Source organism: Lacerta agilis, chromosome 11 (genome assembly GCF_009819535.1).
Source record: "Lacerta agilis isolate rLacAgi1 chromosome 11, rLacAgi1.pri, whole genome shotgun sequence".
Classification (NCBI taxonomy): Eukaryota; Metazoa; Chordata; class Lepidosauria; order Squamata; family Lacertidae; genus Lacerta; species Lacerta agilis.
The window spans coordinates 13895202-14018065 of record NC_046322.1 but is presented as its reverse complement, the minus strand read 5'-3'; the positions used below and the strand labels follow the sequence as shown (position 1 = coordinate 14018065).

Genomic DNA, 122864 nt, shown 5'->3' with positions numbered 1-122864 from the left:
TTGTACTTGTTTTTTTAAATGAAGCTTATTTTTTTCTTTTTTTGTGGGGTTCATTCTTCCTCTACCCTCCACCCCCCAAAAAAAGGCAGAATTGATTCCGCACTAGCCCAGCAGCTTTCAGTTCCTTTGACAGCAGGGTGATCCATAGTGAACGGACGTGCGTGTCAGGATATTATTACAAGCCGAGCTGCAAAAGCTGCAGCAGCGAGGCCCACGTGACTATGTGTCTGTGTTTCTCCTGCGAGAAAGCCACTAGTCCTAACAGCTTTCCCAACACATGTGTTGTATTGTACCTTTTACTTTCGTTTCTGGCTCAAAGATGCCGGACACGCTAATGCACAGCTCTGACTTAATGAGCTGGCAAGCAGAAACATATTCTGCATCTTATCTACAATAAAGTAGTTTTAGCCTTAATGGCTTGTGTGTGTTGTTCTTCACGCTGGGGAACAATCGCATATCAATGTGCCCCTGGACTCGAGTAGCCAGGAGGGCACGCAGGCTTCGTCCCTACCTGGGGGTCAGTCTCACAACTTGCCCCCGCGGGACGTTTCCTAACAGTGCGCTCCCCCCCCCCCCGGTGTTCTTTTGGGAGCTGTTCAGTTTTGTGCGATTTCGGTGGTCTCAGTGGCAGCGTCTGCCCAATAAGCCAAAGATCGAGAACTTGTGCCTCTTCAGATGTTGCTTGACTCCCACTCCCATCAGCCCCAGACAGCATGGCCCAATGGTCAGGGGTGATGGGAATTGCAGTCTCAACAGTATTGGGAGGGCCAGAGAATCTCCATTCCTACAAACAGCCCCAGATCCTTGGCCTCATAAGCCTGTAATTTCAGGCCTCCCATTCAGGCTTGTCCCTTGCCCCAGTCTGGTAAACAAACCGCCTTAGCTTGACATCCATGGTTTGTTTCTCCTTAAGGAGCCAGGATTCGTTAAGCCAGCAACAAAGTTTGGATTGTTAGGGAGAAGCCAACCGTGATCCCTGGTTCCGACATGGTATACAGTGGCATTCTGCTGGTCCACAATATGGCGTATTAAGCCAGGATTCTCTGCTTATCATCACGGTCAAACTTGGCCTTTGTACAAAGGGAAGGCTTTTATTTATTTTTTCCTTTGGAAAGCATAACCTGTAAAGAAATTGCCGTAGCCTCTAGCTTGGGGTGGGAGGAAGCTACGTTGAGAGAGGAGAGAAAGAGAGAGAGAGAGAGAGGGGAGACACAATACACACAATGTGTGTATTGTGGTTCAACGAGTACAAATGTCTCTCCATAACCTCTGGATGAGACTCAGGGGAGTACTGCATCCATGCTTGGACCTGAGAAGTGACTACTCTTTTCTGACCCAGGAACCGCATTCAGCCTTGGCCAATCCTTTGGGGTCTGCAGCAGTGGGTGTGGCCAGCCACCCACTCTACCTGGAACAAGGCACACAGGTCCCCCTGATCTGTGCAGATGAGCTGAGGTGTGGGGATTATCACCCCACATCATACGTACTATGATTTGTTTTTGCTGCTGCCAAATCAAATTTATAGGTGGTTGTTGGAGCGTAAAACGTTATGGGGGGGGGTCCTGATCAGGCCTCCAAAATTGGGGCTAGCCACCCCCATCCCAGCTCCTATAAGCTGAGGCTAGTTTCAGTTGGAGACCTTCGGTGATCAATTTGTGCAGGCAATGTTTTCATATCTATGTGCATAAACACTGGTGATTGTGCAGCTCTACGCACCAAAGGTACAGAATATGTGCAAATTTGAGATAATCAATGGGAAATGCTGTGCTTTGCCTGCTCAGTATGGGTAATTGCCAACTGACGTCAGAGAATGCGTGAATCGATCAGAGGTGTCTTTTTACATTGCTCAGTTAATACACATAGCTTGTGTGCAAATTTTGTATGCCACTTGGGGGGAAATTACTCTAGGGGGAGAATGTGAACGTTACCTGGTGAGCATTGTCCGTTTTGCGTATTCTCCACGGCTATGCTATGCTTGGTACCAATGTGATCTGGACATGGTACAATAAAAACCCACTATTGATGACCTGTGCATATTCTGCACACCTCTGATTATGCGTACGGCCATTGGCATTCGCAAACCTAAATTTCTGAACTTGCGTTAACCGCAATGTGCGTGTGTCTCATTGGAATGGATGTTGCAGATTGCCTGGCTGATGCTTCTGTACTGGAACCGTCAAGAAATTCAAGCTCTATTTCCGACAGCCTCTTACTCTTAGATCATTCCTGTTCTTGGAGATTGTTAACAAGCGACATGTCGGATCTGGTGAATGTTGCCATTTATTGGTAGGAAGGTGAGGATGTGAGGAGGGTTTCCAGTGGGGAATTTTAGAAATCTGCGTCAGAAGGACTTGTTTGTTCTTGACATACGTTACGTCAGGTGCCTGGTAAAATGATGGAACTAAGAATGACACCTCGGCACTTGCTTAATAGCAAAGTTTTGATGCTTCCTGGGAAATGTCAACTTTGTCTGAAATGCTTTCAGGGGTCTCTTAAGAATTGCCAGTAAATGTAAAACATTCACCAGACTGTTGACGCTTACCCACAGCAGGTGCCGTTTGTACTCCAATGGTACAGTAACTGCTCTACTCCAGAAAGCTGCCCTGTTGAATGTACACTTATTGTGAGAAGTGAGTGCCCTTCCCATTTCCCCCCCGTTGCTCCTGTGTGAGGAGCCTTGTCTCTTTTAAACCAGCGTTCTTGTCTTCACGGAGGGCTTCCTTCTCTTTGAACAAGCGGGAATATGAGGCCGTTCTTCAGAGCTGCGTTATAGATCTGCTTATCGCTTTCTAGCTGTCAAGCCACTGTGGTTTTTGTGGTATTTCTATGGATGCAAATTGATCTGGATTTAATTCATGTTGTCAATTAAACTCCAAATGATCTATTGGAGCGTTTTTTTTCTTTTTCAAATGGTGGTGAACACGCGAGACTGCTGGTGGCAAGCTTGTACTGCTGGTTCTTGGCAGGCAGAAGATTATAAATTTCCTTGAGTCAAATAAATAAAATGTTGGACTCTCTTTTTTTCCTCTCTCTCTCTCTTATTTAAGGGTAAGTATGGATAGGGTGGAGGGACGCGGGTGGTGCTGTGGTCTAAACCACAGAGCCTAGGGCTTGCTGACCAGAAGGTTGGCGGTTCGAATCCCCGCGACAGGGTGAGCTGTTGCTTGGTCCCTGCTCCTGCCAACCTAGCAGTTTGAAAGCACGTCAAGTGCAAGTAGATAAATAGGTACTGCTCCGGCGGGAAGGTAAATGGCATTTGCGTGTGCTGCTCTGGTTTGCTTAGTCAAGCTGGCCACACGACCCGGAAGCTGTATGCCAGCTCCCTCGGCCAGTAAAGTGAGATGAGCCCTGCAACCCCAGAGTCGGACACGACTAGCCGTAACGGTCAGGGGTCCCTTTAACTTTACCCTTTATGGATTGGGTGAGGAAGTACGTTTTATGCTGTGGGATACGATTAGGAAACTAACCCTGCTTCCACATCAGTAACTAGTTTTGTTTTAGAACCAGGACGGGGAAACCCTGGCTCTCCAAGTTGTTGTTTGATAGGAGTTGGAGTCCCAGCAACTCCTGCAGAGCCACATGTTCTCCAGGCCTTAGGGAGAAATGGAATGAAGGGTGACTGAAACCCACAAATCAACTTGCCAGCATAATCTTGTTCATAGTTGCCAAAGGCCAGACCTGTAAGCTTGGAATGCTCTCCAGAGACAGACACATGCCAACCATGTAACTGTAGACATGAGCAAGCTTCGGTTCTGGGTGGCGGGATTTTTATGTATATAGGAAGATAAAGTTCCGTAAAGCTTCACATTGATCATAATTTATAAAGCACACTTACATCTTTGCAAGGAAAAGTTAACAAAATTTAAATATTAATTTATTATTATTATTATTATTATTAATAATAATACCCCATTCTGGGCGGCTCCCAACAGAATATTAAAAACAATAAAACATCAAACATTAAAAACTTCCCTAAATAGGGTTGCCTTCAGGTGTCTTATAAAAATCAGATAGTTGTTTATTTCCTTGACATCTGGTGGGAGAGCGTTCCACAGGGTGGGCGCCACTACCGAGAAGGTCCTCTGCCTGTTTCCCTGTAACCTCACTTCTTGCAGTGAGGGAACCACCAGAAGTGTTAGAGATTTCAAAGTGCCTACGTGCAGAAAGTCAGCTATCTACCTTTTGGCAATTAACTGTTGGCTGAAAGCCAAGATCTGCTCTCTCTCCAGACCCTTAGCAACAACTTGTGATTGGTTAAGGAGTTCCTAAAGAATGAGCTCTGTGTGAGAGCTGGGTGTGGTGTTTGTAGTTTGGTTAATGAAGGTTGAGAGAGAGAGGAGAGGTTTTACTTTTGTTTCTTTTGTTTCCAAAGTCTGTACATAGTAACTTATGGATACTAGTTGCTTCAATAAATACTGTATATAGTTATCCAAGTGAGTTGCTGAGTTCCTGCGTGTGCTGTCCAGTCAATGCTCTACAGCCAGAAGCTTCCAGAAAACCTGCGATCACTCTGCTGTGTCCAGGACTACGTTATTTCCTGACACTAAATCTTAAGAAGAAGGCCATCGGATCTGGACCTCAGCATCCGGGCTGAACAATGGGAGTGGAGACGCTCCTTCGGGTTTACTATTTGATATAGGGAAGTTGTGGACTCTCCTTGCTTGGAGGTTTTTAAGCAGAGGTTGGATGGCCAACTGTCATGGATGCTGTAGCTGAGATTCCTGCATTGCAGACTGCTTATCTAGATGACCCTTGAGGTCCCTTCCAACTCTGCAATTCTACAATTGTAGAAAATCTCTTAGGTCCTTTACAAGATGTTTTAAAATTATCAATAAAAAGCAAAAACACAAAATTAAAAGAGATTAAAGCTCGTTGACAGGGATAGGCTTGCCCAAACAAAGCAAGCAATAAAGGCACCTGCCAATGTCAATAGGCAGGGAGTTTCAAAGTGCGGGTACAGCCACACCAAAAAGACTTGGATTTCTTACACCTGCAGAATGAGCATTGTGTAGAATCTGTAACTGGTTGAATGGACGCATGTGGTCCCTAGCCACTAAGGGCTTTAGATATATCAATAGTTACACCTTAACCTTGGCTTGCTAGTAAGCCAGCAGTATAGAAAAGATGATGGCAATGCAGAGCACTCAAAACAAAAGGACTGCACTCTCTCTTTCTACCTCTTCCTCAAACCCCAACAGACAGCGCTTGGAGGCTCATGCAGATTGTTTGGCTGTCGGCTGAGAATCTGCCCAGACGTGAAGTTTTGTGGGAATGTTATAATGGCTATAAAAATTGATTGGGGTTTTTATCTTCGTACCAAAGAAGGGAGGAAGAATTAGCTGGCATTAACGATGAGGCATCGTGTTTTATCCCACGGTAGCAGGAGGTATTTAAAATTCAATTTTTATGTATCCTTAACCTCAAGTGGGATAATTACCCCAACCTGTTTGGTTTACTTTTTGCTGTTAGCCCATCATGTAGATAACAATTAATTTTCCAGCTTCTGGCAGGCAGATGACGGTGATGGGGAGAGAAACACGGGTGGTTTTTGATTAGCAGGGAGTGTATAATTAGCGCAGATGCTTTCTTTTGCCACATCTATTTGGCTGACGTCTTTTCGGTAGCATTAGTTTATAATTGTTCATATTTGCATCTGAAAGGGATGGCAAAGCAAATCCTTGAGTGCACTGTACGAATTGCCTAGCCTAATCACTAAATCTCTTAAACTTACTCCATTGTAAGGCAATATCAGGGTATCACAGCTTTATTTGATAGTAGGCTGAAGGCGCATCAGTTTTGAGGCTGCGTGGGAGAGAAGCTCTACTAGCTGTAGAGTGGAACAGAAAGTACAGATAGGAATGGCCATTGTATTGGATGACTTCAAAGGGGTACTGGACAAATTTGTGAGGCATAAAGCTGGCAAAGGTTACTAATCACAATGGCTAATTAACCCAGGTATCCAAGACAGTAACTGCTAGGGTACCCAAGCAGGAGAATATTACTGGCACTTGTGCCCTGGATGTAGACTTCTCATAGGCGATTGGCAAATGAGGGAACAAAATGCTGGACTAGACAGACCTTTGGTCCGATCCAGCTGGGCTCTTCTTATGTGTCCTTTGCCAGTGTAAAGGCACATGGATAGAGTCTGCCTAATAGCAGGGCAAGCTTGTGTCGTGCTGGTTTATGGGACTCACTCAACCTTAGCTATTTGCTTCTAGAAACTGGTGTGTCGGCATCAATATCACCGAATCAGACCTGGTGTAAAAACCAGTCCCGCTCGCATAGAAAATGTGCAGCTTGACATGCAGCTTCAACGCAAGTGATGTCTTCACCCTTTTATGAAAGCACAAATAGCGAAGCCGCATTGGCTGCCTTCACTGCTTGTCTTTGCTTGGGAAAAGCAGGCTGAACCTCTGGCGCTATGTCGTTTTCCAAACGTCAAAGGCAAAACAGGTGTGTGTTTTTTGCAATGTTCTGAAGGATCATTGTTGAAGGATGCAAGGACATAAAACCATTGGCTTCTGGCAGAACCATCAACGGCTTGTGAGACCCCAATTGGGGCAGCTCTTCCACCACCTTCCCTGCTGCTGCTGAAGACCCATAGGAGTCAACTCCTAGGGGCTGAGGTCCCTTGGCCTCCCCAATAAAATATTTGAGGAGGCCACACACCCCCAGTTGATGGGCATTGCCATTCAAATAGTGCGTGTGCACCATGTCATCTGGTCGTTTATGCAGGGCCTCCCCCCCCCCCAGATTTTATTCAAGTTGGCTCAGACCAAGGGCCACACATGCCATTGGCTCCCAGTTGGTCTGAGAGGACTCTTGATTACTCTGCATTTTATATCGTAAAGGTAAAGGTACCTCTGACCATTAGGTCCAGTCGCTGATGACTCTGGGGTTGCGGCGCTCATCTCGCTCTATAGGCCAAGGGAGCCGGCGTTTGTCTGCAGACACCTTCCGGGTCATGTGGCCAGCATGACTAAGCCGCTTCTGGCAAACCAGAGCAGTGCACAGAAACACCATTTACCTTCCCGTCGGAGCGGTACCTATTTATCTACTTGCACTTTGACGTGCTTTCGAACTGCTAGGTGGGCAGGAGCTGGGACCAAGCAACGGGAGCTCACTCCGTCACGGGGTTTCGAACCGCCAACCTTCTGATTGGCAAGCCCTAGGCTCTGTGGTTTAGACCACAGCGCCACCCGCGTCCCTATTTTATATCTTAGTGTTTTAAAATTGTAAGGCACCCTGGGTTCTGCGCACTGCCCGGAGACCTCCAGGTATAGGCCTGGTATATAAAGTCAATAAATAAGAATAAATAACTATGACTGTGAGCCTCAAAAACCTACCTAAACCCATCTGAAGCTGAATATTACGTGGAGGAGATTAGCAAAAGGTGGGCAAGTTATTATTCGCAGAAGCTTATTCCCCCCCCCCCAATTACTCAGTTGGAAACTCCTAACGCGCTCCTGCAGAGCACCCTTTGGAAATGACTGCCTCACACAGTTTCCCATTCCCTTATCAAAAATCAGCTGAAACCCAAGGACAGCAATAACAAAGAGCTTTAAAAAAAAAAAAAAAGGATGGCAAAAGGAGGAGGGGGAAGGGAGAGCAGGCAATTTGACCTTGTCTCAAATGAAAACCCACCCACAACTGTTAATTTATTTGGTTATCTATTAACAGTCTCTAGGCAGCTTAGTTTTTACGTTTAAAATTAAGTGCTTGATTGATTATTTTCTGGAACAGTGATGGGATGTTGTTCTATACTTAAGCCAATCCATTAGTGAGCTCTCATTACTGATCTCTGGCATGTGTGTGTGTGTTTATGTAGAAAAGGCATTGAGGGTGAAGGGAAGACCAGGGTGAGCTCAGATTCAAGATGCTGTACGGATGCTCTGTTTGATTAGCCATTAAATGCAGGTCCAACATGAATGTATTGCTGTATACGTGTGTGTGTGTGTGTACGTACGTACATATGGAAGCCCACACACATGACCCTGTGATCCTCATTCATGGCTGCATACAATCAGAGCAAATTAACCATAAAATGCCCTCTTAAGGGCAGGAGATAAGGAGCTGGCTTTCCAGGCTGAAAAGGCTTTCTACCCTTGCCCTAGGAGGAACCCAGATGTAGGCCTGTATTAAGAGCCATGCCACAGAACTGCTTGAATTTCTGTTTAATAAACCTCGTACATTACCAAGACCTATAGGGAGCCTGAATCTGTAGGCAAGAATCAACAGGCAGCATATCTCTCATTACCAGTGTTGTCAACCTCTTTATATAGTAGCCTTCTTAAACGTTTCTTCAGGTTTACAGTGGTACCTCGGTTTACGAACGTAATCCGTTCCCGAAGTCCGTTCTTAAACCGAGGCGCGCTTTCCCTAATGAGGCCTCCCGCTGCCGGTGCCCCTCCACCGTTCGGCTTCCATTTGCAGACCGAGGTAACGTTCGCAAACCGGAACACTACTTCCGGTTTTACAGAGTTCGTAAACCGAATAGTTCGTAAACAGGACTGTTTGTAAACCGAGGTATCACTGTACTAGTTAATTTTGGTTTATCTGTTCTTAACAAGCTTTTGGGGTGACATTTGGGGCTCTGTGTTGTTTATTTTTTTAAAGCTTATGTAGATACTTCCTGAGGAGTATTTCGATTTCTGACTAATTTAATTCTTCTGTTATAAAAGGCTCAGTGGCATAGCTGTCAACTTTTCCCTTTTTTAAAGGGAAATTCCCTTATTCTGAATAGGATTCCTCGCAAGAAAAGGGAAAAGTTGACAGCTATGCTCAGTGGGCCTATGTACTAGAGATAGATTTAGAAAAGGTATTTTCTTTTTCTTTTGTGATAATTTTAAGTATTTGATAATGTTAAGTGGGAAGTTACTTAAAGCATTTTGTAAGGGACGCAGTAGGAGGAAATAGGAGGAAGTCCAAGTAAGATGTGAGGAAAAGTTAAGTTTTAAGATAATATTATATATATTTTTTGTAATAGTTTTTATATTTTGATTTTGTTTCTTTTTTGTTTATTGTATGTTTAAAATGTTTGTCATTTTTTTGAAAATTTTTAATAAAAATTATTTAAAAAAATATATGTACTAGAGAGCTGGGACGCCAAAGGCAGAGATCCCTTTGCATTAGAAGAGGAAACAGTTTTTAAACTACTTACACACACACACACACACACACACACACACACACCTGCAACAAATTGTCTTGACATCCAGTGACTTCTTGAATCTACCATTTCTGGGCCATTTCAAATTTCCACAGAGCTTATTTTTTCTTGCTGATAAAAAATTCTCAGCGAAGACCCACTCTCCTAATTAAGTGATAAAGATTCAATATTGAGCCTCAAAAGTTTGCTGAAAATTATGCCCTCCCCAACCCCCTGGAAGGAAATATAGAATGGTAGTATATTTAATTTATATTCCACCCCCTGCAAGAGTTCAGGGAAGAAAAATCTTAACATTTTGAAACTCTAAATACGAGGATTATGTGGGAATGATTAGGAACGTGGATGAGGATATATTGTCAGATATATCCTATCCCAGCTTGTGTTAGCAAGCTCCAAACTTAGCAGAGTTGAATTCCCTTTTAAAACACACACAGCAGATGCGCTTGCACAGGCTTGCTAAAGCCTAAAATAATATATATATATTCCTGGTATAATTCCCCTATATCCCTCTTAAAAGACTGCACACGACACAATGTATCTTAAATGAATAAAAAGTTTACTCACATTCTTCCTGAGTTACACAGTGTTCTCAGAAGGCAGGCTTGCTTAGTAAAAAGTATTTACATGTGATTGCTACTTCCATAGGGATAAGTAGCTCCCTTTGTTCTCTTGGCTGAGAGCCAGGAGAACATGCTTGTTGCTCCTTGAAGAGACGAGAAAAATGGTGACTGGTCTTGGGATCTTGTTCCCAGGTGAGACCACACCTACTTCTGGTCACAGAGGAAGTTAACTCAGTCCAGGTAGCAGGAAGTTATGCCTGGAGGACCGAGTTACCTTCATGTCCACTCTAGCAATGTTGAGTTTGACTGCTCTCTGTTTACATCCCACAGATTAGACCATGTTTACTGCTCTATGGTGGTTCCTTTTATACCTATTTTTTACCCCTTGCCAACCAACGCATAGCAGATCAATCAGCTGAAGCGAGAAATAGGTGGTCCTGGTTACCAAGGCCACCTGAGCCTCACGTGACAATTCTGGATATGTAAGTCCTTCCATTCCATCCATGGGCTGAACCAACATATAGAGGAAAGTGGAAGGTGCAATACACATTTGTGATGCAGCTCAGAGAATTGCTGGGCAAGGCTAATTGCATTAATTAAAGATAAACTGTGTTTGAGGTTTCTGTTGGTCCTAAAATGGGGGTTTATTATGAATCTATTAAATTCAGTCAGATCAGTGTGGCGGCTAATGGAGTGGGGAATCTTCCACCATTCATGCCCATATTGGGGGGTGGGGGTGGAATATGGAAATAAAGTAGTTCTCAAACTATTAGAATCAGAAAAGGGTGACAAGTGAGAAAATAGGATTTGGGTCGCTCAATATGGAAATGAGAAGTACAGTTGATAATAGCGGTCAGTCATTTTATTGACACTCATCATAAATTGCTTCCTTTACTCTTGCTGTAAATTGTGGACAAGGCTAATTAGTACAACCAACAGGATATGTGTTGTCTGTTGGTCTTGAAACTAAACTTAACGAATCTTAAACGATTTAGGCCTCAACCCTATGAACAATGGTCTGGGAGGAAGCCCTATTGAATTTAGTGGTGCTTGCTTTCATTGTGTTGTTGGTCAGCTAGCTATCCAGCCTCACAAAAGCCACTCGGCACATCTGGGAGGAAGCAGGCAAGAGATCCTTTAAACAAGAACACTCTGAGATGCTTCACCTTGTCACAGCTCTGAATCTGGCAGCTTCCCCCTTTATTGCAGGGAAGAGTGAATAGTGGACCCCTCCGGCTGTCACAGGCCTAATCATGTCAATTCTTCCCACTCATCACACCACAGGCAGATTGGAAAATGCTTGCCCGCAGCTAAGAAAACACCCCACGTCGGCTTATTGCATCCAGAGAAATGTGCTACAATACCCGAGTTGCAAAAACCCAACCTGCACGGTGCCCTTCCACTGTGGTGCTACAATACCCGAGTTGCAAAAACCCAACCTGCACGGTGCCCTTCCACTGTGGTACAATATGCAATGGGCAATTTGTTGACTTAAAATGGCACCTTCCTCACCCTACCTAGTGGTAAAGGCTCAGCACCTGAAATTCTCCTTTCTCTGCTGACAAAGTACAGTGGTACCTCAGTTTAGGAACTTAATCTGTTCCGGAAGTCTGTTCTTAAACCGAGGCGCGCTTTTCCTAATGAGGCCTCCCGCCGCCGGTGCCCTTCCACCGTTCGGATTCTGTTCTTAGGCCGAGGTAAAGTTCTCAAACCGGGACACTACTTCTGGTTTTGCGGAGTTCGTAAACCAAAACGTTTGTAAACAGGACTGTTCTTAAACCGAGCTACCACTGTATTTCTGTAATATTTATTGGAACAGGATGATAAAAGGGATGACTTAAAACAACAAGGAATGGCGCTTGGGTAATCTCATTCATGGAAGGCCAACATTAACATCCTTCCAGCGCCAGGTGAAGACCTACTCTTTCTCCCAGGCAACGGAGAGAACGTTTCCTTCCACCGATGAGCATCTTTCTCCCCATCAAACCACAGCGAGGAACGGCTTGCAAATTAATCGCGCTTGTCAGTCACGGCTTGGAAAGCCTTCCCCGTTGTCCCACGCCACCAATTTGCTTTTGCACCTCACCGAGTTGGCTCGGAGGGTCGCCCTCCCCTGCTCTGTTGCAGCTCCCTCTCCCCCCCCCCAACACCTCGCCCCACACTTCCCTGTCCCAGTCCCCAATACACAAGGCAAATTTAGATTCAGGAGCGAACGCCGGGGAGAGAGAGAGAGAGAGAGAGAGAGCGTCATTTAATTTGTACGCCGTGCCCTGATTGAATGGCATTCTTTATTGTGACCGCGCAGAGATGGATCGTCTCTCAGGGCTTCACAGTCTTTTATTCTCTGGAGTTCAGAGGTTACATCAAAAACTGCCTGCCTGCTGCCTGAGGTGACCTATGAACCGCAAAGGCCAGGAGGTCATGAGGCCAGTGAAGAAGGCAAAGGCACCGAGAGTGTCATCCCCATTGTTCTCGAAGGAGAAGAGTTTAAGGCTGCACCACATGGCTCACACTGGGTGGAATAGTAGGGGAAACGGCACCCGCAACTGCCTTGTGATTAAGAACTGGCGTTGAGCCTTGGGGGTCACTCTCGCACCCCACATATATTCTTATAAGCATCCCATTTTAACAAGGGTGTGGCAAACGTTTGTTCTTTTCTGTTGTGCTTTTCGTATCTATCTAAAGCCAATAACATGACATTTCTTTTCTTTTTTTATCTGCTTCGCACATGTACAGAAAGGGTTTGCCGAGGTGGTTAACTCTCTAGGGTGCTTTTCTCTTTTTTTGGGTCTGGACTGTCCAGAGCTTGTTGATAATAAAGGAGCCATCACTCCCCGCCGGAGCAATTTTTATGTTCTTTTAAGGATGGTACACAAAAGCAGGGAAAGGAACGGAACTCTTTTAGCAGTTAAATAGTAGTAGTAGTACAAGGAATCCGGTGGCACCATAAAGAGCAACAAATTTCTTGCGGCATAAAGTTTTGCAGGCCAAACCCCACAATATACTTGTAGGCCTTTAAGATGCCACCATGGTGATGGTTTTGCTACAACCAACTAGCATGGCTGCCCGCCGGGAATCTTACAAACTAATCCTCTGCCTCGTTGTGGCTCAGGAGGAGTTCTGCCACCAATTTTGTTTTCCCACCCACAAGCGATGGATTCCCACAGAATACACGTGTTGCTTCAAACAGACATTTTCTTCGTTCTCTTTACTTTCTCGCGGTTCCCTGCCCCCTCCCCTTCCTAGTCGCTTGATATAAACTAGATTTCAGCAGCTTCCATGCCTACGTTTGTGGCCACACTGCATTTTACGTGTCTGATTCTTAAAAATGCATAAACACTTTGGCTAGGATCCATTTTGTGATGTTTGCTGGAGCCAACCTCAAAAGCATCCCTCCCTGAAATACTTTGATCTCTCTCTCTCTCTCTGCCAGGGTTTGAAAACCAATGTAAGTAATGGCTGTATGAGAATTTTTCAAAAGAAAAAGAGTGCTGATTTGCAATTTTTTTCTTCAGTTTCCTGAACAGATAATATACGCAGCATCTATATCGTGCTTTACTATGAGCTTTATAAATTGCAGCAACTTTAACATATACTACTGCGGCTGGAATTACCATGGCTGCTGGCACCAGACTTGGCCTCCAATGGATCCTTGTTAAAGGATTTAAAGCACACTCATTCCAAATACAGGGACATAAAAGAGTCCTATATGGTTGTTATTTTTTTTTAATCACTACCTCCCTGGCTTGGAAGTGGTTGATTTGTACACCTGCTTCCTTCCTTGGGTGTGGTAGCTTCTTTCCCAGGCAACTTCATCCTGATTCTCCATTACAATGGTAGACGTTATTTCTTTATCCTGCCGTTCCTCCCAAAGGAGCCCAGGGTGGCAAACAACAAGTGATGAAAACAATGAAACATTGCTCAGATACAGAAATCGTGATATGCATATGATAAGGTTTGTAAGGGGGGAAAGGAATAAAATAAATAAAAATAAGATATATCTATAAAACGAAACATAACACAACAATAAAGACAAGAATGTAAAACAAGGTGTGGCATGGATGGAAGGAAGTCGTATTTTAGTTCAATTTATGTTAAAATATGTTATAAGTATATGGCAATGTGGTGGGTGGGAAAGGGGGGGAATGGTTGGTGTGATCTGTTAATTATTATTTTTCTTCGTTATTTCTGTACCTTTATTTGTATTCTTTGTGATTTATATTATTATTATTATTATTATTATTATTATTATTATATCTTTTTGGCTTTTGGAAAATTAAATAAAAGAAAGTAAGAAAGAAAGAAAGAAAGAAAGAAAGAAAGAAAGAAAGAAAGAAAGAAAGGTAACTCTAATTTAAAAAAGAAAGAAAGAAAATGATAAAAACATCCCTAAAACAATTCCAATGTAGATGCAGACTGGGAAGGAGGAAGTTCTTCAGAAGGCACTGAAAAGGATAACAGCAATGATGGTTGCTGCTGGCATCTGTCTGTCTTGAGAGACAATGGAGTCCAGGGGTGAAGTCAAACCCCTGCATTAGAAGCACCAAAGTGACCCCCCCCCGGGGTGCAAGCCTGGGCAGTGTGTATGGAGGTCTTGGGATGCCCAGATGACAAGGACCCCCCCCCCTTGGCCTTGCTGATGTGGTCCAGAGGGAAGCAGAGCAAGACGTTTGGCACCAGCTTGGCTGCAGGAGTTGCCAGGAGGAGGCATACAAGGCATTATCCAACGATCTTAGGGATGGGTTTGTGTAGGGTTTACTCCTTGGCCTTTTCTTCTCCCATAGATATCCCACAACGCAGTGGCAGTGCCTATCTAAGGAGGGAATACCATAGTGTGGGTGTCACAAGCGCTAAAGGCCCTGTTCCTACATTGTGTGGAACCTGCAGAGCTCAGTGATCATTTGGGTATACAAGGGATGAGCAGATCCACACTACGCCTCTCAAGCATATTCAGTGCACGTTTAAAGCACATGACTTCCCCCAGAGAATCCTAGGAACTATTCTTTGAACTGGAGAATCCAAGAAGAAGAAGAAGAGTTTGGACTTGATATCCTGCTTTATCACTACCCTAAGGAGTCTCAAAGCGACTAACATTCTCCTTTCCCTTCCTCCCCCACAACAAACACTCTGTGAGGTGAGTGGGGCTGAGAGGCTTCAGAGAAGTGTGACTAGCCCAAGGTCACCCAGCAGCTGCATGCTGAGGAGCGGAGACGCAAACCCGGTTCACCAGATTACGAGTCTACCACTCTTGACCACTACACCACACTGATTCAGCTTAGTCTTCTAAGCACTGCACTAACACAACCTTCAAGTGCCCCCATCTTCCAGGGACATCCCTGGTTTAGATAAGCCATCCCGGTTTCTGATTTGATCCCAGAATGTCCCACATTTCCTTAGGACATCCTTATTTTCATTGGAGAAATGTGGGAGGGTATGAAGTTATCCAACCCCTGACCCATCTGAAGGCAATCCTTTATTGTAGAGAAGGTTTTTTTTAAATGTTTAATGTTTTATTATGTTTTTATATATGTTGGAAGCTGCCCAGAGTGGCTGGAGCAACCTAGCAAGATGTGTGGGGTACCGGTATGTTGACAATGAAACTAAGAGGAAGAGATGACCATGAATTTAAGGAAGATTGGGAGGACTTTATTGCATATATATGGAAGCAATGTACACATTAGCAGGGATTAAAGACTACTTGTAATTCAATTATGAATGGACAATAAGTAATTCAAATGGTTTATAACTTTACAATGGACATGCGATTGCGGTATGTTGATGGAACCAAGGAAGGGACTAGGGGGAAGTCAATTTGTTTTGATTTTATATAGTTACTGTTTTATTTTTGTTTTTGTTGGTAAAATTATCATTATGGAATGGGACGTCTCTTATTTTTATCAGAAAAATGTTGGAGGGTGGCCACTAAACTAAAGTAACAAAACACACCAACCTTTCTCCTTCTCTTGTTTATTATCAGAGCAAATGTTTCCAGTTTACACAATCTGAACCTTTGGTTGTCACACACTCAATTTTCCTGGGTAACTGGGCTGTTCCTTAGTGAATATTGAGGTGCTTTTTACTATCCTTCCACCAACCCACATATTGATTATGTTCCTGCCCGCCCCCCACCATCAGCGTTGCTGTGATATTCCCTCCCTGACCAAAGATCTTAGGAGGTTCATTAGGCCCATACAGATATTCCTAAAAGCTCTTTTAAGAGCTATTTGTCTTACAAGTAATGGGGAGAATGAAGTAGAGAAGCAGTAGAAGGAGGGAGAGAGAAACTACCCTCACAGTTCAAGCAATGGACTAAAAAGCTTTTTTTAAAGTGTCATAATAGTAACTATTACTGCTTTTTAAAAACACAACACAGCCACCCCCCAAGAGGACTGGCAGCAACCCAAGCTTCAAAACACAGCGAGATGTCATTAGAGGAACGACTCTCTCAACACTGGTTTCTCTCAGTTTCTCACTTTTCTATTCATAAATTCTGTTCTTCGAACCTCCCTACCAGTTTGCTAAGTAATAATATTTTTTTAAGTTGCCATGAAAGCTCATCAGCATTTTAGCGCAAATCACTCTGGGTGTACACGTTTTTGAATGAAATTTCCTCTCGTGTACACATTTTGCATGCATTGTTTGGTTGGAGGAGATCACCAAATCTGGGGATGTGCAAAGTTTGAAAGATAAATGCAGTTCAGTTTGCGTATTGTTTCGGGGTATATGAAATAAGGAATTTAGCATTGCAATGCAAACTGATCCAAATGTTTACCCCATCCCTAATTTGAGGTGAGAAAATCTATTTGGAATAAGAGCTAGCTTCTTAATACACAGCAAAATAAAACAAATACCAGATAAAGTGAATCCGAACACATTTAGTGTTCCTGACGCTTTGAAGAACTGTGCCCCCCCCAGGTGCTCCCAGAGATTTTTTATGGACGCCTTGGGTGTTCAGAATTTCCCAGTAAGCCAGGCCTCCACGGAGTACAAGGGAAGTGTCTCATTGTCTCACTACAAAAATACATTACAAAAAATTAACTTCTGCTGATTTATGCCAAGGCTTCAAAGATCTCTTCGGAAATGCACATGGAGGCACATTTACACTCCCCAGAGGTCCGGAAAACCTTATACAGCAGCAGAAAAGCAAAATACGTGAGTGAAGCTGAAAGCTTAAGAGCAGCAAGTGCACAGCCGTGTCTGAAAAGAGCCATTATAAATAGAAATCTCTCCTCAAACAATATCCCCTGACGGTCATGATAGTGCACCTCTGTGCCAAAAGTGCTTTGAAACGCAATGCCTGTGCACGCACACACACACACACACACACACACACACACACACACACACCCTAGCCATAGATGATATCCCAACAATTCAGATGGAGGGGTAAAGGAGAGGGAAACTCTCATGTATTTGCAATGTTTCTCTATCAAGGACTAAGATCTTCCTTTCCCCTCCCCTGCCCCTTGTTTAGACATTTCCTAAGCACCTATTGTGTAATGTAGTCGCCCACTCTGCCTTCTGTTGGCTTCTGAAACAGGCAGGCTAATCAACTGTCCCTAAAAGTTATTCTGGCACATTCAGTGATGTGCAACAGTCTGTTGCTATTAAGTAGTGGGTGGACATAGCAGATGACACAGTGATTCTCCAAGCAGCTCTCTTTATTCTCAGGCTGGAACAGAATTGAACTGAAGGGCTGAGCCAGCCTGCTTATATAGTACAGTGGTACCTCAACTTACGAATTTAATCCGTTCCGAATGCACATTCGTAGGTCGAAAATTCGTAAGTCGAAAAAAGCGATTTCCCCATAGGAATGCATTGGAAACGAAAAATTCGTAAGTCGAGTAAACCGTATCCAAAATTCGTAAGTCGAGTAAACCCCATCTAAAACCGCCAATGGATGTCCTTCGGTTGTCGAAAAATTCGTAGGCGTGCAGGCACTTTTTTCATTCCTAAGTTGAAAAATTCGTATGGCGAGTAATTCGTAAGTCGAGGTACCACTGTATTCAGTAACGTGCAACAGTAACGACTCTCTCTCTAGCTACCCAATCCATGAGCGGCAATCTCAATCCTTCATTTGCATGTGGGGACCTGAGTGAGAACTGCAGCCACGGTAGGCAGAGTGGAACTATATACACAACACCTCTAGTGGGCTAGGGTGAGAACTTCAATACATAACAGTTGCCCGTTGCATTTTTGAGTGGACTTGCGTAGGATTGCACTGTTACGTTTAGGCAGTTATGGATTTTTCGGGCACTGCAATCTCGTGCTGCCCCGAAAGAAGCACATCTTTTTTTTCCTGCGGCGCCCCAAAATGCATGTTGGGGGGGGGATCATGCTTTCAAAGAGCACATCCCCTCAAAACAGAATGTCCCAATTATTGGAACAGTTGAGGGGTATGTGTTCACATACCATGTTGGAGATGCGTCACACTTGGCATCGAGTTGGAGGCTAAGTGGACCGTGATTAACTATAATCATTAAAGGATGAGGTGGTAGAAAGAACGCTATGGACCACAGAGGACTGACCTTATTCACAGAAAGGAACTCTGAGTTGTTCGTCAAAGGTGAAACTTCCCTCTAATGTTGAGTCATGGTGAACACACATTTCAGGACTGTGATGTATGCAGAGAAGGCCGAGATATCTCTGAAACAGATGCAGAAGACTACGAAGGCAGACTTCTTTCTGACATGGCGCACAGAGCAATGTGAAACTTTAATAGGATCGCACAGAATGGTATTTTGTGTGCCTTTTAAAATTGCTCAGGACATTCAACAATTCAAAAAATGACAGCCAGACTTTTGCCTAGTGCTAGATGACGAGAGCATATCATTCTGAGTTTGTTCCAGCATCACTGGTTACCTGGGCTCAATTTAAAACTTCGGTATTGGCCTTTAAAACAAAAAAAGGTCAAGGTGTCAGTCACCTCAGGCATTACCCACTTGCTTCTGTAGCAGCAGCCGGCCCTGCCATTAGGCAGGGTGAGGTGACTGCCTCAGCAATTTTTGGGTGTCACGAAAAAGCAGGAAATCATTCATTTCATTTAAAATTTATTATCATTGCATTTCTATTGCTAGAAAGCAGGGCAGTTGCTCAAGTACCCTCGTAACTAGACTATCTAGGCGCTATGTACTGGAGTGGTGCCATTTGCTATTCCGCCTCAGGCAGTAAAAATTCTTGGACTGGCCCTGCTGCCCAGACTTTATTCTCTCCAGAATCTCTGCTCTCTTTGCGCCCTCATTATAGGTGGCTAAGCGAGTGAGTAGAAAAGACAGAGCCTGCTTGATAGAGACTTTGGACTGCCCTCCCTGTGGGGTTCTCACCTGGTTCCACCCTTCCCTGTTCTCTGTTAGAAATACATTGCTTGAATTGATTTTATTTTTAATTCAGAGGCTGTCAGTGTCTAGCTCTGCTCCTGCTTTAAATGACTGCTATATTAATTGGTGGCTTTAATATTGCCTATTGTATAGGTGAAACTAGGAAAATTAGAATATCATGGAAAGGTTCGTTTCTTTCAGTAATTCAACTTAAAAGGTGAAACTAATATATGAGATAGACTCATGACATGCAAAGCGAGATATGTCAAGACTTTATTTGTTACAATTGTGATTTTTATGGCATACAGCTGATGAGAACCCCAAATTAACAATTTCAACTTTGGGGTTTTCATCAGCCATAATCATCACAATTATAACAAGCCAAAGCTTGACATATCTCACTTTGCATGTCATGAGTCTATCTCATATATTAAACTCCAGTAGCTAATGAAAACAATTGCTTACATTAATGGACTTTCCCACAATATTCTAATTTTTCGAGTTTCACCTGTATTTTTGTTTTCTGAGTTGCTCTAGGTGTTAATCTGAGTAGAAAAGTGGGGCAGAAGTATGATTGAATAATAATCTGCCTCTCAGTTTCCTCATTTAGAATGCGGTTCTCACAATGATATAAGAACATGGGAAGTTGTCTTATACTGGGTTAGATCACTGGTCCACCTAGATTAGGATTGCCTACACTGGTTGGCAGTGGCTCTCCGGGTTTTCAGGCAGGGAATCTCTCCCAGCTGGGGATTGGGACCATCTGCATTCATAACAACTGAGCTACAGCTTCCCATTATAAACCTTTGAGTCCTTCTAGGCCATGCACTTAAGCTTACAGGGATCTTGCCTAGAATATCTGTTTCTCGATAGATAGAGATATGGATTGATTAAACAGACTGATAGATATAGATTGGTTAGATTTCCTTGAAGGGAACCAAAACAGTTGTGCAGAACAGAATTGTAGAGTTGAAAGGCACCCAAGGATCATCTAGTCCAACCCCCTGCAAGGCAGGAATTTCAACTAAAGCATCCATGACAAATGGCTATCCAACCTCTGCCTAAAAACCTCCAAGGAAGGAGAGTCCACAACCTCCCAAGGGAGACCGCTCCACTGCTGAACAGCTCTTACAGTCAGAAAGTTCTTCCTGATGTTTCGGCTGAATCTCCTTTCTTGTAACCTCTGAAGCCATTGGTTTGAGTCCTGCCCTCCAGAGTATGTTCAACTAAGAAGTAAGCACGCTCACCTGAAGCCTCTTATTTGAACAAAAAAAACATGATGCTGGCTGCCTCGTACTCCTGAACTATGGGGCCTTCCCTGGAAGGTGGATCTGCCCCCTCTGTTTTCAACAAGTAGAACTCAGCCAGTTCTTGGCATGTTTATGTGGGAGATAAAGGGGAAAGCATTGCCAAGGCTACCACCTTTCTCATTTTCTGTGCGGAAAACACATGGGCGCCGGCAACCACACCCTTATATGAGAAGGTGCCCCCGAGATGCGCTGTTTTCTTGCCATCGGTTGGTTTGGCGCACTCAAAACGTGCTATGCTCCTTCGTTGCATTTGTCATAAAGTGGTAATTTTCCCACGTGGCAATGTAATGGAACAAGAGGCGTAATGGGCCTTTCAGAGCTCTCTAGGTCGTTCATTCCCCCCTCCCCTTCCTCCCTAACCCCACCCCTCCCCTGTCATTTTTAAGGATGATCCACAATGTGTGAACGCCACCCACAAGTGAGGCCTAATTACGTTTCTTAAGTGAGCGTGTTGCATTTCGGAGGAAGTCTTAAACGAGCACTTATGCAGTAATGCTCCAGAGTACGCCGCTGCGGATTTTAAGGCCCACTATGTATCCTGGAGGCTGTGCTGAGCTGGTCGCGCACTACTCCCACAAGTACTTTTAGCACAGAGTTATTAGACCATTATGGCCGACGATTGTCTTTTACTGCCTTGGATCTCGTCTGTTGTCAGACGTGAGGAAAGTGATGTGTAATCCGATCCAAAAGGCTCTTGTTTGTTTTAATCTACTGTTTTAATATATTATGGCTTCCTGCCATTATAGCTTCTCCAAGAGATGGACCCTGGAGTAATTGGGAATGGTTTCTATATAGGCTGAAACGTAAAGCTTCTCTCTCCCCCCCCCCTCGTTCCCTACCCACCCCCCACTCCAAATGGCCATGTACCATAAGAAGGAACACTACTCTTGCTCTCTCGCTGCTCTTATGCAGAGCAGGAGATGGAGAGGCATGTGGTGGGTGCTTGTAATGGGCTGTGTGGGTTAAAAGAGCCCTCTACACATTATCGGATAATGCATTATGGCTGTGGGCCTCACACTGTGAGGCAGCTCTCCCTATGGAGGCATGATTGCCTGGAGGTGTGAATTGTTCCTTAGGCTTCTCACAGCCATGATCTGCATGTGTCTTGGTTCAGATGAATCTGTTCCTATTGTAGAGGATCAGGACCAGACAAACACCAATTTAGGCCACTATTCTGAGGCGGGAGGGTCACAGATTGCTTACTCTGCTTTTTTTGTAATCCCTACCCCTATCTTTGGAATGCACTGTCAAGGAACAGCAAGCAGAACATCCTCCTGGAACAAGGGCGAAGATCAGGAAGTCACACACCACCGAACTGAAGAACAAGTAGAAAGGGTTGAATAGGGTGCAGCTACCTTGATTTTACAATTGAATAGGGTGCAGCTACCTTGATTTTGCAAATGCAGGTGGCACTGTGGGTTAAACCACTGAGCCTCTTGGGCTTGCTGATCAGAAGGTCGGCGGTTGGAATCCCCGCAACGGGGTGAGCTCCCATTGCTCGGTCCCAGCTCCTGCCAACCTAGCAGTTCGAAAGCACATCAAAAGTGCAAGTAGATAAATAGGTACCGCTCTGGCGGGAAGGTAAACAGCGTTTCCGTGCGCTGCTCTGGTTCCCCAGAAGCAGCTTAGTCATGCTGGCCACATGACCCAGAAGCTGTACTCCAGCTCCCACGGCCAGTAAAGCGAGATGAGTGCCGCAACCCCAGAGTCGGACACGACTGGACATGATGGTCAGGTGTCCCTTTACCTTTACCTTGATTTTACAGCAACGTATACGTCAATGCTTTACAACCATCCAGCAGATAGCATGATATACCCTACTGATGGCTTGATGTAAGCAAAATGGGCACTCATGCAGGCTTGAGAATCCATCCCCCTGTACCTTCTCACTGCATTCTGAATAAATATTTTACTATTCCACCCTGGTGCAATTATTGGCTCTGGTTACCCCAGCGACGGACTCTTATTATCTGCCACTCCATTTCACGGCACCCTTTCTTAAACAACGCACAAACTGATCCACCACTGCCCTTTGAAATTCAACCACCTCGAAATTTTGCAGTTTACCAGCCACGTAATGCGTACAATAAATGCATGTACTAGGGTGAGGTGTGTATATGGATGCGTACATTCAGGCAAATAACATACAGAAATGCAACGTGTTGGGGAACGTTCTTAGCAGAAGTGTGTGCATTAGACCAGATTGCGTACAAAAATGTGCATATTAGCAGAAATTCGCACTAAAATGCTGGTGGTTTTTCATGAAGCAAACTGAACTTCTGCATCAGACAGGCACCTTCACTGTACTCTTTTCAGCACCTGCTAAAAACATTTTTGTTTAGACAAGGCTACCCATATATGTGGAACGCTGGTGTGACTTTTAATCTGTTTCTAGTCTACCTCTGGTTTTCATTTTTTTTTAAAAAAAACACGTTTTAAAGAGTTGTTTTTAACTGTTTTTACTGATAAATTTATTGTTTTACTCTTTTTGTAAACTACTTTGAGGTTTTGCTTTACAGTGGTACCCCGGGTTACGTACTTAATCCGTTCCGGGTTACAGTATGTAACCCGAAAAGGACGTAACCCGAACAATTCGTTCTGTGCATGCGCAGGCTGAAAAAAGGAAAAAACCGCGAAAAACGCTCTGCGCATGTGCAAATCACACACACGTCAGGTTGCACTTCCGGGTTAGCGGAGTTCGTAACCCGAAAAGTACGCAACCCGGAGCGTACGTAACCCGAGGTACGACTGTACAATGAAGCTGTATATAAATTTTATGAATTAATTAAAATGTGAATAAACTGAAGACTGCAAAAGCGAGAGAATGGGAGAAACCAGAACTTGACATATCTGTCCATTCCTTGTCTTGGTGCAACTGTGTTTTCCCACGTCATCCTTGTTGTATCCCCTGGTACATTCCAGCAGTTCTGCTCTGCCTCATGATGCAGACCAGGCTGTACGGTTCCTCTTTCCCTACTGCACAGTTTCTCAAAATGGAGAGTGCTCAGAATATGAAGGGGCAACTATGGAGAGCACTGCAACCTTACTTCGCCCAAGATTTGGCTTTAAGGCTGGCACCAGGTTTAGGCAGACCCAGTTTATTTATGTAATGCTATGAATCACCAAGCCAAACCTAATCTTCTCAGTTTCTCCTGATACCAAATTCTAGACACGATATCAAAACTCTGTGTTTGTGCTGCATTTGCATGGAATATGCAGCCCTATCTTTGAGGAACAGTGTGGTAAATCAATCAAATAATAATAATAATAATAATGATAATAATAATACTTTGAAACAACTAATCACTCCTCTGAATACATATTTCCATATAGGTGTTTAATCATTTGTGTTGTTGTTTTTTCTCTGTTCAAGGTCAGAGTTGTTTCTCGTTTCTTTAAAATAAAATAAGAGAGAGAGAGAAAGCGGTTTAACTTGAAATAATCATGCAAGATTTTGTCGGGTCAAAAAGCAGGGAGACCAGGGCAAGGTCATAGGAATAGACTGATTGCACAAAGTGAAGTTAATCTGGCTGGCACGGAATGTAAAATGTTAATGGAGAATGGAGTATAAATGTCATGACCTTAAACTGATAGAAACAACCGTGTGACAGAAATGTAATTTTTGTCTTAGAAGGCTTTTTAAAATATATATTATTGATGTTTGCCAGCCAAGAGGGAAAGGCATTTCCTGTGTGGTAAATGAATTTTTTTTCTCCTCACAACTCCTGGTGGTGTTAGTGAAAATTATATTTGCAGTCCCCTGAGCTGCACCTTGATTTTAAAGAATACAGAGAGAAGAATTGGAATGAGATTATAAGGTGGCACCGATGTTTGCTTTTTTGGTAGGAAAACATGGTTGGGAGGCGAGAGGAATGGCAGAGGGATATAAAATTATGAAGGATGGGAAGACTGGGAGAAATCCTCACTACCCCACACGCCCTCCACTATAGGACGGAATTGGCAATACATTCAGGATGGGGTAAAAAAGTAATGACATCTCCACATAATTAAATTATGGAACAATCTAGGAACATGGGCAGCTGGCTAATACAGAGTCAGACCCATTGGTCCATCTAACTAGGTATTGCCTCTACCAAGGTGGGGAGCCTCCAGTCTTCTGGTCAAACTTGGCCGCCATTTTGAGCACTGTGACACCAGAGGATTGACTGGTGGGCAGCCCCGTCTACCTGTCAAACTTGGATCCTAATCAGGATTTAGCCCGTGAAGCCTTAAAGGTTGTCTGGTTATCTCAGTCCCCTTGGAGTTGCTAGGGATTGAAGAGCTGGGAGAATTCCAGTCCTCTCCTGGAGCATGTTTGGTGAAATTGCCTCCCTAATTTTGCTACCTGAATCGGCTGCAGAATTTCGGGTGTACTTATTCCCCCCCCCCTCCTGGACTTCCAACCAGTACCTCCTTGCCATCCATCCCTGGCAGGTGTTAGACCTGCAGGGCTTGGGAAATGGTGGATCTTCTGTCACATATTCTGCTTCTTTTACTGAAGCGTTCCGAGAGTGAGCTGAGATTCCTCAGAAGGGAGCTTAAATCATCCGGGGGCGTGTGTGGAAATAATCACACAAAAAGCGTTTCACATCCATCGGCTTTTAAATACATACATTGTGGGGAGACTAATTAGACTCCAAAGTCTTCGTCCTAAGTGGTTTATAATGACAACCAATCTAAAGAAGCCTATAAACATCCTAGAAAGATTTCCTGTCCAATCTCTTGTCTCACTGCTGGCAAAGAAGATAATATATTTTGTGTAGGGTGGCTGCACATCCCCCCCCCATGCTCTGGAGAAAACAAAGTGCAACTCTTCGCAGTGTTCTGCTGTTACCAGGTACACAGATGTTTTCTGTGGATGGATGTTTGTTCCAATTTAGCGGTAAACAGCGAGTTTTCCTGGGGAAAGCGGCAGAATGAAAGAAAAAGCTCTCAGACCCGTGTCCAAAAATCAGAGGACAAGTGTTAGAGTGGACGAGCCCTTAATGTCAGTGGGTCTACTCTACTCTAAGGTTACCAGATTTCTTCCAGTGAATCCGGGGACACTTCAGGTTCCTACTTAAATAGATGGATTTTGTCAGGGGACTGATTTGTAAATCTGGGGGCTGTCCCCGGGAAACAGGGACGTCTGATAACCTTAGTCTACTCTGATTAAAACTTAGTTGAATGCCACTCATTTTGTTGCCTGACTTGTAACAACAAGCGGCGCCTCTGCCTGCGTATTATTATATGTACTCTCGTTCCTTGGAAGTTCTTAAGTAGAAGTTGGGTGGCCATCTGCCATGGATACCTTAGCTGAGATTCCTGCATGTTCAGTCCCCATGGGGCTGCTTTTGGGACACAGGGCTCCATTTTAAAACTTTGTGTGCTTCTGGAAACCTTGGGGCTCTCCTGAGTATAAGGACACGATCCCAAAATGGTTCACTCATCTGAAGCCAAATTTGATGTCTTCTCCACACAGCTAGCAAAGGCCATTTTATTTAGAAACAGAGGACGCCGAGACAGGGCATTTGTTCGTCTAGTTGGAAGATGAGAATGGCTACCAGCCACAATGGCTATGTCCTGTGTGATGAATCAGGTTATAGTTAGGGGCTGTTTAGAGACCCAGGGAGTTTTAAGGGTTAATGGAATCCCCAGTTAGAGTGACAGACACCCTTGGGAGGCGGGACATTCCGCTATTTAAAAGGAGGGAGCAGCCGTTAGGGTGGTTGATTGGGGGTTGGAGAGTGGTGACTGAAGAAGGAGGGTGTGGGGAGAGGTTAGGTTTAGGTTAGGCTAGGAACATTAAAGATGTGTTTATGTTTATGTTGATGAAACAAAGAATATACACTGTTAACACACTAAGCTTATGAACCTATACTGAAACCGTTATGCTCTGTACTAAATAAAGATCTCTTGTTTTTGAGCCAAGTCGTCGTTCTTTTGGTCCAGCAGGTTATATAAGCTCTTGAAGAGGGGAATTCAGGTAAAAGGGCAAAACTATTCTGAAAGGCGATAGTTTGTGTCTTAGAGTTCCCTCAGGAGGGGCTAGTGGGCAAAAAAACCTGGGTTTGCCACAGAGTTGCTAAGAGGGATTAGTCAACTGGTATAGTGAGGGGATCTAACAAAGAGAGGCCCCGAACTATAGGCAAAAGAGAGGTTTAACCCCAAAGCCCAGAGCAGTGGAAATAACCGGCCACGGCCGCTGGACAGGAAAACCCCTGTTACTAAGAAATTCCCTGTTTATTAAATAAAGGGAAAGACACTAACAGACGGACCTCAAAGGGACAGGTGGGGTGAATGTTAATTTAACCCAGAACACCTGAGTAAAAACGTAACTTAGTAACAAGGGGAGAGTCTGAGGTGGAGGTTCGTCGCATCCTGCCTCTTCTGTTGGAGGTAGTAAGCCTCTGAATGCCTGTTGCTGGGAATTGCAGAGCGGGCAAGAGTGCTGCTGCACTCAGCTTCTGCCTGCAGGTTTCCCATCAGCACCTGTCCTACTCAAGTCAAATGTATTGCTTCTGTTTTGAGCGCAAGGGACATCTTTGTACCATCAAAGAATGGCTATTGTTTTGGGGAAAGGGAGGTTAATCCCTGTTTATTATGTATTTTGTATTTTTTATCTTTCCATATGAACCTACTTGAGAGGTCCGGAGGGCAGCGACGCGAGAACAGGACCTTCTCTGCGGTGGAATGCTCTCCCCAGGGAAGTTCATTATACACCTTTAGGTGCCAGGCAAAAACGTTCCTTTATAACTAGGCCTTTGGTTGATCTAATTTACATCCCATGCCCTTTTAAAATGTGTTTTGTGTGTGTGGGGGGGGAGGCTATTGGGTTTTTATTTTTATTATGTATTTTGTGGTTTTATATCTTGATTTTACTTTGTGAACCGCCCTGAGACTCCCGGATGTAGGGTGGTATGTAAATTCAATAAATAAATAATAAACAAATATGGTTGTTTTGTGTTGTGAACCGCCCTGAGATCTGTGGGTATAGGGCAGTATACAAATTTTAACAATGACAACAACGACAACAATCTGGTTTGTCCTGTGAGAAGAAGTAGAACAACATGAAGAGTTTGGATTTGATATCCCACTTTATCACTACCCGAAGGAGTCTCAAAGCGGCTAACATTCTCCTTTCCCTTCCTCCCCCACAACAAACACTCTGCGAGGTGAGTGGGGCTGAGAGACTTCAAAGAAGTGCGACTAACACAAGGTCACCCAGCAGCTGCATGTGGAGGAGCGGAGACGCGAACCCGGTTCCCCAGATTACGAGTCTACCGCTCTTACACCACATTGGATTCTGGACTAGATGGGCACCTGATCTGATCCAACAGTGTTTTCTCATGTTTTTATGCTCATTATTGCCCACACTCATTGGCAGGGACTGCCCAGGGTTTCAGACAAGAGACTCTCCCGGTCCTGCCTGGAGATGACAGGGACTGAACCCGAGACCTTCTGCAGGCAAATCAGGTGCTCTACCAACTAAGCTGGCTTTAATGTGAGCGTGTGTGCCTCTGCCTCTACGCTTTATTGATTCTGCTGGCTTGTTGTTGTTTTTTTATTAATTCCACTTAGGGGTTGTTTTTTTACATTGCTCTGCTGTGTTTAATTTATGTTTGTTTATATTTGATATTGCTTTTTACGACTGGGAGTTTTGTTAAATGGAAGGGCGGCACAGAGATGCCTTAACGTAAACAAGTAAAATAAAATAAAAGCAGCGTGTCTTAAATTTGGGGACTCCGTTTAGCTTTCTTGGATGAGAGGTTGGCGGATAAATTGGCCTCTTTAAAAGCTAGCGAAGCCAGTCAATGCAATAAATTAATTGCATCTTGAGTGTGAAGAAGCAATTCCTTTTGTCCGTCTTGAATGGGCTGCTCATCAGACCGAACAATTCTAGATCTGGGCTGGGGATGCTGTGGTCTTTCAGACATTGTTGGACTCCACCTCTGAGTCCAGCAGCCAGCACTGCAACTGGTTAGAGATTGTGGGGAGTTATAGTCTAACAACATCTGGAAAGCCAAAGCTAGTAGAATGGACTCTACCACTTCAGAGTACAAGTCACATTATTGAATGCTTTGTTGCTGTGTTATAAAATACACACAAACTTCCTGTACCTAGCAAAGCAGGGCAAACACCCTACCCACCTCCCCTCCCAAATTTCCACCTTATCCTGCTGTATGTGTAAACCAGGCCTAATATTGTTCCCAGTGGGGTGCTCGTTGGAATGAATGGAAATGTTCAGAAAGGATGTTGTCAATCAAGCCGCACAATGCAGGGCAGGGTAATTAATACAGTGAATTGATCCCATCAGTTAATTGCCACTTCAGATCCTCTTAATGGCCATTTGGTTTGCTCCAGTCATCCACTCCAGAAAAAAAATATGAAGTGGTTTCTAAGATTTAGTCAAGTGGCTCGGAGTCAGAAGTGACAATTGGTTGCAGCCGGTTGAACTGCCATCCATCTTCGCGGTCTGTGCTTAACACCAGGTCAAGCGAAATATAGGCTCTGTAAGCATCCAAAGTCTACAAAACTGAACTCACAAACGCAAGGGCAACACAGGTGGGTCCTTCCAGTTGCTGGGCTGGTAGAATGTCACATGCGTTGCCAAAAGAAGAGGAAACGCCTCTCCAAAAATGGGGACACAGAAGATGGAGCAAACCCTTATGGGAAGACATGCAGAATGGTTGCCTGGCTGAGGTGGAATTCTGTGTTAGCTTCCCAGCAGATGGGCCGCTGCTGTTTACCAGGTGGAAAGGGGTGTGTGAAGCAGTTGAGAGGTCAGCATCATGCAGTTGCACCAACAGAGACAATCTGATGCTCAGTGTTGCTCAGGTCCACCCATGGGCCATATCTTGTGCCCCTGTAACCAAAACACCTGGCTGGAGCCCCCCCCTCACCTTGATGCTGCTTCCAGGTGGCCCCACAGCACTGCCCCTCCCTGCCAGCCACTCAGGGCATCATTCACCCTTGCTTTAGGTCACATGCAAGTTTGCTCTCCCCCCCGGGGGGGGGGCAACAGTCACCGTGAGATTCCTTGGACCAGGTTTACACAAGTCGTCCTCTATGGTTTGCAAGCCCAGAGTAGTGAGGAACCCAGGAGCACAGAAGACAATCGTTTCTCTGGGTGGGCAGTTTTGGGGTGATATGGGGGGGGGCTTTTTATTATTCAATTGATTTATTTCTCACGGCCTGCTGTTGTACCCTGGCACACCGGCTTGGGGATGATTTAAATATTGCTTCAGCAGGTTAGTATGAGCCACTGTCAGCCCTGAGACCAGTTGCATCTAACTTCAAAGGGAAATGGACTTAAGGTCCTGTGTATGTATTTGTGTGTGTGTGCTGTTTTTCCATTTCAGTTGATAACAGAGGAAATGGCTTCTCTAAACGCTTAAACTCCCCCCCCCTTTTGAAAAAAAGCAGCAGCTCCGAGAGACACAAAGGGAAAGTTCACTTCTAAGTGCTTTCCCTTGTTTGTTGATGCAATTGCATCTGTTCTACTCTGCATGAGGCCACTCGAGAGACAAATGCTGGACTTTTCCATTCAAAGTAAAATGAAGGTCAATGGAATCCATTGTCAGAAAGCCTTCAACTCTCTTCTAGGTAACTAAAACACTTTTATTGGGGGAAATTTTTTGTGTGTCTACATTGGATGGTTTCGCTCAACTCTTAAAAGACAACTGAATTCTCTGAAGTGGCTGCCCTTTTATTCTCTCTCTCTCTCTCTCTCTCTCTCTCTCTCTCACACACACACACACACCTGTTGGACTTGCTGATTTAACAATCTTTCTTTCTAGAGAATCTTGGATTGGGAACTTGTGAGGAAGGTCAAAAGCTACACAATACACTTACAGGTAGGTAGCCATGTTGGTCTGCCATAGTCAAAACAAAATAAAAAATAAAATAAAAATTCCTTCCAGTAGCACCTTAGAGATCAACTAAGTTTGTTCTTGGTATGAGCTTTCGTGTGCTCATACCAAGAACAAACTTAGTTGGTCTCTAAGGTGCTACTGGAAGGAATTTTTTAAATTTTTTTATTTTGTTTGACAATACACTTAGTATATATTGGTGGCGTAGACACCATATATTTAAATCACATTTAAAACACTCCCCCCAAGAATTCTGGGAACTGTAGTTTACATGCTTACTCAACCCCGCTGAATTCAGGGGGAGTTACTCTCAGGCAGTGCTTTTTTTCTTAAAAAAATAAATAAATGTTTAGCGGGTGCCATTATCCTCATCATATTGAAATACTGCCCCTCAATGTGGCCAAACTTAAGATTCACAAAATGTTCAGGGGTACCCGTACCCCTGCGTCCCCCCCCCAGAAAAAAACACTGCTCTCAGGCATTTGTGTTTAGAAATGCAGCCTTATACAGCGGACCCTCTGGATACGAATTAAATTCGTTCTGGGGGTCCGTCCGCAACCCGAAAAGTCTGTAGGCAGAGGCGCTGCTTCTGCGAACATGGGCAGCGCGATTGAGTGCTTCTGTGCATGCGGGCGCAGCGAAACATGGAAGTATACACTTCCGGGGTTGCCACATTCATAACCCGAAAGTTACGTATCCAGAGTGTTATGTAACTAGAGGGTCCACTGTACAATTGTAGGTTGCATCCAAACCATGTTAGCTGAACTTAGTTCCCATTGAAATCAGTTGGGTCAAGTTAGTCCTGACTTAATTTCCGTTCTGCTGGCTTCAATGGGAAGTAACTTTGCCTGGATGCAGGCCTATGTTCGCTCCCACCAGCTTGGCTTTGTAGCATTTCTTACAATATTTGGGCATAACTCAGTGTCTACACGCGGGTGGGCCTGTGGTCTAAACCACTGAGCCTAGGGCTTGTCGATCGGAAGGTCGGCGGTTCAAATCCCCATGACAGGGTGAGCTCCCATTGCTCTGTCCCAGCTCCTGCCAACCTAGCAGTTTGAAAGCACGTCAAATTGCAAGTAGATAGATAGGTACTGCTCCGGCGGGAAGGTAAATGGCGTTTCCGTGCACTGCTCTGGTTTCGCCAGAAGCAGCTTAGTCATGCTGGCCACATGACCCCCAAAAAAACTGTCTGCGGACAAACGCCGGCTCTCTTGGCCAGTAATGATGAGCGCAGCAACCTCAGAGTTGTTTGCGACTGGAATTAATTGTCAGGGGTCCTTTACCTTTACCAGTGTCTACAATGATTGGCAGAGGCTCTGCAGGGTCTCAGGCAACCGCCCCCTTTCTGTTTGTGGCACAAGGTGCGTCTCTGTTGTGTAAGGGGATGCAACAAGATAAAAGTAAAGTAAAATAAAAAATAAAAAAGAGTAGGCATTCTTCATTTATTCAACTTTGACAAACCATACGTGTTTTTCTCTTTATTTTCACATCAAGAACTATAAATTAAGACTTTGACACATATACAGTAATTTGTTATTAAGGTAAAGGATGTCTGTTGGCACAAATAATTGAGTAAAAACCATTTAATAATAAAATAACATTCATTCTGTAGCTACTTTTATTTGTCTGGAACACTCGATTTAACATATCACCTTCACAAAAGAAAAACGAAAAAAACGAAAACGAAAACCCAAGACATATAATGGCATTATAAAATATACCTTAAATTACAAGTATTCTTGGCAAAACCTAGTAAGCTGGACCACCTGCTGTTTGGCTAAACAGCAGCTGGCATTGCCATTCTCTCACATACCCCTTGTTTCCTTTGGATCGAAATAAAATAAAATAAAATAAATGCATTTGAGTGTTATGCAAACATTACAACAAACGGTTGCATTTTGGATAACTATGTTTTGTGAATCTGTTAGCATGACTGGAATTCACTTGAAACAGATATTTGGTTCGGCTTATTGCGGAAGAACATATAAAGCTTTTGGGAAGTTTTTTTCCTTTTTCTTTTTAAACACTATTACAATCATTAACTGTCTTACAAAAAAACCTATTTAAAATCCTTGTATCCAGTACCATCTTTGGCAGATAAATAGGAAAACAAAAATAAACAGACTATAGTACAAAGCTTTCGTTTATCACAATCTACTTTTATAAGGCCAAATAAAAAATATGTTCCTTTGCACTAATGTAAAGCACACGTCCAATATATTCTTAATGACAAAAGACATAGAAACACACTACGGATGTTCATGTTGGACGTCGTCTTGTATAGCAGACTGCGGTTTTCCACACACGGCCTATTTCCTAAGTGGCACTCTCCTAAACATAGTCAAGTGTACTCAGCAGTTTTTTTGGCTTTATGGTGTGGCCGGGTGGATGGGTTGAGGCAGAAAGTTAGCAAATGGGATCAGTAACGAACCCAAAGGAGTTCCAGTGTGCTAATGAAAAGCCAGTTCTGCCACATACTATGGTTTTGGTTTTGTTTTAATTTGGTCAAGGCTGGTTCAAGTATTGTGTGCTACCCTTGACAGGAGAGTGTGCTGCAGGGATTGGGCCAAAAGGAATTCCCCTCATAACCTGAGAGTGCACCCCATCGTTCTTGTTAAACCGCAAGGATTCTGCAAAGCGCTCTTGCAAGGAGCTGGCCGAGACAGATGCAAGAACTCGTGCTTGACATCTGATGATGGCAGGCCCAAGGCCTACCCTGCCTATATGGTTGAGGAGCCTTTGATTCCAAAATGCTGGACCAGATCTTGTGGGTGTCCAATTTTTTTGCGTTCATGGTTGGAATCAGCGAAGGTGCCCCAACCAAGGACCAAAATCTATTGCTGCCCGCCCTCCTTAACAAAATGCTTCTGAAAGCACCGAGTCAGAATAGAGCGCACAGCATTCTTGACCCGTCTCCAAAATATACCTTCATAAATATAAGCCGTGGCACCTTACTTTGTCCTGTGAAGAAGGCTGTCCCCATTCTCTCTCTCTCTCTCTCTCTCTCTCTCTCTCTCTCTCTCTCTTTGGTGAGGTACAAAACAAAACGGACAAACACCCTTCGGACACACTTGAAAACTGAAATACAGTTGCATAGGCAAGGTAGATGAGTAGCTATTATAACCATGTTGGGTGGTTGTTGTTTTTTAATTGAATTTTTTTTTTAAAAGACTGAACTACCGAAAGAGCCTGTTGTCAACCACAGCAGACAACAAGACTTGAACAGACCCTGCTAATTCCGGTGGGGTTTGGCTCATGCCAAACATTGACCACCTTGTATACACCCCAAGAGAAACAAAGCTTTGAACCATCAGTATGATGTTCATTCTCGGCAGAGCTGGGGGGGGGGGGAATTGCTGCTCTTTCTTCTTCATCTTCTCAGAATCGCTATATAAATTTGCTATAATATTTCATGTATTGCTGGAGATTTATTTTATTTTTTAACCATAAAGCCAAAGGAACTCCTTTTGTATTGGAAAACAATGCACAGCTGACTCATATTTCCAATTAATAAGAGACATTTGTCTTAGAAACAGGGAACTACTGATTGGCCAATCTTTCTTGTTAACATTATAATTTGAATCTAATTTGGACTGGGTGTGGTTTTTTCTCTCTCCCCAATGTGCACTGATCTAAATGCATATTAGAACGGAAATACCTTCACTTTGCAAACCAATATTTCAACTGTATGAGACAGAACTGTGCACATTTTTCACAGTCTAAATGCAATGTATACACAAACTGTTTCACAACCGCTAACGGATAACAGGCTCTCATGCATAAATAAATTTCATCAAATGAAAGGGAAACATCTACTGTATTTCCAAATGAAAAAGAAATTGCTATTAAGAACCACAATGCATTACACTGCTAAGTTTTTTTTTCTCTTTTGCCTCATGCATCAAAATTATAGCACTGAAATTATAGCAGTTGCTAATTATAATACTACACCGTTAACACAGAACAATTAATTGTTCAGACCAAGTAGCACAAATGTAGAAAATAAATCATAATTTTTTTCTTCTTCTTCAACAGAGCAAATTAACACAGATTGTTTCTTCAGCAAAATATGAAAAACTGTAAACTTTGGGCTCATTCTGCAACTTTCCCCAATCCAGAATAAATAAAAATCCAAAGGGAAGAAAGACGGACATACAACTTTAAGCGCACCTTTTTTCCTGTCTATTACAAAAGCACAACCTAAAACGTATAAAGCTTTTTTTTATTTCTTTTAAATCACAGTTACCAAAATGAAACAAGTGAATAATTTATTACATACGCTATAATAACATTACTCTAAACACTATCATCTATGAGGTATATCTGAGAAAATTCGGTAAGGAATTGAGCGGTCTGCGTTGCCAACATGCCCATGGTTATATTTTAAAGCTTTGGAACCATGAAGAAAGAGAGAGGAGAGGAGAGAGGAAGAGGAGGAGGGAAAAGGAGGAAGAGGAGGAGGAGGAGGAGAAGAAGAAAAGGAAAGGACCTTTGGTATTATTATTACAAGTCATGTTCTTTGCAGGGTTGCATTGCAAAGCACCACAGTACAATAAGCCCACCAGTACAATATGGCGGCCCAGTTGACGCTGAGGTAATCACAGGAAGAATTTAAAAAAAAAGCACAGAGAGGTCTAGACTGGCAAAATCGTTGCTTTGGTTCAAGCAAGGCACTCATCCTGTGGTAAGTTCACACTTTGCACGTGAAGCATGAGTCTGATAGGAAATGTGGTTTGCCATCAAAGGGCCCTGCCAATTTTGATCATTTTCTGTGTCTAGGCTCTGGGACTTCCTTCGACGTTCCCTTGCAGGGGCGAGAGGTCGATGGAGGGCCCGGCCAGGAAGGGCTCAACACAAAGGATCAATCATTGTCTTCCACACATGGAAGGCATCCTGAGAATTATTATAGCTCTATGTTGAAGGCATATCGCCATACGCAATGTATAAAACTTTACACAATAGGAGTCAAGAAACTGGTGGCGGTGGGAGGGGGGGGGTGAAGTATGTCATTTGGAGGGGGTGGGAAGAAGGAGCGGAAAGAGGATGCGAAGGCAAAAAGGAATCTGTGACGGGATTGGGGTTTCATTGTGTTGAACTGACAAAGGGCACAGTTTGCAAGTCAAAAAAATCTATGCCGATCTGCTAAAACCTTGTTGGAAAAAAGCAAAGTGGAAGATGGTAGAGGAACCGTTGTTATTATTATTAATTACATTTGCATACAATATTGTCCCATTTTACTTTTTGTATATTTTAATCTGCTGTAAGATGCCTTGGATCTTTCTTAGAAATAGGCATTAATTATAATAATAATAATAATAATAATAATAATAATAATAATAATAATAATAATAAACTAAACCAAGGTCTCATCTGCACTATACATTTATATACTATTTTAAACAGCCATGGCTTCCCCCCCACACCCCTTTTCGCCTCACAGGGCTATTGTTTCCAGGGTGGGGTTGATTGTTAAACAAACTCTGGGAATAGGTAAGATGAGCTTTGCAAATTTTTAAACTGGGAAATGGCAGAATAGAGCTGGTTTAAGCGGTATTCTAAGAAGCAGCTGGGTTTTTTCCCTGGGACAATGAGTTCCTGCTTCCGATGTTCTTTTCGGGGAGGCCAAATTGGTGATGGCTAGGAAAGGGTCTTCTCCTGCGTCATTTTTATGGAATTCCGAGCCCAAGGAAAACCTGGAAGCAAGTTCTCCTCAGAGTTTGTGAGGAACTTCTAAAAGCAAATTTCACAAGGCCTTTTGAATATTTTGGAGTACAGGAAGTTGCCTTATACCGCCGAGTCAGGCCATTGCTCCATTTACCTTGGAAGTGTTTACATTTACTGGCAGCACAGCAGCTCTTGAGGTTTTCAGGCGGCAAGGAACTCCCCAAGGAGATGCCTTGGATCGAACCTTGGAACCTTCTGCATGCAAAGCAGATGTTCTACTACTGAGTAAACTATACTGATTTAATCTGCCTGTGGTTTGCTTTTTTCAAAATAAATAAATAATAATAAGCAAAAGATGTCTATTTGTGATTTTTTTTGTTTACTCTCTTTTCTTACCCCTTTAAACTGGATTTCTAGTAGAGGACCGTCCTGAAATAGATGACTATATATTGTAAAGTAAGACACACAGACATCCTGAGTATGCCAGAATGAAATGGTGTTAACAAATCTTGGGTGAAGTCCCTCATATATTTCCAACAAGTATTTAGCAGCTAGCAGAAGGAAAAACAACAATAGCTGAGGTAATTTCCTAGGAACAACTAGAATAGTAATAAAAGATGACTCACGTTCAACACATTTGCCTTCTTTACTTTGTAGATCCCACAGCTTGATCTCAAACACATCTACCCTGATCTTCGTGCAGAAGCTTGCATGAGAATCAAGCTCTTCAATGCATTTGAAGAGATCCCTTGCTGAGCTTCTGCTGAAGTGAAACGTGATCGCCCTGGAAGTTTGTGTATGCACAGAAGCCCACATGGCTGGAGCTCCACCTCCAAATGGCCACAAGCCGGAAGAACACTGGGCAAACTGAAGTTAATAAAATGCATAGGTTGATGGTCCGGCCACAGTTTCTCTGAAGTAAGCACCACTGGTGTTAGTTGGACTTACTTCCAAGGAAGGGTATACTTTAGGACATCCTTCACCAACCTGCCCACCCTCCCAATGTTTTGGACTACAATTCCCATCATTCCCGGATGATGGGAATCGTAGTCCAAAACATTGGGAGGATGCCGGTTTAGGCAAAACCTGCTTTAAGGGTATGATTTGGTACGTTTAGCGCATTCATCTCTTTGACCTGGATCCTAAACACACCTGCTTGGAGATTGCATTGATCTCAGTGGAATTTACATCCAAGGATGGGAATCTATAATCATAGTCTTACACGGAGTCTGAATGCTCCCTTCAAGTTAATGTGAGTCCCCTTAAAACTGGTGCGCTTGCTGCATGTCTATGTAAAAACCAAGCTAAATCATGCCGTGTCAGACCATTGGTCCGATCCAGCTAGCTAGTAGCGGGCAACATTTTTGGTCTTCAAGAGCTGAATTCTCTCAGGAATTAAGCTGTTGGAGGCCACATACCAGCAGTGGCCGAGGCCAGTGTCCCATCAATTGTAATTCACAGTAGTAGTTGTAGTGTATCTCATGCTTCTTTCAGCAGCGATACATTATTTAACGGGTGATGGCAGTGGTTGAACCTGCGCCCTCCTGGGTGCATAGCCTGTGTCCTAGCACCAAACCACTGCCTCTCCCCATTGGTCCTCCCAGGCAATAGGCCCAATCAAGTTGTAGTCATGGGCAACTAGATCCATTAAACTAACTAGATTCCAGAAAGGGACTCACATTCCCATTCAGCTGGCTAAGGCCACTCCAGCATACCATCCAACATTTCTCTGATGGAAATAGGGATGTCCTATTCTACAATGATAACAATAATAATGTTATTATTTATTCCCTGGCCCACCTGACTGTGTTGTTCCAGCCACTCTGGGCAGCTTCCAACATATATAATTTTTTTTTTTTTAAATTCCCTATGCATTTCAGATGTCTTCTAAAGATTGTGTAGTTTACTTATCTCCTTGGCTTGGAGGTTACATAACTCCATACCCTCCAACATTTATGTGATGAAAATGGCGATGTCCTAAGGAAAATGCAGGACATTCTGGGATCAATTCAGAAACTGGGATGGTATCTGTAAATCAGGGACTGTCCCTGGAAAACAGGGGCACTTGGAGAGTCCGCTCTAGAGAGCGCTATGCTAGATTTTGTACAACTTTCTGCTTCAGGTCATTCCAGAAAGGGATGCACACTGCCATCCTTCAGTGTAGTAAGCGTGAGCATCATGATGCAAAAATTGCCGGGCAATTCCATCAGCTACACACCCACACCCACCCACCCACACCCCTCTCTTTTCTGCATGTGGATCATTCTTGCTGTAAGCAGGCAACTGTGCCTGAGATCAAGCTGTGGGTCCCCTTTTTTTGTAGGCAGTGGGTACGGACTGGGGTAGGGGGAAGAGGGGGTGGCAGAAGGATAAAACACAGAAAATGACTTTGTCAGAATTAGCAGTTCCCTCTGATAACGGTGTTTGTCGGGACAGAGGACAGGGCATCTGAGTTGCAGCTGTACATACTGGATGCAAAGGAGGAAAAGTTAAAACTATAAAGAGCACAAGCAAAATGCAGACCGCACAGAGAAAGAAATCTTTGGTATCTTTGGTATCATCAACACGATTAAAATTACAAATGGAAAAAGTCAGTGAGGTAGCCTCTTTGGTTCTCACTAGAAATAGAAAGTTTTTTTTTCCTTTTTCAGTTTTTTTTTTAATCCTTTTAATTTTTATTTTTTTTACACACACACAAAGTTCATTCTTGGAAGCAGCTACTTTAAGGGTTTCTCTCTTTTTAGGTTTTTTTATTCGTTTATTATTATTATTTTTTGCTTGTTGTTATTATTTTATATTTTTCCCCCAGCTTAAGTTTTTAAAAAGCCACAAAGTTCAGGCAAAGTGTTGCAGTGTCTTGGTTTTTTTTTCTTTTTCTTTAAAAAATCCCCTGTTGTTCCTGAATGCATGGTTTAGACAAAATATTCCTTGCTTGTCCAAAAAGAGAAAAGGGAAAAAAAAAAATCATCACTCTGTTGTTCTGACAGCAAATAAGTTGTAGTGCTTTAAGTTGATTTCATAAAAAAAATAAAAATATAAACTATACAAGGGCACCTGCAGTAGATGCTGAATAAGTTAAATAAATAAGTTATATTATGAAGGCTCTTATGTGCCATAATAATAATAATAATTAAAAAGGTATCCCTCACTGGGGTTTTTTGGTTTCATTATTTTGAGTGAGGTGAGGAGGAATTAAATTAAATAACTTAAGGGTCAATCATTTTATAAAACCATTGAGATTGATTATAAGAAATAAAGCATGCTCCAGTTTGGGGAGAGGGGTTGGGGGACTCCTTAATATTTTTGGTACCTTGTCCCCCCCCCATGTCTGTAACAGAACTTTACTAATACTCCCTCCCTCCCTCCCCATTAAATTTATGTGCTAACCTCAGATTTGCATCTAGGATGCACTACGATTCTAGGATTGATAAATAAGAGGGGTGGGGGAGGGGGAAGCAAATTAAGTCTAACGAAAAGGCACTGCCCAGCAGAAAAGGCTCTTGCACACTACCCATTGAAATCTGCGGCAGTAGCATGCATCCATACTCCTGCACAACTTTGGTTCATTTCAGTGGGACACGTTTGGGAGCACATCCAAGTGGGCTGCGACCAAAATAATCAGCAACGTCATCAAAATAATCACAAAGGGTAATCAACAGAAGCCCTGACCCGCTACCGTTTTAGCTCCAGCTAAAGTTGCATCCGAAAACCCAAGATGGCGCACTGGCTCCATTGGAACCAACAGAAGCTTTGGTCGGAATGAAGATTTAACTGGAGCTAAGGCTTTCGGCTTAGGTCTTGATCTCATCAAAGTAAATCTTACCATCAATAGCCACCAATATAGCCCCAACGTATCAGGAAAGGAATAAAGGCTTTGAAGATGGCTGGCGTAACTTTTAAACAATAGCAAAAATAATAATTCCCATAATAAATATAGAGTAGGCCAAGCATAATCTATATAAAAAAATCACAAAATACTTAAATATGGTGACAAGCAAGAAAAACACCAGAATTTTTGTTCCCCCACATAGCTATGTCATTGCCACTTCTCCTGTTTTTTTTGGGTTAAAAAAAAGGAGGTTGCTATTCCCGTAAGTCGGTCTGAGCTTTACGTTTTGCTGGTTTTTGTCCTCCGTAGGTCTTTGGATTTAGCTTTAGTTAAGAGAGATCCAGTATAAAGCTATTCAACCGAAGTAATCAAGCACATTCTTTGTTCCTCCACAGATGATTAAACAATATCCAAGGTTTCTTGAAAGTTGAATTCATCTTGGATGTGCCCATGAAAAAAAAACTCCAAGTATAAAAGGTAATGAAGATGTTGGGATACTATATCGCTACCATTTCTCGGTGGAGCAGAACACACAAAAATGAGCAGTACTCAATGCAATTATACAAAAGTTTAAGCCAAGACATTAAAATAAAATAAAAATCTTAACAATGGCTGCCATGTCTCCAACATGCCCTTGTCATTTGGTGAAGGGCAGGTGGCAAAGTTACATAAATGTTTACCAGCAGTGCAACTGCAACGAAGGAAATATGGTTGGGGACAAGTCAAAATAAGACCACAAGAGGTTAGGAACAGAAGCGGCTGTTTGTAATGGGAACAGAGACACTGGATAATTTCAGAGAAGGAAGAATGTGAGAAGAAATCACTGGCAGAAATTGGTGGAGCTACAAATGTCATGTCAAACAGGGTAACCACTTTCTTCCGTATTCATATAATTAAAACAGAATATGCGCCTCATGCCTGAGTAGATATACCAGATGACAGGATTTGACAGTGTAAAGTTTGAGATTATCCCTTTTCGCCAATATGACCATTATGCCAGAAATTCTGTCAGAGTTCTTTTTAGAGTAAGACCGCAGGTAAGTCTGAATGTGTGTGTCTATATATGTATATATCCATGTGCAATGGGTACACACACACACACACACACACACACACGGAAACATAATTCTGCATAAGGTATATTTTATCAACACTTGGGCACTCTGATCCTAGCAAAACACAGCTGTAGCAACCTTAATTGTGTGCAATGTATCTGCTCTCCACCTGACTCTTTCTCCTCATCCCTAGGGACTCCTGCTCTGGTGCTTTGCCCTCCAGGGCTTGCCGTGTGTGTGTGTGTGTGTGTGTGTGTGTGTGTGTGTGTGTGTACACACACACACATGTGCACACACACATAATGCTAGTGCTGACCTCAAGAATGCAGTTCAATGCTGATGAATAATTTTGATTTTACAGACTATGTGAAAAAGCCCAATGAGATACATGCATGTTCCACTGTTCTGAGTTTTAAAGCCTGGAGTAAATGGAAGACCTAATGTGTGATGATAAGCAAAAGTCACATCTCTGACTTGTCCCCAGGTAGCAGGGAGCTAAGGATCTCTACAGGAAGTTTCTCTGCACTTTCCCAAACTACCTTTCATGGGATTTTTAGGGGAAGCCCACTATAAATTTGTAATGTAGGTACGCCTTACTGCAGGGATGGGGAGCCTGAGTTTTGCTGGATGAGGGTGATGGGTTTCTGACAATAGCTGCAGGGCCACAGGTTTCCCATTCCCGGCTTACTGCTTTGCAAGCGCAATCCTATACACATCTACTCAAAAGTAAGTCTCACTGAGTTAAACGGCACTTTCTCCCAAGTAGGCGAATGTAGGATTGCAGCCTATACCTTTTGCCACGTAAAATATTTTCATGCATATTTTGCTTGTGTAGAAATGGAGGTCCTAGTTAAGAAGAACATAGTCAAAATGCAGAGCTCTTGCATCAAGTGTATCCTTTGGACTGAGCTGTTGCTCAGTACAATACCAGCAATTATCCTGAGCCCTGGTGCCTCTAAGTGCTTGGATAAAACTGAATTCCACTCCCCTTAACATGCAAAACCTGCGTCATCCACATTTTTTGGTTTTTAAACTAGATTTCCTGCTGTCATTTGACTGTGACTTCTTTGCCTGCATATAACAGAAATGGGGTGTGGGGTCTTTCATGACTTGTGACTCGCATAGAATACAAGCCTCTTTGGACAGCAATCTTAGCACTGAGATGTTTAAAATGTTGTCTAGCCTTTCCACAGATAATGTGAGTGCATTCTGCCCATTGCTTGTCTGCATGGTGTGACTACAGTTGCATTTTGTCCGCATCTTTGACAGAGGACGGGCGGGATTTGTCCTGATACCATCTCAGTGGGCGGTTCTAGCTCAGGGTTTTCCAAACGTGGGTCTCCAGCTGTTTTGGGACTACAATTCCCATCATCCCTGACCTGCTAGCTAGGGATGATTGGAGTTGTAGTCCAAAACAGCTGGAAACCCAAGCCTGGGAAACCCAGTTCTAGCTCAAGGAATAAGGGAGCACTTAGTTATCCCTGCCTTACCAGAGTTATGTGTGTGTACCCTCCACCCCTTTGCTTGATTCTTTGTAACACCAACGCAAGATACTCTTTGGGCAAAGGCGGACTTCTGCAATTTAGGAAATCCCTCCTGTTGCAGCTGTTTACACTGATGCAAAGACTCTGCAAGTGACTGAGCATAACATGTGGCCTTTTCCCTGTAGCATCTATGGCAGACACCCCCCCAAACCCAGCCCTCCAGATGTTTTGGGACTACAACTCCCATCATCCCTAGCTAACAGGACTAGTGGTCAGGGATGATGGGAACTGCAGTCCCAAAACACCTGGAGGGCCGAGTTTGGGGATGCCTGATCTATGGTATCAATTGACAGGGTTGGATAGCTGGCCATGCTGCATAAAAAAAAAATGATCCAGAAACATCTTCTGCATTCCAGAGTGTGTCTGATGGTGTGAGCACCTGGAATTTTTTTTTTCCTTAAGAAAGGCAATATAAATGGATTCTAGATCAGTGGCATTCAATCTGTGTCACTCTGGGGTTCTTTGGAAGTCTTATCAGGGCTTCCTGGATACCTAAGAGCAGCCAGCATGGCAGACAAGCATTCCGAGAAAGACAGCTTGCTTATCGCTGCTAATGTTTCCCTGCAATGTACACACAGCCACAGGGGAAGGAAGGGGCGGCTGAAATATAGGGCACACTCTCAGTTCATGCAGGGCAAGAGTGAGGCCTGACAGTCTTGGCCAGTGAGCTGCTTGAACGGACTGTGCTGCCTATGAAGTTCCCCAGAATCAACCATCTCACCCTGACAAGCGAAGGAAAAACAGAGAGCAGCATTTGAAGACGTTGGAAATGACCTTTTGTTCTTCAGCTCAAGTACCACGTTCATCCCAATAAGAGATTGTTAGACGTCTGAGACATATGAGCAAATCAAATGCAAGAATGAATCGGCGGCATTGCATCAGTGAACATTCTTGAATAGAACATGGCCCAAGATGCAAAGTGTGTACCTTACTTTGTAGGGATGGGCCACACCTATAATCCTGCCAATGCCTGGATCTGACAATACCCGGACTTTCACATGGACCTCGTGATCCTTTTCATTTGCACAAGAGGGTATATCTGTAGGCTTTGCAAAACTCACGCAGTGTTAATGTTCTGTGACCATTGAGATGCCACTGTGGCAATGGTTAGACCTCAAGCCAGGCTTTCAGTTTCTGCCATGGCAATTCTTAAAATAATTAGAAGGGGAAATTTAGGTTTTCGGCTCAAAGACTTTTAGGGCCAACACTCCCTTCTGATAAAAGCAAAATCCACCTCTCACACCAAAACACTTTGGAATGAATTTTGGGTGCTTTTCCTTTATATCTTCAGGTTTCGTCTTGAACTCTTTCTCATGGAAGAATCCCAAGTTTGTTCTACTGGTGCAACAGTTCCAAATTCTTTCTTACAATGAGGTTAATCATAACTACCCTGTTATTGTTATAGTGATGGATCTGAGCTGAGAGCTTAGTCCAGAATTGTTAAAAAGGGGGAGTGGATTTTGCTACCAAAGTCTAGCAATACTAGCAACAATTTTAACGGGTGTGGATGATACCTGCAAGTCAACATCTCCAGCTCCTCATCTAGCTTAAGTTATTGATTCCCAAACAGAAAATCAACACCCCACAGAGGAGTTGGAGGTGCCTTACGGGTGGTTCACCTTTTAAGTGGGGTGACTGGAGGTCGATTTTGCATATAGTGGTTATGAAAATTTCATTACTAGCTCGAATTAGCAGAATGCAGGCTCTCAATGGAGACAGAACACCATTGGTGGGTCCGCAATATTTAAAAAGTCACCAAGAACAGTGTTTCTCAACCAGGGTGGTGGTGTGTTATTACTTAATACGCTTTCAATATTCTGGGTTCTCCAAAGGAAGGATTATCACTCCACTCACATTGATGACTGAGAAGGGTAGAGTCATGCATCTCTGATGTTATACGTCTAGTTCCTGAGTTCAGAGAGGAGTTCTCCCAGGAAGAGTAAATGTATATGAATTTGAGGGAAGAAGCTGTATACCATGGATGAATCAGAGCTGTATTCTGTGTGAGCAGGAGCTAGGCATAGGATTGTTTGGGCCTGCTTGGTGGTGCTGGGGACCAACGAGCTAGAAGGTCGAGAAGGTCTATGATTTTCTAATTTGAGAAACACTGGTCTGGTGGGAAGATCTGGACCTGAGTGGTTAAGACTCAATGGCCATGTGCAGAACACTGGGTAGTGAAGTTAAATTGCCCGAAGGTCTTACAAAGAGCTAACTATTCACTGTCTGGATTATATGCATCAGGCTCCTTTCCAACAATATGAGATTCCTCAAGTATGAAACAAGAACACATACCATTCATTTGCATTCACAAAAGTTGTCCTCTAACCCCTGTCTCCTAGGCTATCATTTAAAAATCACATAACATATGCAACCCCACTGAGCCAAAATTATCATTTAAAGAGTAAGATGCTTCTCCCCTCCACGCACACACAACAACAGGTTGGAGAAGATCCATTAGCTTAGTATCCCAACATCTTATACTTGGAGCCCATGGAATCCTTTGGAAGATTCCATGTGAGAGCAGAAATTGGAAAAAAAAGAAAAGAACATTTTAATATTTAAAAAAAAATAACATCCTTTTTGTGTGTTTGTTTTTTGTTGCTCAAAAGAAACAGAATCAATTTACCTTTGCACAGATCAATCGTGCTATACGCATATTAGCTGTGCAAGAGGGGGGAGAATGAACTGAACTAAAAGTCGTGAGAAATCCTCATCTTTGGTATTGTAGCTGTTGAGGTCTCGGTTGCTCTGTTCCTTGTTCTTTTGAAAAAACTGCATAGGCACAAATTAAAGACAATCTTCAACTTTAAGATTACTGAGTTGTCAAAATGAAGCAGCAATCCCCATTGGCTTTTCCATTCGTTTCCATTCTTGTCAACCCTTTCTTTGAACTCTGCTTCCTAAAAATGTCCCAAGATGTCTGTCAAAACACAGTGTGTTAGCATTGGTTTGTTTCCTGACGTGCTTCCTTGGTTTGGTTTTTTATTTTATTTTATTTAAATTATTATTCATTTCTTTATTTTTTTCCCCCTAAATGGAACAGTTTGTTGCAGAAGAAGTAGGTGCAGAAAAAGTTTCTTTGGTTTCGATTAAGTAGTACATAAAAGAGTCTCAAGTGTCTTTAAAGGATCGTTACAGCATTTGGCTTGCTTTTGAACACTCAAGTGGTGTTCCAAGGAATGGGGGGCTATTCACTGGTGAATATGCACATTGAGTGACCATAGCAATTCTGATGAGTGTGTGGATATCCATAGGTGAACACTGTACCCTAGTGAGATTAAAAGTTATCTTTGATGCTTCACTCGAGAACACGGTCTCTTTCAGCTCACCGGACAGGTGAACTGGAATAGAGCTGTGCATTGACTGGTGTTTACTTCTAACATATTCAAAACCTGACTACGTTGGTGACAAGGACAATGGCGATGACAATGACATTGGAAAATGGCAAGTTATAATGGTCTTTGGCTTGCAATATCCTGCATCTTTGGTGTGTTGCATTCTTACATGAAGTGGTGGGTGGGATGCTTTTTTATCTATGGAACAGACTTGGATTATGTGCTCCAGTGGTCAGTGAAGTCATTGGCTTTATTTTCCTGCCTGGAAACACCAACTAACTCAAACACAGAATTGATGTGGCAATTTTTTTAAAAAAAAAAATTAAAAATTAAAAAATAAGTGACTGGATGAAATTGGATGTCTCATAACTGTTTAGTTTTTTAAAAAAATAAAGTCTAGAGCATTTCAAGTGTTGCATTTGCTCTGTCTGTGATAGCATCTTAAACTGGCTTCCTGAGTGTGTGTCTGCACTATGTACAAATAGAAATTGTGAAGACCTGCAAAAGTGTGCTTGAAACCAATGTGTTCGCTAACACCCCCTAACTCCGAGCACGTCTTGTAAGAACAGGCAAAGAGTCCAGAGCTGTTCCTGTTTTCTGGTGTCTTTGTGCTTGATAGTTTGGGTTCAAGGGAACCGAATCGTACTGATCCAAGACCTTATCTTCATTGACATTTTTCCCCCCTTAAGAGAAAGCAAGTCGGATAGTTCTGAAAATGTTTAACATAACAATGCCTGAGTTTCTAAAATAACCCCCCCCCCGTGTTCTTAGGTCTAGATTAAGTTTGTGCTCAGTACTTATATGTCTCAATGCTTGTGAGCTTTGGTATAGTAGTGTGGATAAACTAAGCATGTTGGAAACAAAAACAGGTCCTGTGTGTTTGGATTTCCTTTGGTGAACAAATCTTAGCAACATTGGTGCTGTCTTGTTGGCCGATTCCTTGGCCCTTGAAGCTGATAAATATTTTCAGCTTTGATTGGCTCTGGCATGATAGCCCTGGATTAATTTGGTTCACGAACGACCTACTTCTGTTTGAGACATGCTTAGTCTTGCCTTTTAATGTATTTTTGACCTGCACATTTATTTATTTGTTTTTTTTTAAAAAAAGAAACAAACCCTAAAAACCATTTAAATAAAATTAAAATGCCCTGTGTTGTATTACTGTTTTAAGAGGACTGTGCTTTCAAATCACCAGTGAAGGGCCCCAGTAAGAATCCATTCCTTTTCATATATATTAGTTGAGTTGTGCCCAATTTAGATTCTGATTTTCGATCATGCTTTGGTACAAGTGGTGGAGGTTGAGGAGGGCCCCCCGGTGCTCAAATCATCCTGCCATTTCTCGAGGCTCCGCCTCCTAGCATTCATGAAGAAGTTACTGACAGTGGTAAGTTCCAAGCCCAGCTGTTGAGAGATGGTGATCTGCATTTCTTTGGATGGGCGTTTGTTCTCTTTGAAGATGGCAAAAAGTGTTCTGCGTTGGAGATCGGTGAAAACCAGACGAGATTTCTTCTGGGAGTTGTTCCTATCTTTGTTTGGTTCTTGTTCTTTGCGTTTGCATGCTTAGGAAAGAGAAACAGAGAGAGGAGAGAAAGAGAGAGAGAAAAAAAGAATCAATGCATGCATAAGCACTAGTCAACTGAGCAGGTGATACATTGAAAACATTGATGAAGCTGTAGAGTAGATGTAAACTGTTAAACTTTTATTGTGCAAATTGCAGAAACGTCAATATGCAACCTGCCCAGGCCCATCTTTCCTGACTGGGAGTGACTAATGCAGGCAAAGTGCATAGTAAAAACCATATCCGTTAATACGGAGTGTGTAATTAACCAGGTTGGCATTAGCATATAGGCAGACTACCAGGGCTCTGCCCTAGGAACGGAGGAGAAACCCTGTTCTGTTCAAATTTCAAAGGGAACCTACCCTATTCTGTACTTTCCAAAACAATATGCAAACAGCCATCCTTCGAAATTCGCACCCCTCTGAATTTTGCAGCACTGAATTCTCCAGCCAAGTAATGTGTACAAGAAGCATATCAAAATAACATACAAAAGGGAATTGTTTTAGGGGGAACTGAATTGCAGAAATGTGTATATTAGGCAAATTTGATGAATCTCACAAATTCAGTTTCTCATTTTTCCAGCCTTAAGTTCAGTTATCCAGATTTGCACATTAGTTTGTGGTTGGTTGGTTTTTGTCTTTTTTTTTAAGTCATTGTGAAAATTCAACAGCATTTTAGTGTATTTTCCCTAATGTAATGCATTTTGCATGTCCTTTTCACCAATATGTGCATTTCTCCCCACACTTCTCCCCAGTATGTGCATTTTATACACGTTACTTTGCTGGAGAGATGCATTGCAAAATTGGGAGAAGTGTGAATTTTGAAGGGCGAGTGCATTTCGGTTTTGTGTATTGATTCAGAAAGTGTGAATTTAAAAGCTCCACTTTTACATGTGAGCCGAATCAAAATTCCTCCTTCCGAACAAGCTTGTTGCATCCTCCATGTGATAGCCCTTAAGATATTTTGTGGCTATAATCTCTCAGTCTCCTCTTTCCCAGACTAAACATACCCAACTCCCTCAACCATTCCTCATAAGACTTGGTTAGGTAAAGGTAAAGGGACCCCTGACCATTAGGTCCAGTTGTGTCCGACTCTGGGGTTGCGGCGCTCATCTCGCGTTAATGGCCGAGGGAGTCGGCGTACAGCTTCTGGGTCATGTGGCCAGCATGACTAAGCCACTTCTGGCGAACCAGAGCAGTGCACGGAAACACCGTTTACCTTCCTGCCGGAGCGGTACCTATTTATCTATTTGCACGGTGATGTGCTTTCGAACTGCTAGGTGGGCAGGAGCTGGGACTGAACAACAGGAGCTCACCTTGTCGTGGGGATTCGAACCGCCGACCTTCTGATCAGCAAGCCCTAGTCTCTGTGGTTTAACCTGCAGCGTCACCCGCTTGGTTACCAGACCCTTAATCATCTTGGTTGCCTTCCTCTGCACATGTTCCAGTTTGTCAATATCCTATTTAAATTGTGGTGCCCAGAGCTGGACACTGTACTCCAGGTTGGGTCTGACCAAAGCAGAATAGAGTGGGACTATTACATCCCTTGGTCTGGCCCCTGTACTTCCATTGATGCATCCTAAAATAGCATTAGCTTTTAAAATTAAATTTATATACTGCCGTCATAGGGCAGCTTGCAACATAAAAACACATAACATATAAAGACATAAAAACTCATGCAAGCGAAAACAATAACTCAACCTGCCCCCCAACACATATAAAAGTGTGTTAAATCCCAATCGCTGATTTCTATGGGCAACAGCCATGTGGACACATTCACATCTTCCTCACAATCCTAAACAAAAGCTGGGCAGTCACAGATTCATGGAAACGAACACTGAGAAATCTACGTGCAAAACAAACTGAAAAGCAGGTCTTAAAATGGATTCTGTTAATCCCTTGGGAAGAATTATCACAGACACAGTTAAGATATAGCTATTAGTTTTGGCTTACGCTACTCCACCCCCAAAATTAAGAGACCTGGTTATCTGAACGCTGTAGGATATATTCCCAAATGGAAGCATTTCGCTCTTTTCCTACAAGGTCTCTTCACGTGACATGCTTCTCTGCCTGATTCTTACAGCTGTGGGTTTGATGTCCCTCAAATCCAGCCCTGTGTTAGGCTGCAATCCTAATGCCACTTACTCAGGAGTAAGCCCCACTGAATTCAACAGGTAAAAGGTAAAGGATCCCTGGACAGTTAAGTCCAGTCAAAGGCGACTATGGATTTGTGCCACTCATCTCGCTTTTCAGGCTGAGGGAGCCGGCGTTTGTCCACAGACAGCTTTCCGGGACATGTGGCCAGCATGACTATACCGCTTCTGGCGCAACGGGACAACATGACGGAAACCAGAGTGCACAGAAACACCGTTTACCTTCCCGCCGCAGCGGTACCTATTTATCTACTTGCACTGGCATGCTTTCGAACTGATAGGTTGACAGGAGCTGGGACAGAGCAACAGCAGCTCACTCCGTTGCGGGGATTCGAACCACCGACCCTCTGATTGGGAAACCCAAGAGGCTCAGTGGTTTAGACCATAGCGCCAACCATGTCCCTATTCAACAGGACTTACTTCTGACTAGCTGTGGTTAGAATTGGCAGCCTCAGGGCTCCTCCAGATGATCTGTTTATTGGGCATTCATGCAGATTTGCCTGCAGAAAGCTTATGCAGAGGTTAGACTATGCCTGGTAATTACTGAGCATTTATTCTGGTTTGTTTGCAGAGCAAAATATGGTAGTGGCTATCCCGTTCATCATTCATTCATCTCATAATTTCCAGCGCATTTCACTGGAATGCTTTTTAAATAGTAGTGAATCGGTTGCACTAGAGCCCCAGAGCACTTTAAAGTGCTTTAATTGCACAAACCTAGTATGCTCTCGAATCCCTCCTACAAAATAGTGGTGGTATGGAGGCAGCCCTGGTCCATAATCTGGTAGGCAAACTATAGCATATTCTTGAAGCAAGTGAAAACGGCTGTGAAATGAATCCAGAACAAATAACTCTTTTAGCATAGTGGGTCAGACAAACTTGACCTAATATTTTATATCTACTCCCATGAACTCTACAGTGCTATATTTCCTGCTCTGCTCGGCAGTACTATGCTGTGTAAATGCAACATTAATCTGCTAAGTTAATGCACATGGTTGGAGACAAAGCTGAGCCAACATAATTCTCCTCCCCTCCTTGTTTTGAGCGTGGAAAGCCTTGCCAAATGCACATTTGCGGAACTGAAGTTCCCTGGATGAAATGTGGAACGCCCGTGAGGAACATCTACATCAGGCATGGCCAAACCTGGCCCTCCAGCTGTTTTGGGACTACAATTCCCATCATCTCTGACCACTGGTCCTGTTAGCTAGGGATGATGGGAGTTGTAGTCCCAAAACAGCTGGAGGGCCAAGTTACTAGTAGTCATTACTACTAGCAACTAGCAACTACTACTAGCCAGGGGCGGAGGAAGGGGACGCGGTAGGGGCGGTCCGTCCTGGGTGTCACCACTGGGGGTGAGGATGACAAAATGCCGGGCGGCACTCACCGCAGGGCTTGCAGTGCGCCCGAGTCACGTGTCTCCGTTCTGCCCCAGTCCACACGCCGCCTACCCCTCAGCTGTAGGGCAGCTGAGTGGAAGGAGGCAGGTAAACTCCTAGGAGGCCCCACGGAGCGTCCTGCCCTGGCTAGCCCCCGCCCCTTGGAGAAGGGCACATGTGCTGCCTCAGGCGCCCGATTGGCTTGCTCCACCGCTGCTACTAGCAACTACTACTAGTAGTAGTATCAGTAGTACAAATAGCCCTGCACACTCAGGAGAGTTTCTGTTCACATTCTCCAAAACTTCTTTTCTGCCTTGGGAAGGAGAAAGATGAGAGGGAAGGTAACAAGCTGCTCGGTAAGCTTGCAACCTTTCCCCTTTCCAAAATACCCGTTCCCTACTGGAACAAATCACTGCTGATAACCAATCATACGACATCAGCAGCCATCAAGCCAATCCCTGCCCTCATCTCACACTTAGTTGCTGTTTTCCCTGATGAAATGGAAAAGGCAGGCCAGTGCAGGACAAAGAAAAGTCAGAGTCTGGGAGCAAATGGTCAGGAACGAGTGCATGCAGAGAGAAGCAGCAGCCAGAAGTCCCTAGCACCATTATAATGATGGCCTGTATTTGTGGCCTCATTTCGACACACATTCCTACTAAGTCACTATCATCACAAATGTTATTTCAGTTACCCTTACAGTTCCCCTTGTAAAGTAAGCCAGTCTATTATTATTATTCTTATGTAACCATACCAATACCTGCCTTTGTCTCTCTGGAATCTACCGGATTTTTCCGTGTATTAAGACGCCCCTTTTCTTGGGGGGGGGTTGCCAACAACCCCTCACCTGCCTGACCACCACTGCGAATCACATGCCTCGACAAGGTTACCAATCGTCTGCCCACTCGCCGCCAGCAGCAGCCAATCGCCCGCCCTATTGCTGCAGCAGCAGCCAATCGCAAGCAGGCCTTGCCACGGCCACCAATCACACGCCCAATTGCTGCCGCCGCAGCCAATCATCAGCAGGCCTTGCCGCAGCCACCAATCACCCGCCCAATCGCCAATCACAATCTCCAATTCGCAAATGCCGCCAATCGCTCGTTCCCCGCCTACACTATCCGTGTATAAGACAACACCCTAAAAAAACAACAACATCGTCTTATACATGGAAAAATAAGGTCTTTTCACTGTCAAGACTCAGGCTTCAAACATGCGAAGTCCTACTGAAGGCAAGAGTACCTCTGAGCATATGAATAGCACTTTGCCTTCGCCACTGAGCAATTACACCTCCAAGATGAGCGGTAAGGACTTCCTAAATGACAACGTTGTGGCTTTTATCTAGTTTCATTTTTATTTTACTTACAGTGGGACTGCCTTATAAAGTTCTCAGAGCATTCCACAACCAGAAATAAAACAACCTAAAAATCATAAAACCCACACAGAGTTGGAAGGGACTCAAAGGGTCATCTAGTCAAATCCCCCCAACCCTCAACAAATGGCAGCAGCAATATACTCTTTTGCTAAGAGTAAAAATGGCTCAAGTCTAAAACGGATTTAAAAGGCCTGGGAAAATAAAAAAGGTATTCACCAGGCACCTGAAAGTGCAAGATGAGCCTGACATTGCAAAATGAGGGGCCACCACTGAAAAAGACCTCGCTCTATTCCTGTTGTTCCTAGTTGTACTTTTTATGAGGCAGGAGCTAAGAGAGGCTTTTTTAAAAGGTTCTAATAAATCCCACCCCCCAACTTAAACTGTGTATATGTCGAATAATTACCAGTTTAATAGGGTCGTATGAGATTTCTTCCTCAACCTCAACACACACACACCCCATTTCTTTTTGCTTCACTTAGGTTATTTATTTATGATGCCTGTCTCCAATATGGTCCCGCAAAAAGCCAAGAGAAGTTACGGAATATGATCAGGAGCTCTTACCTTTTCACTGTAGTTCCTAAAAGGTTTTTTGGGAGGTTATTTTATCACATCACTAATTCATGGCCTTATCCTTCTCAGTAGCGAACAATAAATAATGCAAAGGCTGAATGCGTCTCGATGCGATTCGGTAAATACTTTCCTCCAGCTGTTAAGTTTGCTCTGGAAAAGGAATTGTGGGGGGTCTTCTCTTCCCTACTCATCTCCCCTTGCCCTGATCACTGAATTTGAAATCACACCTCACGGCTGCAAAAAAAAAATCCATCGCCACACTACACACCAGGAATACATGTTTGGCTAAGCGTGTGAAATTTGCACGAGGAATCTTCAGGGTTTGTTTCCGAGCAGACTGTAGAGTGCGCTGGGATTGAGGCAGGAATGTTTGAGGAAAGAAGCACAATAAATTACCTTGCAATGAGCCTAAGACACATAGTATTGTCCACACACTGACTGACAGCAGCTCTCCAAAGTTTCAGGCAGGAGTCTCTCCCAGCCCTACCAGGAGATGCAGGGGGAATGAACCTGCAACCTTCTGCATGTTGCAAAGGAGATGCTTTTCCATTGAGTTATGGCCCTTCCCTGTATGATCGCACACAGCTCTGAGTGCAGACAACCATCGTCCCAAGGCATAACTTGCTGCAGTATACACATAGCCGAAGAATGGATGCTTTTGAATTATGGTGCTGGAGGAGACTCTTGAGAGTCCCATGGACTGCAAGAAGATCAAACCTATCCATTCTTAAAGAAATCAGCCCTGAGTGCTCACTGGAAGGGCAGATCCTGAAGTTGAGGCTCCAGTACTTTGGCCACCTCATGAGAAGGGAAGACTCCCTGGAAAAGACCCTGATGTTGGGAAAGATGGAGGGCACAAGGAGAAGGGGACGACAGAGGATGAGATGGTTGGACAGTGTTCTCAAAGCTACTAACATGAGTTTGGCCAAACTGCGAGAGGCAGTGAAGGATAGGCGTGCCTGGCGTGCTCTGGTCCATGGGAACATGAAGAGTCGGACACGACTGAACGACTGAACAACAACAACACACATAGCCACTATGCATGCCTGCCCCCCTTTATGCTCCCTCCTATTAAATGGGGAGGAGGGTTGTGTTTATGTGTGTACCATGCAGCTGCATTTGATTGGGGTTTGAAGATGCTGGCAAGCATTTACCAAGTTTTAAAATGTACTGCAATGGACATAGCCCTGTCAGCTTCCTTCCTTATAATATTTTTAGATTGTGGTTTTATAACAACTTAGCCATTCAAATCATTTTAAAAGCATTTTGGGCAGGATTCAACTAACGAGTCCCGTTAAGCAGAAAACTTCTGCTAGCTCAATGGGACTGTCCCCCTGCTCTCCTCCCCCCATACGCCCCCACAAAATTGTCTTGGGAGAACCCCCAGAATGTTGTGCAGGGGGAGGACAGGGGAGATGGTCCTGTCCGGCGAAGCAAGATGCTTGCACTGACAGAACGATTGCCATAGCGCTACATTTAATTCCTCCCTTTATATGTTTTTAGATCTTTTTAATTGTTTTTATAATTACCCACATTCACCCAGAAATCCACATGTGCCCATGGCATTTCCGCTTTAAGCACTCTTGAGTGTGTGTGGACCGGTCTAAAACAGGCTTCCAGTACGTTTCCAAGCACAATTCAAAGTGTTGGTGCTGACCTGCAAAACCCTTTTCAGAGTTGGTCCTGCATAACTGAAGGAGCATCTCCGTTGTTTAGCCCAGACACTGAGGTCCAGCTCCAATGGTCTCCTGGCAGTTCCCTCACTGCAAAAAAAGACCTTACAGGGAACCAGGCAGAGGGTCTTCTTGGTAGTGGCACCTGCCCTGTGGATTGCCCTCCCATCAGATGTCAAGGAGATAAATAACTATACAACTTTTACAAGACACCTGAAGGCAGTCCTGTATTAGGAGATTTTTAATGGTTGATGTTTTATTATGTTTTTATATGTGTTGGAAGCTGCCCAGAGTGGCTTAGGCAACCCAGCCAGGTGTGTGTGTGTGTGGGGGGGTATAATCATAATCATAATCATTTGTAATTTGTGGGTTAAAGGGCCAGCTCTACCATAGCACAAAGTGAAGCGAGTTGCTTAGAGTAACATCATTTGCGTACATTTCAACCAGGGCAGCCGCAGTTGTAAAATCCCTGTCCCAAGGAAGCCCTCCAAATGAAGGAGACAGATGAAGGTGGTCATTGATGTGTGAAAGGTTTGGCCTTTCTATGGAGGCGGGTGGGCATGGGGCATGGCTTGGCGTTTTGGTTCAGGAAACAAAATGTCTTAGACTATCACTGCTGAGCTGAGCTGTCTCTGGGATGCATTGTCATGAGGCTGTCCCTGGAAGGGAATAAGGAAATGTCAGCTACTTGCCAGGGAAATTTGGAAAACGTTGTCGAGGAAATCTCCGAAAGGCTCGGAGGGACGCCCTGCAAACTCATTAGCATTCACAGCCAGAGAAAGAAGCTGCCATTGCATCAGGTGATTTCTCAGAAGCAAAAGCCTCGAGAGGTAGAAAAAAGAGAAGAAAAGTCATGTCAAACAAGAACATTTTTAGTTCTTACCAGACATCTAACAATGCAGACTCTGGTAACTAGAGGACAAGAGATTGGCTGCAAAGGTGAGTGATGATATGGAGAGCCCACTGCCAGGAGAATTGAGACAGAATCTGGTATGTATGTCCCCCCCAAACCTGCAACATTTGCATTCTGCATATTGAGCCATTTTTGCAGGCTGGGAAGGTTTTGGAAAGCTTGCACACCTTGTTAACTGGCGTAATGTGTGTGCGCCTCTGCATGTGTATAAGGCAGAATTGGCTGTCGAGATTAGTCTCTGTTCAGAGCGGCAGGCATTGCTTCTTGCAGACCTCCTGTGGGACCTTGTTTGCGACCTACCCCACCTGCTGACCCAAGGCCTTGGAAGGAAAGAAGGGGACCGAGAGACCTGCATTGCTTCCACAGAAGCAGCTGGATTTTCATGCCAGGGAGTACAGGTCCCATTTTGCATTTCTCAGTAAAGCTGCAAGCGTGTTGAATGGCTTCTGCAATCTGCTTTGACCTAAAATTTGGATCTGAGAACTCTGCTGGCCAGATTTGGGTTTGACTCAAATGTTCCAAGCAAAAACCTTAATCTGGCTCATCTGGGCTTCTTTACAAGCAGCACAGACCCTACCATTAGGCAGAGTGAAGCAGTCACGACTTTGGGTGTCATAAAATAGCAGCAAATTGTTAGTAACTTCCTTTCTTACTGTATTTTTGCTGCCAAGGAGAGAGAGAGAGAGAGACAGAGAGAGAGAGAGACAGAGAGAGAGTTGCAATGTTTTGTTCACCTCTATCATGTCTTCTCTTACTTGTGTTCCTCTAAACTTAAAAATCCCACATGCTGCAACTTTCCCACATAGGGGAGTTTTCCTATCCCACATGGTCATTTTGGCTCCCCTTTTCTGAAACTTTCCCAACTCTACAATATCCTTTTTGAGGTGAGGTGGTCAGAACTACACACACTGCTCCAAATGCAGTTGTGTTCTCATATTATTTCACATCACTTCTAATTAATTTTTTTAATTGCTTCATCCTTAGGCTAGTTTGCACACAATGAAGTGCTGCGGAGTGCCCTCCCTGCTGAAATATGAGATGCCCCATCAACATTGGCATTCCGCCGGCTCCTGAAAGCAAACTTTTTAAGGCAAGCATTCTCCTGGTTTTATTGTTGTAACAGGTCCTTTTATCTGTTTAAACTGTCGTGCTTTTAGATTGTGTGTTTTATTATACGCTTTAATTAAGGGTGTTTCAATACTCCAGTGGAATTGTTACTGCATATTTTAATTAGAGGTGTAAAATGCTGAGGTGCATATAAGGCACAGCAATAGATGGTGACATCCGTGGCATCAGTGCACTTGAATGGCAGGCATTGAAAGTATTGGGTTGATCTGAAAGCTCCTACCTTTGGCCTATTCGTCATGCCAGGAGACCTGAACTTGTGGTCCTCCTTACGCCACTGGACTACAACGCCCATCATCCCTGGCCAACATCAGCTGGCAGGAGCTGATGGGAGCTGTGGTACAACAACATCTAAAGAGTTTCCCATGCCTGATGCAAGCCATCACTTGATGCTGCAGTCATCAGGTGATGTACATGCATTTGTCAATGAGCCCCAAGGTTTCCCACTCCTGTTGTAAGCCATCACTTGATGTTGTAGTCAGCAAGTCATGCACACAAGCAAGTCAATGGCAAACACCCCCGTTGACTGAGAGGCGTGACAGCAGGTTTGCCAGGGGCGCAATAGGAAGCAGCTGCATATCTCTTTGCAGCAAGTCAGGGTGACTGTGTTCAACTAATTGTGCAATCCATTTCTTAACTCTGAGCAAAGCATCATAATGTCCCCTTGGATGCATTATGGAGAAGTGATCAGATCTGTAATGAGGAAGAGTGATTAATGAATCACTCTATATGTATGAACTGGAAAGCTAGTTCAATTAGCGTGAGATCCTTAATGAAACAAGCTTGCAAGCCTGCCCAATGCAGAATACTAAAAAAAAAAATCGCACTTAATGCTGACATTAAAAGTGTTAGCATTTTAGTTGATCCTGTTGCAAGATTAATGGAGGGCAGGGAAGTTCAGGCTTTCTTAGGCTATCTGTTGGAGCTGTCTGAAGCTGGAGCTGCTTACACATGCAATTCCCCTGATCCAGTAAAAGGAAATCCCTGCATGGAAACTGGGGCATCATTCAAGGAGGACAGAGGGGAAGAAGTGCCCTCCCTTCCCCTTGTTCCTGATGTGATCATTCCTCGGCAGCATGGATATTTCACTGGTTCGACATGTTAAGTGGCTATCTCTACAAACAATTAAATGGGCACATATCCTCGGTGCAAAGGGTGGCTGTGGTGACTCTTGGTTCATCACCTTTCAACCAATTATTATGAAGCTTTAAAAAGCAACAATAGCAAGTGCTTTTAAAAAAAACACCCCTTTTGCTCTCCCCGTTTATTTTTTTAACCACTCACTCATTCACTCACTCACTCACACACTCACTCACTCTAAAACAACATTATACACCTTTGAAACAAAATAGAAAATTATTTCCAGTAGCACCTTAGAGACCAACTGAGTTTGTTCTTGGTATGAGCTTTCGTGTGCATGAACACTTCTTCAGATACCACGAAAAGCTCATACGAAAGCTCATACCAAGAACAAACTCAGTTGGTCTCTAAGGTGCTACTGGAAATAATTTTCTATTTTGTTTCGACTATGGCAGACCAACACGGCTACCCACCTGTAACTGGAATTATACACCTTTGTTTGTTTGTTAACAAGCTCACATCTTGTCAGGAGTAGCCCGGCTCCTCGCGAGGAGAGGGAGAGAGGAAGTCCTGCTCAGGAGCAGGGCAGGGAGAGCTGCTCCTCAAGGGAAGATAGCTCGCTAAGCTATAGGGAACCGAGCCCATTTTGCAAACAGACTCCTCCTCCTCCAGCCAATCCCAGGAATTGTCTCCAAGCGAGGGAGCGGAGCAAGGGCTCCGTGATGCTGCAGAAAGACCCAGCACCACCAGCCAGACTAGATCGGAAAGAAGCTCACAGCTTCTGACACAGGCACAGAGCAGGGGGGCTAGGGGACCCAGGAGACAGAGTTTCAGGGTGCCGAAAATTTAGTGTTGGGCGGGGAGCCGAAGGAATGTACTTCCAGATTTTGATAGTGATTGAACGGTCATGTTTTTGACTATCTCCCATTGTAAATAGCAATGCTTAATAAATAGCCTTAGTTTTCAAAAGAGGCTCTGTCGTTACTCATGAGCAGTACTGGGGAAGATCCTGACACTTCTTATACTTATATTTCCTACTTCTTTCACAGGTCATGTCTCAACTCTGCATTCAAGCTGCCAAGTTCCAATATGCTCAGAAAGTCTGCTTCTGGTGAATTCACCACTGGGTGAGCCAAAAACCCGGCCTGTTACCTACAGCCCAAATTATTTGGAGATCAGGGGCCTTTCCAGAACCGGATCTGTACCACAGTCAATGGCCTATTTGTGCTGTTGTCACTGCCAAAGAAAACCATGGTTTGGCATGCTTCGTAGAATTGCAGAGTTGGAAGGGACCCCCAAGGAAGTCTAGCCCCCTGCAATTCAGGAATGAGGGGCAGGGAACCAAGGGTCATATTCCTTTGTGTGCATCCTTCCACGGGGGGTTGGGGGGCGCATGCCAGTGGTGAGCAAGGCCAGAGGCAGAAGCGGGAAGAATGAGAGATGTAACTCTGAACTTTGTACAGAAGGCTACGCAAAAGCCAGAGGTGTCTTCATGATCTCCCACCCCAAATATGCATCATCCATCCGGACAAACAAGAAGCATTATCACCACCCAGGGACTCTTTCCAGCCAGGCAAAAGAATACAGGGGGGGGGGCATGGAGCAGGGCCAATAAGAGGTCTAAGCAGAGTCCTTGAGGGCCAGGCAGAGGTTCTCCACCCATGTCACCCTTTATTCTTGAGTACATCCCACAACAGGCTGTCGGGGATTGGCAGGGCTCTGCAGAGTGTGTGCCAAAGGGAGGGGGCCAGGGGAGTGACCCAGGAGAGGGGACCTGTGATTTGTAGGTTGTGATGCCACTCACAAGGCAGGAGCCAGGGGAGGAGGGAGAGCCAGGGCAGTCCAAGGAAGGCGCACAGGGACGGGTCAGGAGATTCCCCACCTCCCCCTGCACCACTGTCTCCTAGAATTCTGGAAGTAAAAAAGCAGGATTCAGATTTCAAAATAAATGCATACAATGCAAAGCAAGTCAAGGCATAATTGTGGGAAACTGGAGATAGAAAAGTCTTCACACAGAGCATGTTCAGGGGCAGAGGAAGGGGGGCAGGGGGGCAGGCTGCCCCGGGTGTCACCACTGAGGGGGGTGACAAAATGCCTGGTGGCATTCACCGTGGGGCCTGCAGTGCGCCCGAGCCACGCGTCTCTCCTGGGAGTGATGCAGTGGCTTGGGTGCCCTTAGGCTCTGCGCTGCCCCAAACGGTCCACCTGCCGCCACCCCTTCAGCTGTAGGGCGACTGAGTGGGAGGAGGCAGGCAGACTCCTCAGAGGCTCCATGGAGGGAGCGTCCTGCCCCGGCTTGCCCCACCCTGTGGGCAGCCAACCCAGGCGCCCGATTGGCTTGCTCCACCACTGAGCGTGTTGTATCCAAAATTAAACAATTGCGAGCCTTAGCATCTGCATGTGGCACCTTACTGCCAATGGACTACTGAGTCAAGTTTAAGGTGCTTCTGTTAGTATATAAAGCCTTAAACAACTTGGGACTTGACTGCCTGAGGGACCACTTCTCTCCATACCTTCCTGTCCACCTGCTGTGATCAGCTGGGAAGGCACATTTCACAGTGCCCCAGGACATGCACTTGAGGGCGGCTGTTGTTATTGATGTTGTTCTGTCACCTTTCACATAAGCCTCAAGGCAATTATAAAGCACACAACTAAAAACAACTAAGATAGAAACACCTAGGGCAGAGACCTAGGAATGGAGCATTCACCGGGTTGGTTCGCACATCACTTAAAACCACAGTTACACCTAACTATGGTTTACAGGCGAACGCACAGCACACAGGTGCACAGGGAAAAGGCCACAGCCTCTTCCCTCTTTCCTTCTGTGCTAGCAGGAGTTAAGCCATGGTTTGGCTCAGCATGATGTCCAAACCCAGGGGTTTATGGTTTGCCTCTCTCCAAACAAAGCACAGGCTGTAACCAAGGCTAGCTCACCAGTCCTGGAGAGAGGCAAGGCTGGCTTGGATAGAATGCCAAGCAAAACCATGGTTTTAGCTCTTTGTAGCAGCAGAAGTGCGGGGGGGGGGGGAAGAGAGAGAGAGAGCAGAGTGGCTGCAATTTTCTCCCCGTGCACTAGCATGCTGTGTCTTCACCTTAAAACCATAGTTAAGCTTAAAGTGTAATTTAAAGTGGGGTGTGAACAAAGCCAGTGTGATTGCAGCAGTTTGTGAAGTGCTTTGCCCATCTGGTGTTCCTGCTGGTGCATTTGCACCATGCTGACCTCCCCACCACCTCAGCCCCCCTCCCCGCTTTTCCCTCCTGGTAAGGAGGAGGAGGAGTTTGGATTTGATATCCCGCTTTATCACTACCCGAAGGGGTCTCAAAGCGGTTAACAATTTCCTTTCCCTTCCTCCCCCACAACAAACACTCTGTGAGGCGAGTGAGGCTGAGAGACTTCAGAGAAGTGTGACTAGCCCAAGGTCACCCAGCAGCTGCGTGTGGAGGAACGGGGACGCGAACCCGGTTCACCCGATTATGAGTCTACCACTCTTAACCACTACACCACACTGGTAAGCAACAGTAACCCATTCACTGGGACGCTATCACAGCAACACCCTCCACCCAGCGAACCGCTTTTGAAGTATCGTGTGGAGTGCAGCCTTACCCATATGCCTAAAACCCAGCGACCCTCGCCTGGATCATATCCATAGCCAATACATTCCTAAGTCACTCTGCATTTTTTGCAAGGGAAAGGTTTGCATATTGGTTTATTATGCATTGTTTTCTGCGTGTGCAGAGTGCATCTAGCTCAGCCGAGTTATCTGCCCAATGGAACTAAAAAAAAAAGAAGAAGCAGTTTCTCAATTTGATTTCAAACAGACCTCAATGTGAAGAGAAATTCAATTACGTCCGTAATGCTGAACACAATGAAATGACTGTCAAAAAGGGGCTTCCAAAGGTTTAAAATGTTTTCCTTTTTTCCTCTAATTTAGTTACAGCAACCTCTTGTATATCTGTGTTAGTACAATCTCTTAAAAAGTAGGCCCCAGAAATCAATTTGATTACCTCTCTGAATTAAGTATGCACAAATGAGAGCAATTGAGATCGATATAAATTAGGTTAAGTACTCCGCTGTGTACAAAACCATTATGTAACAGGGAACAATTGGAATGAAGACACAAATAAACATAGCGTAAGGGGGGAGGCTAGGACGGTAAACATATTTATCTGCTTATTTCCGCCAGGTAGTTGCCCATTAAGCCTGCCTGTTATTTTTAACCTTAGGAATACCCTCTAAAGACACTTTACACATCACTGTAAAACAGGCATTCGGAAGCCGTTAGTCAAGCCAGCAGTCGTCCTACCGGCATAGAAGTTTCCCATGCCTGGTGGGTGCTGGAACTTCAAGCTGATTTGGTGACCACTGAGAGACAGTAAGCCCAGTTCAGACATTGCCCTAGCGAGTGTCGTTGCCATGCCAAGGTCAGCTCAAGTTGCACTGGTGACAAGAGAAGTTTCCTACCATATGGGCCACCCAGATTGCATAAGGTACTTCACACACCAGCGCCAGGGGTGTAAGAAAGCATCGTTTCCCCATTCCACCGCACGCAGCGCTGTTTCTAGTGCACTGCAGTTCATCTGCCACCCAATACTACATCATTCGTCTTGCTGTCCACTGTGGTGAAATTACGTAGCTTACATCATTTAATTGCATAAATTACGTTGTTACGTTACTCCATCCCATTTGTACCAATGCAAACAAGGAAAGGAAATGCCAACGGGGTGGAACATAATCAATTTACAGACCGAAAGCAGCGGCGACAGCAAAGAGCAATCTTATTCGCTGGGTTGATTTCCGTTCCGGGCATGGAATGAATACGTGAACACCGACCGTTCCCGCTCCTGTTTCCATTTCCACTGGAATTTCCCAACATCTCCAAGTGGGGTGTGTGTGTGTGTGTGTGTGAAGTTAGCCGCAAATATTTCATCCAGTCATTCTTTCATTATTAAAATGCTTATTCCATCTTTCTTGGTGAAATGCCCACCAAAGGCAGCTTATACGAGTGAACTCAGGTGGCAAGTGCAGACTAAAAAAGAAGCCCAAACTGGACGATAGAGAAACTAAGTAGTGGCATCAGCATACTCACGGTTTTCAAAATATAGACTGAGCATGCTCAGTAGTCTAGCTTTAGTACGCTGGGTGTTCATAGGCAAAGAGAAATGGAAAACCAGGTGGGAGTTGCCATGGTTTGGCTGGCTGGAACCCTGATCAGGAGCATGCTTCTTACCTACCCTCCAACATTTTTCTGATGAAAATAGGGACGTCGACAACAACAACAACAACAACAACACCCCACCCATCAGACTGGGTTGCCCCAGTGGATTCCAACATTTAAAAAAACTTCCCTATCGAGGGCTCCCTTCAGATGTCTTGTAAGGGTTATACAGCTACTTATCTCCTTGGTTCGTGGGGCTCATAACTCCATACCCTCCAACATTTCTCTGATGAAAATAGAGACGTCCTAAAGAAAAGTGGGACATTCCAGGATGAAATTAGAAACTGGGACAGCTTCTGTAAATCAGGGACAGTCCCTGGAAAATAGGGACACTTGGAGGAGCTGTTCTTAGGAGGCAAAAATGTATCACAGTGTTTTGTTGCAGCAACCTCCTTTGTGTATCTTATGCACGAGAACAGAATGAGATAAAATATAATGAAAGCATAAACCAGTCTCACCAACCAAGGCCACGTGGAGCATATCCATACATCTGAATGACCTACTGGAAGGATTTTTTTTATTTTTTATTTTGTTTTGACTATGGCAGACCAACACAGCTACCTACCTGTATCTGAATGACCTAGTATATTATGGGGAAACATCATACTCTTCTACTTCCCAGTAGGGTTGCCATGTTTCAAACTTGAACTTTTCTGAATCGCTGAAGGGCCACTGCCAGCCTGGTGCCCTCCAGCTGTTTTGAACCAGAACTCCCAGCTAGCGTGTGCGGACTAACTGATGGAAGCTGCAATCAAAATATTCTGCAAACCAGGTTTGCAAAGACGGTTGTAAGTTATGGCCCTGAATCCAAAACAACATTCACTGTTCCTGAGATGAAAGTTATCTGCTGCCATTCTGAACGTGCTCTAAAGAAGTGCGAGGAGAGAGTAGATTAAGCTTCCTCTTCCATTTCCATTCTGGAGTGTCCAAAGCTGTTCTCAAAGTGCTCTGTGCAGCTATGGAGCAACTTGGGTTGCCAAAAATGCCCGATCTGTCTTCTCTCTCTCTCTTTTCTCGACACAATGTGCACATCACCACCACGGCCTGATGTTCTCGCTACCTCATATTTTCACACCCTAGCAGCTTGATTCTGTATCCCTCACCATCTATCAACTGCCCATCATTCTTCTTACAGTTTAAATCAATGAAAAGTCTGGTTGACTACCAAATGAGAGTGCAATGCCAGACACTCTGCACATGCAAATCTCCGCCAGAGATCAATTGGGGATCTGAAAGCAGCGGGGGTGGAGGAGTTGGGTGGGGGTGGGGAGTCAACCTGGCAGGAACAGGCTTAGACAAAAGACCCTTCACTTCGACACACAAACCTGTTCTGCTTTCAGAACTTGAATGGCATTCCCTTCTGTCAGAACAACGCTGAGCATGGATCTTTCTTTCTTTCTTTTTGACAAAAGGATGAGCTAGCTTGTGTCTGGAGACCCACAACATGTGTATGAACATGATTTCAATCATATTATCATCTGCAGAAGATGCTAAGAATGTTGTTGTTGTTGTTGTTGTTGTTACATATCTCCTAGTACATTTCTGAGCACAATTCAAAGTGTTGGTGCTGACCTTTAAAGCCCTAAACGGCCTTGGCCCAGTATACCTGAAGGAGCGTATCCACCGCCATTGTTCAGCCCGGACACTGAGGTCCAGCTCTGAGGGCCTTCTATGGTTCCCTCACTGCAAAAAGTGAGGTTACAGGGAACCAGGCAGAGGACCTTCTCAGTAGTGGCACCTGCCCTGTGGAACACCCTCCCGCCAGATGTCAAGGAAATAAACAACTACAGTCATACCTTGGTTCTCAAACAGAATGTGTTCCAGGAATCTGTTTGGCTCCCGGAACTGTTCAAAAACCAAGGTGCGGCTTTTGATTGGCTGCAGGAGTATCCAGCAGTCAATTGGAAGCCATGGAAGCCGTGCTGGACATTTGGCTTCCGAAAATCGTTCGAAAACCGGAACACTCACTTCTGGGTTTCGATGGTCTGGGAGCCGATTTGTTTGGGAGACAAGGCGTTTGAGATCCAAGGTACGACTGTATCTGAATTTTAGAAGACATCTGAAGGCAGCTCTGTTTAGGGAAGTTTTTAATGTTTGATGTTTTATCAAGTTTTTAATATTCTGTTGGGAGCTGCCCAAAGTGGCTGGGGAAACCCAACCAGATGGGCGGAGTAGTAGTAGTAGTAGTAGTAACAACAACAACAACAACAACATTTTTTTCAGCCCCTTTACAACTCCTGAATTCCCTTGAGGTGCAAGATGGAGGGGTGTGTGTGACTAAAGCACTTTCAGGGATGGGATTCCAAGAGCCACTGCCTATGAGCCCTGTGATGTTTTTATAAAACATCAGAATCCTGTCCCATATCACAATTCACTTGTGAAAGCCATGATTCAGGTTTTGGGGGGTGAAATTTCTGTATTGAAACCTTCTCTTTCCCATACCCTCCAACATTCCTCTAATGAAAATTGGAACACAAGAGCAAATATGCACAAAGGTGTGTGTATTTTGGTGCCACACTCTCTGGTGTGACTACCTGGGTCCATAATTGAAGAAAAGATAGGCTATATATGGAAAAAAGCTGATAAAATTACTCTCCACCTGCAGAAAGCATCATATGATTCCATACCCTGCAACACTTCTCTGATGAAAACAGGTATGTCGTATTCTATAATAATAATAATTTTATTATTTGTAATCTGACAGGGTTGCCCCAGCCACTCTGGACAACTTTCAAAATATATAAAAACATAATAAAACATTAAACTTACAAAAAAAAAACCACCACCTTCCCTATACAGGGCTGTCTTCAGATGTCTTCTAAAGATTGTATAGTTACTTATCTCCTTGGCTCGGGGTGGGGGGTGGGGGGGTTGCATAACTCCATACCCTCTAATATTTCTCCGATGGAAATAGTGATGTCCTGAAGAAAAGAGGGACATTCCAGGATCAAATGAGAAACTGGGACGGCTTCTGTAAATCTGGGGCTGTCCCTGGAAAACAGGGACACTTGGAGGGTCTGTGATTCTCTGTGTCAGGAGTTGTGATTGACTGAATATACACAAAGTGTGCAGCGACTAAATATTACCCATTAATTAAACACAGGAACTGGCTGGTTGCAACTGTTGTGAGGGGAGGGGAACCAGTGGGTGTCTTTTCATCGCCCTTTTGTCCTTCCCTTCTTGCCCTCTCCTCTTTGCAAAGGGTGTTGGCTCGACCCAGAGGGCTCTTATTTCCACCTCTTTTAGGAGGTGCATTTCTTCAGATACCTTTGGCCCGCCTGCTGTGCACCCCTGTGCAATATGGAAAATGAGGTGAGAGGATTCCTCGTTTTCCCAATGCCAGGGGGTTTGTTTTTAATATTTAAAAAACCCAACTATGTTGAGAAAGTGTTAATATGGCATTTATTCCGGTGGAACCAAATAAACGTGAAACACGAAAACTTGCGAAACCTGTTGAAATTGCAAAAAAAAGGGAAGGGAAGGGAAGGGAAGGGAAGGGAAGGGAAGGGAAGGGAAGGGAAGGGAAGGGAAGGGAAGGGAAGGGAAGGGAAGGGAAGGGAAGGAAAGGAAAGGAAAGGAAAAAGTATCCGAATCCTGAGTGCACATTTACGAGTGGCACTGCTAAATTCTGGTCAGTGATGCATCAGTGCCCACATCAGCATAAAGAAGAACACCACTAAAAACTACAGGAAGCAGAAAGTACCAACCAAAGAAGAGCAGATAACCAAGATGATGGAATACACCGAAATGGCAAAGATGACAGTGAAGATCAGACACCAAGATGATAAAAAAATTAGTCAAGAGTGGGGGGAAATTGTAGAATACCTTAAAGACCACTATAGATACTTAAAAAACGTTAGCAGGATTGTTATAACACTTATAAGCAGGCATGTCCAAAGTTCGTTTCTGGAGCCTAATCCGGCCCACCGGTCATTTTAATTCGGCCCTTGTGGCAGTTTATTTCCTGGGGTAAAATCCTAAAAAAAAAAAACCACCCTCAACAGCTTCAATCCTAAAAACAGCCCAACAACTTTGGGGTAAAATCATAAAAAAGCTCAACAACTTCAATCCTAAAAGAAAAGGTTGGCCCTTCACTTCATCAAATCTGGCCCTCTTTGAAAAAGGTTTGGACACCACTGAAGGTAAAAAAGGAGATAAAATGTCTTAGAAAAATGTAATTAGGTTCAATAAAAATATGGGAAACTTGGAAACCAGGGGTGGGAGGTGGGGAAGTCCCAGAATTGCAGAAACTGAATGTGATGTGAATGTATAAGAATATTGTTAAAAAATGAAAATGAAATTTTAAAAAAAAACCAAAGGAAGAAAAAAGATTCAGGCCTCAGTATGCTCCCGAAAATGACTTTCTAACAAATAATAATCGTTATAAAACAAGAAAATATCCCATGTGTTTCAGTTGTTGACATCCTTCTAAGATTAATGTTCTCCTGTCAAGGCAACATCACTAGGACTTCCCACAATGCCCGAATGGAATAAGCATTATGGGAAATTCCTAAGAGCAGGTGAATTACAATACTAGCAGCTGCCCACCACCACATAAATCCAGGGCAGGAGGGCCCCAGTCCTACACAGGTCAACACCAAGAGATCCCAAGATCAGGCCCCAGGAATGCCAAGTGTTGATGCCAGACCTACAGCTGAAAGCCCATTTCTTCACTGGGGTTTAAACAAGTTGCGTGCAATGCAATCCAGAGCTGCATAATATAATATTTAGAAAACCTTGCATGGCAGATGTGCCTTCTGCACCTTGCACAGTTCACAAACAGCTCAACAAGTGTCCCAATCCTGGAAGACACCCAGTCTTGAACAACTAAAACAAAACCAGATATATCGCTTTGTTGAAGAAGAAGAAGAAGAAGAAGAAGAAGAAGAAGAAGAAGAAGAAGAAGAAGAAGAAGAAGAGGAGGAGGAGGAGGAGGAGGAGGAGGAGGAGGAGGAGTAGTTTGGATTTGATATCCCGCTTTATCACTACCCGAAGGAGTCTCAAAGCGGCTAACATTCTCCTTTCCCGGTTCACCAGATTACGAGCCTACCGCTCTTAACCACTACACCACACTGGCTCTCTGTTTTAATGGCTAAGATATAGGGCAGCCTTTGCCAACCTGGTGCCCCCAGATGCTCTGGACTACAACCCCCCCATCAGCCTAGATGCTGGGAGTTGTAGTCCAGAGCATCTGGAGGACACCAGGTTTGGCAAAGACAGAGACAGTATAAACTTTCTTCAGAGCACAAGACAGTACCAAGTGTATTTTGCATCTGTTTTCCAATTAAGTCTACAGAGCTGCCAAGCTCAGAACACCTTGTCTGTCCAGCTACACATTCCTTTGTTACCCATTATTAGTGGCACAACATCATCTGGGGGAGGGAAGCCAACTGGGAGAGGGAAGCAGGGCTGACCACCCAAGACTTTTTGCTGCCTGAGTCAAAGGCCAAGGTGCTCCTGCCTTTTCATGTGTGGAATTCAATTTCATTCGCATTTGAACCTTACTTCCAACCAGCAGCAGAACAGAGTCTGAAACTATACCTGGTTAGTTTAGAGCAGGTCCAGGGAACCCTTTTCAGCCCTAGGGACATATTCCTTAGTGGACAACCTGACTTAGAAACGACTCTGAGGGTCATCTAGGCCAACCCTCTGCAATGCAGGAATTTCAACTAAAGCATCCATCCAACCTCTGCTTAAAAACCTCCAAGGAAGGAGATTTGCAAGATTTTAGGTGGGGGACATTCCCAGCCCTACCTGCAGATACCTTTTACTTGCAAAGCAGATTCTGTACCACTGAGCCTTCCTCTACATTTCTTAAATGTCATGTCCTTTTGGCTCTATGGTTTACTTAATAACACACAAAAATACCCCTAGGTATGAAAGACATCTGGATAAGTGGGTTCCACTCCATAAAAGCTTTTGTCACAATTATAGTATCTAAGGAGGTGCAGAACTCTTGCCTGGCTTTGGCCAGAGCACCTACAACGATGGTTTGATTACTGGGCTCAGGTAAGACATCAGATCCACTGTGGTTTGCGCTAATCAGACTTAAGAACTGAATGCCATGGTTTGCGTACAACAGGAAAACTGTGAAGCAGGGCTGTTTGCTTTTGTTTAGCCAAAACCACCCATCCCATTGCTTAGAAACACACACAGCCCAACAACAACTCAAAACCAAAAGTGGGAGCGCTGTGTAAATAATGCCGCAACGGTTATTGCGGCATACACAAACATTTGGGCACACAATGATACTCTTAACTGCTCCCCCTTGTAGTTTAACCTTGAACATTTCCAAAAGCAGGAATTTGGACCTTGCTAAATCTTCTTGCAACGTACCGAAAATAAACATATCTTTGTTCCTAAGCTATTGGTAATATTTGCCATGGAGTTGCCTGGCTCCCATTCTTAGGCATGATGCTGCACCAGCTTTCACCTTCAGCACCTCTGGCAGGGGCGAGGGACCTGTGGGTAGGGAAGGACAAATCAGCCCATTTCAATTTCTCATTTTGCGAACTTTCAGTTTTCCCCATTTCTGCATCCATTTGTAACATTTTCTCTTAAAAAAATCTGACAAAGATCCATATACATTTTTGCACAAAACACACAAATCATATGTGCAGTTTTGCACGCATGCAACTTCGCACATTATTGAATGCAGCTTCGCACATTATTTTCATTAATGCATGCATCCTTTTGCACACTTTTTGGCTGAAGAAATGCACCACAAAATTTGGAGGAGTGCAATACTCATGGGATGACTGCATTTTGGTTTGCTTGCTGACTCAGGAAATGTGAACCGGGTAGGTTCGCATGAACCTGCAACCGGAACACATTTTTTTTCTCCCCCATGTCTACCCGTGCCCCCCCCCATGCTGTCAGACCATGCCTTTCATAATCCCTATTGGCCAAGCTGGCTGCAGGTTGAACCTGCAGGGCCACAAATTCCCCTTTCCTGCTCTATTGAGATGTACTTTAAAAACACACGGTTCAGCAATTGGGATCCATATTCAACTTATGCAAGCATTTTGCTCATCAACCTTGAGGGGAGGGAAAATGCAGAAATACGGCAATGTTTGTAGATTGCAGAAGAGGGTATTGCTGCCTTTGGCTCTTGATGGACTATCATTGTTTATACAGTAGGCCTACTTGACCCTTGACCCCTGGCTTCTGCAAATAGCCAACAAATGAGAAACAGGTTAATGACACTTGCTGGAACCCCTAATTGCATAAACAAAAAGCTCTCTCCATTCTAACAGAACCACTTTTTATTATTCATCGGTCTGAGTGTCCCCCTGCCCGCCCTCTCTCTCCAGTTTCTGCCTCTCCTCTGCACGTCAGTAGTTCCAATATACCAATTATCCAGTGGCAAAAGAAAAACCTTCTTCTTATTCATAGAGTCACAGAACTGTAGAATTGGAAGGGACCACAAGGGTCATCTAGTTCAACCCCCTGCAATGCAGGAATATTTTGCTCAACGTGGGGTTCAAACCCTCAAGAATAAGAAGTATTTAACAAATGAAACGAAACAAAATTTTATCACCAAGCAGCGTGAGCCTGTCTTACCACTTCCATTTCTGTAAACGTAATTCCTTGTGGCACTGCCCCAGAAATGCAGCTATTTGCCTACCCTGGATTTGATGCAGCACCTCTGTCTGAATTTTTTTTTTACTTGCTTTGCAGGAACATACAGAATCTAGGAACCTGGCTTTGTGTGCAATTAATTTGAACTCTGCCCAGAATGGTACCAGCAGTGATTTTGTTCAGCTTTCCAACATGGTGCCCTCCAGCTACTTTGGACTACAATTCCCATCAGACCCAGGACTGTCGCTCTTCTGTTCCTGGTTGAACTGGTTTTGCTGGGTTTTAAAACAAACAAATACCAGCCCTGTTAACCAGACAGCAGAACCATTTCCTGACCATTTCATCCCACCCACTTCCTTGCTTGCTTCTCATCCAACTAAAAGGACCTTCGACCTAACAAGGCAAGGGTGCCTCTGCAAAGCCAAAGCTGGAGACAGCTTAATGTTTCCATCCATGAGAATTATCCCAGAATGATTTCCAGAAAATGTTGCACCAACTAAAAGCCGTGCAGTTTGTGGAAAGATCCCAAAACAGTTAGAGGTGGCAGGGATCTAGGATCTTCTGGCAAAGGCTAGCTCAGTGGCTTGCCTGTCATGGGCTACTGGGACGGCCTCTGGCTGCCACTGACTGTGCTGGCCTGTTCATAAGGGTTTCTGTTTGCCATTGGCATTGCTGCTCTGAATCTGGTCCGAGAAGGACGTCTTCAGCATCATTGAAACAAAATATCTGAAGAAGTGTGCATGCACACAAAAGCTCATACCAAGAACAAACTCAGTTGGTCTCTAAGGTGCTAGTGGAAAGAATTTTCTATTTTGTTTCGACTATGGCAGGCCAACACGGATACCCACCTGTAACTTCAACATCATTGGCTACCCATCCCAGTTTGGTGTCATCTGCAAATCTGATGAGCATCCTCTCAATACCATCATCCAAGTTGTTTATACAGATGTTGAACAACAATTGGCCCAGGACAGAACACTGTGGCACCCCACTTGTCACTTCCCCCCCCCCCAAGATGATGGGGAACTATTAGTGAGCACTCTTTGGGTTCGGTCAGTCAACCAGCTACAAATCAGCCAAACAGTTAACTCGTCCAGCCCATGTTGGCTCTTAGTAATCACAGCATCCTTTTCTATGTGCTCACAGACCAACCGTTTAATTATCTGTTCCTAAAATATTTTTCCCTCAGACAACACTGCTGAATCCCACCACCACCACCACCCCTCCTCCTGCTCATGAAATCAGCTGAGAAGTTCTAAAAATGCACAACAGCCCTATGCAGATGTTTCACTCGGGTCCCAACCCATAAGTGCACCTGCACCGAGTAACCCGCTCCCCACGACAGGACATGCCGTCCGGCCCCACCTTCTCACATCTGAAGAAGAAGAAGAAGAAGAAGAGTTTGGATTTGATATCCCGCTTTATCACTACCCGGAGGAGTCTCAAAGTGGCTAACATTCTCCTTTCCCTTCCTCCCCCACAACTAACACTCTGTGAGGTGAGTGGGGCTGAGAGACTTCAGAGAAGTGTGACTAGCCCAAGGTCACCCAGCAGCTGCATGTGGAGGTGCGGAGACGCAAACCCAGTTCACCAGATTACGAGTCTACTGCTCTTAACCACTACACCACACTGGACATTCATAGGGAAGGAGATGTGATGTGTACAGGCGAAGCCTCCTTCCTTGCAGACGTTTGCAATGTAGGCCCAGGTGCCAGGATGGGGTGGGGGAATAGCTGGTGCACGTGAACACAGGAGCTCGAAAGAGAGCGTAATCCAGAATGCCTCGTTGTGTAAATAGCCTGAGGCAACCTTCTTCAATCTTGGATCTTCAGATATTGTCGGATGTCAATGCCTATCATTCCTGACCATTGGCAAAGATGGTGCTGAAGGGGGTTGGTGACCAACAACATCAAGACCCAAGATTGAGTAACTCTGGCCTGAAGTATGTTCAGATAATCCAAGTTCTGATAAAAACCATAGGAGTGTGGGGAGCTGCCTTATCAGACCATTTATCCATCTAGCTCTGTACCGACTGGCAGTGGCTCCCTGGATTTAAGGCGGAGAGTAATTTCCAGCCTTATCTGGAATTGGTGCTGCTGTTTAAATTTGTACACCGCCCTTCATCCAAAGATCACAGGGAAGTTCACAGCATAAAAATACGAAATGACAACCCAAAATACATAATAAATACAAAAGCAAACCAATAACTCCACTCCCACAAACCTGGGACCAGTGTGGGTGTGAGGCCTGGAAGCCAGGGGTGCCAACTTGAATTGAATATTAAGGGGGGGCAGGCCTTAGTCTCAGGGTCATAGGTTTGAGTCCCACGTTGGGCAAAAGATTCCTGCATTGCAGGGGGTTGGATTAGATGACTCTTGTGGCCCCTTCCAACCCTGCAATTCTATTCCCATCAGTCTTGGCCAGTGGCTGCAGGTTAGCCAATCCTAGAGCCAGGTCAAAAAGGTGTTATGTTTAGTCTTGCTTCCTCCTCCTCCTCCTCCTCCTCTTCCTCTTCCTCTTCTTCTTCTTCTTCTTCTTCTTCTTCTTCTTCTTCTTCTATGCCTTTTATGACACCCTTGCTGCTTTTTTTTTTGACAGCAGCCAGCCAATGCATGGTCATCTTCAGGGAGCTTCTGCTAATAATTCTGAGATCTCTTTCTTCAGCGGAAGTAGCTCGCTTTCCATTTCATCCACTTGTTTAATACCATCCGCTGTTACCCAGACGAAACCACTTAAAAGAATGTTGCAGGCACATAAAGGATAAATCTATCGAATGGGTGTGTTGGGTGGCGGGAGTGGGGGGGGAAGGGTGCCTTTTAACTATGCGGTTTCCTTAAAGGGAAAGATTGGATCAATAGGATCAATAGAAAAGGTTTCCCTGGCTCTGCATAAAGCATGCACACACATACACACACACACAACTGGCGGAAGCCTTCTTTTCTTGATGGTTTAACTTCCCTTCCCTGACAAATGCAAATCAATGGATGTGTGTTTACAACAGATTCTGCTAACAGACTGGACTTGGGGGATGCCATCACTTAAGCCAATGGAAAGAAAGAAAGAAAGAAAGAAAGAAAGAAAGAAAGAAAGAAAGAAAGAAAGAAAGAAAAGACCCAGCAAAGACAATGGTGCTGGACAGCTGCCAGAAGACCCCTGGGTCACAGCCAATTTACATAAAATGGAAAACATTGAAGGTGCCCTTACGTTTAACATGGAAATAGGCTCTGGGGATTCGGCAGAAACGATGCAGGCTAAACACTGCACAGGCCTCCCGACCCATCTTCAAAACCTTAGGCAGGCAATAGAGTCAAATTGGATTTTAAAAAAAGATGCTTGCAATAATTTATGCAATGCCATCAATGTACACAGAACTTTACAGTGCAGCCAAAGCAGGCGGGAAGCCTTGCATCCACAGCACCTGTAAATGAAGAATAGGCCGTGCGGTGTCAGTGGTGGGGACCTTATAATTTTGCATACATTACCCCCCCCCCAGCCTCTTTATCACCTCTGCACACAACAGAACATAGCTCCCCATGAACCACCACATGGCAGAGTAAGAAAACAGGAGATGCCGAATTTTCAAATAGATGCATGGTGCCACGTACTAATTATGTATCGCGATCTATTTCCCACTGCATTTAGTAACTCTTCTTTGCATCTAATCAGGACTGCAAGTTTCAGTCCAGAATTACAGCTAAGATGGGGGACAGAGGTAGAACTTTTGCCTGTGCGTTCTCAAAAACCTACAGTGAGGGACGAGAAAATTACGGTGGTCTAGGACAGAATGGGGAACCTGTGGTCCTCATAGAATTGTAGGTTGGAAAGGATTCCCAACTCCCTGCAATGCAGGAATCACAGCTGAAGAATCCCTGACAGATGGCCATTGAACCTACGTGCAAAAACCACCAAGGGCTTCCAAGGGAATCTGTTCCACTGTTGAACAGCTCTTGCTATCAGGAAGTTTCCCCTGATGTTTAGTCGGAATCTCCTTTCTTGCAACTTAAATCCATTGGTTCAGGTTCAGCAACAGAAAATGAGCTTGCTCCATCTTACATGTGACAGCCCTTTAGATCCTTTTCCTGGACCACAGCTCTGTCTCTGCATCATCACTTGTTCTGTTATAACCTAGTTGATCACTGCTTTTCTTTTGGGTGAAGACACAGGCAAAGTAGGCACTGAGCATTTCTGCCTTCTGTCTGTCACCCAATAGCATTTCTCTGTCTTCTCCATGCAGAGGACCCTATTGTTTCCTTGTTCTTCCTCTTGCTTATAACATAGTTGTGGGGGGAGAAAATCCATTTTAAACTTCTCTCGCAAGCCTGAACTTGTTCAGAGTTTTATCGCACCTGACCTTCTCTCTGAAAGTGCTGGCTACTCATTTTATACTCTTCCTTTGTGATTTGCCCCCTTCTTCCATTTCTTATACATGCCCCTTTTAAAACCACAGCTCTTCCAAAAGCTCCTTGCACAGCCATGCCAGTCTCTTTAGATGCCTTCGACTTTTCTTCCTTGTTGAAATAAAATATGGCGACCCTGCCCCCAAATCCATGTGGTGAGAACTTGCAAGCATTATGGTCCAGGTAGGGGCGGAGGAAGGGGGTGTGTGGTGGGAGCGGACCGACCCGAGTGTCACCACTGAGGGGGGTGACAAAATGCTGGGCGGAACTCACCGTGGGGCCTGCAGTATGCCCAAGGCACACATCTCTCCTGGGAGTGACGCGGTGGCTTGGGAGCCTGCAGGCTCTGCGCTGCCCCCAACAGTTCGCCTGCTGCCTCCCCCCCCCAGCTGTAGGGCGGCTGAGTGGGAGGAGGCAGGCAGACTCCTCAGAGGCCCCGCAGAGCGTCCTGCACTGGCTTGCCCCGCCCTGTGGGTGGCTGGCCTTGCCCCCGTGGACAGCTGGGCAGGCGCCCAATCGGCTTGCTCCGCTGCTGGGTCCAGAGCGGAGATCAGTCATCAAGGGGAAACCATGCCCGGTGCAAACCCTGTGGCAAGCATATTGACCACTCCACCATGAAGCCACAGGGTCCCCTTGGCAGGTTTCATCCACTCACCCTACTTTTTAAACCCAGCAGCTGGTGTATCTAGAGCATCCAACCTGATGGGAAGAATGACACTGACGAGACGCAAGCAGCGGTCAGCAATCAGGCTGCCCAGGATAACATGCCAGTCAGGTCTTGCAAGAAAAGCTCCCGCCATGTAAATGGATCCTTAATTATTAAACAGACCTTATCCTGCTGTGTTTGGCTGAACAAGATTCCCAGTGGTTCAACCAGAGTGGGGATTTTCTGCCTCAGGCTGTCTGCACATCAATACCCTTTGTCACATTTTATTTTGCCCCTCACTGCATTCTCCACTCATATTATACAACCCTGCCTTTATTTATTCCCCCGATGTTGTTTGACTTTATTTCACCCACCCACCCACTGATCGGCTCATGCTGAAAAGTGGGGGGGGGGCATTTGCTCTCTTGTATTATTATTTTCAATGTGCACTGGTTCAATGTCTTCTTAATGTTAAGAATATTTCCTTTGTGAAAACTTACTAGGGAATTCATTAGTCAACGCGGGCACTCGTTTCCCCCCAGACATTTCCAGGAGTTTATTTCCCATTTTGATTTTATTCCCAGAAAAGAATATCTCTTGAGCTTATCAGCACACGAAACAGCAGAGGATGGTGGTGCATTGAGGGACGAGGAACTACAATGTGCCGAAAGTGGGAAGCAGAGTCTTGGTTGAACCAAGGATTTTGGTTTTTAAGCCTGTACCTGTAAGCACCAGGAGTGGATGGAACTTGGAAGGACCTGTCAGTTCTGGTGATCTCAGTCTCTCATCCTATAAATCAGTTCAGCTCTCCACATTTGGCAGCAATTTGCAATTAAAAAAAAAAAACTTCACAAAAATTCACCAGCATTTTAGCGTGAATTTATCATACTAGACACGTATTTATACACAGTTTTGACTGGTGTACACATTTTGCAAGCAATTCCCCATGATATAATGCATTTCAATGTTATTTTTTACTGTGATATATTAATTTTTATGGGCACATTCCCCCAATATATGCGTTTTTAAAAACACTGTCTGGAGAATTGCTTTGCAAAATTCTGATAAGTGTGAGTTTCAAAGGATAGCTGTGTTTTGGTTTGTATGGTCCCCCCCCCCCCAGAATATGCATCAGGTATTATTGTTTTCATTTTAAACACTTAGAATGGAAAGGCTGAGAGAGATTCTGTTCTAGGTTGTTTGGAGGAGATGTTCTAGGAAGTGTGTGTGTGTGTGTGTGTGTGTTTATGTATGTGTGTGTGTATGTATGTATATATAATTTGTCCTCTACCAAATGTCTTAAATTATTCGTTCCTCTTAATGTATCTTTGCTCCATCCTGATTTCATATGATTAGTACTTACGACATGCTCCAAAGTCAATACTGGCTATATACATTTAAATTATTCTCTTCCTGAAGGAGAATGTGTATGTATATTCGATTACCGGAGCCAAAGTCCAAATGTGATTAAATTACGGTCGAGGTATGCTTATAACCCCGACAAAGCCAACCTGTTTCTATGAGAATAATTCATCTTTAAAATGATACAGTGCAGCAAGGAATGAATGCTAATATTTCCCCTGCCTGTATTAGTATTTTGGCCTATGGCTCCAGTGCCTGGGGAAAATGCTACTACTGAATACAGTAATATTTGGCTCAGGTTGTGCATGCTGTATTTTATTAAACATTAGAGGGTTTGCAAAACTTCTGTTAGATCATCATTTGGAAGCCCCCCCCTTCCTTGTGCTCTTCTGTAATTACCACAATTCATTATTATAAGGTTAAAAGGTAAAAGGTAAAGGACCGCTGGAAAGTCAAGTCCTGTCAAAGGCAACTATGGGGTGTGGCGCTCATCTCACTTTTCAGGCGGAGGGAGTCAGTGTTTGTCCACAGACAGCTTTCTGGGTCATGTGGCCAGCATGACTAAACTATGGTTACCAGACGTCCCGGTTTCCCGGGGACAGTCCCCAGATTCACAAATCTGTCCCCGGACAAAATCCGTCCCTGGATTTCATTTAATGTCCCTGGATGTTTTAAGTGTTGTAGTTTTATTAGTAGGGAATGAATGTTGTGTGATTGGTTTAATGGCACAAGACACATCATATGGGGACTTCCGGTGAGGCAAATTCCACCTAAACATAAGAAGATTCCACCTAAACATTACGAAGAACTTCCTGACAGTGAGAGCTGTTCGACAGTGGAATTTGCTACCAAGGAGTGTGGTGGAGTCTCCTTCTTTGGAGGTCTTTAAGCGGAGGCTTGACAGCCATCTGTCAGGAATGCTTTGGTGGTGTTTCCTGCTTGGCAGGGGGTTGGAGTGGATGGCCCTTGTGGTCTCTTCCAGCTCTATGATTCTATGAAATTGGAGGGCACCATGGTAGCGAGCAGTTTCTGAAGCCAGCCAGAGCCAACTGTGCTACCAGGCTGGCTCTGGGCTGCTGAGACTGCTGCTGTCACTGCCACTGCTGAGGGGGAACCGGGGGCGTGTCAACTGGGGGAACAAACTTTTTTTTCAGATCTCAAAAAAAGAAAAGAAAGGTTTCCCCGGATTCCTTGAAAAAAATCTGGTACTGTATCCTTAGACTAAACTGCTACTGGTGCACGGAGAACCATGACAAGTGCCAGAGTGCACAAAAACGCTGTTTACCTTCCCGCTGCTGCGGTACCTATTTATCTACTTGCACTGGCATGCTTTTGAACTGCTAGGTTGGCAGGAGCTGGGACAGAGCAATGGGAGCTCACCTTGCTGTGGGGATTTGAACTGCCAACCTTCCGATCGGCAAGCCCAAGAGGCTCAGTGGTTTAGACCACAGCGCCACCCGCCATAAATACATATGCTGCAGGCAACCGTCTATCTAATGAGATAATGGAGGAGTGTGCCTTTGAGGGTGAAATCAAACCCCTGAAGAGTTACAGCGCCTGCTGTGGCTGTAGAGACCAATGCAGGAGAGAGATGTTTTATTGCAGCTGGGGCAGATGAAGGCATCTGGTTGTGCTGTTGCAGGTTCTTTCTGCGCTTCTCCCAGCAGTGATTCCTCCTCTTGTCACTGCTGTGGATACACAACCTGACTGACTTGTCTCCAGGCACTGTGATTGTCTGCAAGGGATTCCCACATGGCAGGGTTGATGCTGCCAACCTTCATGTCTGTGGCATGTGATCCATGAGAGGCAGTCAAGTACAACATTCCTTGAAATGCTAGAGAAGACATGCGAGGGAATGTTTGGTCCAGTCAGTAGAAACTTCCTGTTCCTCCTAGCTGGAGCATCCTTCCTTTTGTATGTGATAGAAGGTTGGTATAACCTAACCTGTCCAGGTAACAAAAGGACGAGTCATGCAGCAACCTTCCTCTTTTTGACTTTCTTCTTGGTTTGACCAGCTTTTAGCTAGGACTGCTCTGCTAGCTCTCAGCTAGCAGAAGCACTGGGATTATTCCCCCATATGGGGTAGATCCCCATGTACATATTTGTAACTAAGTCTGCCTTCAGGAATCCAACTGTGAACTGATGTAAGTAAACTTCTTTTATTGGAGTTGAATAAAATTGTGGCGTCTTTATTCTTTTTAAGAGGGATTCAAGGGAACTTACCAGGACTGAATTGTACATTCCTGGTAAGTTCCCTTGAATCCCTCTTAAAAAGAACAAAGACGCCACAATTTTATTCAAATTCAATAAAAGAAGTTTACTTACATCAGTTCACAATTGGAGAGGCTCACACAAGCCTGCAACCAGCTATCTGCTGTGCGTGTAAAAGGAGAATGTAACTCTGCTAAGTAAAGGAACTTGCTAGTGCAAGTTAGGAAGGATATTAATAAACAATATATCCTCTTCTGCCACCCTGAACATTCCCACAATGCCACGTTTGCAGACACCTTTGTAACACAGAGTTAGTCTGCCAACTCCCCTGGTGCCTAAAGCCAGCTCCCCATAGAGCACGTCCTTGATGACCCTGCCATCTTCCATTCTGCGGACATGGCCAAGCCAGCGTAGAGCACATCTTTGTTTGAGACTCTGTCCTGCCGTGTGGTGCCCAAAATCTTCCTGAAACAGCGCATGTGGAAGGCATTGAGGCATTGCTCCTGGCGGTTGTAAGTTGCCCGTGACTCACTTCCATAAAACAGTGTGCTCAACACGCAAGCCTTGGAGACCTTCATCTTGGTATCGGACATTAGCATCATATCCTCCCACACCCTTTGGGAGAGACGAGCCATTGCCGTAGCTGCCCTGCCAATGCACTTCAAAAGAATCTGAGCAGACATTCTGCTGTCTGAGGCAAAGAATAAAATAGTGCCCTAGTCCATGGATGAAAGCTGACCAGAGTGGCAGATTAATCGTACTTCAACCCTGGCTACAGCAATATCCTCTACTGCACCTGAGGGCAATGGGGTGATGGTGAAGGTCAAGCTACATGACTCAGATGGCTTTTTCTTCCAGCATCTTGCCACTGCAAGTTAGTTCTCCAGGTTCTGCTACCTGGGGCACCTGCCTCACTCTTCCTAATGATATGGCCAGTCCTGAAGTTTGAAGGAAAGCCCTGCCATTGTAATGTGAAACATGACCAATAGCATTTATTTTGCACACTCTCTCTCTCCTCTCCCACACCCTCACCAATAGGAAACACCTTGGTTTCCCCCCCCCCCAAAGTGAGATGGTTTTGAATGCAGAACTTGCTTTTGGACTTTTGACCAATCAGACCTAGCCACTGAGGCTTGAGAATTTGGGGCCAACTAATTTGGAGATGCTAGCTTTGAAACCGGCCCATCCAATGTTATCTTAATTCCTAAAGGCAAATGGTGTGGAGAATGGAATATCAGGACAACACTATATCCATCTCTGAGCACCACATTTTAAGGAGGACATTGACTGAGAAGAGCGGCCAAGACGAAATGGCAAAAGGTTTGGAAGCAGACTGGTGAGGAACAGTTGAAATAGCTTGGTATGTTGTGTCTGGAGAAGCAAATATTAAGGAGAGGCCTGACAGCTAACTTCAATCATCTGAAGGGCTGTCATGCAGAAAATGGAGCAAACTTCTCCCCTTTTACCGCAGAGGGCAGGAGCTAGAACTAATGGATGGAAATTGCAAGGAAGCACTGTTTGGCTGAACACTGGAGAAACGTTCTAACTGTAAAAGCTGTCCAACAATGGAAGAAATTGCCTTGGGAGGTAGTGGGCTGCCTTTCAGTGGAGGTATTTAAGTAGAGGATGGATGGCCAAGTCTCAGGGGTAGTTGTACCCTGCATTTAAATCCTGCACCAAGGTGAGACCTATGCAATCCTACAGTAATCTTCCTTAATGATAGCCACTTAAGTGAAGCATTTATCAGGCGTTTTGGAAGAGACAATGGGCACAGTATCCCCAGTTTCCTGCAAGGTTCTCACAGCCATCTTGGGACCAATGTGTCCTTCATCTGTACTGAGAAACATAGGAAGCTAAATCAGACCATTGGTCCATCTCACTCAGCAATGTCTGCAATGACTGGTGGCAGTTGTTGAATATTTCAGGCATTGGTCTTTCCAAGTCCTGCCTGGTGATCCCTGAATTTGATTCCAAGACTTTCTGCATGCAGAGCACTACCTCTGAGCCACAAGGTCCTTTCCCAACAGATCACCGGAGCACTGAAATGCCTCCAACAAGATCTTTACCTAAATTTATCTAAAGCCCTGCTGTACCACATCTGTGGCCCTGAATTCCATAAATTAACTCACCTGCTAGGTGAAGAAGTATATCCCAGATGTACTGCCATTCTATTTCACTGGCTGCTCCCACTTTCAATATTATGAGAAAGGAACAAAAATGTTTCTCTGTCTCATGCAGGAAGTCCCAGATTCAATCCCCAGCATCTTCAGGTAGGGTGGGGGAGAGATCACTACCTGAAACCCTGGAGAGGGTAAACAATCCTGAACTTGATGGACCCTTCCCTATCTCCCCCTCATTCTTTCCCCCCTCAAACTTTTTAGGTTGTTGCACTTGCAGGGAAGGTGTTCCAACCTGCTGATCACTTTGATTTCCTCCAATATCCTTTCAGAGAAGAAGTGAGCAAAATGGCACACAGCGTTCAAAACGCAGCTGCACCATGGGTAGATAGAGAGGCATCCAAAAATCCAATGGCGTGGTCTGGTCAAAGTCAAGCACTTTGAAGCATGGTTAGAATTTTGGAGTCCCATGGACTGCAAGAAGATCAAACCTATCCATCCTTAAAGAAATCAGCCCTGAGTGCTCACTGGAAGGGCAGATCCTGAAGTTGAGGCTCCAGTACTTTGGCCACCTCATGAGAAGGGAAGACTCCCTGGAAAAGACCCTGATGTTGGGAAAGATGGAGGGCACAAGGAGAAGGGGACGACAGAGGATGAGATGGTTGGACAGTGTTCTCGAAGCTACTAACATGTGTTTGGCCAAACTGTGGGAGGCAGTGAAGGATAGGCGTGCCTGGCGTGCTCTGGTCCATGGGGTCACGGAGAGTCGGACACGACTGAACAACTGAACAACAACCTGAGGGACCAAACAGGGTTCAAATACCCACCAGCTGTGAAGCTCACTAGGTGACCTCGGGCCAGTTACTGCTTCACAACCTAACTTACCGCACGGGGTGTTGTGGGGGTTAAACAAGCGGGGAGAGAACCATGTATGCCACCTTCTAAGCATGAAAACAACAGTAATAGACAGCATTGTACTACTGCAGTATATACGGCAGCAGGCAGTGATTTTTTTCTTTTTAAAAAATGTTTAGGGGTACTCTCATTTTGACTCAAGAAAATCACCATTTTATAGTTCAAATCGGGGGAAATAAACACAGTACATGGACAAAAGTACAAAGATTCACAAAATGTTTAGGGGTACGCGTCCCCCCAGAAAAAAAAGCATTGGCAGCAGGTATTTTCAAATGTCGTAATATTCTTCCAGTGCTCGTTTCACTTTCTCCCTCTCTTTCTCTCCCTCAGTCCCCCTAGGCAACCCTTTTCTCTCCCCGTTCCTTTATCTTCATCCTTTATTACACTGCACCTGAGACCTGGCTTGGATCGTCCCTGAAATTACACAACAGGAGTGGCTGACTGAGGAGTTGTGGGGTTATCTTCTGGTTGGTGCCTACAGACATCAAACACTTTTTTGATAATAAAAGTAATCTGAGACTGAATAAAAGATGTTATTATAGTGTACTACAGGGGGTCGTGGACACTATCTCTCCCCCCTCTTTTACTTTGCACCCCACCCTCGATCAGACCAGCTACCCGCTAAGAGACAGAGACTCCACAGGCACACCTCTCTCTTCCAATGGAAAATGTCAGATGCATTATAATCTGAGCCTTGAAAGGCACATAGAGCTGAAAGAGGTAGTGAGAAAGAGTGCCTCTCTTCCAACTTCCTCTCCGAGCTCTTTGTATTTTTACATTACAGTATACAGTGGTGCCTCGCTAGACGAAAATAATTCGTTCTGTGAGTATTTTCGTCTAGCGATTTTTTCGTCTAGCGAAGCACCAATGCAAATAGCGGTTTTCGCTAGGCGAAAAAAAAAATTCGTCTTGCGAGCCAGCCCCATTGACTTTTTCGTCTTGCGGGGCAGCTTCTGCTAGATGAATGCCGTTCGTCTAGCGAGTTTTTCGTCTAGCGAGGCATTCGTCTAGCGGGGCACCACTGTAATCTGAGCCTTGAAAGGTGCGTAGAGCTGAAAGAGGAAGTGAGAAAGAGTGCTGCTCTTCCAACTTCCTCTCTGAGCTCTATGGTTTTCAAGGGGGAAGGGAACATCCTCACCACCTCGTGGCCAAGAGGCAGTATGGAGCGGGGGTCCAGATGCTTTATGGATGCCAGGGGAAGACCTTCTGAGCGCTACTGCATTCATGTGCGCTCTCCGTGTATTGTAAGATGGGACCTATGGACTTTCAAGGGACTGGTGTGATGTCTACACCATTCACACATGCATTTCACATAAATAACCCACACCACAGTGCGCCACAGACTGAGGGCTGCAGTAATGCAAGGCATTGGATTTGGCATGGCAAGTGGTTCCAGATTACTAAAGCCACCTACTAGGCTTTGGGTACTGTAAGGAGGGGACCACAGTCTTAGGCAAAGACAGCATCTTAAAAAGGAGAGACATCACCTTGCCGACAAAGGTCCGTATAGTTAAAGCTATGGTTTTCCCAGTAGTAATGTATGGAAGTGAGAGCTGGACTATAAAGAAGGCTGATCGCCGAAGAATTGATGCTTTTGAATTATGGTGCTGGAGGAGACTCTTGAGAGTCCCATGGACTGCAAGAAGATCAGACCTATCCATTCTTAAAGAAATCAGCCCTGAGTGCTCACTAGAAGGACAGATCCTGAAGTTGAGGCTCCAGTACTTTGGCCACCTCATGAGAAGAGAAGACTCCCTGCAAAAGACCCTGATGTTGGGAAAGATGGAGGGCACAAGGAGAAGGGGACGACAGAGGATGAGATGGTTGGACAGTGTTCTCGAAGCTACTAACATGAGTTTGGCCAAACTGCGGGGGGCAGTGAAGGATAGGCGTGCCTGGCGTGCTCTGGTCCATGGGGTCACGAAGAGTCGGACACGACTGAACGACTGAACAACAACAAAATACCTTAGTGGTAGAGCAGCTACTTTGAATGCAGAAGGTCCCTTGGTTCAGTTTCTTGTATCTCCAGTTAAACAAGGATCTCTCTCAGGCAGCAGATGATGTGAAAAGCCTCTACCACCCAGAGTGGACAATATTAGGCTAGAGGTCAAAGGCAGCCTTCAGTGTGCTATACCATTAAGGGGAAAAGGAAATGTGTTCCCATTAACCTCCTGCATCCCTGGGGACTGATTAGGACAACCAATGGCAGGGCAGGGATGGGAATTGACTTGATGTTCCACGGCATATTTTGCTAACATCTATTCATATCTCCATAGAGACAGCCACGTCTCACTGTGCCTCATTCCTTAGTAGGGTTGGGTGAATATGTCAATTCTGGATTCTTGTTTTTCCAATCTGATGTTCAGTTCTCCAGATTTCCACATCAGGAAATTCATCAGCATTTTGGAGTAGATTTTTCCTAATGTGCACATTTTTACAAAGCAATTTTCTCCAACATAATGCAGTTTTGTTTGCTATTGTCACTGGGGTGTGTGGGGGTGGGGGTGGGGGGTGAGTATATGTATATTTATATGCATACTTTAGCCTAGTTATGCATTTTTGTACACATTGCTTGGCTGGAAGGCTGCACTGCAAAATTTGGAGAAGCACCAATTTTGAAAGATGCTTTTGTTTCAGTTTGGAATATGAAAATTGGGTAAGCCTGCCATTCAATGAGAACTGAATCCGATTTCACCCCCTATCCTTACCTTAAAACAGTAGGAAGAAATAGTTTGTGTTGTAGCTATTGCAATTTATGGATCACACTTGTCATCTTGAAATATCTGGAGGGCATCAGGATGGTGCTTCTTGGCACAACATGAACATGTGAACATGCTACATGCTGCATGTTCATATGGCATTGCTGTTCTAGGCTTCCCACTTTCCTGGCAGGGGACCAGGGTGAGTAGGTGAGTCAAGGACAACACTATAGAGCAGGCATGGCCAAACTTGGCCCTCCAAATGTTTTGGAACTACAATTCCCATCATCCCTGACCACTGGTCATGTTAGCTAGGGATGATGGGAGTTGTAGTCCCAATTTCCCAAAACATCTGGAGGGCCAAGTTTGGCCATGCCTGCTAGAGTTTAGTTTCTGTTGGATGAGAGGGCATTGGCAGAACATAGTGGAAGCAAACAACTCCTGTTGTAGGCAGCACATGTGCTAACAATCCTGCATGCATCCGACTCCGGTGTAACATTTCCAGTTCTCTGTGTCAAAACTTTTTCTAGCTATTTCTTGGTCCCTTTCTGAAACTCTTATGAGTGTGACATCCCAAAGGCTAAAGAGAGATTCAAAACCATTAAGGACCATTAAGTTCATTTTCTTAAGCCATCCATCACCCATTAATTGCATTGAAATCAGCAGGAACCAAGTGCATTGAACAATCTGGTTTCCACACATTATTTTGTGAATTCTTGAGGCATTTGCCTTAGGGCAGACAAGGAACATCATAAGTACATGCTGAAAACAGCGAGACCTCGCTGAGTTTCCTTCTCTGCCCTTAACATACAGTTATTGAAATGCATGTTTGTCACCGTGATATCAAGTGGCCCTCCCCCTGCTGCAGCTGCCATGACAACTGATAATGTAGAATGGGGGGGGGGGTCCCATGAAATGGATGCTGCTAAAAACCAAGGAAGAGTTTTAACTATGTGCATAGAGCTAAACAAATCTCTTGTGTAATAGAGGGAGCTTCTTATCTGCCCATTAGAAGTGAGAAATACTGCATGTGGTTTTACCCAAATAAAACGACAAAGCAAATCACTGCTGAGATATGAGTAATCAAGAGATTTTACTACAATTTAGAAGAGATATTATATCACTCTTGATGAGATTTCCCCGCTCTTAATCACGGGTTCAAAGAGAGTTTGTGTTACTAATTTACTTCTCCTAAGCAAGTGCGCTCTGATGGAAATCCTACAATGAGACTCCCTCCCTCTAGTAAGTGTGCTTTAGACTGTATATTTTAAAAGATGTTCTCGGGCCTAATAACTGCACCCCTGTCGCACAGCCATCACATAGTCGTAGCATTGGAAGGGACTGTAAAAATCATCTAGCTCAGCCCTCTGCTGAAGCAGGAAATCGACTAATATTCTGCTCTGGTCAGACCTCACCTGGAATACTGTGTCCAGTTCTGGGCACCACAGTTCAAGAAGGATACTGACAAGCTGGAACGTGTCCAGAAGAGGGCAACCAAAATGGTCAAAGGCCTGGAAACAATGCCTTATGAAGAATGGCTTAGGGAGCTGGGTATGTTTAGCCTGGAGAAGAGAAGGTTAAGGGGTGATATGATAGCCATGTTCAAATATATAAAAGGATGTCATATAAAGGAGGGTGAAAGGTTGTTTTCTGCTGCTCCAGAGAAGCGGACACGGAGCAATGGATTCAAACTACAAGAAAGAAGATTCCACCTAAACATTAGGAAGAACTTCCTGACAGTGAGAGCTGTTCGGCAGTGGAATTTGCTGCCAAGGAGTGTGGTGGAGTCTCCTTCTTTGGAGGTCTTTAAGCAGAGGCTTGACAGCCATCTGTCAGGAATGCTTTGTTGGTGTTTCCTGCTTGGCAGGGGGTTGGACTGGATGGCCCTTGGGGTCTCTTCCAACTCTATGATTCTATGATTCCAGATCCCTGATAGATGGAGACTCCACAACTAAGGCAGCCTGTTCTGCAGTCGAACTTGCACTGTGGAACTGTTACCACTATGACAACTACATTCATACCCCAGCTTCTTCAAGGAACACAAAGTAGCATACATGGTTCTCCCCCCCTTTCATTTTGTCCTTGCAACAACCCAAGAGACCAGGTTTAGGCAGAGAGAAAAGGACTTTCTCAGCCTAACAGTTGGGTATCATTATGGCCACCAACTTAGATGGCTTTAAAAGACAATTGGACAAATTCACGGAGGATAAAACTCTCAACACCTACTAAACCTGATGGCTGCGTTCTCCCTCCACATATGCAGACTAATGCTTCTGAATACCAGTTGCTGGAAGCTACAGGAGGGGAGAATGCTGTTGAGCTCAGGTCTTGCTTGAAGACTTCCCATGGCCCTCTACCGGTAATTGGCCCAACTCCTAGGGGTCAAGGTCCCTTTGTTCCTCCCAATAAAATATGTGAGAGGAGTCTGGGCCCCCCAAAGTTGATAGGCAGCATCGCCATTCAAGTGGTGTGCATGCACCTTGTCTTGTGATAGATTATTTGGGGCAGGGCTTTTCCTGTCCCCCTGACCAATATTTTATTCAAGTTGGCATCCTTGGGTTGGCCAAAGTGAGAACAGGGTGTTGGACCAAATGGCCTGATCCAGAAGAATGTTCATTCTCATGACTGGTCCAAAGTCACCCAGTGAGCCTTATGGGGTTAAGGTTTGAACCCTGGTCACCCAGATCCTAGTCCAGTACAGTACTCTAAACACTGTGCCACAAACGTATAGTCAAAAATTCCTTCCTTGCCAGTTGGTTTGGATGCAAAAGAGAAGGCAAATGTGCTTCCCCCATCCATGTTGGGCGAAAGATTCTTGCATTGCAGGGAATTGGACTAGATGACTCTTGTGGTGTCTTCCAACTCTACAGCTGTATGATTCAATGTGTCAGTTCTTCTTATAACTCAGGTGGCTTGTTGTTGTTTTTAATAACTGCATATAAACAATTCCTAGGGCTTGCTGATCAGAAGGTCGGTGGTTCGAATCCCCATGACGGGGTGAGCTCCCGTTGCTCGGTTCTAGCTCCTGCCCACCTAGCAGTTTGAAAGCACAACAGTGCAAGTAGATAAATAGGTACCGCTCCGGCGGGAAGGTACCGGTAAATGGCGTTTCCGTGTATTGTTCTGGTTCGCCAGACTGGACCTGGTCAGGGGTCCCTTTACCTTAAACAATTCCATAGGTTAACTCCATGCTATGTGAAGAAGTTGATCCTGAAGTTGAGGCTCCAGTACTTTGGCCACCTCATGAGAAGAGAAGCCTCCCTAGAAAAGACCCTGATGTTGGGAAAGATGGAGGGCACAAGGAGAAGGGGACGACAGAGGATGAGATGGTTGGACAGTGTTCTCGAAGCTACTAACATGAGTTTGGCCAAACTGCGAGAGGCAGTGAAGGATAGGCGTGCCTGGCGTGCTCTGGTCCATGGAGTCTCGGAGAGTCGGACACGACTGAACGACTGAACAACAACAATGTGAAGAAGTACCTCCTTTTAGCTGAACCCCAATGCAATTTATCCAATACTGTACTGTTATTAGGTTGTGTTATTGTGGTGCTATCTGTCCTAAGCCACACCAAACAGTGGCACCACGAGAAGGGCAGAGCAGAAATCTCTATATAAATAAATGGGAAATCCCGCGAAAATAAGCTGTGTGCTTACGTTTCCACCAAAAGGCCTTTTCAACACCCTTCCCTTTTCAACACCCTTCATGTTTGCTTGAAACCTTAGCAACTGGTGTGGCCACCGATCTTCAAAATCCAAGCCCCAGCTCTCGGGGCTGTGTGGATCCAGAAAGCAAACAGAAACAAAAGGCTTGGAAACCTGAATGCTTAACTGGGCTCGGCCACATCACGTGACAACCTCCCCCCCACCCCCACCCCCCAAAAATCAATTCCTAAGGGCAGTATGAAATTTACAAAAGCTCTCGCTCGCTCTGCTCCTCTTTCTCAACCTATTTGACCTTCCAAAGGGTTGCGGGGCCAGAGGGGCTATGGGGCGGGGGGGGGGGGGAACGGGCTTGCTACCGTCCTCTTGGTAAAGCAGCGCACTGCAATTCTTAAGCAGCAATTAGGAGATAACGGCGGTTGCATTTAGGAGGCGGAATGTAGAAAGTAGACGGCACGTTGGACTGGAAATCTCTTAGCTTTATTTTCTCAACACACACCCGCGCAGTTTGCATTTAACATATTTAAACAACTAAAGCACCCTGAGGACGGGCTGGTGGTGTCCATACGTTTGCTTGCTAAAATGAGACACCTTGGGAGCCGAGAGGTGTCCCCAATAAAGGTTGTGGTGATGCGGTTTTCAGTGAACTGCGCTCTGTGCATGCCCTGAGACTCTCTTCCCTTCGTGTGTGTGTGGGGGGGGGGGTGGAATGAAGGGGCTGAGCCCCTTTGCATCAGCATCAAGCCTTAGTTTAGGGATCGGAGCGGCGTGCTGGCAGATAAAAGTGACTGACTCCCCATAGCTTCAAGCCTAGACCCTGTCTTCCGGCGGAGGGCAATCCGAATTGTCCGCTGCTGAGCGTTAAAGTGGACGGCGGCGACCGGCTTTTGCAGGCGGAGGCCTCTTCTACTAATTCTTTCTTTCAGTCTTTATTTAGGTATTTAAATTTGTGGTGCGACCTCAAACTCACAAACCGAGAGTTACATTCCATTGAAGCGATTTGATAGGGATTTGTAAAGAAGACCAGGGTGAAAGTGATTCCCATGCATTGGGAATCACTTTTCAATACATCCCATGTATTGAAAGCACGTTTCTTTACCCACACCCCAAAAAAGAAGAATCGTGGGAACTGTAGTTTACCTCTCACTGAGCTACAATTCCCAGCACCCTTAAGAAAATATAATTCCAATTATTCTTTTTTGGCGGAGGGAAGGGAGTAAGACTTAAATATACGATGTGTGCACAGAAAACACGCACAGGATGGGACCGCAGGATTTCTTAAACCAGCACACAGATGGGGCTTACTCTCAAGTAAGCGTCCTTAGGAAAGTTGCCTTAGTACAGTCCAAACACACCAGATCAAGCAGGAAGTCACAGCCCAGGGAAGGATTTTATTATATTCACTCGGTGGGGTTTAACATCCTGATCCTAGGTGCTTTTACTCAGAAGTAAACCTCATTGATTCCCATGGAATTTCTTTCCATTGAATACAGTGACAATTCCGCTGCGATGGGTGCAGCTGAGGTTTGAAACCTGCCTAAAGACCACTGAAAACAATTCAGTTAACGCGCAATAAAGAGCTGAGGTCTTTGTACACGGCTTTTACTTGAAGGTAAGCCCCGCTGAGCCTAGTGGGATTTACTTCCGAGCATCATCGGACTGAAAAACACCGAGCAGCCCAATCTTAGGCTTGTTTACGCAGAAGTAGGTCTCTTTGTGCGCATAGGATTGCGGCTTCTTCAGTCGATTAACTGTATTCGTTTTCAACTGCAAGTCAATTAATAAATAGATCTGCCTGTGGGAAAAGCAACAGTTTTGAAGGAAATGGCATATTTTGGGGTGGGTGAGTTTTTATTTTATTTTTAGGATACTCAGATCTGTCACAACCAGCACCATTTTAGAAGGGGCGTTCCGTCAATCTCTCTCCCCCCCCCTCTCATTTTGATGGCTTGTTTTATTGAGTATTGTGTAAACCGCTTGGTGGCAAATAAATAAATAGATGCGCAGGAAATTTTTAAAGGGGGGGGGAGGTCTCCTCTAAGTTGACACTTTGCCATCTGCAATTTCATTTCCACTTAAAATTCTTTAAAGGGGAGGGGGAATCGGTTGCTCGATTACGCGGGTGGTGCTTTTTAACAGACCGAGAGGTTTTTTTAAATTTAATGAATAATGCATCTAAGCGATTGATGATCGGGGTCACAACTTTGCAGCCCCTGCTTCCGAGTCAAACATTCATAGGATTGGGATGAGCATAGATTGGTGGGCTTGGATTAAAAGCAGCAACGACGCTCTGGACCTAACTTGCAAGGAAAAATAGAACTGTATATACATATTTCTGCATCTCGGCGTTTTGGGCTGGAAATGGGTAACCGAGGAAATGGCTCACGGATTCTGCTCCCTATTTTGCCTTGCTTGGATTTCAGGTGCGATCCAGAAGGCAGCTATGCCGACTACCACCCTTCAAAACACGTGAACTTAGAAACCTGTTGCACTGAAACCAAGCGGATTTATTTCCAAGGAAACCGGGTTGGCGATTGAGGCGCTGGATTTTGTAAAGGCAAACACACCCGGATCGACGAAATTCCCATCGACTGCCCATCCACTTCAAAGGGACTAGCGCCTTAACTCCCGGTTAAGAATGAATGAATATTCTTAAACGAATATTCTAAACGAATGAAAGCAACAAGACTGCAATTCTACGCGCCCGAAATAGGTCCTTGGTCAACGACGCAGGGAGGCTTGCTTCCGAGTAAGCGGCGGCAAATACTTTGTAAAATGATTGTTTGGCAGGAGGGGGGGACTTTGGAGCAGTGTTTTCCAAATTTGGGTCTCCAGATGTTTTTGGACTACAGTTCCTATAATCCCTGACTGCAGGTCCTGCTAACTAGGGGTTTGTAGTCCAAAAATAGCTGGAGACCAAAGTTTGGGAAACACTGTTTTGGAGAAAGGGACCAATTCGGGTTCGGCGCGGGCGCTTAATTCGGAGTGAACGCTCGCTTCGTCTCTCTCCCTCTTTCCTTGCCGTCCACATTGTCAGTTGCAGCTTCTGTCTCTCCCTCTCTCCTCCCACCCCCACTAACGGCCCAGACTTCGGGGAAAGAGTGGTGGGCGATGCCCGGGGGTGGGGAAGGGGCGAGCGGAAGCCAGACAAGAAAACTCACCCAGACTGGGAAGGGGAGGAGAGGGGAGGGAGCGATGCCCCGGGTGGGGGGAAGCCAGAGGGGAGGGAGGGAGGGGGCCAGCCCGAGCCAGACGAGAAACCCACCCAGGCTGGGAAAGTCGGGGGAGGGAGAGGGGCGCGGGGGGGGGTTGCTGGGGGGGGGGCAGCCTTTGATGCCTCTGCTGGGAAAGGCGCGCGCCGCCAGCTCGCAGTTCCTGGAAAGGCGCCGGCTCGAGTTGCCGGGCCAATCAATGGCGAGTCGGGCGCGCACGCTCTGCCGTCGTTGGCAGCATTAATGCGCTTTTAATCTTCGCAACATTATCAGCATCGATCCGGCTCCATATACACATCGGCTCGAGAAAGTGACACAACCACAGGGGCGAGCGAGAAGGCAGGCGGGAATAAATAGAAACAAATAGAGGGGAGGGGAGGGGGGAGGAGGAGGAAGCAACAGCCGCCAAGTACAGGGAGGTGGAGAGGGAAGGGGGGGGTCTGCAATGGCCCTGCGCCAAATCGAACACCTCCGTTGGTTTGTTGACAAGGTGCTCGCTCGTACACAGTTGCTTCGCCCATGCAAAAGCTGCCTGAGAGACCTGGCCGCCAGGCTGCTCACCTAGGTAGCTTCTTACTGCCTGCTCTGACTGGCAGCGCTGGAGTAGCAGCCAGTAGGCAAGCGAAGCAGGGGCACCAAAAGGAAGGAAGGAAGGAAGGATCTCTCTTGGAAATAAGTTTGCAATCAGAAAACCGGGGGGGGGGGGGACACGACTGTTTTAATGTCTGCATGCATAGAAGTTTTGTGTCACTTTTAAAAATATTTTCTTTAACAGTCTACTGTTCTTTTGTTTTGAATGGCACATTCAGGGAGCGCACCATAGTCTTTTCCCTGTTTATGACCTCTAAAGGTCTTAATCCGGCCTGCAGACTGGCACACACAAAGATCAGAGGACCGGTCCCAGGCATAGAGGTCTTTCACATCCCCTGGCTATTCTCAACTAGAGAAGGCAAGGGCTGAACTCAGGACCTGAGTGCTCTATCATTGAGTTACACTCTCCTCTCCCAGCTCCGACTCAAGGCTGTCAAAGCACTGGGAATGCGGAGAATCAGAATAAATGATGGGCATGACCCACCTGGTCTCATTTACTCCAAAGAGAGAATTAAAAACACACTTCTAAAAATACCAGCCAATAAAATCAATGGAGTGCTGCCCCATTTGGTACACATGTTCTAGGAAGTTCATAACGGTGCATCCTTAGGAGGCTTAACTTTGGCTGGATTGATGAATCATAGAATCCCAGAATTTCAGAGTTGGGAGGGATCCCAAGGGTCATCTAGTCCAACCCCTGCAATACAGGAATCTCAACACGAGGTGTCACAAAGCACACTGGCAAGTAATCACAGTCCAAAGCTGGAGCCAACACTTTTTATTAGCACGGCAGTTCATTCCTGGTGGGTCTTCCTCCAGGAAATCAGTTGCTGAGACTGAAGGTCCCTCCCCTCCCCACAGCTGTCTATGTCTCCTTTTCCCAAGCAATCAGAGACTGTGTCTACATAGGGGCAGCCAATCTCTCCTCCGCCCTTTGCATGCCTCTCCTGGTTCTGAGATGCAGGGGGGAGAGGAGATTGTCATACCCATGATTCTTCACTGGCCTGAATAATCTCTGCCTCTTGGTTTCTCTCCTCCCACTCGCCAGCTTCAGCTTCTGATTCTTGACTTCTCTCTACCACAGACTCTCCCAGCTCACCACCTAGTCTTCTCAGTCATCTCCCTCCGACCAGCCATTGTCAACCCGCCACCACTTGCCGGGCTCTGGACCCTCTTCCTTTGATGGTTCCCCAGCTGGTTCTTCCCAACATTCCTCTGCGTCCAACCAGTCCAGGACACGATGTCCCCCATCCAATGTGAAATCATGCTTAGCTTTGCAAATGTGCTAGCAGTTTAATTGCTGCACCAATTGCTAAGCAATCAAAAGTTCATGGGTGTTAGGTATGTTCCATTAAATTTTCAACCCAGTCTTGTGCATGCTTACTCAGATCTAAGAGGGTTTCGTAGTCAATAAGGCTGCAAACCCTGCACACCTGCTATGGCTATTCTGTGGTTGGACTTCCATCAGTCCCAGTCATTCCCATTCATGCTCTGGTATTTGTAGACAGCTTTCATTAAGTGCCCAAATTAAGTGCTTCTATATGTCCTTTCTAGGATTCTGTGGGATGGGTCATTGCAGTTATCCCCCCCACCCCATGTTGCAAGCCAAAATCTAACAGCTTGCCTAAGGCCAGATACTGTAATGAGTTCAGCTTGGCCTACAGAACTGATAGTGGCTTATGGTTTCTAAACAGCATCCAGAAAAACCAGGCAAGAACAGGAGCCAATACAAACACTCTTGGCTGTGTCAGGTAAGTTATACAAAAACAAAGTCCTACTGCAACCAGCCAGATTTACTTCCAGATAAGATGTTTCCCACTGGGGAAATAACATACATAAATCATACAATTAGCATTGCAAGAAGACACACTCACATAAAATTGCTTTAGACCATTGGCCCATCTTGCCCAGTACTGCCTGCTCTGACTGGCAGCAGCAAGGACTCAGGAAGAGGCTTTGTAGGAGCCTTTGTAGGAGCATAGAATGCTCCTTTGTAGGAGCATAGAATGCTTTGTACTGAGCCAGACCAATGGTGCATCTAGCACAGCACTGCCTACACTGACTGGCAGCAGCTCTCCAGGTTTTCGGACTGGGAATCGTTCCCAGCCACATCAGGAGTTGCCAGGAATTGAACCTGGGACCTTATGCATGCAAAGCGGCTGCTCTGCCACTGAGCTATGGCCCTTCCCTGCACAGCTGGGTCACGGGGAGCCTTCTGTGGACAGATGTGCTCTGCCACCAACCTATGGCCTGCATTCAGACAACAGCTTTTCCTGGAAACATGTATGGAGCAATTCGCTGGGGCCTCATTTTCCAGTTCCCACATGCCCCTCTGCAGTTACAAGACCCACCTACAAACAGACTGTGGAGACAGAAGTGGCAGTCACACCGAAGGTTGAAACTGGCATGGACAAGGATGTGTTGTTGGTTTTTTGGCCATTTGCTTTAGAGGTGAAGTTAGGTAATTTTAGACTTTGGACCAAGTGGTCTTAACAGGGCCTCTGTCCTCTATAGAGAACAGTGTGTATCACTTCACTAATATCAAACTGTGATAAGGCAGCCCTCCTGGTCATTCGTTTGATATAGTAATGCATGCAGATACCTCAAATCAGTAAATTTATGTTGAGGGACAAAGGCCCAGGGAATAAGGCAAACACAAGAATGACAGACTGGGCAGTATCCAACAGTTATGCTAGTGTAATGCCTTTGAGTTGTGCAATGAAACTTCCTCCTCCCTCTTCTCCCCACACTGCCCTTACCCCTCCAGATCTGCTCTGTGTTTCTCCTCAGTCCTCTGGAGCAGAGGGGCCGCTGAGGGCACACGGATGGGATGCGATAGGGTAGGGAGGTTAAATTCCACACCAACTCATGCTAGCATGACTGGTTGGTTGTATACCACACTAAAGAATGTGGAAGAAGGGCATGAATTTCCTATAAAAAGGAAACACGGAGAGCAGCGAGTGCATAATATTCTTCAAATATCTCAAGGGCTGTCACATAGGAGATGGAGCAAGCTTGCTTTCTCCTGCTCTGGAGGGTAGGACTCGAACCAATGGCTTCAAGTTACAAGAAAGGAGATTCCGACTAAACATCAGGAGGAACTTTCTGAAATTGAGAGCTGTTTGGCAGTGGGATGGTCTCCTTCAGGAGGTGGTGGACTCTCCATCCTTGGAGGTTTTTAAGCAGAGGTTGGATGGTCACCTGTCATGGATGCTTTAATTGAGATTTCTGTATTGCAGGGGGATTGGACAAGAGGATCCTTGTGATCCCTTCCAACTCTATGGTTCTATGACTCTATGGTTCCATAGCCCATGGATCAGGAACTGAAAGACTTTTGGTCAAATGAGACCACCACCAATTTATTATCCAACTTTCCAATATTGAATCCAGAGGCTAAGGGGAACAGTGGAACTGAACATAGAAAGCTGCTTCATACTCCAAGCCAGACCATTGGCCCATCTAGTTTAGTACTGCCTGCATGGAATGGCAGGAGCTCTCGCTGCCAGATACTCTCCTGAGCTCCATCCTTTCATTTGGCCATGGGACTTGGAGTAACTCAAGGCACAGGAATCAGGGGTGGGGGGAAGCCTCTGGTGCCCAAGCTGTTGTTGGGTTCCATCTCCCATCAGCCCCAGCTGAAATGGCCAGTGGGCAGGGAAGTGTAGCCCAAGAACACCTCGTTCCATACCACTAAATTAGGTCGTCTGTCCCCCTCTGGTTTTATGAGACTAGAGACTGCCTTATCTGGATGCATTGGCATAAAATAACCACAATAAGCTGATTTCCTTCCAAGGAAAAGGAACCATAGGATTGTAGGCTCTGAGGGTCATCCGGTCCAATCCCCTGCAATGCGCTGTCGCCATCCTCCAGACACATGTGGCCAATGTCATTTAAACTGAAGGGCCCAGGACTGGAGACAGATCTCCAAACAAGGAGGTATCTAACCAAAGCAGAATGAAGCAGTGGGATCTGAGTCTTCTGTTCATGCAGTGAATAACAGAGCCAAAGGGAACACTATGTCATGCCGTGCATAAACTCACTTCCATAGAACTGTGGTGTTAGAGCCAATTCATACTCCTTTTAAGGAAGTTACATGGGCACTGCTATAGGTTAGGGATAAGGTCTGCTCCTACTACCATGTGTCTCAATTGCTTTTTTTTGTACATGGGGTGAAGAGTAGAGTCCTTACCTGTTACATGTGCTTAAATCTCTTCCATTTGAAGCAATTGAGGATTAAATGTGCTTAGATTTGTCTGGGATAAGCCCCACACACATTGAAATCATTCATGTTGTGGTTCCAGTGTAAAATTTGGTGGGATGTAAGGGGTTCAATACTGGGACGCGGGTGGCGCTGTGGGTTAAACCACAGAGCCTAGGGCTTGCTGATCAGAAGGTCGGCGGTTCGAATCCCCGCAACAGGGTGAGTTCCCGTTGCTCGGTCCCAGCTCCTGCCCACCTAGCAGTTCGAAAGCATGTCAAATTGCAAGTAGATAAATAGGTACCACTCCAGCAGGAAGGTAAACGGTGTTTCCATGCGCTGCTCTGGTTCGCCAGAAGCGGCTTTGTCATACTGGCCACATGACCCGGAAGCTGTATACCGGCTCCCATGCCCAGTAACAGGAGATGAGCGCCGCAACCCCAGAGTTGGACACGACTGGACCTAATGGTCAGGGGTCCCTTTACCTTTAAGGGGTTCAATGAGGACATGGATTTATAACAAGCCAAGCGACATTATTTTATTTGAAAGAAAATTCATATTAAAGCAAGCATGACATGCGCACACACAAACACTGCTTCTTGAGCCACACAACGATTCTAGGTAGTTCATTATTGCTCCCATTTTACAGATGGGCAAGTCAAAAGAACAACTTGCCCAAACCTATAAACAACAACAGGCCCGGTCCTGACTAACAAGTTCCTGAATTAGAATTTGAATCTAGAATACCCATTTTTCTCTGAACCACACTCTCTTGAGCTTAGGATGCTCATATTTTTAGAGTGAATTTTATGGAAGCAATATTTAGTGCAGCATGTCATAATACAGGAGTGTAACATAAAGCTTTTAAAAATAATAATAATTCAAATTAGGCCATTGATTCTTCTAAGCCTACTGCTGCCTGTGGCTTTCCAAGATCTCAGGGATAAGTTGTTCTGAGTCTTACCACACTTCTGACCTTCCTAAGTGAACATGCCAAGGATAAAAATCCAGACTTCCTGTATGCAAAATACCTGCTAAGTTATGGCCCCTCCGTAGTTCTGTGCACGTACATTTCATTGCATAGCCTGATGCAGAAACATACCAGAGACTCAAGAGACTGCATTTCAGAAAGTACTCACAGTGGGGGAATAATACATACACATAATACATACAGTATGGAGACAGACAGACAGACAGACAGGTCATGTATTCATAGCCGTGACCAGAGGAGAAACAACTGCTGGGAGGAATGCAGAGAGAAGAAACGCCATGGTGCATCTGCAGCAGCACAACCAGATGCCTTCATCTGCCCCAGCTGCAACAACACATGTCTCTCCTTTGTCAGTCTCTGCAGCCACAGCAGGCACTGCAACCTTCCAACAGTTTGACTTCACCCCCCAAAGGGAGACACTTTTCCATTGCCTCCCAAGAAAGACGGATACCAACATCCAGTAAATCAAAACTTTTTCGATTAGCTAAAAAGTTGGTAATATAAGGACAGCAAGCTTTAATCAGTCTGATCATTAGATTAATCAACCGAGCCTTTATAGACCAATTCTATGCATATTTAGTCAGAAGTAAGCCTTAAGTATAATAGTTTCTCTGCAAGTGAGTGTGCTTGGATTGGAACCCTAGTTGATTGATTGGGAATGGGCTAATTTTAAAGGGCGAGGGCAATTTTTGAGTTGGTGCGTCTGTTTATCCCCCCCATACACCTTTTTTTAAAATTCTGCTGTGTTACTGCAACAAACAAAGGAAATTATAACATTAAGTATGTCCATGGTACTACCAATGGGAAGTAGCTTTTGTTTCTCAAGGCTGCAACCCTGGGCACACTTATCTAGGAGTAATTCCTATTAAAATCGGTGGAGTTTAGTTGAGTAGACATGTATAGATTACACTGCAAATTGCAAGTTTTTTCAAGGTCTGAAAAATAACTACATATTCCGTTCTTGTAGTATGTAAGTTATTTAATTTTTATTCAACAAATTGGTTAAAAGGCAGATTATTAATACATGATCGTTATCATGTATGCATGTGTTTCAAACACAGCAGTGGCTAAGTATCATTATTCCACTTGTGACCAGGAATTTTCTAACACCAATTGATTGCGTTGTTATTATGACCAAGAATGCTCATAAACATTCCAGTCACTCAAAAACTGTCAGAATGTTTACAGTCCCTGTCCAGCTTCTGTAAGGGAACAAGAAATTGTTGGTCTGGCTAGAAGCAAAACCTCCCATACACTCAAGGGACAGAGAGGTGGCTTTGTGTGCTAGGCTGGGGGGAAAATGGAAGAAAAAGATGTGGGGCAGAATTTTGCATCTTGATTTGGGTCAAATGATTCTTGGCTGCATATTCTCTATTGCTGCATATTCCACAATGTATCTGTGCACACAAACATTTTGCCCACCAATATCTATGAATAAAAAGAAATTGCAATGTGACAACTTGTCTAAAATACAGAACATAGTATTGAATGTTATGGTATTGCAAGATGGTTTGTTTTGGAAGAGGGGAAGCTGTGTGTTTTGTTATAAAGGCTTTGATATGAACAGGTGCTCCAAATCTTCTCTCCCTCTCTCTCTCTCTCTCATAATGTTTTCGTTGTTTATATCTGCATGTTGCAATGATAGGCTACAGAATAAACAGAGAGTGATGTGTAAATAAATCCAGGCAGATTTTGGAATGTACTCATTGAAATTGCTAAAAAGGGTAGGAATATGAATGTATTAAGCAAAATACATGTAATATACATGCAGGCACCAATCAGAGATATTGCATACAGACTACTGAACTCAAAAAGCCCGCAACAAAGCAGTGCTTTACATGTAAGTACTGACACAGTTCCCTGTCTCCCCACAAACCATAGAATTAAAAACTGCATAAACCATAACATCCAAAATCCCTCAAACCATAACATTCAAAACTATGTTCTGTATTTTGGACAGGTTTCACCACCTTCTGAGTCTAGAGATAGAATCTATATGTGATAAGTAAAAATGGATGGATTGGTCAATTTCTATTTCTCATTTCTTCAGCCTTAAGGTCACTTCTCCCCCATTTCCATATCCATTTGCAATTTTTTCATCATTATCTTTAAAATATAGTTTGCATGAACACTTGCACACATTTTTGTATGCAACCTTGTCATATATATATATATATATATATATATATATATATATATATATATATATATATATATTTGCTAGTAGTTTCCACTTAGATGCACACCCACCATTTTTGTTTGTTATTTTTGTGAATACAGGCATTTTTTGTGCAATCTCCCCATAATATGTGCAATTTTGTATGCACTTTTGGGGTGGAGAGCTGTATTGCTAAGTTTGGATGAGTGCAAAGAAATTGAAGAAAATATGTATTTCAGTTTGTTCAGGAAGTGTTCGTTCCATAGGCATGACCAAACAAAGATTAGGACTGGTGATCTGTTCGACAATGGCAATATGACTTAGTGTTTATCCCCCTCCTTCTGCACAACACACTATTTCATGCACAGGATCCAAAATGATTATTTGTCTGCAGAATCTTCTTTCCACATGTGCATCACCATTTTTATAGCAGGATAGCACAACGCATGTGCACATTGTGACAAATAAGTTTGTTTTTAAAAGAGTAGCCAAAACGTGCAGTATTCAACCAACAGAGTGGTTTGCATTACATTATTCTTGGGTTATTATTGCTGACACTGTATTCTTTCGGCATTGGTATATTATAATAGCACTCTGGTTCTAAACATATTTCTGAACTGTAACTCTTACTCATGCTTAAGTTCACTGGTTTTAAATATGCTCCAAACTCTCTTGGGTTGTGTCCATTGATATAAGTTTCAGGAGTATTTAAGGGTAATTAAAATTTGCTCAGAAATAAGTATCAATGAATTTAACAGGGCTGACTCCAAAGCAAGTCTGTATAGGTCTGTATCCTTAGTACAGGGTGAATTTCACAACAATTTAATGGGGGTTTTGGTCACTGGTTTTGGTAGAGTGTGCATTGTAGTTTAAATGGGGGGGGGCAATAATTCAATCAGGTTGCAGGAATCAGGTATAAATTATTGAGAGTAAGCCTATTTTGTAACTATCATGCACAATATATGAACATAATCCACTGGTAGATGGTCCTGCAAAAGCTCCATAGAAATAAGTCAGAGGTGTGTAAGGGCACTACCAGATTCTTTCAATGGTGATTAGGCCCATTCCCATTTCACTGACCATTTCATTTCAGCTGTATTCACTAATCTGTATGGTTCCTAATGAATATGCTTGCACCACTTTTGTGCAGTTCCCAGTCTGCACTGGAGAAAATCCCAGTCTGCTCTGCCTCTCCTCTCTTATATATGATATATACACCCCATATTCAGAGGCCAAAGACTCTTCAGCCATCTCATGGCATGAAATCGCAAGGCAACACAAAAATTGCAATTAAAGCAAGCAAGCCAAATAAATGAATGAATAAAGCAAATAGCAGAGATCTATAAACAAGCATGTGTTCAACGAAGCAGACACAGGGCTGATTCAGCCACTGTTAAGCACTCTCAGATCCCATTGATTCCTATGTGAATACTGAAGCACACAAAGGCTTGCTCTCTCACCGATTTCAGTGAGACTTCAGAGGTGCTTAATTGCCACTATAATTGTGCCCTCTGTTACTCCACGATCTGCATATCCCACAATTAACCACCCTTAAATCATCTGCCAATGCCCTTATTCCTTCGGCATTAGGGAGGCTTGGAACATCTGGCAGAAGTCAAAATTCCATTGTCTTGTTTTGTTTTACCTCCATGAGTGTGCTCTTACTAGTTACCCTATCCCCAAATTATCATTTAACAGGTCTTTAGGACAGCAGGAGAACCTCAAACAGTCACACAAATAAATGCTGGGTTTTTTTGTTTTGTTTTTTAAAGGAGGGGAATGTTCTGTAGGAAATAGGTGTCTTCTGGGAAGGGAGGAGCGGCGGCAGAGGACAGAGTCCTCCTGTTTGCAAACAGAAGCATTTGCATTGATCTGAGTGGGAACCCAACCATGTGCTCCTGTGCCAATTAGGCGCACATCTGATGCTCCGGAATTGCGCAACGGCCATTGCGCATTCAGAAGTCGCCATAACAAGAGAAGAAAATGTCAGCCGGGGGCTGAAGGTCTCTCTCTCTCTCTCCCCCCCCCCAATCCTCCCCAGAGGGAGGCGGGGAGGGCAAATGAGGGAATGGTAATTAAGGAACACAGGGTGTTAATCGAAACGCATCCTGATAGCACTAATATTAGCCGTTTGAGGGAAATGTGGGCAAATGTGGGCGCTCATTAATAACCAGCGCCGCACAGCAATGGAAAAGGAATATATATATATATACGTGGAGCAATATATATATGTCTCCAGCTTGCACTGCTGGCCAGCCAGCGAAATGTGTGCATGTGTTGTATGCCTAGATACACACCAGATACACAAATATAACCAGTGCATGCGTTATAGTGATTATCTGGCCTCTCTCTCTCCCCCTCCGTCCCTCCCTCCTTCTTCCTGTTATGTTTCTGCCTCTTAATTGAAAATCGTTAAATTTAGGGACGGGGAGGGGGCGCCGAGGAAGTGGATGGAGAGAGTGGCGGGCGACTTTTGCATAAGTGATATTTATCGCAAAGGTGAAAACAATTAACTGGCGTGTTCAGATCTTCTGCCTGCGAGGGCAGGCCGGCTGGCGATGGTTACGCGAGGCTAAAGAGAGAGACCACCACTACCAGCCCAGCCCAGAAAAGGCTTCTTAGGAGAAACGTCTGCCTTCTTCTGCATCTCTCTCTTTCTCTCTGTGTGTGGATTAATTTTAACAGTAAATTTCGAACCAGTGAAACCCGTCGGCTCTTCCTGCTGCTTCTTTTTCGAGTGGCTGCCTATTATTATTATTATTATTATTATTATTATTATTATTATTATTATTATTATTTTATTGCAGGCTGCTTTCTGCTTGAGCAAACAGCCTAACACACATTAAATATGTAAAGAAATCACCCCGGCACAGCGGCCCATCTCGCCCTGTGGGGGTTGAGCATGAATTTTTAATAGCTCAGAGAGAGAGATGGAGAGAATAAACCAAGTCACCTTCCATCATCACTCAAACGCGGCTCTTGAAATTGACCAGACCTTCCCCCACCCCTCTGCACAGGTCGCTGCTGTTGCAGCTGTGAAATTGACTGGACCAAACGGTGGGTTGTCACTCCCTTGAAATACGCAGAGAAACCTCCATCCTTGGTTTGCTGCAGTTCTGTGACTCCCCAACCCAAACCAGAGTGTGCTTCGCAATCCACCCCCAAGCATTCCCCATTTCCCCCGGCTCTCCATAAGCACCCAGATTTAGTTTAATAATTCATAGAAAGAGGGCTTTTGTTCCTTTTCTCTGCACGCGTCCCCCGCGCTTTTGCTGGTGTCTTTAGCTACGCGTAAAGTCCATGGTAATATCTCCTCCCTCCGTTGGATCCTTCGAGCAATGCCAGCAACTTCTCCAACAGACAAGCTGCGATGGTGAATATGGCAATACTGGCCATCCCCGCACCGTGGAGAACTCCTTAGGCTGCGTTGCAACAAGTGTGCCAGGGCTACTCGGAATAAAACGGCGGATCAACATCCGAAACGGAGCCGGAGCGCGTCCACACGCGATTTTTCAAAAGGTGCAACCCGCATACTGTTGAAAGCAACGAGGGAACGAGATTGTGGCTGTACCAGAAACCTTATCAAATAATCAAGTTTTCCCTCCTCTTTAACTGACTCCTAGCCGCACCTTCAACGCACCTGCTGGAAGGAAAGCTCGTTGATTTCAATGGGCCCTACTTTCGCGTTGCGCATTCAGAGGCGAGCTGCTGCAGGGAAGCAGCCTAAGAGCACAAGCCTCTCTATATGTTTACTCGGAAGTAAGTGTCGCTGTGGAGTTAAAAGTGCAACCTAAATGGGATCGCGACGGCAAAAATGTTCATAATAGTATCTTAACCTACTGATATTTAATAGGCAGGAGAGGAATGTATTTCCCACCTATTGTCACCCTTGCACCTCTGATTTTGGATTATAATCGGGCAGCTTTGAAGGTCAGCCTATTTTTTTAATGCTTTGAAATATGAGCTTCTAGACACAAGATGTGCGTGCGGTCCCATTGGAATCCATAGGATTTACTTCCAAATAAGGGCGTTGAGGACTTGAATCCTAAAAAGCAAGAGGCTTGGGGGTGCATTCCAACGCTCCCCCCCCATCCTGAAATTCCTTCGGCTCTACGTAAATCCCTTCCCAGAAAAATCAGAAATAAATATGGGACCCCCCCCACAGCACCCCAATCTAAAATAACGCCGCGTTAAACCAAGAGGAAAACACCACCGTAAGACTCTCTCCGGCCCCCCCGCCCTTCGTTCCCAACGCTTTGCTTTATTACCGCAAACAACCTTGCTATTAAAAGGGGGAATACCATGCAAAAGGCGGGTCGATAGACCAATTCAGACGGTTCTCACGTTAATTATCATCAGTAAGACCCAATGAGAAAGGGGAGGGGGGCCGAGAGGGAGGGAAGGAGGGGGTGGAAGCGGAGCTCATCTTTGGAGACGTGGTGTTCACAAACTGTCTTGTTAGGGAAAGAGTGACGTGACAACACACACACACGAACAAAGGATGTAGCCACACACCCATCCTCACCAGGAAAGCAAAACATTCACACACTCAATTTCTCCCCTGCCTTAGTATTCCAGGAGCTGGTAACGCGGCTCATAATTATAAGAGAGCAGAAATGCTAATTATTAATAAATCGCCGGAGACGCGTCAACCCCCCCCACTCCCCACACTCCTAGCGCCCCCTCCACGAAGGAGGAGAGAGGGATTTGAAATCTGCAAAGGATCGATCAGTCCTTTGGTATATCTATAGTAAAAGGCAAGGGTAATTTTGGGGATGGGGTGGGGTGGGAAATTGGGGGGGGGGGGGAGTGAGAAGGATTTGGAAGTGAAGAGTCATCTCTTGGGGGGGAGGTATCCCTGTGTAGTAGTTTTCCCCTCTGCTAATCAATACCAGCCAACGATTAATTGCAACACACCAGAATCAATCAAACTACAGGTGAATGAGGCAATTGTCAAGGATAGAGGAGGAGGAGGGATTCCTTTTATTAAACGCGGTTGTAAACATTGGACGGGGGCGTTAGACTGTGTGAGAATGTTTAAAAATGCCCAGCCGGAGCAAGTCTAGGAAACAATAGATCTCAATGTACCAGAAATCAACACGCTCCTCTGTGACTCTAGCCTTGGGCACCTAACTACCTTGTGATGAAGGGTGATGAAAGGATGAGAGGCGAATCCCCGCGCAGGGTTATCTTTCCATACCCGAGGCTGCACCGCAAAATAGCTGTCAAAACCGTGGTGCAATCAGTTTCCCCTTCTGATGCATACAGTATATGGGATGGAATTAAATATATATATATATATACACATTCTCTTCTGGCGTCTCCCAGCTTCAGCCCGTTCAGCGTGATTTGCATAGTAAGATCTGCCGACCAGATCCCCCTGCCCACCTTTATCCAGGTGATTCATTTGTCAACAATCCCTACTGTAATATTTTTTTCATTACGCACAAATGGACGAAATTCCTTGCCATCTTTAGAACAATAGAAGGGGTAGAAGGTTTCCCTTAGCTGCCACTAGAGGGCGCCCGCAAACAACTCGGCACACATCAAAAGAACAATATAGCAAAAAAAAAAAAATGTGATTGTTCTCTCTCCTCCCCCCTCCCCCCACGCTCAAATATATCCAATCTGTTCTGCAGAAAATAGCGCCCTTTCCCCTGCTTCCTTCCCTCCCTCCCCAAAGAGTCTCCAAGCTTTCTGATGCGTTCATCTGGTAGCTTTCAATCTCAGCGCCTCATTTTTCGCAGAGCAAAAATTCTCCATTTCCAGTTATGATGACTTTTAAATGATACACACACATACCTGAAGGGAAAGGTGGGGGGGGGGAGAGACGAGGATGGAAGATTTCCACCTCGACACAACCACACACGCTTTTATTTATCTTGCAAACACCTTAGCAGACTCCCAAAGAGGAAGGCTTCGGGTTTGTGCTTCATTTCGAATGTAATAAATAGACGAATGAATTCACAAACAGCACTCGGAGATTGGAGCTGAGAAAGGCACTGTCCTTTCCCAAAGCTGGGATAGTCAACGTGGCGCTCGCCAGATGCTTTTTGCACTCCCATTAGCCCCAGACAGCATGGACAGTGGGTCAGCAATGAAGTCCAGCATCACCTGGGGAGGGGGCACTAGGTTGGCGACCCCTGTTTCAAAGCATACACAAAGCAGTAGCTGTCTTCTCCCGCTCCCGCTCCCCGCGCATCCTAAAAGCTGATCAGGGGAGAAGAGCTGCTCCCTTTTCTCCATCTTCCAGGGAACTTTCCTGAGAGAGAAGGGGCACAACACAGCAACAGCAACAACAACAACACTACCCTCTCCAAAGAAGATGTCTAATTTTGGAGCATTCCTGCCCGGAGATTGAAACCTCGGGGGTTGTTTATAGGTGTCGCCATCCAGAAAGTACCACAGAGACCCAAACCGAGACCACCGAATAAATAATAATAATAATAATAATAATAATAATAATAATAATAATAGGGCGCCCAGGGAGGTGGGTAGGAGAGCAAAGGGCCTGGGCATTGTCTCGCGAGCATCCTCTCCCGAAAACCAAGGCGGTTGGTTCTTGGGACAACCCATCAGCCAAGTTCAAAAGCCTGTGCAGATGATCTGGAGCACTCAGGCCCTACACACACACACACACACACACACACACACACACACAGGCGAAGTAACCTCTCTCCCTAGCCTCCAACCTGTTTTGACCCGATGACCAACAGACTTGGCCGCTGACTCCCTGGGAGAGTGAATATTCTGGTGACTCCCTGCCCCCCACTGACTCCAAGAAAACACAAGGAAAGACCCGGGGGGGTGGGAAGGGCTTACCAGCAAGTCTTAAGGCTGACATCCTCTGGAACTCGGGTTCCTGCAGCCATTTCCACATTCTCCTGAAGGTCTCCCTGCCCGATTTCAGTTTACTCCAAGGTTTAGGGTTCCTTAGAAGGTCTGAAAGGGTCCCCTGAGAACGGCACAGCACCCTCTGGGCGAAAATGGCCTGAGGGATGCTGTAGCGCTTCAGCTCGGCCGTGATTCTCTGCGCCACTTCTTTGGTGTTGATCTCTTCCAGCTGCCCGGAGTTGTTGACCTGGGTTCCCGAGGAAGAAGACGGGGGCCTCTCCCTGCCGGAGGCCAAGACCGGCCCGTGAGACTGAGGGTGGCCTCCGGGATGGCTGGGGTGGTGCATCCCGTTGAGGTGAGACATCATAGGCGCCGGAGGGGTGCCCAGGCCCCGCGACAGGTGCTGCTCCCCGCGGGCCAGCATGGCAGTGTGCGCGTCGAAGTTGGGGCTCAGCATCTTCTCGTGACCCGCGGGGCCGTAGCTCTGCAGGCCCTGCTGGGTGTTGTGGATGGAGCCCAGCCCGTTGCCCAGAGGGCTGCCGCCCAAGGGGGACAAGCTCTGGCCCATGCCGGGCATCTCCTTGTAAGGGCTGTAGAGGTTGTTCATCGCCGGGAGGCCCCTCTCGTCGCGCATGAGGGTGAAGCTGCCGCTCACGTTGCCCGACAGGCGCTGGTGGTGGTGGTGGTGCGCGTGCGGGTGGTGGTGCGGGTGGTGGTGGTGGTGGTGCGGGTGGTGGTGCGCGTGCGGGTGGTGGAACTTATCCGACACGGTGGAGATGGGTGGCAAGGGCTGCAGCGGCGTCAGCGTGGTGTAGGTGCTGGTCATGCTCATGCCCGGAGGAGACGAGTCGCACGGCATGCTCATGGCGTGGTGCAACGGGATGGACAGCTCCGCGCGGTAGTCCCCCGCGCCGTCCAGCAACGAGGCCATGCTGGTCACCATGGCTGAACGCGACGAGGCGGACGCCAAGTCCTGGTGGGAAGGCGGCGGCGGAGGCCCTGGAGGCGGCGGCGGCGGAGGCGGCGGCGGGTGGACCCGGAGCGATCCGGCGCTCCGGCTGCTGGGGTGGTGGTGGGGGCTGGGGCTGCCCATCAGCTCCTGCTCATGGCTCGAGGGCCCGTGCAAGGGGCCCAGCGTCTCCATTGTCATCTCCGGGTTCATGGCGCAGCTGTCCAGCTCTTTGGTTAGGCATCGATAGGAGGTGCACGCAGTCTTCATTCAGTCCATGGAGAGGGGTGGTCGGCACCAGGGGGCTTCGCGGGGCTGTGTGCAGAGGGGAAAGGCAGGCAGACGGAGCTCCGGGGGTCGCTCGGCTCTGGGGAAGGGGAGGAAGTGGGGGGTCAAAAGCTCCAGCCGCGGCGCTTTGCCAGAGGAGGATGCTGGATGCTGCTGCTGCTGTTGGCGCTCCTGCTGTGTTGGGGTTTTCTTTCTTTTCTTTTTTGGACGGGGGGGGGGTGTCGATATAAGGCCTCTCAGTTGTGTGCGTGTGTGAATTGTGTGGTGAGTGCGTGTGGGGGGCGGGAGGGGAGCCGAGAGAGAAAGAAGGGGGGTGGGGGGAGAGAAAGAGAGAGAGAGAGAGAGAAGGGAGGGCAGCCACCAGCCTCTCCGTCAGCCTGGCCAGCGCCGCTGCAGCCGCCTCGCCATGTCCGAGCCCTTTCCTGCTCTTACGTCGTCTGTTTGGGTAGCTGGAGCTGTCCAGAGTTGCGATCGAGGCTCGCCTCCCATCAACCTAGCCCAGCCCCGGGGAAAAGGCGGGCTCTGCGGACGGATGGACGAGGCGATCGCCCACTCAGGACGCCTCGTCGAGCCAGCCGGCTCAAGGTCTGCGGGAGCCCGGCCAATGGCAGAGGCGAGGAGGAGGAGCGACGCGCCGGGAGGCTTCAAGCTTGCCTGAAGATTCCCAGGCACTGGAATCAAACGCCAAGGAGAGAGGCAGAGAGAATGAAAGAGAGAGAGAATTTAAAGATGCAGCGTCCTCCTGCCTTTGGTCTCGAGACGGAGCTAGCCAGCCCTCCTTTTCTCTTTTCTCTCTCTCCGCGCCCAGGCGCAAGCAGGGCGCACGGCGCGCACAAAGGGAACGCGGGAGAGGGAGCTTGTGAAGATGGGGGAGAGGAGAGCCACGCCCGGGAGCTGCCTCCCTTCTCGGAAATAAAAATAAAATAACGGGGTACCGCCAAGGCAGTAATCAGAGGCGGTTAAGTGGATACCTAAAAGGGGTGGCGATGCCCGGCATGGTAGCCTCAACAGAAATCTCTTTTCCAGCTCTTCTTTCTGTTACGCACAGGCACCAGCTATTCAACGTTGGTCTAAAGGCTACAACACACACACACACACACACACACACACACACACACACACACACGTCTATGTAGCGCCCCACTGTTAGTGATCCCCCGCCCATTTTCATGGTCGGTCTTTATTTAGGGAGCCCGTCCACTGCCAACCTAGGTGTCCAGGGCTGCAACACCTCTGTGCACCTGCCTGAAAGCGAGCCTCCCTGAAGTCCCTGGGGGTTTCCTTCGAGTAAGACAGGCAGAGGATCCGGCTCTTCCTCACCAAACACCCAGCCCCCTCCCCAAGCATCGCCTTTCTACACCAGCTCAAAGTCCGTCAAAGGCGATGTTCTTTTTCCCCCTGGGAATATTTGGGCTGGCTTTGCTGGGTGGCTGGTTTTTAGAAAGAATAAAAATCGTAAATAATAATAAATGCATAAAACCGACTGTCTCTTGGGGAGGAAGAGGCGGGGGAGAGAACAGAGCTTGTGTTCCTAGCCGATAGCCTTTGGATCCTGAGAATCTTTCAGCCTTCTCTCTCCCCTCCACCCTGCGTCGCCTTCCTGGAGCGCCACGGAACTTAGTCAAACTTGGCTTCATTATGCAGTAGCCACGCTCATTAGCGGCCGGGTTGATCATCGCTGCGGAGCGTGAGCGAGGGAGCGCTGGCGGCCGAGGCTGCAGCTCCCAGCGAGGTAGACAGCAGCGGCGCCGCCTGCCTCGTTGCAACCACAAACAACAACAAGGGGTGTGTGTGTGAATATGCATAATATGTGCGCTATTTATGGAGAGGGGATGACCCTTTATGGAGATCTCGGCAGTCCCAAGAATGCCTATAGCTGGGCTGCTTCGCCATTCCATCCCAGTCTCCTCCTCCTCCTCGCCTCTTTCCAAAAAGAGGCTTCCGTGGAAGTCTGCGCCGAATGAGTTCTGCAATTATGGACTATGAAACTGGCATCTCGATCCTTAAACTGTTAGGGCGCATGGAGCTTAAGCAGACTGACGCAAGGAATAGAGAGGTCTCTGCCCCAAGGCACGAAGCATAAAATTTACAAATTTCCCAGGTCGCCTTTTTGCGCGCGCATATGCAAGTATCGCAATCCTATGTATGCACACCGGCTCCTGAACGCGTTGGAGCTGCGCACTTACATCCGAAGTGTATTGCAGTTGCGAAGTCAACGGCCAAGATTCGGGCGCAGCTATGCGCCGCTGCTAAAACGCCCATTGATTTCAATGGGAAAGTTCAGCGCCTGCAATGGGGACTTACAAGGCATTTAATTTAGGCTGGATCGTGGCCAATGCGCTTAGCTGTCCTTGGAAGCAAGACCCTTGATTTTAGTGGAGCTCAGCTCCACACAAACCCTCCTTCTGAAGTAGGAAAGGATGCCAAGCTTATAAAAGCACGGTTTCCTCGAATGTAAACCTCACTAATGTGAGAAAATCCAAGGAGACGCTTGGCTGTCTTGTGTTAGGGACCCCCAACATGACACAAGCTTTGCAGTAGCTGTTCCTTTAGGAAGCTTAATGAGATTTCGTGTGTGTGTGTGAGAGAGAGAGAGAGAGAGAGAGTCAAAACAAATGCCAAAGGCCTGCTCTTGAACACCCTCAAGTTTAATTAGCAGATAATAAAGAAAATACAAATTTATGGTGATTATGATTATTAAAAACCTGTGCTTTTGGTGGTTACTTTCCAAACAGCTCTTAATAACCAGAAACACAGAGACTCCGGAAGATTAACCCCAAGGGATAAAGCTGTCCCGACTCAGTTCAAGACATGGAACCTGCTCCTTGGCTTATTTACTCCAAAGCAAATTCTCCTGAAGTTCGACAGAGCTTCCTCCTATGGTCACTTCGCCCAAGGTTGCAAGGAGGAAATTGACTTCGTGCAATCAAATCCTTTACAGATTTACTTTGGAGTAAGCCCTAATAAGCTCATGGGTTGCCCTTCTGAGTGCAAATATGTCTAAGATCCTGCTGCACGTTCTACACCGAACCTTTTTTTTAAAAAAAATTACCGTCCAATGTACATTCACTTGTGAGTAAGCCTCATTGAACTCAGTTTTTGAGTAAGCATGCTTTCAAATTGAGATACAAGAGAAATAAAAGGCTATTGAAAGGACCGAGACACAAACACAAATGAAGACTGCAGTTCTACACAGTACTGTATACCTGTATACTGTATGCGCCCATTGGACGCAGTCGGACTTACTTCTGAGTAAATATATAGGACGGCGCTTGTAAGCTGACTCAAGGGAAGTGTTCCTGTAGATCACCCACATCAAGTAAAATTGATGTCTAAGGAACTTACTCCCGAGTAAGGAGTCGATCTCGAAAGCGGCCCAGCTCCCCAGCCCCAAATCGTCCCGTCCCCCCGCATTCCCCACAACATTCAGAAATTGAGGGCTTCCGCTGAATTGGGTTGGGCCAATTCCGGACCTGAGAGGGTGCAGCCCTAAGCGTGCTTACTCGGAAGTAAACCCTATCCAGCTCGGCTAGCAAGCGTCCTCGCAGTGGGATCCTATGCACGTTTCCTCCCTCACTGAGCATGGCGAGGGTTACACCCTAGCAAGGCTGCTTGCAGCCACATCCCATGCGCATCGATCCACCAGTTAAGCCCCATTCAGTGCCCTGGGATTTCTGCCCCAGTCGTGATGCTTACTTAGGATTGCAGCTTTGGGATCCTCCCCGCAACGCCCTTGCCTGCCCGCCCACTTCATTCCTAGTACACACCGCATCCCTCGCATTTTCTGTGCCAGCCCCCTTGGACTAGCCAGCCGCCGAGAGAGAGAACGAGAGCGCGCAGCCCCTTCTAGAAGTAACAGCTTCTCCAAAGGGGGGGGGGGGCGGCGAGAGCAGGTTGAGGCTGCGCAGATGTTGCCTTTGTTTAAAGAGACAGTAATTAAGGGCAGGAGGGACATAAGTTTGAAAAGCGTGACCTATTTTCTTTTGATCAGCTGTCAAAGGAAGAGCGGGGGGTCTTCTAAGACAGTCCCTTCCAACCACTTCCAGCTGTTAGAGAAAACTTGGCTCGGAAAACAATGGTGGGTTGCGGTGGGGGGGGGCGGAGAAAGAGAAGCCCTACTTTAAAAAAACAAAACAAAAAACTTGAGAAAAGCTTGCAAAATTAATCTTTGGACCAGTGACATGGTCTTGTGGGGCTTTTGGGAGGGCGGAGGGGGGGCATAGTAGCGCCCCTCCCCCAAATCTTAAGTACGCTTGAAATCCTCGTGCTAAAACAAAAAAACAGGGCTTCGAACGAGACGTGATTACTCAAAAGTTTATAATAATAATAATAATAATAATAATAATAATAATAATAATAATGGCCGCTGAACTCAATAGGATTTCATTGGGATTGTGCTCTTGGTCATTTGAATGGGATTTGCCCCTAAGTAAGGTTTGCGTATAGGAGAGGGCGGGTTACTCGTACGTAAAGCCTTTAGTATGAATACATATGGCCTGAGCCCAAGCGTGTTTATACTGAAGTAAACCCTGCGTGGACTGGGACCTGTCTCCCACGTAAATTGGCTGGAAATGGAAGCCATAGGCTGCAATCCTATGCACGCTTACTTAGGAGGCAGCTCCACTGAACCCAACGGGGTTAATTCCTGAGTAAACATGCCTAGGATGAAGACTACAAAGACCTGAAATTGATTCAGTATTGGCCTTGGGAGCGGTAAATTCTCAAACCACTCACTTCTGGAGCAGTCCTCTTGAATGTAGGCTAACAACGGTAGTGATAGGAATAATGAAGATGATGATAAGTGGATAATTTGAGGATAGAGAGGTTCAGTCGCTTTCAGAATTGAAGCCCTACGTGGATGCAAGAGTCATAGACAGCGGTGGGAAGGAAACTCCCAGTTTCTCAGGTAAAGCAACAAGGTAAACTCAAAAGACGTTGCGGGTATCAGTCCTTCCAGATAGCCTTTTCTTAATTTCTGTAGCATTAAATAATCAAATAGGATTAGGCTTGCAAAACAAACAAAAAACCACACGTTATATTTTGTGCTAAAATAAATCTCTCTAATGATTACCTGTATCTTGATGTGGGTAGTATAACCCCTTCCATAAACTAATAGTAGTAGTAGTAGTAGTAATAATAATAATTATTATTATTAAATTGAAGGAAGTCACTTTGAGATGCAACCTTTCTGAGTTGGGTTCAGGGAGACAGGAGTCCAGTTCCTTACCCTGTTGCATTTTTTAATTGTTGGTCGAGCACCGTCTCTCAGCCCAGTCTATCTCACACGGTTATTATGAGGATAAACAGAGGTTGGAAAGGGGACTTCTCCAAGGAGCGAGGAAAGAATAGAAACGTCACCATAAACGTTTTTAGATAGGGAATGTGTGTTAATTTATGGGCACACATCTACATTTCTAGTAAAAAAAAAAATTCCAGACTTTTTTTTTGTATGTCAGAGCAGAATAAAAAGCCATTAGAATTATTTCAACTCCTCCCCATTAAAATCTGAATCCTGACAACAACATAAATCCTCTAAAAAGGGGGTTGTGGTGGGAGGAACACTTTTGAGACGTGCTCAGTTTGGGACGTGAGAGGGGGAATCTCCTGTTTGGTAGAAATAGGGAAATCCATCCACGTGTCAGTTTTAAACTAAGAAGGAGGTGTTTTTACAGCTGACTCCAGAAGAGCCAATCGCAATTCCTGGGCGCGAATCCGCTTTGCTCCTGAAAGAAAGCCCCTCTGACTCGCCTCAGAACAGGGGGCTCCACCGCAGCCCATAGAAACGATTAGCTAGGATTAGCAGCACTCCGCTCTCCTAAACCCGTTTCCCGGAAATTTAAGTCCAACTGATCTCTAGCCGACTTACTCGAAAAGGTGCTTCCATTCACACGTGACGCTGCGCTAAATCGGACGATGCCCCAGCAGATCGCGCCACCTGTTCTTTTGTGCCACTCACGCTGCTATCCCAACGCCAATTTACCCGGGAGTAAGCTCCACTGAATTCAATAGGACTTACTTCTAAGTAGGCATGACTTAGACTGCGCTGCCAAGCTTCCAATCTCTCAAAATCCGGATCCATCCGTTTGTAAGGCTTGGGGGGTGGACCCCCTATTTGGAGCAAAGCGTAAACATGCAGCACCCAGGACCCCCCAAGGCTGGATTTTTAAAGATATCAGCGGCCTTTTTAATCTACATTTTCCTGTAGGGAAAAAGGGGAGCAGTGAGTGCCCCTATTCTCTTAACCTGGGTGGGCATGGAGGGTTGAGGTTCTCTAGGGTGGGAGAAGATCAACCTGGAAAAATAAACCTGTTTTCTGGCTGCTGAGCTCCCTGATCACGTGGGCCAGAGTTTAAAGGTGAGGTGTTGCATGTTCCCACCTCCGGATCAATACTCTGCTTTCTGTATGGAATCAGGCAGGCAAGCGGCTCTTTGTGTGCTGAATATGCCTTTGACTCGGCTCTGGATTTCCACGCTGAGCGTCTCGAAGGCGAAATGAAAACAGTCTCCAACACCCCTTTTGTAGGGAAAGAGGCACACGACACAGGATTATTTCAGATTAGGATCGTTTCCTATCCAGGGCATTAAATGACTGACACACACACGACGCCTTGCTCACAGGAGTACTGGGAACCTCAGCTGTAAGCGTCACTATATATGTGCCTTTATTATCAGCAATAATAATATTCGATTAAAAAAGGAAACATGCACTTTGAACTGCATATGTGTTTTGCTTTTTACCGTGCTATTTTAATTTCTCTCCCCCCTCCAAAAGCAGTAAATAAGAGTGACTCAGGAATTGGCCCCCCCTTATTAAATATTTGAGAAAAATTGCACGCACCCCAATGATAGGAGACGTGGGTTTGCAGGCAGCTGTTTTTACGCATCCAATAGCAAGCGTGAGGAAGGATATAAAATACTGTTTTGATATCAAATATTCTCAACGTCTTTCTGTAATTGTAAGAGGAATGCTGCATGCTTGTGCCAGAATTTAACCTTTCTCCTGTTAGGTAGGGGTGTGTGTGTGTGTGTGTGTGTGTGTGTGTGTGTGTGTGTGTTTTCTCCATATATACTTAACCTTTCTCTCTCTCTGTCTCTTCTTAAAAAAATCTATGTCATCATTACACCAGCGTGCAATATTCGAGGAGCAATCGTGGGTAGATTGAAGTAAAATTTGAGCACTCAAGTCCCATTCATTCCAGTGAGGTAGATTGAAAACAATGAAATGTTCAAACACACACAAACACATTTTAATGCTATTCGAGAAATGTGTTGACATACATTGTATATGTTTTTTATCTGATAGGCATTCAGGCACCTAGAAGTATTTTTTGCTGGCGTCCTGGTCGAGGTTTGTGGAAAAATCCCAGGCTGTAACCCTCCCCCCCCCACATATACACACGCGTGTGCTCGTGTGCAGCACGAATGGCTGTGTCCTCGTGTGCAAAGCCTCCATTCCTTTTGGGACAACCCAAAAGGAACGGTGTGCTTGATGATTCTCTGTAAATGTCCATCGGTGCCCTCTGATTTTTTTTTTTAACCCCTTGGTCTCCTCTGAAACAAACTAAATCCTCGGGCACACGTGTTTAAATACGCAGCCCAATAGATACACGCATGCAATAGATATTTTAAGCGAGTTTGTATTTGCTACAGAGGCCGGGGGGGGGGGGAGAGGGTGAAATCTCAACATTTAATCCGGGGGCAGGGGCAGTACTTTTTTCTAGGAGGTGAAGAAGCAAAGAATAACGTGTCACTGGTAATTTTTGTGGGTGAAATGTCTTTATTTATTTTTAAAACCCTTCCACAGGTCTGTGGGATAACTAGGGAGGGAGGCGTTGGGTGGACCTGAACTCTCTCTCTCTCTCTCTCTCTTTTTAGTTTGAAAGGTTTTCTTCCTGTCCCCCCCCCCTTCTCTTCCTTTTCTTTCTCCTCTTCCAAAACCATCTGGCACGTGAGTGCGGGGGTATTGATCAAATCCGTGTGTGCTGGTGACCCCATGCTAATCTATAGCGTTGCTGGCCATCAGCTTTGCTTAGGAAGCGCATCTGCTTGCCCTGTACCGCTCCCAAACAGTCCTCTGATCCTTCCTTCAGGTCCCCCTTTGCCCCAACTTCAACCTCCATTCAGGGGTAAGTCATGCTCTCTCTCTCTCTCTCTCTCTCTCTCTCTCCCTTTCTTCACATTTTGTTTTGGGGAGGTGGGGGCTGGCGGGGAGAGAAAGGACCGAAATGCCGTAGACCAGGCTTTTCTGCATTTGGCGAGCCTCTCCGATTTGACTTCGTGGAACATGAATAATAATAATACTGACGAATTAATAGCAGGAAGGAGTTTGCAGGAAGGCCTAGGGAGATGCCCCCCCCAGACCTGGCGCTGCGTTTAACATCTGGAAGAGGAGGTGGGCTCGCTTTCTCTGTGGATGTATTTAAAGCAGGCACCCCAGTGACATGTCCGGACGGTGAACGCGAAGGGGAGAAGGGTTTGGCTGGTGAAATGAGCTCGCCCCTTTAGAAAGACTCAAAAGAGGCGCTGAGATCTTGGGTGCCAATTCAAAGTGAATGAATTTAAAATCCTATTACTTCCGGCCACCACCCCAGGGGTCATCGTTAGGAAATGATCTAGGTAAGGAAGTGAGGAAGAGGCTCGCTTCTTCTTCTGGGAAGAGGGAGAAGTTTTGCAATGTGTCCGGAGTGGAGTTTGAGAGTTTCATAGCTTTCTTGGTTGGAGAAAGGCGGCGGGGGGGGGGGGGATGAGGGCAGAAAGAGTTGGGTGTGAATTGCAAGATTTATGCGGCTGTAAATGCCAGAGGAAAAATGGGAAAGAAAGAAAGAAAGAAAGAAAGAAAGAAAGAAAGAAAGAAAGAAAGAAAGAGAGAGAGAGAGAGAGACTGGACAAGGGAGGGATCCTGTTCCTATTGAAGGCGAATGCAGTTGGGGTTGGAGGGAGAGAGGCAGGATTGGTAGTCCGAAGCGCTTTTTTGGGTGGAGTTGTGTTTTTTTGTGTGCAAAACGAGGTGGTCTGCAAATCTGGCCTCAAAGGTATGATCAAGGCGGTGGTGGCCTTGAAAATGGTGAGTCTTAAGACTGGCCACCTGTCAGGTTTTGGGGTACGGTGCCCTCCTTTCTCCACCCCCCTCTCCACTCCAAGGAGCTTGGGGTGGGAGGGGGAGGAAGAAATGGATGTGGGGGAAAAGAGGGGGTGCAAAGAACCGAGATGGGCGCAAGAGAAAAGGGAGGACAAGACTGAGCCTCCACCCCGAAAAGCTTCGAAGTTCCTTGACTCACAGGCTGGTGAGTCAAGTCAGTTGACCAGGAAAGATCGCACATTTCGGAGGATGAAACTCAACCCAAGAGTCCTGTGTCACCTGCAAGGCTAACACATTACTGTGGTGTCAGTCACCACCAGCTTTTCCTGTAACCGGGCTCCACATCCTCTGACGCTCCAGTCCAGGAAAACGTCCGTACAGTTGACCACTGTATAATAATAATAATAATAATAATAATAATAATAATAATAATAATAATAATAATAATAATTGCCACAGACTAACATTATTTTTTTCGTATATGTGTGAGGGTCTCTTTTCTCTCCGTCCAACACCCCCTTATTTTCCACCTCTCAGTTTTTAATCAGTAACTTCGAAAGGAGTTCTCTCTCTCTCTCTCTCCTTGTTTGGCGGGACAATCTTATCTCTGGCAACCCTGTGGCCATCTTTTGTTTTGTTAAAGCTGCCCTCTTTTCAATTCGCCCTCTCCACCCTTTTCAACCCCTCCAACCAACCCACCAACCCGCCCCCCCCCCTCCTCCAGGAATCTGTTTCTTGCTGCTGGGAATCGCTAGATGGAAATGTCACCTTCTTTTAAGGTCAGAGAAAGTTAATCCTGTTTCTATTCTAACCCACCGAGGAGGACATCAGGGAGAGTTTCAAATTCGACAGAAAAGAAATAAAGAAGGGGGAAAGAAAGAGAGAGAGAGAGAGCGCAGCCTTCCAAATCCTTGCATCAAGATAGCTCAATTATACTATTTTGGGTTTTGAGCGTGGAAGGAAAAAAAAAAAAGGTCACACAGGTTTCATTGAAAGCAGAGGAAAGATCTAGGGCTGGATCCAGACTTAGTCGCGCATAAAGTAAGTTAGGCATGGCTTACTTAAGTCCCATTAAAACCCACGAGTCTAACTCGAAGTATGACCTTAAGTCTGGCGTCAATCCCGTAGACCTTTGGAAAAGGAAAAATGCGATTTACAGTACTGGTCGCTAATACGATTGCCGCTTGGGCGCAAGAGCACTTGGCGGAGGGGGGGAGCAGTCTCCCTTCATGAACAGAGGAAAACTTCCCAATTGAAAGCCTCAAGGGGGGAAATGGAAGGGGGTGGGTGTGTATGGTGAAAGAGAGGTGACATTTTGCCCCTGTCCCTGCCATTAAACTGAAGACACCCTAGGAGTTCAGCAGACCATCGTCGTATTTTTCCTCTTGATTCGATTCCGGTGCTGTTTATATTTGCAAGAGGACTCTATCCGCTGAACGCCAAAGAATTTGGTTTAACTGGGGTGCTGACCCCACCGTGTGAGGCTTGTGTACGCGGGGTGTGTGTACCCCTATGCTGACCTGCATGTATGCATTCATACACCAGACTCCCCAGGAGCACACGCAAGTTGGTGATAGCAATACAATACAATACAATACAATACAATACAATACAATACAATACAATACAATACAATACAATGCGTTTTAGTTATTTAAATTCAAAGGCCACTTTAACCCAGCTATAGAACCTTCCCATTCTTACATCTCATGCAGTACCTTTCTTAAACATACCCAATTTTATCTTATGCATGCTTTATTTGTGAGACTGTACAACTAGACTTTATATGTGTAGATTTATACCCCCTTTTATATATTCTTATGCATACCTCTGTCTACATTTTATTTCTATATACTTTCTGCATATGGATTATTTAATTATACTTTTATTTATCTACGTGGCTTATTTTATACTCTTTCTTTCTTTCTTTCTTTCTTTCTTTCTTTCTTTCTTTCTTTCTTTCTTTCTTTCTTTCTTTACATTTTAGTAAAAAATAATAATAATCCAATGAGACTAAAAGCTTTTAACGTGCTTTATGGAGAGACCCCGAATTTTCCTTTTCCTTTCAAACCCGCAGTCCTCTCGTTATTTCAACTCAGGGACACCCTTCCCTCAAATAAGAAAGTATGTATAAAATTGAGTCTTCTCCTCTCATCCCCCCTAACAAGCGACTCACCCTCCGTTTAACACGGGAGGAGGAGGCGGGCGGGACGGGGCGGGGGGTCCCGAAGCAAAGCGGCGCGAGGTCTCTTTGTTCCGCTCAAGTTGGGCGTGAAATCTTTTTGTTGCGCTTTCAAAAGGAAGGCAAAAGTTGCTGTTGATTGTCAAAGGGACAAATTTAACTCTCCGAAAGCGGAAGCTGGCTTCGGAGGAGAAACTCGGGCCGCGATTTTTTTAATTTACCGCCACTTTAGGGTGGACTCGCTCGAACGTCGAGGACATTTCAGGTTTACTTGTGAGAAATCCAAAAGAGAAATCCAGCCGACGACTCTCTTTCTGAAGTTTAAGGGAAGGAGAGGGAGAGGGAGAGGGAGAGGAGGAGAAGGAGGACATACGAATTTTAAACCTGAGAAGTTTGAGCTATAAATAATTTTCTTTCTTTCTTTTTTACTTTAGGGAAATGTTTCCCACTTGTTGGAAATGATAAATCTACAGGCAGCGACTCTGAGCTATAGGAAAGCCTGCTTCGATCTGAGGTCTTTGGAAACTTTAAGAATAGCACAAAAAAATTACTAGGTTTCAGCTCTTTTCGGTGGAAGGTGTCCGAAAAAACTATATTTTTGGAACTATCTTTCTAAGCTGGTATGGGAACAAAGGAAACTTGTATATTTAACAAAGGAAACTTGTATATTTTTTAACTCTCTGGTGTTTGCTTGAAGAGTTTTCCTGCCATCCAACAAATTTCTTCACGGCTTCGCGCTCCACGCAAACACCTTCCCAAGATCCCGAAAGCACTTCCCTCAACTCCTCGGTAGTAACTTTTGTTGAAAGCAGTAAACTTTCAATTAATCGAGCAAATCAAAGCCTTGTTAACCGGCTCGTGAGCTTTCCTGCAGCTCGATCCGGAAAGCACTCGAGCGGAATTCAGTTCAAATCGGCACAGAGATCCATCTAAATCCAACCCACAATGAAAACCTACTCGGCAATTCCGGCTGGATTTGGACCTGGGCGTAGTCGGCGATATGGAAAAGAGAGGGAAACTTTTTATTTCTGATTTTTGATGCGGTGACTTAGCAGAGTTAAATTCGTCGTTTTCCATTAGCTGACTTTAAATATATATACATAACTGTGTAAGATCCTACAGCTCAGAGTAGGAGAAATCTAGGCTATACTTATACTGAAAGAGGTTTGTAAAAGATCGGTTTGTAGTGGACTTCATGAGGTATATATTTAAATCTGCCAGCCTGCGTTGAGGAGGGTGCAATTTGAATAATAAAAAATATAATTCCTGCATGCATTATGTTTACACATAGATTAAAATGTGTATGTCTATCTCTCATTTGTTTGACATTTATTAATTACACAAAAGACTAGTCATATAAATATATATATAAATTGCTGTCCCAACTTTTCCTGGAAATTTCTGGTTTTAAGAGAGATCTAGCTGTCTACTAAGAGTGTCAGAAATGTTAGAAAAGAAGTGTCCTGAAGATGGGAAGCTGAAAGGAAAAAAGGAGGAGGGGTGTCAAAAAAGAAACAACCCATCCAGGACTGTGATTTTTGTGGGCGCCCTTCCATCCGTTCGGAAGATGCTATTTTTGTAGGGAAATGTATAGTTTAAAACTCTTCAGGAATACCCGGAATCGGCCAGGCAGAAGATTTGAACCCCATGCCAAATAAGGACTCCCCCCCCCCAACAGTACACAATTGGCATTTCCCAAGGAAAGGCTTTCATCTCGGCTGCAAGCAATGGGCGAAGGAGACCAGAGGGCAAATTTGGGACCCCACAGGTCCCACCTCTTTCTCTCTTCCCGCCCGCGGAGCCACCGCCCCCTGAAGCAGCCAAGGAAAAGGAGACCCTCCCTGCGGCTTGGAGAAGAGAAGATTCTTCATCCTTGGTTGATTTGGGATTCTCTGACGAGCGGCTTTGGAGGAACTCAGAAAGGAGGAGAAACCGCAGTCCAGGAAAGCGATTGCCACAATAAATATGTTTATTTAAGATTCTTAGCTGTTTTAGCTTTTCAACGGAAAGAGGAAGAATCTAGCAGGCAGTTTAGGTCAGTGCAATAAACACACTCTGGCAAACATCAGAAAAAACGACCCTTTCATATCCTTCCTTGCTCCCATAATTAAAGATGCAGTCCTCTTCTGCATACTTTCCCTGGACTAAACCAAGCTGAACTCAGTAGAATTTACTTCTGAGCAAACGTGCACAGCATTAGGCCTCCTTTCTGCACTCAGATAGGGGTTCAGAGTCCCGTTGCACTCAGCCTTGCCTGCTTCAGAGTATAAACAGGTGGAGTGTTGCAGTGAGTAAATCATTTTGCTGCTGGAGTCATCAGCAAAACTTCCCCTTGGTTTCAATGGAGCAGAATGACTGCCTAAATGTTTCTAAATACTGTAGTTTGAACTTTTATCTTTGTCTTTTTTCTGCCTTGGTAGATAATAATATAACAAAACACTTCAGTTGGATAGGTACATATAAATATGTTGAGTTACAGAGAGATAACCTAAAACTTTCCAGACAGCAGGTCTATATTTGGTCTTCCCAAGGCTTTCTTTGTGATATGCTGCAGATAGCAATGGCTTTGCATCATCTTGCTCTTTGTGGAACCACACTGGTCATAATATGTTCCAAAGAGAAGTGGAGTTGTCCGCTGGAATGAAATATCCCAACCAAACTAAGATCCAGTTGTGGACTAGATGCAGCTGTTGTTCAGATAGAGCATGGCCCTCAATTAAAATCTATGTTGCTCCCAAACAATCAGTTTATCTAGATCATAATGGCCAAGAAGATCTTGGGTTAAATTTTGCCCATGCCAACTTTACAATTTTTATTATTTTTAATTTTTGCCCATGCCAAGAATTTAGAGAGGAGGGCTCTGGACAAGTCACTGTCCCTCAGTCCTCACTTGCAATACAGGCAATGCTCAACTTACGCTGGGGTTATTTTCCAGGGTTAGTGCGTAAAGCCATTAACACACAGTGTCAAAAAGCATTGGGTTCTATGGTGGGTGGGATTGCCGAAGTCTTTTTTCCCTGATGCAACAATACTGGCCCACTTTATGGGGCTGTCATAAGTTTAACCAAGATAATATATGTGAAATGATTCCAACATTCAAAGCTTGCTTTGTAAATGTGGGATTTTTCTCTATTGGTTTATTGAACTGATCGCAGCAGTCTGGTCAGATTACTTCCCTTCCATTCTGTATATTCCCAGTCCTGGAACAGGGTGTCCTGCAAGGGTTATTTCCTGATCGATTCCACAAGTCCTGGAACAGGGTGTCCTGCAAGGGTTATTTCCTGATCGATTCCACAAGATTTCCAGGAGCTGGTTGAGGAGAAAGCTATAACCATTCCATATCATACAGTTTTCTTACAGTGGAAGAAATCACCCAAAGCCTATGCATCTGTACATGGGCATTTTCTGTGGCATGCCAATGTGAGATATTCGAAAAAGGTTGTGCCCATATATGCTATCTCCTGCTCCCTGCCCAACCCCTGTCCCTTCAAACCAAAGCAGGGGTCCTCAAGTGGTTTGCATGTGTGTATTCCTTGAGAATTGTTGTGGGTCCTGGTGTAGCATTTAATAAACTTGTTTTTCCATCATCATCATCATCATCATCATCATCATCATCAAAACCAGTTGGAAGTAGGAACAAAAACCAGCAGGTAGACAAAACATGCTAATCTAGCATGTTTCAGACCCTGCTGGTTCTTCAACAGGGAAATCCAAAATCTGTTTTAAGAATCTATATTAAACTTCAGAGCTGAATAGTGTCCTAAGAAATAAAACTATAGTCTATGGATATGATGTAAAGTATATAAAACCTTAATTGACTTTAAAAGGAGCACATGAGCAACTAACACCCTACATTGATCTTTTTCAAAAAGTGAAATACACAGTGATCAAGAAAAAGTATTCTAATACACTTATTATACTAGATTGAACAGCATACATACATGAATGAATGTAAGACTGATTACTTGCTTGGTGAAATAATGATTTGACATTTCAATGTGTTTGTGTTATACTAAATCAAGCAACCAGGGCCAAATATACCACCCCAACTACTCCGAATTCCAAATAGCTGTATCTCAAAGTTGTGGTAATCACCCCAGAGTCTTATTAAAGCCTATAAGAGCCACAATGT

At 45.1% G+C, this 122864-nt stretch overlaps 1 protein-coding gene across 1 annotated transcript; it reads right to left on the bottom strand.

Annotated features, from left to right (window-relative positions):
* Nucleotides 1-46795: 46795 nt before the first annotated feature.
* ONECUT2 (one cut homeobox 2) lies at nucleotides 46796-108128 on the bottom strand. Its single transcript, XM_033164399.1, has 2 exons — nucleotides 106223-108128; nucleotides 46796-47193 (listed from the first exon to the last, which is right to left on the bottom strand). The coding sequence occupies exons 1-2, from the start codon at nucleotides 107451-107453 to the stop codon at nucleotides 46907-46909; spliced, it is 1518 nt and encodes a 505-aa protein (XP_033020290.1). The 5' UTR covers nucleotides 107454-108128; the 3' UTR covers nucleotides 46796-46906.
* Nucleotides 108129-122864: the final 14736 nt, after the last annotated feature.

Bases quoted from the DNA above. Each gene is read 5' to 3' on its own strand.
- ONECUT2 (XM_033164399.1), bottom strand. From the start codon at position 107,453: ATGAAGACTGCGTGCACCTCCTATCGATGCCTAACCAAAGAGCTGGAC. The intron at 47,194-106,222 runs GTAAGCCCTTCC...CTCTTTCCTAAG, and splicing joins GTCAGCCTTAAGACTTGCTG to CATGCAAACGCAAAGAACAA.